This window comes from Pristis pectinata, chromosome 22, assembly GCF_009764475.1.
Source record: "Pristis pectinata isolate sPriPec2 chromosome 22, sPriPec2.1.pri, whole genome shotgun sequence".
Taxonomy (NCBI): Eukaryota; Metazoa; Chordata; class Chondrichthyes; order Rhinopristiformes; family Pristidae; genus Pristis; species Pristis pectinata.
Genome location: NC_067426.1, coordinates 10,002,832 through 10,147,010, shown reverse-complemented (window position 1 = coordinate 10,147,010; position 144,179 = coordinate 10,002,832). Strand labels below are relative to the sequence as shown.

The window sequence follows — 144,179 nt, the reverse complement described above, 5'->3', positions numbered from 1 at the left end:
CTTGTGAGACTGGTGTGACTTTCCTGCCAGATATCCACCAGATCACCCCTTGTGTATCCACCAGATCACCCCTTGTGTATCCACCAGATCATTCCCCGTGTATCCACCAATCCACCATATCATGCCATTCACAAAGCTGGGCTCCATTTGGAGTATTGTGGAGGGAATTAGATCATGCTCTCTTTGGAGGAATCTTCATGGTCTTGCATTAGACTGTGACCCCAATGAAGTTAAATCCATCACTAACCTCGTATCCTTTTACTTCCCAGCCCTACATGACATTAAGAACATCTCTCCCCATTCCCCATCACTTTTTGACCCACTCAAGAGGGCAAGGATCTCACTATCCCGTGAGCAGCATGGTGGCAGAGCTTGTAGAACCTCGCCCTCATAGCGCCAGAGACCTAGGTTCAATCCTGACCCAGAATGCTGTCTGTGTGGAGTTTGCATGTTCTCCCTGTGACTGCGTGGGTTTCCTCCGGGTGTTCTGGTTTCCTTCTACATCCCAAAGTTGTGCAGCTTGGTTGGTTAGTTGGTCATGGCGAATGCCCCCTAGTTTGTAGGTGAGTGGTAGAATCTGGGGGAGGAAGCTGAGGAGAATATGGGGAGAAAGATGGACGATCAATGGTCAGTTTGAATTAGATGGGCCAAAGGGCCTGATTCTGTGCTGTATCTCCCTATGACTTTATTGTCCATTCTGTTTTCTCTTCTGTAACCCTCCAGTCAGATCAGAGACCCTCAGATGTACCAGCCCCTTGTGTCCAACCAACCCAGTGACCCTCCAGTTTCCCCATCAACTTTACCATTTGTCCAGAAACCTTCCAAAGTCCTTCTGCCCAACCCTTTGGCCCTGGACTACATACCAGATCAGTGCCCTATTCCAGCCCTGATTGAGTCAAAACAAGCAGCCCTCTCTCATCCCCCAGGCTTTATCCCTGAAGATGTGCAATGCAGTTCAATAGCACCAAAAATGTTTGCAAACTACTGATCTTGGTCAGTTCTTCAATGCTGAGGGAGATTTACATCCAGAAATTGACAGGAAACCAACGAGAAGTCCTCCTGCTCTCCTCTGAACAGCAACAATGTAAGGATGATTGCATGCTGATCTCTGTTTCTGAGACTCTGTTTCATTGAAATTATTTCTATATCATGGGTTTACCAGATACCACAGGAGTCTATTTTCAATGCCTCACCCTCCCACACTGATTTGGAATGCTGCATGAAAGTATGAGGCCAGTCATGGTGCTCAAGTCTCTGGAGTGGGACTGAACCCACACACTTCTGATTCTGAGGCAAGAGTGCTTCCTCTGGAACCACTGCTGACACCCATAACACAGATTAGAATGGGCATCTTACTGATCGAATGCAGCGCATTGTCACAAAATAAACTTTTCACTGTATGAAATGCATGTGTACTTATTTGAACTTTTGTTTTCTCTTTTTTCATAAATTAATGTCTGTACACATGCACATACACAAAAGCTCATAAAGGTGATACAGGGTTTTGAGTAAATAAAGGGTAACTGTTTCCACTGCGTGACGGGAACTAATTCAATCCTCAGCTATATCATGATTAGAAATGAGGAACAAATGTTCAGTGCATTTTTAGTAGAATTTGATATGGAGATCTTTGAAACAAAATAAAGCAGCTGTTGCCTAATATCTCATAACTGTATTCACACAGAGTAAGATAACACTCCCAAAGTATCACCAGAGAATGATTTATTATTCACCTTTCCTAATCTTGTACCTGAGGTAGTCTTGGTATGTTAGTATTTGGAATATTTGAACCGATTCACTACAGCAGCAGTTTTATGCATCTCTTAATACCTGTAACACCCTACTCCTGCATTTTAGAACTACATTACCTACAGCTACAACACAAAGCCAATGTTATGAAGCCAGTGATAAACAAGAAGGCACCATGTTGAGTCCATTGCCCGAGTCCATTTTGTACCAAATTCACAGTTGCCAAGACTCCGTCACTTATTCGCCTCTAGCCACTTCAATCAAATTCTGACCAGTGAATATAGATTGAATTTTTACAATGATTAAGACTGCTTTCACATCAGAGTTGACAGAGTTATCTGTGATTCTAGTTTTTTTTCATTATTATCCATAGCCTGAGGACATCTTTGTAAAAAGGTTTTGACTGTCCAGAACCCATTCACAATGTGGGTTTTCCCAAACATTTATCTGGTGCTCAAGCTAAAGCCAAGATCTCAGGAAATGACAATGGTCATTGTGAGCATACAGTATCGACTTACATTCATATTAGTATCTTTCATGACCTCATGGCATTCCAGGGTACTTTAATGAATTGGTTTTGTAGTGGAATTGCTGTTGTAAAGTAGGAAACCTCGCAGGCAATCAGCAATAGTAAGTTTCTTCAGTGACTATCTGTCTCTTAATGATGTTGACTAAGAGATAAATATTGGCCAGCATACTTACAATAATTCAAAAGAACATCATGGGATAGAACATAGAACATAGTACAGAACAGGCCCTTCGGCCCACAATGTTATACCAACATAGCTATTCCCTCTTATCTACAGAATGCCCATATCCCTCTATTTTCCTCTCATTCATGTGTCCATCCAAGCCCCTCCTAAAAGCCCCCAATGAATTTGCCTCCACCACCCTATCAGGTAATGCATTCCAGGCATCCACCACCCTCTCGGTAAAAAACGTACCCCTCATGTCTGTTCTGAACCCCCCCTCATCTTAAACCTGTGATCCTTTACATCTTCCAGAGTGAGCAGTCAGGACTTTACTTAATGTCTCTACGCAAGGACAGTACCTCCACCAGTGCAGTGCTTGCTCAGTCCTGTAATGAAGCATCAACCGAGACAATTGCGCTAAGGTCACTGGAGCAGGATTTGGACGAACAGCCTGCTAACTCAAAAGCTGCCAACTGAGCCAAACCTGACTCGTGGGTACATTGGGTTATTATGTCAACTTTTAACAATTAACCTATACATACAATATCCATGATGAATAACACATGAGATGCCAGTGAGGTTATCCTGCCCTTTCACAGAGGTAGGGAATTGCCTATCAAGCTAATGCATTCATGCTAACCAACTTGCCGGGTTTATTAAGGGGCTAATATCACTTTCCTTGAAGCAGAATGTGATAGCTTATTCACCTTAGGGTAGACTATTAGACTTCCCAGATGTGATAATGTATTAGGAAAATGGAGAATACCCTTCACATATAAGGAGCAAGGCTAAAATATGCTGCTTTATAATTTATACCAATTTATACTCCAGGCATTTCACTGACATCAATAAACAAGTAGTTTAATAGAACTCATATGTGGTAGGGTATGGGGTTTATATCTGGATATTGACAAGTCTTTCAAATATTTCTTCTTACCTGTATTCAGACTGATTTGGAATGTTTATTCCATTGTCTTTCAATCTACAAATATCGATATTTCAAGTGGTTCAGCTCACCATTTGACCTAACTGTTTTTTGAAGAAAAGACTGCCACATAATGTCAATGAAAAAATAGCACCTTCAAATACAAATCTTCTCTTCCCGACAGCCTGAATTAATACTTTTATGACCCAGGGGATTTTTTTTTCTCTCTGCCAGGAAGAAATTCTGGTCCATGATCAAACCACCTTGAAGTCAAACATCCAGGACAGTAGCTGGTTAGAGCATTGTGAGGATTTTTTTCTCCCTGCTTAAAAATGTGCCCTTTATTTCAAAGGGTTCATATAAGAAGCCTCTCTTTGAAACTTGTAAGAAAGAACATAATGTAAGAGAACAAGGATTCTTGTCAGCAGGTTATAGAAAGCAGATTAGATGAGTTCAGAACTTTCAATCTCTTCTGGTATTATCCTCATCTTGTACTTGGTCTTGAAAGGATGGTCTTGTACCTGAAAGGATGGTCCGCTAAAGGTTAATGAATCAATCCCAAGACAGGGCGTCTTATATTTATATTGCTAGGAGAATAGCAACGATCACGTCATACTGGAATTGATGGGCTTTTAACATTTTCTGCCGACATTATCTTTTACTTAAACACGCACTCATGCAGAATGCCCATAATGAGCATTCAATTAGCGGGCTGCTCAGTGTAATACTTGAGTAACTGATTATTTCTGTTACTTACATTATTTCTGCACTCTCTGTTGTAATACAGCATTTATAATTCCAAGAGAGCAACAGACTAACAGAAAGTGTTTCCTCAGCTTTGTTTGGATGAATTAGTCCATGATGGAATGGTCTTTCTGTCCAGCGATTATTTGAACTCTTTCCTATCAGATGTGCCATTGGGCTAGTAATGTCAATCTGCCTGAGGCTGTCAACCTGTAGCAACAACCAAAGGAACTGCTGTAAAGCAGCAGAAAGAGATAGATGTGCTGCATAGTTTTTGCTCCGTCCAGCAAATAATCCCATTGTGCACCACTGAGGGAGTGCTGCACTGAAGAAATAGGAACAGGAGGAGCCCATATTGTCCCTTGAGCCTGCTCTACCCTTCATTACAATAAAAGCCAATCTGTCCTGGAGTCATCTCCATTTTCTGCTTGTTCCCTGTGACACTTGACACTTGGAGTCATAGAGTCATACAGCACAGAAACAGATCCTTCGGCCCAACTAGTCCACGCACACCAAGGTTCCCATCTAAACTCGTCCCATTTGGTCCATATTCCTCTAAATCTTCCCTATCCATGTACCTGACCAAATGTCTTTTAAATGTTGTTAATGTACCTGCCTCAACCACTTCCTCTTGCAACTTATTCCATATACACCCCACTCTCTGGGTGAAAAGGTTGCCCCTCAAGTGCTTACTAAATCTCTCCCCTCTCCCCTCTATGTCCTCTAGTTCTTGATTCCCCAACCCTGGGAAAGAGACTGTGTGCATTCACCCTATCTGTGCCCCTCATGATTACAGTGTATACACCTCTATAAGATCAAAGGGCTTCTATAAAATCTGCCTACCTTATCTTTGAATATATTCGATGACTCCTCCTCCATAGGTCTTCGGGGTAGAGAATTCCAAACATCCTCTGAGAGAAATTCCTCATCTCCGTCTTTAATGAGTGATCCCTTATGCTGGATTCAATCACGAGCAGAAGCTCCCTCAAAATCGTATACATTTCAAAAAGATCACATCTCAATTTCCCAGACTCCAGCGAGCTTAGGCCCAACCAGTTCAACCTTTAAGACAAACACTTCATCCCAGGAATCAACCCAGTGAACCTTCTCTGAACAGCCTCCAAAGTCAACACATTCCTCTGTAAATAAGGAGACCAAAACAGTGCATAATATTTCAGGTGTGCCCTCACCAGTGTCCTGTACAGCCATGGCAAGATTTCCCTACTTGTATATCCCATTGTCTTTTAATAGTGTTGGAGGTACCATCATTTGTAAGGGATTGCTGTACAATTTTTCTCGAACAGGTGGACATAAAAGTTACCTTGGCTCTGTTTCCCTGGTATTCTAAAATTTATCACTCAACAAACATCACTGAAGCAGATTGCCTGGCCATTGTGTCAACGAGAGACTTGCACAAGCTGACTGGAGAGATATTGGAATAGATGCTCCTCCATCATTCACGCATCAGTCTTGTCTCTTAAATATCTGCCCGTCAGCTAAGCTGACCACATAACTTACCCATTTTACAGCTTACTCAGACGTGTACAAGATGTATAGCATCAGATGTGAGTATAGGGTTGGTTTTATGATTTGTAATTGCAATCTGTGTGATAAGTAATGGATAAAGTTTCATTACAGGTCACAGAGGGCAAGGAATTATGGATCTTGTGAAATTGTTTTCTCCAGAACTCTTGTTTATTGCCAAAAATGAAACAAAATCCACCGAACATATTTTACGGCAGTCATACTCAGTTTATCAGAGCATCAGGTGTACATCAAATTCAGCTGTACAATCCTGTGACAGTAGAAGTGAAATGATCGAGATCTTCTGTGTTGCTGGGAAAGATGTGTCAATCATTTAATTATTGTATATTTTTTCCAAAGGAACAAGAGAACATTGCTATTCCATAAGAATTGAATGATTTATAGTCCAACAGTGATGAAGATCCTGGTGGAAGAAATAAAATTCATTAGTTACCTATCAGATTACCTCAGTGCTATCACATTGCTGTTGGTGGGAGCTTGCTGTGCCTAAATTGACTGTCAGATTTCCTTCCTACCTGTATTTCAAAAGGAAATCATTGCTGAAAAGAGCCTTTGGACATCCTGCGATCACGAAAGTGTTATGAACTGGATGATTTTCTTCTCATTCTGTATCCGGCTCCTGTCAGAACTTTGGAATGGGCCTACTTTGACTATCTAATGTGTTGGTTAAAAAGAAAATGCAGAAAATTCGATGATCCAGACCCCAAAAAGAAGAGCTTCCATATAATTTCCTCTTTGACCAACAAGAACATACAGTCCAAAATCAGGTCCTTCAATCCAACATTCCATTTTAGCTGCTCCTCATACCACCAGAACAGCCTCCAATTCCTTAAGACCAGAAGGTATAGGAGCAGAATTAGGCCATTCGACCAATCGAGTCTGCTCCGCCATTCAATCACGGCTGAATTTTTCTCAACCCCATTCTCCTGCCTTCTCCCCGTAACCCTTAACCCCTTTACTAATCAAGAACCTAGCAACCTCTGCCTTAAATACACCCAATGACTTGGCCTCCACAGCCCTCTACGGTAACAAATTCCACAGATTCACCCCCCTCTGGCTGAAGAAATTCCTCCTCACTTCAATTCTACAGGGACATCCCTTTATTCTGAGGCTGTGCCCTTGGATCCTGTGCATTTATCCAATTTCCAGTTAAATGCCATTCATCTAACCCACCCCTTGTTACAAATAGAAGTAGAAAGTTTTTAATTGGACTATTCCGGGTACTTTTGCTGGTCCATTAATTTTGACCTTCATCATCCTTTCCTATTGCATCCCTTAGTTGAGAAATCATAGAGAATGACCATGGGTGATAGGTTACAAAATAATGAAGGAGAAGATAGCAAAAGGTGAGAAGTACTTCAAGGAACACCAAATCAGGCTTCTAAAAGCTTCAAGTCTACTAGAAAAAGAATTCCACATCCAAATTATGCATTTAAGAAGCCAGAGGAAATAAATTCTTTAGCTGTTTTAGCAACACAAGTACACAGAAAATGATTGTTTATCTATACGAAGACCCTGCAATAAAATGTTTCTGTGATTTACTTTAGACTGACAGTATGCAACAATGGGAATGCTTACTCGAATTTGTAACCAGAGGCACTTCTGCACAAAGAGAGATTGTAGAACATCGAAGGATGCCTATATTGTAGAGGTAGCAATGTTCATCTCGTATTAGCTAGCTGTGTTCAGAATGAAGCATAAGAACTCAAATAATGGGCTGTGCCTGCAGAAGGAAACCTAACAATGTTTTCTGATTCAAAGAGCAATCATTGGGCACTAGTCCAATCAAGGGATATGCAGACCTAGTGGGAAAATGGATTTGAGGCACAGGATCAGCCACGATCAGCCATCTGTGTGATGGACCAGGACAGAGGGGTTGAATCCCTTCTGTTTCTGATGTTCTTATATTCATGAACAAGAAGGCACAGGGACCAAAATCGACATCAGGTTCTGCAGCTGAATTTGTAAGATGGGAATATTACCTACAAGGAAATGACTCTGGAAGACTGTGTTAAGAATTAAACCTGTGAAAGAGGAACCTTGCATTCAAAAACGGAAATGATGAAAGGTTTGGAATCTGCCATGACTTGATGGTGATAAAGTTTAGAACAAGGATCCATTCTCAAAATAAAATTGCAGAGTGCTTTTTAAACCACACCCAGTAAATGGAATGAATATGACAGAATTTGTCTAATCCCCAGAAAACACGGCTGAGCAAATCGATTAATCCTTTGCCTGAGATCTTTGCTCTCCTCCAATTCTGAACAAAAGAATTGCATTACATACAGCCTTTCAAGATCTTCCAAGGCACTTCACAGCCAATGAAGCACCTTTGGAAATATTGACACTCTGGTAATGTGGAAAACATGGATGCCAATTTGTACACAGCAAGCTCCCACAAACAGCAAGGTGAGAATAATAAAGTAACCTGAGTTTTGAAGTTGATCAGAGAGAATTCTGTTGCTCTTCTTCAAAATAGTTGCTTTGAATCTTTTACATCACTGTGCCTCAGTTTGAGAATTTTTTTTGAAAAATCTGACCTGTGGTAGTGCTGTATTGGAGTTTAAGTTTTGATATTTGTACTCAAATTTCTAGAGTAAGACCTAAACCTCCAATTTTCTAACTCAAAGGAAAATATGATATCAAGTGAATCATAACATAATGGTTTGCATGCATCCCCAGTTATAACCACTCTATCATTGGCATTGGGGCACCAGGTTCTGGAAATTCCTTCTTTAACCTCTCTGACTCCCTAAATGCTTTAAAGTTGTCTATTAAAACATACCTCTTCAATCACATCAATACTTCCTAATATCAGTTTGGATGAAAACTCATCAACTGTCTTAATAGTGTATTCCTTTCCACAGATGCTGCCCAATCTGCTGAGCACTTCCTGAATTTATTGTATTTTGTTCAGATTTCCAGCACCTACAGTATTTTGCTTCTGTGTTAACGTCAGCTAATATGGCTTCATGTCAAATTTTGTTTTGCAATTTACCTCAGCAAGTTTCACCAAGTCGCAATCGTTCAGATAGGTGCAAGCTATTGTTGAAGTGAAACAGGATAATGCTGCTAATGTAGCATTTGTCACCAGTGCTCTGAAGTCTTGCCATGTTTGTTGCTGGTTAAACCATTTTCACTCTGATTTGAAGAAGTTAATATAAAAAAGGAATTGCCTTCAGCAGAACTATTTCTTTGTGAGCAGAAATGTGAATTTTTAGATATCTTAGCTCTTTAGAAACCTACAAACAGTAGAGACCAGTGCACAAACTGACTCCTTTACTCATCTGTCTGAGAAAACAGAATGAAAGTTTATTCATTCAAGGGATGTGGGCTTCACAGGCTGAGCCAGCATTTAATTGCCTGTCCCTAGTTGCCCTTGAGAAGGTGGTAGTGAGCTGCCTTCTTGAATTGCTGCAGTCCTTGAGGTGTGGGTGTGCCCACAATGCTGATAGGGAGGGAGTTCCAGGATGGTGACCCAGTGACGGTGAAGGAACAGCGATACATTTCCAAGTCAGGATGATGTGTGGCTTGGAGGGCAACTTCCAGTTGGTGGTGTTCCCCATGCTTTTGCGGAAATAAAATCAGATAATCCTCAGCAGATCAGACAGCATCTGTGGGGACAGAAACAAAATCAATATTTCAAGTCATTAACTCTGGTTCCATCTCCAGAAGTGCTGAATATTTTAACCATTTTCTGCTTTTATTTCAGGTTTCCAGCATCTGCACCGTTTTGCTTTTGAAAGCACAGACGATGTTCCTCCTGCCAATTATCAGCTGCCCTGAGATATTGCATCTGAAATTATTTTCTCGCTCACCAAATCTCCATTATCAAAATCAAACTAAGTCTGGGAATTCCACAACAATTATGGAGGATTAAGACTGTTTCTCAGATGGGTATTAGAGGTTCCTTTGGCTGCTCGGCAAAAATACTGGCGATCCTCCTCCTCGAATGTAACTCATTCTAAAACACGTGAGAACATTTTGCAACCTCAAAACTAAGCACTGGTTTGATCATGTCTGGAGAATTCTTTGTAGTTCTGCACTACACACTTTGGAAAGGATACGTTGGACATGTAGGAGAGTGGGTCTGATGTACGAGAAAATATAGAGCATTGTGGTTAAGATAATATTGGTTGTGAACAATAATTGTTGATTCAAAGCTGTTAGAATCAGATTTATCATCACTGGCGTATGACATGAAATTTGTTGTTTTGTGGCAGCAATAGGTGCAAAGACATAAAATTCTATTATGTTACTTGTTTCAGGATTGAGTCAAGTGATGAACTCCTGTGTCGGCTGCAACCCTTATAGAAACTTCCACAGGTTGTGCCTTCGAGGAATTCTTGAACAAAGGTTTGGTAGGTTTATTAGGGAGAAGCAGTGTTCACTGGTGAGTCCTGATACAGGGTTTCAACCCAATACTTCGAGAATTCCTTTCCCTGATTGACCCACTGAGTTCCTTCAGCAGATTGCTGTTGCTCCAGATTCCAGCATCTGCACTCTCTTGTGTCTCCATTTCACTGGTGAGGGACTCTTAAGATATAATCCTGAAAATCAGGCTCAGGCTTATCAGGAGAAAATTCAGGAAACACATCTTAATATAAGCATTTGTCAAACTGAGGAACATGGAACAGGAGATGTTAGTTCAGTTTGAGATTGATAAGTTTGTTTTCTGTGAGGAGGGAACTAAAGCTGTTGGGAAGGACTAGACCTCAGTAAATGGCAGAACAGGCTCGAGAGGAAGAAGAACCTACTCCTGCTCTTCTTTTCCTGCTCTGATTGTCCTCCCACAGAGCAAGGAGGTCCTGTGACCTCCACTTGGTGCGACTTAGATCAGCAGTCAAGTAGAATGTGGATCAATGGAAGATTTGTTCCACTCCAAAGCGTCAGGGATTAGTCCTTTCGACACTGAGCTGTGCAGAGATTTTAAGCCGTGTATAGATTCTGCTGCGAGCAGTCTTTCTCATCCAGCAAAAAAAAGAAAGTGATTTTCAGCACTTACTGATTTACAGCTCAGAATTATAAAGTCCAAATGAGAGAAATACACAAAGCAATTGAGCTGTGCATCAATGATTCAGTATTATGGATGACATATTACAAGGCATTGTTGGAATTAAATGGTTCTGAAAGCTTTGTTGAGTGTGTGCATTTGCACCAAATACCCCTACGCTTGTACATTGTGATAACCTCAAAATAAGATTAAAAGTATTAATATTTATGCCAGCCCCCACAGACTGTAGTGTAAAACGTCATTCCTAAGCTTCCCAAGGAGGAGGAATCCTGTAGGACTCTCATTGTAGCTTGCTGTCCTAAAATTTGCTCCCTATTTTTTGTTATAGAACAGTATTATTCTAAAATTTACACTAATGATATTTGTATATTTTTAGATTTACAAATATTATTATTTATCTTAATTAATTTTCACGTTTTGGTTTGTGCAATCTACTCGTTGGTAAAGGCCACTTTGTATCGCTCAGTTTAGACGCCTTGAGGCAGTGACAGTTACTATGGTAACAATCAAATTCCTTTTCAGTTTGTCCTCCAGTCTTTAGTGTGTAGCATGGGGTTATTTGAGGATTTTACTAAGTCCTTTAATATGGAACAAAGATAACACGGTCGCTGGTGACACGAATAACAATGTCAAATCATCGAATTCACCTCTTGTTGCCACCGTCTCCAATTTCTTCCAGCTCTCTAAAAATTTGTCAGGAGCTGTCACTTGACTCCACTGACATTGCCCACCTTTTCACATTTGATTAGTAAATAATAGCACTAGTCAATTATTGTTTGATTACCATCACTGTCCTCCTACCCCTTAGCCATCCTGTGGCACCTTCCAATGCAGACGTAGGAAATACAACACTTGGACTTTTACCTCCTCTCTTCCCACCATTCCAAGTGAAGCTTGGATTTATTGTACTTCTTTCAATTTCATATTGGTATTAGGTTATTATTGTCACTTGTACCGAGGTACAGTGAAAAACTTGCCTTGCAAACCGATCGTACAGATTAATTCATTACACAGAGCATTGAGGATAAAAACAACAACAGAATACAGAATAAAATGTCACAGCTACAGGGAAGTGCATTACAGGCAGACAATAAGGTGCAAGGTCAAACGAGGTCAACTGTGAGGTCAAGAGTCCATCTCATTGCATAAGGGAACCGTTTAATAGTCTTATCACTGTGGGATAGAAGCTGTCCTTGAGTCTGGTGGTATGTGCCCTCAGGCTTCTGTATCTTCTGCCTGATGGGAGAGGAGAGGAGAGAGTGATCCGGGTGGGTGGGGTCTTTGATTATGCTGGCTGCTTCACCAAGACAGCGAGAGGTAAAGACAGATTCCAAGGAGGGGAGGCTGGTGTCTATGATTTGCTGGGCTGTGTCGACAACTCTCTGCATTTTCTTGTGGTCCTGGGCAGAGCAGTTGCTGTACCAAGCATAGATGCATCCAGATAGGATGCTTTCTATGGTGCATTGATAAAAGTTGGTGAGTGTCAAAGGGGACAAACCTAATTTCTTTAGCCTCCTGAGGAAGTAGAGGTGTTGGTGAGCTTTCTTAGCCATGGCATCTACATGATTTGACCAGGACAGGCTGTTGGTGATGTTCACTCCCAGGAACTTGAAGCTCTCAACCCTCTCGACCTCAGCACCATTGATGTAGACAGGTGCATGTACACCGCCCCCTTTCCTGAAGTCAATGACCAGCTCTTTTGTTGACATTGAGGGAAAGGTTGTTGTCATGACACCATTCCTCTAAGTTCTCTATCTCCTTCCTGTACTCCAACTCATCGCTGTCTGAGATACGGCCTACAATGGTGGTATCATCTGCAAACTTGTAGATGGAGTTAGAGCAGAATCTGGCCACACAGTCATGAGTGTATAGGGAGTAGAGTAGAGGGCTGAGGACGCAGCCTTGTGGGGCACCAGTGTTGAGAATAATCGTGCCGGAGGTATTGCTGCCTACCCTCACTGATTGCGGTCTGTTGGTTAGAAAGTCAAGGATCCAGTTACAGCGGGAAATGTTGAGTCCTAGGTCTCGGAGTTTGGTGATGAGTTTGCTTGGGATTATTGAATTGAAGGCAGAGCTGTAGTCAATAAACAATAGTCTAACGTAGATGTCTTTACTGTCCAGATGGTCCAGAGCTGAGTGTAGGGCCAGGGAGATGGCATCCGCTGTAGACCTGTTTCGGCGATAGGCGAATTGCAGTGGGTCGAGATTGTCTGGGAGGCTGGAGTTGATGTGTGCCATGACCAGCCTCTCAAAGCACTTCATGATGGTGGATGTCAGAGCCACTGGTCGGTAGTCATTGAGGCATGTTGCCTTGCTTTTCTTCGGTACTGGGATGATGGTGGTCTTCTTAAAACAGGTGGGAACCTGAGATTGAAGCAGGGAGAGGTTAAGTATGTCTGCAAATACTTCTGCCAGCTGATCAGCACAAGATCCGAGCATACAGCCAGGGACACCATCTGAGCCAGATGCTTTCCTCGTGTTCACTCTCCAGAAGATTGATCTTCCGTACTGAATGGTGACCATGGGTTCAGTTGCATTGAAGGCTGTCAGGGTGGGTGGTGATAATCCACTTCCCTTCTGTTCAAAATGTGCATAGAATGCGTTTTGAGTGGTATTGCCTCTTGGCATCCCTGATAACTTTCTGAAGGTCATATCTCAATTTCTTGTACAGATCAGGATCACCAGATTTGTGTTCAGCAGTCCTTGACTTCAGTAGGGAGTGGATCTCCCGGTTCATCCATGGTTTCCTGTTTGGGAACACCCGTATTGTCCTCTTTGGTACACAGTCCTCCACACACTTGCTGATAAAGTCTGTGGTGGTGGTGGCATACTCGTCTAGGCTGGCAGCTGTGTCTTTGAACATGGACCGGTCCACTGTCTCAAAGCAGTCACGTAGGAGCTCATCTGCTTCCTCAGACCAGCAGTGCACGACTCTCTGTACTGGATCCTCCCGTTTCAGTTTCTGTTTGTATGCGGGGAGAAGAAGCACAGCCTGGTGGTCTGATTTACCAAAGTGAGGACGAGGGGTGGCTCGGAAGGCATCTTTGATGGTTATATAACAGTGGCCAAGGGTGTTAGTGCCCCTGGTGGAGCAGGAGATTGCTGGTAGTATTTTGGTAACACACTCATGAGGTTGGCCTGATTGAAGTTACCTGCGATAATGAAGAGGGCCTCAGGGTATCCTGTCTCAAGGTTGTTGACCACAGAGTATAGCTCATTGAGTGCAGGCTTCATGTCCGTCTGTGGTGGGATGTAGACTGCCATCAGGATAGCTGAAGTGAACTCCCTTGGCAGATAGAATAGTCAACACTTCACTGTTAGATATTCCAGGTTGGGTGAGCAAGAGCTCACCAGGACCATCACGTCTGAGCACCACAAGTTATTGATTAAGAAGTGGACTCCTCCACCTTTAACTTTGCCTGAGGATGCTGTACGGTCCATTCGATGAATTGAGAAGCCCTCAGGTTGAATAGCAGAGTCAGGTGAGGCAGGTGTAAGCCATGTTTCAGTGAGACATAGCACACAACAGTCCCTCAGTTCTCTTTGGTAGGTCAGTCTTGCCCTTAGTTCATCAACTTTGTTCTCAATGGACTGGACGTTAGCTAGAGTATGCTGGGGAGGGGGGTCTTGTATCCACGTTGCTTCAGCCTCACCTGCAGCCCATGCCTCTTGCCACATTTCCGAGATACGTGGTGGCGACTCTTCAGTCCTGAAGTGGAGCCACCAGGTAAATGATTGTTTAAGGTCAGACCTGTAAGACCTGGAGTGGATTGCTTTGGACTGGATAGTAAGTAACTTCTCCTTACCAGACAATTTACAAATGCATTGAGAGATTCTGCCTCTGTTATCCTCTTAGTAGTGAGGTTCCAGATTGCCACCACCTCAGGCCCCTCTTCCCTAGTTATAGACATTTCTGCTTAAGGAAATAGGTAATTTCACTAGAACATCTCATTGACCTTAAATGTTATCTTTTTTTTAATGGACACGTGATGTGACTTACTTGAGTGTTTTCTATTTTCCAGCATCTGCCGTGTTTTGCTTTTGAAAGCAGAACCTTTCTCTTCATCTTATCTAGCCCCGCGTAATTGTATATGGGTTGATTAGGTATTTCCTGGTCTCCCTTGTTCCAAGAAACAACCCCAGTCACTTCTCCAACCTTCCTAACATCTTCTGTTCTCAATACCTTCAAACAGATGGCATGTTGATGAGCTGAGCAAGCAGAGAGAATAGCGAGAGGTCTTTGAAGGACTGCAGTTATTGGTGCAGTGGTAGGGGTAGATGCATTGTTGGAGATACCCAAGCTATGATCAAATGCAAACCAGTAAGAACAATGGCACTGAGCTGGACATGGAGACTGATGTGACTGACCCCAACACCGGCTGCAGAAAAGGTGCTGAGGAAAATGAAGGAATGATAGATGTTAGATTCCTTCAGAAGTCCTTTGTAATTTTGATTGTAGCAATGGAGGAAAGTTGATGAATTATAGAGAGTTGTGTGAAAGATAGACACTGAGGAATTAATCTTGAATCTACCATCCTGAAATAGGATTTCTGACACAAGAATGATCTAATAGAGGTGATTTGAAATTGAGCTGCTGTTCGGAGGAGAATGAAAGCTGTTGTTGCAATGGTTCACAAAGCCTTCCCTGCCTCTGTTATGAGACACCAATACTATTCACTTTAATTTTCATAATAATGACGCTTGAAAACCACTTTAAGAAATGCAATCTAAATCATCTTGGCACAAGAGCTTACCAAAGTGATTGCTTCAAAATTGCATCTTCAAAATCATCAATAAAAATTCCCATGATGGCAATCATTGCAGAACACACCATTCCCAAAATCAACTCAGCCTGACATCCGACAGCTTCTGTCTTTAATAGAAATTCCAAATAACTTTTTAAGTAGTCCACCAAATTGCTAAGAGATGTAAAAGTAAGATCTATCGAAAAGCAAGGATGGCTATTATAATATAAACTCAATGATAGCATTTTATTATATCTCACATATTGCTTTTGCTTTCTTAAAAATATACAGTGAATTGATGTGAAAATAAATCTATGTCAGGCTTGTCAGACTGTCCAAATGGCAAAAGGTGTCAGTTTCCAGAATACTTAAGAACCAGTGAAAAATTGAGTTGCAACCTTAACATAAGAATTGGGCAAGAGTTTTTTTTCCCCATTAATTTATGGGGCATTACAGTTGTTGAAAAGCCAGTGTTGATTGGTCATCTCCATTTGTCCTCAAGGAGTTAGTGTTGAGCCACATTTTCAAATGCACTTGGTACAAATAACTTGCTGGGCTATTTCAGAGAACAGTTAAGATCCAACCACACAACCCGAAGTCACATTTAGGACAGAGGATACAAGTCCTCTTCTATACCTCCTCCCTCACCACCATCCAGGGACCCAAAGAGCCCTTCAAGTTGAGGCAGACATTCACATGCACCTCCTCCAACCTCGTGCTCTTGATGTGGCCTCCTCTCCATCGGTGAGACCAAACGCAGACCGGTGGGGGGGAGGGGGGGGGTGCGCCCCTCTGCCCTTTATCTGCAATGACCATCTGGAGCTCCTGGTTGCCAGCCATTTCAACTCCCCTCCCCATTCCCACACCGACCTGCCTGTCCTCGGCCTCCTCCACTGCCAGGGTGAGACCAAATGCAGCCGAGAGGAACAGCACCTCATATCCCACCTGGGTAGTCTACAACCCAATAGCAAGAAGTTAGAATTCTCCAATTTCAGGTAACCTGCACCTCCCCCCCCCTTCCCTTTCTCTCTCCTTTCTTGCAACTCCCCACCCAGCCCTCTGTCACCCAGTTTCTTTCTCCTCCCCCACCTGCTTCCATCTGCCTATAACCCACACAATCAACCCACAACCCCTCCCCTCACTGTTCCCATCTGCCCAGCATCCCTGGTTTCACTCCTTCCCTATCAGCTTCCATAACCTGCAGCCCTTTGTTCCCTCCACTTATCACCTCCCAGCCTCTGTCGCTGCCTCTACCCTTTCTCTCTCCCTCCCTCGCCTGCCTGCATCTGCCCATCCATCCCTCCTCACCTGGATCCTAACATTTGCCAGCTCTGCCTCACTCCTCCACCTCACCACCACCCCCCCCCCCCCACCTATACTGGCTACCTCCCATTTACACTCTGAGTCCTGATACAGGGTCTCAACCTGAAACGTCAGCTATCCCTCTGTCTCCACAGATGCTGCCTGATCCACTGAGTTGCTCCAGCAGTTTGTTTTTTGCTCCAGATCCCAGGATCTGCAGTCTCTTGTGTCTCTGAGGACATAAGTATGATGGAATTTCTTCACAAAAAGACATTAGTGAACTAAATTGATTTCATGATCATCATTGGCAATACTGGCTTTTTAAGTTCTGATTTAATGAATTAAATCAGTTTAAATTCTGCGGTTGCTGTGTCAGAATTTTAACTTGTGTCACTGGAAAAGACTTCTCAATTACTAAATCAAAAACAAAATAGCACAGGCACTGAGAATCTGAAATAGAAACTGAAAATGCTGGGGTCAGGCAGCATCTGTTGGAAGAGAAATAAGAGTTAATGTTTCAGATTGATAAGCACTCAAATAGCGAAAACATCCAAGTTGGAACAGAACTGTTTAATGGTTTTGCTAGGGATTCAGGAGTTATGGAAAAATGTGAATTGTTCCAGGCATTAATTTAAATGAGAACCAGTCTTCAGTTCTTAATGTAAATTGCAAGCAGTAATCAGTTTTAAATTAAAAGGACAGCTTTGTAAACAAACAGTACCGTCTGCAGAGCACAGGCTACTGGGCTGGGTGCAGAAGAGATATTGTTGGCAAACTGACATGATCATGAAATGTTCTCGTATGCATCAGCCAAATGCAAGGCAATGGGGGGTATGTTAATTGGCCTCCATCAAACCAGGCACCACTGGCTACTTTGCACCATTGTAACTGAGATCAAGGAAGCTTCCAGACCAGACTGATATTGTCACTTAGCACATCAAACATGGGCATATATGCTGACTATCAATAAATGGAATATTTGTATACCCAGAGAGTCAGAACTCACAGCACTAATCTTGGATGTCCAGTTTCTCTGTCCTCGGAAGCTTTTAGATCATCCACATGAATTACTTTGTCCCAACATTCAGAGATGTCTTGTCAGTTATAGTGCGCTCACATTGTAAATATGTAATTCAACGGAACCATTTGTCAGACACAAAATATCGAAGTAAACAATGTCATTGTAGCTTTTGAAATTGTATTGAATCACCTGCTGTTACCTTTGATCTTAAATGTATAAAAATCTGATGTATTTTGAGGTTGGGAGACTCTACTGAGCGGGCCTCCAGGAGAATGCCTGCTCGCGGTGATGAATAAAGACCTTTTATATCACCAGTTTCAGCATCTCTGCGGGACTCTTCACAGTCACAACAGGTTTCAGATTTGATTCTGCTATTTCCAGTTCCCTCTCCTCCAGACATAATCATCTTAAGGTTTAAGCTTTATAACCCTGAAAAAGAAATGGATACATTTAAATTAATTCAATTTGATCTAAAATATGAGAAGTACCTTGTCTTTGCCATTCTCCCTCACAGCCATTCCTCTCCAGTCATATGAATGGACTCACTGTTCCTGCAAAGTGCTGGGAAACTGTGCAAGTTTTCTCTCTACATGCTGGACTCTGTGAACATTCTATTGTTGAAGCTCAGTGATCCTGTCAGCAGCGATTGGCTGTGAGAAAGTTTGCAACATTTGTGATCACGTGCATTGGTGTGGGATTCTCAAATCTATGCACAGTTACAAGGATAAGTGACGACAGATCTACTACTGGCCTTCTAGTAGAAGTTTCAGACCAATGTGAGGTTCAGCCACAGTTCTGTAACCCGAGCAAATGATAGGGGCTGACTTGGGGCTTGCCCCAAGAAAACATTACATGTTCCAAATATAAATATAAAAGGGAATTGTTGACAGAAGCTTGTGATACATTCTTGAGTGAGGACAATAAAATGAAACAATGCAGGGATTATAAACTCATTTTCCATAAACCTCTCACGATGTATCAGCAAATTTATCAGACACAAGCTGACCCTGAGCTAAAGGAACAGATATTAGAAAAGCTTGTCTAAAACCTCAGGCGAAGAGTTTTCTATGGGGGAGTGCAAGAAAATTTTGAGTATAGAATGGCAGAGAACTCCAAATTTCTTCTGATTTTTCTGGTCCTTCTTTCCTCAATCTTCTTGACTGAATAATGGGCTGATAAATGGAAAAGTTAAACTAAAAATAATTGTCAAAGATCAAAGAGAGAGGTTGAAATATGTATTTATTCACAGAGATAGTAATACTTGGAATGACTTGTCAAAAACAATGGGGAAAGAAGAATTTATGACAACTTTAAAAAGGAATGTAGCCACATATTTGAAATACAACCAGGGAATAGCTGAGAAATAGCATTAAGTGGTATTTTGCATTAGAAATATATTTCAGGTGCTGTTAGAGATTAAGATTGAGAAAATGTAAGAGGAGCTATTTAATACCAAAGCATCTTTATTTCTAGGTTCTATTTTATCTTCTGTAGTTAAGAATTAGAATTTAAGACTAAAGACATCAATTCAAAGGGAAGCTTTTACTTCATATTTCGATGGGATTTAGTGTTGCTGTTTTCACAGTTTTATCTCATTTAGAGAGAATGATTGAAATCACACAGCATGGAAGATAATTTGACCCATTTTGCCTGTGCCAGCTTTCAAAGATCCTTAACTTACTTTGCTTGAAATTAAACATTCTCGGTTTCTCTAGTCTTTTCATAGAGCTGGTCCCCTTCCCGGCCATTCTAGTAAATATTGTCTGTTCCTGCTCCAAAGCCTTGACTTCCTTCCTGAGAGTGGTGGTCCTAACTGGAAACACGGTCTGCCGGAGTTCTAACCAGTGATTATTTTTCTTCTCAGGTAGTCCTTTGGGATTGAGGATGACTTGCATAGTTGTTATCGTTGCTTTCCTTGCAAGTTCTGAGTTGGCTAATGAGACCAACGTAGGAGCAACAGACTCCTCCACAGGTGGGTGGGTAGTTTGCCTGTCAGGTGATGAGCTCCTTCTGGTACATGCAGGCTTCTGTGATGCTCCCAATGCATGGCTGAGGTTCCGTATACTATTGAATGTTCCTTCTCCACTTTGAGTGGTCAGGTGGGATGTTGCATGTCTTCAGAGAAACTTTGAACACTTCGTGGGATCTTTTTCTCCATCCACATGCTAATTCCACACACAACAGAGCTTGGAATAACGTGTTCTTCCAAAATGCTACACTCTACACGTCCCCACATTAAATTGTTAATTCACTTGTTGATCTCTATCCTTTGACCCCTCTGCTGCACTCCTCCTTACTTTTTGCTACATTTGCCAGGTTTTGGATCATCTGTTAATGCGGGAATTTTACCATTTCCACCTAATTCCAGGTTATTAATAAATGTCAAAAATTGCACGGCAGTGCTAATTTCACCTGCCACGTAGTCTGACAAACTTTTGTCTCTTAGATCATTTGTATCCATTCTGCCACTGATCCTTAAGTGCCTCAATTTTATTAAAAGAAAAAAATCCATTAGGTGGTACTTTATCAAGTGCCTGGAAATGTCTCTGCATCTCAGAAGCTGTGTTAATAGAAACGTAGAAATATAAGAAGGAGAAAGGCCATCAACCTTTCGAGCCTGCTCCACCATTCAACTCGATCATGGCTGATACTTTGCCTCAATACCATGCTCCCACTCTCTCTCTCTCTCTCTCTCTCGCTCTCGCTCGCGCTCGCGCTCTCGCTCTCTCGCTCTCTCTCTCGCTCTCTCTCTCTGCTCTGACAATGCACGAGTGGTCAGTGGTGGAGCTCCTTGCAACAATAAACTGTTGTGCACATGGCCAAGGAGTGTCAGGAGAAGCCTTGCATGGAAAAGCTGCATTAGGCCTTTCCTACGTAATGAAGGAACTCTTGTATGTCAGGGCTGATGGGCCATGGGTCACATGGTTGTGATATAGCTGGGAGAACCTTGGGGGAAGGTAAGGAAAATAGGAGCTTCAGTTGGGGATGGGGAAATAGCATGATATTAGTTGGATGGGGTATCTGGTGGTAGAGTGCAATTGGCTGGCAATCAGCTATAACTGTAATTGGCTGATGAGGGGGAATTGAAGGTCACAATCCAACAGGGGTCTCCAGCATGTTCACTGCTGTTAGTTTTAATTCCTAAATGCTCTCCATTTCTGCAATGATCCCAAAGTCTAGCCCTCCAACCCTCTGATACCTTTTAAGTCCTTTATTTCTGGTCTCTTAGAACCCCATGTGGGTTTTAACTACAACAGCGATTGCTGTGTCTTCAGCTGCCAGTACTCTTCATCTTGAATTCTGTTCCTAAACATGCCTTCCTGTTTACCTCTTTTTCTAATTTAAAATACAACTTGAAGCCCACCTCTTTAAATTTTTTTTTTGTCTTAACATTACCCCATGTGGCTTGGTATCAAATTTTGTTCTATGAGCCTCCTGTAAAATACCTTGGGATGCTTTGCTACATTGAAGCTGCTGTATTAGTAGAAGTAGTTGTTCTTGTGCAGTTTCCCTGTTGGTACAGGTTGTTAGAGATCAATTAAATTAAAATCACAGACAGCTGCACCATGCATCCTGTTTAAAGCTAGTTAATAACCAAGCTGATTGAGTCAGCAGGTTCCCTGTCTCTGAGCATGTGGTTGTTATGGTAATGCCTATTACTGAATGGCTAAGATGATTCTAGCAGTGTTCTGTCGGAAATGGGAGGATTATCTTGCAAAAGAAAATGCCTGTGCTGTTGAGATCAGAAAGGCATTCTGAAGATGAATGTTTCTTTACATAGATGTAAAGAGAATCTGCTACAACAGGAGTAGGGATGAATAGCACAGATATATTTAAAAGCCAGGTGGGTAAGTATGCAAGGGAGAGCAGAAGAATATACTCAGAGGGTGAGATGAAAAGGAGTGTGTGGAGCATAAACACAGCACTAACCTGCTGTACACAAAGGCCTTCTACTTTACTGTTTCTGAATAAAGACCGTGTGCTCTGTATTGAATGATGATAAGATTCTTTTGATGCCTATTCAGCTCATCCTAATTGATTTGTCTGTCTGGAATGATCCCAAAATTCCTCTAGCAGCTAATCTTTGCTGCCTTCACTTCACCTCAAACCTCTTCAACTGTTCTGCAAAGGATCATTTCCTGATCTTGTGCTTTCAGCCAGTGTCCTCTTGTTCTCCTTCCACAATTTCATTTAAAATAATGCTCTGGATCTATCCTTTTTATTCCATTACATTTCATGTCCCATGATATGGTCATTTCTCAAATGTCACTCTCCTAGAAATAATTTTGTGGCCAAACAACTTTGTGAGGCTGATCTAATCACTTGCCCATCAGCCCTGTCTCTTTCAACCAGACCACAAGCTGGTTTTGGACCAAGAACATCGGAATATCTGTTTCCCAATATCCATGTGTTAACTGCATTCCACGTTGTGATCTGGTACATTTAGAACCCTCTGTGCTTTCCTTTCTTATCTGCTTCAAATGATTTGCTGACAATTGTGTGAAAGTGAACCACATTATTTGAGATCTTGGAGTAATACTTGACCGTACGTTGAATCTCCAAAATCTAATCTGTGCTGCTTCACACACCACCTGGCTGGACCACTGTAGCTTTGGCAACTCTGGGCCTCGCTTTAGCTCATCAACTGGTGCCCTAGCTACCACCAGACTATTCCAATGCACTGCTTGCTGGCTACCCTTTATCTGCTTTCAGGAAACTTGAGCTCATCCAGAACTCTGCTACAGGGATCCAAACTTGCACCATGTCCAATTCACTGCTCCCACCCTGGGAACTTTCCACTGCCCCTGCCATAGGTACAATACCTGCCACTACACCACCTCCATCCAGGGACCCAAACAGTTCTTTCAGGTGAGATAGAGATTCACCTCCACCTCCCTTAATATCATCTACTGCATTTGGTGCTCCAAGTGTGGCCTCCTCTACATTGGCGAGACCAAACGCAGACTGGGTGACCGTTTCGCAGAAACCTACGTTCTGTCAGTAACCGTGATCTGCATCTCCCCATTGCCAATCACTTCAACTCCCCCTCCCACTCCATCACTGATATGTCAGTCCTCTGCCTCCTCCACTGCCAGGAGAATTCCAAGCGCAAACTGGAGGAACAGCACCTCATTTTCCGTCTTGGAAACTTGCAGCCTAACGGCATGAACATTGAATTCTCCCACTTGAAGTGATCCCCACACCCCTTTATCCCCCCCCAACCCTTTTCTACCCCCTTTTTTCTTTCTCTCCTTACATTTGACCCATCCCTGGTGGATCTGCTCTCCCCTCCGCCCCCGCACCTGCCTATCATTATCTCTTACCTGCATCTACCTATCACCATCTTGTGCCCACCCTGCCTTCCCTCTTTTTGTCCACCTATCACTGCTCTGATTTTCCCTCGTGTCTATTGGGCTTCCCCTTTTCCTACCTTCAGTCCTGAAGGGTCCTGACCCAAAATGTTGACCACTTGCTGAGTTCCTCCAGCATCATTGTGTTTTTCATTTAGATTTCAGCATCTGCAGTCCTTTGTTTTTCTCACTCTTACCCTTGTTGTCTGTGTTGGCTCCTACTGAGCAATGCCTCCTTTATAAGATTGGTATTTTATGATGTTGTCAATCCCTAACTCTGTAATCTCCTCCAGCCCGACAACCCACCAAGATGGCAGTACTTTGCCAAATCTGGCCTCTGAAGATAATTCATTTGCTCCATCCTAGGCAGCCATACCTCCAGCTATCGATGTCCCTATCTCTGGAATTGTCTCTCTGGCCTTCTCCTCCCTTGCAACCTTCCTTAAGATTTATCTCTTTGTCCAAACCTTTGGCCATCTCTTGTCATACCTGGCACAGCATCAGTTTTTTTTTGTTTGCACTTGAAACGTGTTTGCCACTTAAATATAGTATACAAATGGAAGTAGTTGTTGCTTCTACCTTCTATTGCAAGTCCAAGTGCCAAATGTTTAGTTTTGTGTAAATAGTACAGTAAAGGTAAATCTGTAACAACAACTTTTTTTTCATATTTTTAATGTTATCAAATGTCAAAAGCACATCACAGGTGTGTTATCAACTAGCATTTGACTCCGACTTGCAAGGTGAGATGTTAAGGCGGGTGACCGAAAGCTCTGTGGGTTTTAAGAAGCTGCTTAAAAGAGGAAAGAGAGTTAAAAGGCAGGGGTTGTAGGGAGAGGAATTTCCAGAGCTCAGGGCCTAAGCAGTTGTTGTTATGGCTCCCAGCATGTGATGATATGAAGTGTACCATCCAAGAGCTCTAAACTTAAGTCAAGACTTTAAGTTATATCTGGCATAAGTATCTACAAGTACCCTCATATAGGGAGATTATACTGTATCAACCTGCACTTCAAGGACTAGTTTACTTCACTACTTTAGTCTCTACAGAAAGGTCTAGCCATCAATAATCACTATTTTGAGCAGTGGGCCCCTCCTCCCAACCAAGGAGAAGATACTTCCAGCCAATGAAGCAGTTTAAACACAGTTTATTTCAAGTGAGACACATTTAATTCTATTAAGTAATTCTGAACACCAACTTGTAACTTACAAAGGATTTCCAAACACAAGTACAATTCTTACAAGCTAAAAAATCATACCAACAAGTTGCAGATGAACAAGTCATCCATCACAAAAACCAAGGGCTGAGAAATGAATTCTAGGTGATCTTTCTGTAACCTCTTCTCTCTGTCATTCCCCCACCCTGACTGCTTTCTAACATTTACACTTTTTTCACTGAGTTGACATCATTGGCACGAGATGTTTTCTCAACCACATTTTCAGACCAGGTGACTGGCGTGTTTAATTAAGTAGACGTGGATCCCGTTGTTCTCTTGTTTATGTTAAGAAGCTGAGCAGGGAACATTGGTTAGAAGTTTAACTTAGTAAACAACAAACATCTTGAGCCTTGGACAATTTCTGCTGTTTTTGCAAAAGGAATTTTAGCTTAATGAGCAACTACTTCTTGACCCTTGGACAGGTCACGCTGCTGCGCTAAAAAGCTGAGGTTAGCAATAAGCCTTTTTGGGGCCTGGAAAGGGAATATCCATCACAAGAGAAGAAGTCATTAAAATCCAGGTGCCGAAAACTGCTGAAACTGGCAATTGCCTCGGATGATTGGAGGTTATTTTCTTTAAAAAAAAATCTTCCAATGATTAAAGCAGTTACTATCACAATTTTTGGCAATTCTTCAACCTTGTCAAATGTTGTGAGCCCACCCAGGTGGATGTGAATGTGTAGAAACAATTCTTGTTCTCCTCAGTATTGTGTCCTTTTTACATTCCTTGTGCACACAAGCAGACTTCAGGGCTGTCAGCAGCAGGGAAATATTAGCCCTGAGATTTATGATTAGCAAAAGTGACACCAGATTGTGAGCCCATTCAAACATGTGGAGCTGTGTTTATTTTTCTGAATGTCATACATCAAAATGCCAAACCTTTTTAAAGAAAACTGGGTGGTTGTCATTCACAGTGAGAGTGGTTTGAGAGGTGTGTACTTACCCTTTTGAGAGACTGACAGGAAATCATTTTCATCTTGCATTGATCAACCAAATTCTCAAAGAGTGCAGATTCTGAAGATCTCTCCTATTAAGTCAAAGGCTAAATATTAGGGAGCCACATACCAGGCACCGTAGTGTAGCAGTTAGTGTAACGCTGTTGCAGCGCCAGTGACCAGTGTTCAATTCTGGCTGCTGTCTGTAAAGAGTTTGTACGTTCTCCCCGTGTCTGCGTGGGTTTCCTCTGGGTGCTCTGGTTTCTTCCCACGTTCCAAAGACGTACAGGTTAGGAAGTTGGCGCTGGAAGCGTGGCAACACTTGTGGGCTGTCCCCAGAACACTGTACGCAAAAGATGCATTTCACTGTCTGTTTTGATGTACATGTAACTAATAAAGATATCTTAAGCTGTACAGCACAGAAACAGGCCCTTTGGCCCACCTTGTCCTTGTTGACTGTGATGCCTATTACTCATCCCGTTTGCCTCCATTAAGCCCATATCCCTCTATGTCTTTCCTATCCATGGAATAAATTTTATTTCCTATCCATGGAATGCCTTTTAAACTCTGTAATTGTATCTGCCTCGACCACCTCCTCTAGCAGCTTGTTCTATGTAAATCACCACCCTCTGTGTGGAAAAACTTGCCCCTCAGATCTCCTTTAAACTTCTCTCCTCACCTTAAACTTCAGTTTTAGTCTCCCCTACCCTAGGAAAAAGACTCTGACTACCCACCCTATCTATGCCCCTCATAGTCTTCTAAACCCCTGTAAGGTCACCTCTTGGCCTCCTGCACTCCAGTGAGAACAAACCTAGCCTCTCCAGTCTCTCCTTGTAAATAAAGCCCTCCATTCCGGGCAACATCCTGGTTGAATCTCTTCTGTGCTCTCTCTGTTTCTACCACTTCCTTCCTGTAGTGTGGGGACCAGAACTATACACAACACTCTAAATGCTGCCTAACAATTGTACAGCCGCAATATGACATCAGCTCTAGTTGTCTATTGCCTTGGCCTATGAAGGCAAACATGCTAAATATCTTCAATATCCTATCCACCTTCGCCAGCATTTTAAGGAGCTATGAACTTGTACCTCAAGGTCTCTCCTTATATCAACATCCTGAGATCCCTCTATTGCCTGCTGGAATTTGACTTCCCAAAGTGCATTAGCTCACACTTATCTGGATTAAATTCCATCTACCGTGGATCATTTAATGTTCCCTAATCTCTAAACACAAGCAATAATCGAGTTTTAACATTATTTTGAATGGAATTGGAATTGGTTTATTGTTGTCACGTGTACCGAGGTACAGTGAAAAGCTCATCTTGTGTACTGTTCATACAGATCAACTCATTACACAGTGCATTGAGGTAGTACAAGGTAAAACAATAACAGAATGCAGAATAAAGTGTAGTCGCTACAGGGAAAGTGCAGTGCAGGCAGACAGTAAGGTGCAAGGTCATAACGAGGAAGAAGCAAATCTGACAACATGGATGGAAGGGCTTTCTGTTGAACTTTGCTTCCTAGACAGGATCATGGATGACTTGCTTCAACTCCTGTTTTGTGGGTCCTAAGCTGGCTAATGAGGCCACCATTGGAACCACAGACTCTTCCACACATGGGGCAGGAGGTGCATGGTAGGGTAGGTGGGGACTTTGTGAGATGGTACTCTCCTTCTGCTGCTTACGCAGGCCTTATCCTTGTTGATGGTCTCAAGGTTCTCAGTACCATCCCAAATGTTCCTTTAACACCTTGAGTGGTCATGGACTAGAAGATTTTGTGATTCAGCCTGTGATGCTGCTGCAAGTAAGTTTTTCATTGCACCTGTGCATACATATACTTGTGCATCTGACAATAAACTCGACTTTGACTTTGAACTCAGAAGTCAATGGGGACGTATGTTACATTTCTTCAAGAAGGCTTTAAGCACACCTTTGAATATTTTCCTCTACTTCATAAGTTCTCCCTGTAACATCGCTGGGAATAGATCCTTTGTTTTGTGAGTCTGGTGTTTGACATGCAACCGATGTGGCCTGCCCAGTGTAGCTGACAGAGTGCAACCAGGGCCTCAGTCTGGGGAGATTGGCCTGGGAGGGGACACTGATGTTAGTTCACCTATCCTTTCAGTGAACTTGGAGGATTTTGCAGGGATAGCATTGGAAGTATGTTTCCAGTACCTTGAGCTGCCTGCTGTAAAGGTCACAGCGAGACCTTGGGAAATGTACCCACTTGCTGTATATCAGGTGCCACTTCTCAACAAGCGCAGGCATCAATGAGAACTGGGCTTCAATGCACCAGCACTGCCTTTGGTCCATTAACAAAAAGGGTGTTTGAAATGAAGACCTCAAATGTGGCACAAAGTTCATGCTTTAGTGGGCAACAGTGATCCCTATCCTTCAATTTGCTTATCCCTACCCAAAATATTTGTCAATGCTCACTCATTTCAAGTGAAATTAACTTTTTCTGTTTTAAAAATCATTGATAATCTTGACATTTCTAAAGCTGAACAATGGCCCCAGTTTTCTATTCTTGCTCATAAATTGCACTCCTGATGTTTCCCCTTTGAAGGCTGCATCACCTCCAGTCATTGAGCCTTCTGTTATTGTAGAGGCTGTGGTTCTAGATAAGAGCACAGCCAATATATAGCACAGGGTCCTTTGAGTGCATTGTCCACGGAATCTATACTTTGGTGAGTGAGAGACTTTCGTGTGGTAAGGACAACAGTGCCAGCATGACATTAGTACTATAAATTAAATAAATATTCTAATACCGGCATGGCAGGGAAGGTGATGTATTGCAGCTGCAGTATGTGGGAGTTTGTGGAAGCCATTGGGATCCATGGTGATCACATCTGCAGTATGCGTCTGCGACTCAAGGAATTTTGGCTGAGTTGAGTTGGAGTCCAAGACACAGCATTGTGTCAGGAAGGGTGAAGGTTACCTTACGGTTCCAGGAGGCAGCCCCAAGTCTTTACTTAATCAGGAGAATTGGTCAGTCAAGAGGGAAAGCCATGACTGTGTGAGGCAGGTGTGGTGATCAAGAAAGTAGCACTGGAGGAGACTTAACTTTTGCATGTCTAATAGGTACAGCATTCATATAACCTGTGTAAATGAGAGCAGAAAGTGCAAGTGGACGAGCAAACTGACCACAGCAACATGGCACAGGGGGCCATTCAACACGGAGGAATGAAAGGAGTGCAGTGAGAATAGAGAACAGTATAGTTTGGGAGTAGATGAGTCTTGAGGGCTGTGTTGCCTGATGTTGGAGCTAAGGTCATCTCTCAGGATTAGAGAGGTATTTTGGAGAGGGTGGGGCAAGATCCAGATGTCACGATCTATCTGGGAACCAGTGACATAGTCAGGACAAAGAAGGAGATTCTGCTGAAGGAATATGAGCAGCTAGGGTCCGAAGTAAAACGCAGAACTGCCACAGTAATTCACCTCTAGATTACTACCTGGGCCATGTGCAAATTGGTACAGAGTCAATAAGATCAGAGAACTGAAGGAGAGGCTAAAAGATTGGTGTGGGAAAAATGAGCTTCAATTCATGGAACACTGACAACAATGCTGGGGAAAAAGGGAGCTGTTCCATGGGAGGGGTTTCATTGGGAATGGGCTTCCGTTTGGAAGGGATCAGTGAAGAGAATAACTAGAGCTAGAGAGAAGGTTTAAACTCAATAGTGGGGGATGGGTTGTGGTGACAGAGATTGAGAAAGCTAAAGAGAAAGGACAAAGGGATTGTGCAAGATAACGAAAAGGGTAATGATGGACCAGAATCTGTCCTGAAAGGACTGTGCATACAAACATAAGAGCATACTTCCAGTTAGAGTCAAAATAGAGAAAAATAGTATAAAGACAGAAGAGAAAGCATTGTACCTGAATTAAAATGACATTCATAACAAGATAGGTGAATTAGTGGCATAAATGATAATATTGTAGCAGCTAGCTACACACTACCAAATGAAGACACAGAATGGCTGGTTTTGAAATCGAAGGTCAAATGCCGACCGGGGCGCGGTGCGCCTTTAATAGCCAAGCAATTCCCGCGCTACAGTTCCTGCGCTGACGTCACGCGCATGTCACCTGACCTTCCCACGCGTGGGCTTTCCCAGCCCGACGCTGGGGAAGAAGGAGGGCCCCGCGCCATCTTGGATCGGGGCCTCCGACAACGTCGCGATGTCGGGAGCCGGTTCGATGCCGGTGCGGTGAGTCGCTACAATATTATCTAACAGCCGTTACGGAGATGTGGTTGCAAAGTGACCAGAGATAGGAGTTAAATATTCCAGGATACTGAACCATTAGTAAAGATGGGAAACATGGAGAAGGGAACTGGGTAGCACTGATATTGGAGAAGGTGATAAGGAGAGGAAGGATCTTAGCTCAGAAAATCAAGAAATCGGGTTCTTACTGCAGGGTTTAAGCCGAAATGTCGACAATTCCTTTTCCCCACAGATCTGCTCGGCCCGCTGAGTTCCTCCAGCAGATTGTTTGTTGCTGCAGATCCTAGCGTCTACAGTCCCTGAGGTCTCCAAGAAATAGAGTTGATTTGGTGGAGCTAAGAAACAGCAAGGGGCAGAGAATGTTGGTGGGCGTTGTCTATAGCCCTGTAATTAATAGTAATACAGAACGTGGTATAAATTGGAATATTATAATATTCATGGGGACTTCAATCTACATATCGTCTGAGTAAACCAAATTAGCAGCAATAATGTGGAGGATAAGTAAGAGTGTATAAGAAATAGTTTTCTTGATTAGTATGTTGAACCAACAGGTGAACAAGCTATTTTAAATCTATTGTTGTGTAATAAGAAGGGGTTAATAGATAACATAGTAGATGAGGAGGTGACAGGAAACAGTGATAGAATTTTATATAATGATAGAAATTGATTTAATTCAGTATCAAACCAGAGTCTTATGCCTTTGTAGATCGTTTTATTTCAGATTTGAGTTGTCTATGGTGGAATGGAAAACTGCATTAAGTAAGCAATGGATAACTTTTAATGGGATATATATTTGTTATGAATTATGTATTAATTCTTCAAGGGCAAAAAACAGAAGTAAAAGTGGACTACCTGTGGCTATGAGGGAGGTTAAAGATAGTATTAGATCAAAGATAAAGGCTTATAAAATAAGAAAATGCTGGAAATACTCAGTAGGTCAGGCAGCATCTGTGGAAAGAGAAATAGAGTTAATCTTCCAGATTAAATACTCTGTTTCACCTCCCAGAGATGCTGCTTGACCTGTTGAATGTTTCCAGCATTTCTTCAAATTTCTAGCATTAGTATGTTTTCTTGAGTTTCATAAAGACTCATCATATCGTCCAAAAAGCAGTAAGCCTGAAAATTAGAAAAAAAATTCAGAATTCAGCAGAAGAGGACCAAGACAATATTAAGGAAAGTGAAAGTTGAATGCAAGTGTATTTTGGAGACAAACATAAAACTTCAATAGATGTGTAAAAAGGAAAAAGTTGTTTAAAGTTACTGTGGATCCTTTACTGAGAAAGGGAAAACTATATTGTGGAATACCAAAATGGCAGAAAAACTAAACAATGTTTTTTTGTTTCTGCCTTCATGGAAGAAGACACAGAAACCATCCCACAGATAGTGGAGAACTGTAGGTCTCTTATAAAGGAGGAGTTCAAAGGAATTAGCATTTGTTAAAAATTTAGTATTGGAAAAATTAATGAGATTGAAAGACAATGAATCTCTGGGACTTGATGGCCTGTTTCCTAAGGTTTTGAAGGATGTGACTATGGAGATAATGGATACACTGGTTGAAATATCATAAAAAATTGTATAGGTTTTAAAATGATTCTCTAAAATTGGAAGGTAGCAAATGTAACTCTACTATTTAAGAGAGGGAGAGAGAAATCAGGGAGCTGTAGACAAGTTCACCTGATAAATAGCAGATAAAATTCTGCAATCTAATATTAAGGGAGTGGTACTGAGGCACTTAGGAGGTAGTAATAGGATTGGCACATGGATTTATGGAAAGGAAGATCGCATTTGACAAAACTGTTGGAATTTTTTGAGGTTGTAACTGATATGGGGGAACAAGTTGAGATGATGGATCAGGATTTTCAGAAGTCCTTCAATAAGGTGTGCACAAGAGATTATTGATATAAAGCAGTGTATTGTATTAGGAGTAATATATATTGGTGTGGATTGAGGTTTGGTTGAAGGACAAAAGAACAAGAAATAATAAATGAATCAATTTGAGTTGAGAAGATGTAACCATTGGAGTACTATAGGGGTCAGTGCTGGGCACTCAGATATTCCCAATCTATATCAGTGATGTGGAAAAGAGGATCATATGTAAATTGGTTTATTATTGTCACATGTACTGAGATACAGTGAAAAAAGTGTCTTGCATACTGTCCATACAGATCAATTCATTACAACATTACAACATTGAGGTAGTACAGGGTAGAAACAATAACAGAATGCAGAATAAAGTGTTACAATACAGAGAAAGTGCAGTGCAGGTAGACAATAAGGTGCAAGGTCACAATGAGGTAGATTATGAAGTCAGGAGTCCATCTTATCGTACCAGGGAACTGTTCAAAAGTCTTATAACAGCAGGATAGAAGCTGTCTTTAAGCCTGGTGGTAGGTGCTTTCAAGTTTTTGTGTCTCTTGCCCGATGGGATGGAGGAGAAGAGAGAATGTCCGGGGTGGGTGGGGTCTTTGATTATGCTGGCTGCTTTACCGAGGCAGCGAGAAGTGTAGACAGAGTTTGCACCCAACACCCAAGTTTGCAAATGATGCAAAGCCGAGAGGCAGTCTGGGCGACAAGTATGATGCAGAGAGACATTAGGGAGACACGCACGGGCTATGTGAATGGCCAAGGGCATGGCAGAGGAATTTAATGTGCAAAACTCTAAGATCATCTGTTTTGGTAGAAAAAGTAGACAGGCTTAGTATTTTTTTCCAATGGCGAGTGATGTAATGGTGTTGATCTTCAGAGGGATCTGGTTGTCCTTGTACACACATCAATGGAAGTTAACATGCATGTGCAGCAAGTAATTAGGAAGGCAAATTCAATTTCGATTTTTTTTGGGGTCAATTTTTGGTTCTCTATGAATTATTCATTTTTTCTGAAGGCACCTGAAAACAAGTGTATTCAAGACAAATATTGCTAGATCTTTAATTACAGAGGGAATCAAGGGATATGGGATTAGTGTAGTAAAATGCTTCTGAGATAAAATCAGAATCAGGTTTATTATCACCGTCTGATATGACATGAAATTTGTTGTTGTACAGCAGCAGTACAGTGCAAAGACATAAAATTACTGTAAATTACAAAATAAATAAACAGTACAAAAAAAGGAATAACGAGGTAGTGTTCATGGGTTCATGGAGCATTCAGAAATCTGATGGCGGAGGGGAAGAAGCTGTTCCTGAATCGTTAAGTTTGGGTCTTCAGACTCCTGCACCTCCTCCCTGATGGTAGTACCGAGAGGAGGGCATGTCCCGGATGGTGAGGGTCCTTCATGATGGATGCTGCTTTCTTGAGGCACCGCCTCTTGAAGATGTCCTCGATGGTGGGGAGAGTTGTGCCTCTGATGGAGCTGGCTGAGTCTACAACCCTCCGCAGCCTCTTGTGATCCTCTGTGTTGGCAGGCAGGGGAGTGTAGCGGTTAGCATAACACTTTACAGCACCAGCGACCTGGGTTCAATTCATGCTGCTGTCTGTAAGGAGTTTGTACGTTCTCCCCTTGACTGCGTGGGTTTCCTCTGAGTGCTCCGGTTTCCTCCCACATTCCAAAGACGTACATGTTAGGAAGTTGTGGGCATGCTATGTTAGCACCAGAAGAGTGGCGACACTTGCAGGCTGCCCCCAGAATGCTCTACGCAAAGGTGCATTTCACTGTGTGTTTCGATGTACATGTAACTAATAAAGATATCTTATAAAAGATCAATCATGATCTTTTTGAATAGCAAAGCAGGCATGAGGGGTCAAAAGGCATAGTCAGGCTTCTGTTTCTTATGTAGCCACAATGATTTATGTTGTGGTCAGGAGAGCTGATGTTGGTGAATTTGGGGCACTCCTGGTGGGCTATAGTCACGCAGGAATGGAGTGCTAGTGATTGTTTTAATTGTTGGCCTTCTAGTGAAAATTTCCAATGTGCCTAATGCCTTGGTGGAACTTCACAATTTTATAGCCAAAAATGTAACCTAGTCCTCCTTTCTCAAGGCAGTCTGTGCATTAGAATGAGCATATTAGCCCATCAGTGACAGGTGTGATGTGTTATGTCATATGATTAAAGATTCTGGTTTATGTTGAACTAGAGTTGGCAACCCTGAGCTGGACAAAGTGCCACCTCTTATGAATTAGGTTAAAACAGGAGTTTGGGTCCTTCTGTACTCTGCATTTAAGCATGTAACATGCAGGTCCCTAAAGTGAATTTCTTGGTACAGGAGACCTATGTATCCATATAATCACTTCCTTTCTTCATAGAAAAGCACCGACATACCAGTCTGTTCCTCCTTAATCCTTTTCCTCTCTGGAAACACATCTGATTCCATTATGAATCCAGTTAGGATCTCAATTCTTCATTCCTAGAAACATTCCCGAAGGCTGTTATCTTTTGAATGAAGACGGTTAACAGCTGACAAATGAAGTGGCTCTCTGATAATTCTCAGACAAGAACCTTGAACATGGTTGGTGCAGAGATCTGATAGTATCTGACATTACCAGTTGGGTTAATTTACCTGCTGAAAACTGAGCTTATTCAATGTTTCATTTCGTATTTTCATTTTGCTTTTGAGTTGGTGTTTAATTCACTGCCACTTCTCTTCCAAGAAGTCTCACCATGAAGAAGCTTTGCTTTTATCTTTTTTTAAATTTCTGTCTTTCTCTTTTAATTTGTTTACATTCATTGTTTTCCCTTTTTACCTTCCTGGTTGATTCCATCATCCCCTTTGCCCATGTAATTTTGTTTTCTCTGGCTCCCAAAGTATCACACACTTTCCCACTCCTTTGTTGTCTCTGTACCTGATTAAAACTGATTTCCTTATTGTTTACCAAATCTGAAAGGTGCAATGAGGGATCCATTTTCCCTCTCACCACACATGCTGCCTAACCTATTATTTCCTGCATATTTTGTTTTGATTTCTTTTTTTTTAATTTAGCTCTGCTCTTGAATTGTAACCATAGGAAAATCAACACCAACAAATTGTTTTTAAAATGGTTTGGATTTCTCTGTGGAATCATTAGAAGATAGAAGGCTTTGAAGTTCAGTGTGATCAAGCACAAACCTTACTTATATTTTTAATTAGACAGCAGCAGCATCTCTCTGCTGTAAATATTGGTACAATCTTGTGATAGTTAATTGGAAAAGTGGTGTATAGCTAAAGATCTCGTATTGAAACTGCAGTGTAAATGAGGGTTAATGTACCTTTGAGAAGATATGAGTGTACTGTGTGGTCTGACTTTTGATGCATTGTTGTACCAGCTACTGTAGTTGGAAGTTGACTGCCTTTCACAATCAATGTTCCATTTCTGTTATTTGCCTTGGTAAGTAGCAATATCAGAGAGCTCATAAACTGTTGATGCTGAGGGATGTGTTTTTCTTCTTATAAATTAAGTGGTGAACATTTACTTTCACACCATAAGTATGTAATAGATTTCTAAATGACCACTTATCCAAAGAAAGAGGGGTGCGTTCACTGCACTTAAATTGTGTCATGCATTCAGTTACACTTGTGGACATCAAAGGGAGGGGAGTATTTGGTGAAGCCTCATGATAAGGAAGCTGTAACTGAGCCCTTGACATTGAACAATTTGATTCAATTGACCCTGTTGTTTCCTTCCAGGCATTAGCCAAGATTCGTAAAATTACAAAATATTGAGATGTTAACAATTGTGGTTTGTGCAGAGCTGCAAAATAATTAAGGTACTGTGACAAGGTTATATAGTTTAGACAACAATGTAAATACTCGATACACCAGAGGTTTGCTTGATTGCTCACCGATACGTGACGTAGTTCTCTGGGGAAGATTCCACACAGTCCTCCATCTTAACCACCTTGGTTCTGTGCCATCAGCTGAGTCTTGTGAAACCAGCTCTCCAGTGTTCTCTCAGGATGCCATGGATTTTAAACAATGAGAATTCTGGCCATTTATTTGGCTGTGTTTTATGCAGCAAGCATAAAGGTTATTATCAAAGAATAACAAAGCTGAAATAAAAATAAAGAACATTGTGGATGTTAAAACCATCAGAAATTGGCAGGAAGACAAAGTAGAATGATCTGAATTTAATTATGATAAACAGTCTCCTGAAATGTTAATCTATATTTCTGTTTTCAAGCTTACTTATTTTACAATTTATAAAACTGACTCCTGTACCAAAGTCAAAGTTGAGTTTATTGTTATATAAACAAGTACATGTGTGCACAAATGCAATGAAAAGCCTACTTGCAGCAGCATCACAGGTACATAGTATTAGAGACACAATATTCACAAGAAAAGTATAAATGATAAATTATACAAAATTATGCAAGAAAGAACACAATTAGAACAAAAGGAAACAAGTCCCTTGCAGTGCAAAGTGTTCAAAGTGCCCAATCTCTGTGTGGGGAGGCACAGTGCCACAGTCAGTAGAGCCGCTGCCTCACAGCACCAGAGATCCTGACCTTGAGTCCTGTCCGTCTGCATTTGCACGTTCTCCCTGTGACCGCATAGGTTTCTCCGGGTGCTCCAGTTTCCTCCACGTCCCAAAGTTTCACAAATAGCAGGATCTGAAAATTGACTGAAAGATTTCCCATTGACTTTGACCCCCACCCTCCAACCTTCAGTATCACTCTGCCCAATCCTTTCCAAACTATCAGTGTTGGTTAACCAGGCCCCATTCCCACTCCTTTAAATATTAAGGTGCATAAATTAGGCTACGAGCAAGGCTCATAACAAGGTCTCAGCCTGATATCATCAACATTGTAACTTAAAATTGCTGGAAAGGGAGGAAGTTGTTCTGGTCTGTAGATTCCCGGCAGCCGAGGTAAGGTGGCAGTTGCTGGTTCTTCAAGGTAATTGGCTCATTTGGCACTCCTGGTCCAGGAACTATTTCCATACCCATCCCAACTTGGCCAGGCTGCTTGGGAAGCTTTTGATCTCCGCCAACTCTAACCTCCAGTTTTTCCCTCCCCACATCCTCCTGTCTGATGATCTTAGCTTTTTTGCAAACATGTTTCCAGCTAGCTTTCCCATTGTTAATTATTGTGGGTTCAATAATACTTGTTTCAATCATTGATAAATCCCAATTCATTTGGTAAATGCAGCTCCAGGGAATGATGGCTCATTTTAGCATATCCTTCTGTGCAGCTTAATCCTAAAGGACCATCTGTGAACTAATCCCAAATCACTTCAGTTTGTCTCTCCCTTTCCTGAGGTTAATCTAGAATCTGGCAATTGAGTAAAAAAAACAAAGAGAAGATATCTGCTCTATCTGCTGGAACTCACATTCCTTCTGGTCACTGAATGTGCTCTTTAAATGGAAACAAAAAAAGGCAAATCCTGGGGATGAGGGAAGATTTAGTCTGGTTACTACGAACGAGCAATATTACAAGTGCACTGGGAAGAATTGCTCTGATTGCTAAAACAAATTGCAGACTTAAAGTTCACAATGTCACCAACAGTTCCGACATTGCAGCAGAAATTGTTCTTCAAATTATAAACTTCATTGGCTGAAAGGTGTGATGAAGGCTGCTGGATTATTTTGTCTTTCTGTTTCACACCCGGTGACTCGAGATAAGCTTTCTTTGAGTCCTGAAGCAAATATTTGAATAACTACAATATTTAATTGGTGCATGCATAAATTTGTAGAAAACTATATACCAAATTCTAGAGAGGAGATTTTTGTGATAGTGATCTTTACATATGGGAGATAAAAAGCTGACATACCAATGTATTAATTAATGCATTTAAATTGAGGGGCACCTAATCAACATAGCAACCCAGTTATTATTTGGGCTAAAATGGAAAGTGATCGAAATAAAGTGAAATAATGCAAAGTAAGAACATAATGTCTTTCATGGTCCTGTGATGTCCCAAAGCACTAAAGCAATAAAGTATTTTTGAAATACTGTTGTGATACAGTGCAGGCCAGCCAGCAGCTGAGAAGAGAAAAGGCACATTACCATTTTGTCTCTATCCTACGTTCAAGACATTAACCTCCTCCTTTTGTCTTGTCACAGTTGCTGATGGGTCTGATGTGTGTTTTCACTATTTTCTGGTTCTTTTGCAGCTTCCCTGCAATTGCATTTCATTTTTTTAAGCTGTGCTCTGAAAGAGTATTCTAGCTGCCTGGGTGACCTAGACTCAATCCCTCCTGCATATTCTGAAGCATGATTATGATTCTGTGAAGGCATTACTACTTACCCTCCCCCACCATTATTTTCACAGTGTTCACAATCTTGTTTTTAATTGGATAAATGTTAATCCAATCATAATCAATGTTGCAATAAGGTAGGCTGTTGACATCAATATCAGGACCAGAAATCTTTTCATTTCAATCCCACTGGAACATCAACTTTTATTTTAAAAGCAACAGTTGTAAAGCGATTGCCATGGTGATTTGAGGGAAGAATTACAAACGATTGTTGTCAATTGAGAGAAAGGAGCAACTGTTCATGTGAAGTGAAGGCCCTGGTCAGAAAATCTATGCTGCACAGAACTTACTAAGCAAATGCAAAAATGAGTGATGAGAATCCATCTGAAATCGGAGCACTTAATGAGAATAGCTCAAACACAATCCCACTACAACCTAGAATTAAACAGGATGGCATTAACAACCCTGGAACATTTGACTCTGGACATTTGGGAAACAGGTAAATCTCCTTTTCTCCTTTTGTTATAATCTGGATGCACTGTCTGAGAGGACAGAGGAAGCAGGTATAGTGATAGTTTTCAAAAGGGAATTGGATATGTAAAAGGTAAAAAAAAGGGGGGCTCTGTTGGAATGGGATAACTTGAATAAATCTTTTTAAAGAAAGAGCACAGTCATAATGGGCTGAATAGTTTTCAAGTCAAGTCGGGTATATTGTCATGTGCACAAGGACGGTGAGGTACAGGTACAATGAAAAACTGGCTTGCAGCAGCATCACAGGCACGTAGGTACAGACACCAACACGGAGTGTAAACATACATAAATTATACCAGATAGTGAAGAAATAAAGACTGTGCTAAACAAGTCATCAGTGCAAAAAAAAGCCCACAATCAGAGACAAGTCCATGGTAGTGCAAGAGGTGGTCTGTAGCTATACCAGTCTATTCTGTGATTCTCTGCTATACCAAAGATGTTGATGAATGTTGGGGTTCTTATAGTTGTTTTACAGGGCATCTAAACACCGTGTGAAGCAAGGACATTAGTTCCCCATCTCTGATGATTTGAATTGGCAGAACTCAAAATATCCTAGCCTTGGGTTGCTAGTCCGTGCACTTACTCACCATCTGCCACTGGTAGATAATTAGTTTTCTTGTTTATGCCAATAGATTTTGTTTTGGGTTAATCTTTTAAAGAAAATGGGCGCTGGCCAGTTCTGGAGGGAAAACTCTTCTTCTCTTCGGGTAAATTGGCCCTGGATGGGTTCACAGTTGCTATGAAGTCCAGAACCAGGGACCCAGCAGGGAATTTAGATGACGGACTGTGTTTTTGTGGCATGGAAAAAGAAAGCTTGGATAAATTATTTTATTTCACCTAGGCTTTTCTAATTAGCAGGATTTCCACAAGTGTTGGTGATTTTTCAGGTTCAAGTGGTATTTAAGAGTTGTTCTAAATTACATTGTCACAGAACACACGAAACAGCACCAAACAGCCAGTTACTTATCCCATGGGTCGGGGTGAAGATTAGGAGTGATATGGCTTACTATGAACAAAAGGCAAGAGAGAATTGTGAGAAGTATCAGGTCAGATGTATGTGGGCAGTGTTGTGAACACTTAGGAAGCTGTTTGTTGAATAAGGTCTCACTGCAGCTGAACACATACAAAGTACAGCTTCTAAAATGGGACCTCTGTCCTAGAGATCGGGAAATGTTTCCTCTGGTCTGCAAAGTTGCCAGAACCTACCTATTTGTTGCCTGGCCTTTACACTGGGTTTTTAGTAACTGGCCCATTCTTAAAAGAAGTGAGGCAGAAAGATTAAAATTACAGACTCAGTAGGTAAAGGACACTCTTGAAAGTCTTCGGAGCCCTTTGTCGTAATCACATTGAGATGAAAAAGGTGGTTGAGAAGAACGCTAATTGTTTATCCAACCACTGGCAGATTATCAAACAACGCAGGGCTCCAGTTTGCTGACAGCTGTAAGTTGGGCTTTGATTTTGAAGACTTTGTATCTCAGCTGGGAGCAATTGGTTCTCCAAAGTGGAAGTGCTAACTGATACTGCACACTGTCCATAGCTTTGTTTTCCTCCTCCCCCCCCTAAACTACTGAAGATATTGGCTCGAGCAGGAAATGCCTTTACAGGCTGATATACAACCCTGCACATTGACTACCTACAAATCTAAATACTGACCAGTGAGAAGACTATTCAACCATAGATGGTACATGTACATTCTGCCCCAGGTCACTGGGTAGCAGTTCGGAGCAGAAACCCAATGTGATTCTTACCCTTCCAAGCTCAAAGTATTGAAGGCAGTTATAGTATCTCAGCCACTGGCAGAGGTGTGTGAAATTTGGCATTTTCTGGAGTTGTACAATTTAATGCCTTTGTGGATGATCTTATGCATTGAGAGCTTGTATCTGTGCCAAAGTACTTAAGACTATCTAAATCTGTCGAATCTGGGACTTCAGAAAGGCAACAAAGGCTGTTAAAGTGGTAAGGGGTGTTCAAAGGTGACAAGAGGCTTTAGAGATTTACTAGGGAGCTTCAAACGTAAAGTGTGAGAGGCTATTACAGAATTTCAATGAAGGTACAGTACAAAGGCAGGAAAAGGTTAGAGATGGATACATGCTGATTACCTGGAAACAGTGGCACTATTAAAAGAAGTCGAGGGAGATGATTTTTACATTGTTTACACATCCTGGGCCCCCGTCCCATTCTGACTGGTAATAAATGAGTGATCCACACTGCCAGTAAAAATGTCACTACCTTTTTTTCCAGTCTACTGATGTACCAAGATCACAATGTCTGTCATGATTGCACAAGTAAACGTTGCTAATCTCCTTGCTTAGGTAGGTGTCCAATGTTTGGGATTCATACGTAACAAATTTGTCAATTTGCTAAAACGATGATCATCAAAATATTCCCCTTTTTTGATTTAGAAGCCCTGATGCTCAAACATTCAGGTTGTTCATTTGACATTTCTCTTTCCACCAATTTAATCAGTAAAACAATAATATTCATTGGCAAAGTTGTATTTTACTTTACCCTTTATTCCAATTATTAATTTCCCTGGGAGCATCTCCTCTACAAATTTAGAAGGGCTTCGTTTAGACTACAACCACAAACATAAAAACATTTGCCAATGTAGCTTATTATTTGTTTGTCATCATCACAACAACTTGGTTTGATGGGTCTGAACATTATTCAAATTTATTCGAGGCTAATCCATGATACCTGAGTTCTTCTTCCAGAAAGAAGATGGGCTACATCACTGGGATCCTTCTGATTATCATTGTTGTTATTAGTGTTGGAGCAATTATGCATCTGGACTGGGGATGTAAGGCCTGTGAGTTTCATAAGGACACTGCTGTAGCATCTGATGCAGCACCTTGTTCTAAAATTGGCAGGTAAGCCACAATTTTATTTTATTGGAATATTGGAAAAATATCTATAATTTCTCAAAGTCCATGAGTTGCTAATGATGCCACACCCCAAGGTGCGTCACAGTAATCTCTTAATGCAATATGTAATGAGGTGCATACACTCCTATCTTACCTTGGTTAGTTGAAAACTCTTGGGAAGCGCTTGGTTGTGGCTGTGCTTAAGTTATCTTCAATTTCAGGGGAGTGGTCATGAGGTGTGAATTACTAGTGTGAAGTCCTAGATGTGGCTTCTGATTGAAGTTGGCATATCCATGCCCCAACAGCTTTTTTTATGCTGTGAGTCTCCCAGTGCTACATCCTGTCAGAGACACCTCCCCAGAACTGAGGAACAGAACTAAGCCATTTGTTTCACCATTCAGTGAAGTCATGGCCGATTTACAACTTAACCATCTTTGAAGCATATTAATTGATAAATTTAATTAACAAACACCTAGCAGTCTTAGATTTAAGATTAATCAACATTAACCACATTGGCAAAAGTGAGTTCAAGATGTCTTTTATCCATAAAGTAATGTTTCTGAACTTCCCTCCTAAGAGTCCTGGCTTGAGCTTCTATTTTATGTCCCCTGTTCACTGAACTCAATGTTTGAGTTACCTACCCTCAGGGTGACCTGGAACAAGACTCTCTAGGTTTCACTTTAGGTTCAACAAAAGTCCTAAAATCGGATTTAGGCTATATAAGATTAGGACTGTGAGCAAACCAAGGCTATTTTACATTAATACTCAATTTTAAATATAACTGAATCCTAATTAGAACGTAGATCCTAGTTCAGAGGGCATAAAAATCAATAAAATTGTAACCATATCTGTACCGTCAATGCAGTAATAACCATCTCCCATTTTTGCCCTAGGCCTATGATTTGCATAATTTAATGAGATTTAAGTGGGGGAGAAATGACAGCCATTGCAGGGAAAATGATGGCAGGCAGGATAAGTATAATAATCGCTATTCTGACATTAAGGCTGCTACTGTCCACGTTCCCTGCCAGTGGAGCAAGTTAAGACTGAGGAAAAGTATGTATATTTTGAAATCTGCCAGTTGTGTCAGAAGCAAATTGTATACATATATGGAAAGGAAAGGTTTATATGGCTTTGGAGAAAGAGCTGGAGAGTGGGATTAATTGGATAGTTCTTTCAAAATGACTAGTACGGCCATATTGAGCCAAATACCCCTTCCTGTGCTGTAAGATTGCTCTTCGACCTTTGCATTTGTGTTGTTCCAGAGACGTCCTGAAGTGGAACGGATCAGTGGTTGATGCAGCCATCGCAGCACTGCTCTGCATTGGACTGGTGAATGCCCACAGTATGGGCATCGGAGGAGGGCTGATCCTCACTGTGTACAATGCATCAACAGGTTCACTTCCTCATAATTGAATGTTTCCTTTTATTCTTTCATCCTGACTTATTAACTGAATTTGTTATATTTAAAAGGAATAAAATGAGAAATGGAGGAATATGTGAAATAAGACAGCTTTACTTGTAATTTTTTTTATCATACTTTTCTTGACTTTCATCCTTCTTTCTTTCTAACTCAGCAGATTTTGCCTCTGCTATTGTGTGTGCAATGAATCATACAGTTCATGTGGCCCAATTTATTGATGTGCATTTATGTACCATTTAGCTCTGGCTCAGATGACGGCTGTCCTGACTGGAGCCCATGGGACCTGTCTAGATCTGTTGGGTTTGGGTTAGGTATCGACTTGGCTTGGGTTCAGATCAGGTTCTGAGTTTATACCAAGGCAGATATCGAGTGTCTTACCTCTGAGTCAGAAGGTTGTGGATTCAAGCCCCGCTTCAGAGACTTTACCACAAAAATCAGGATGATGCTCCAATGCAAGACTGAATGAGTGCTGAGTTGTTGGAGGTGCCTTTTCTTGGATGAAATGTTAAATCAAACCCTGTCTTCTCTCTTGGGTGGACCTAAAAGATTCAATGGCACTCTTTTGAAGAAGAGTAATGGAATTATACCTGATGTCTGACCAATACTTGCCTCTCATTCAGTATTTACTAAAGCAAATCATATAAGCATTATCACATTATTGCTTGTGCAGAGATTGGTTGCTGTGTTTCTTGCAAAGTGACAGTACTTCAAACATTCTTTATTGTGTATAAAGTGGCTTGGAATGTCCTGAAAGCGTTGTGAAAACATGCTATAAATTCTAGTTTTTATTTTTATGAAATATAGCAGCTGTTACTGTGTAAGAAAGAATGATTCATCATGTAGGATCACAGAAAATTTATGACACTGTGTCCTTGTCAGTCAAAAAAAAAGCTGACCCAGTCTAATTCCACCTTCCAGCACCGAGCCCTTGGCCCTTTAGATCACAGCTCTTAGGATTTCAAATGTAATGAGGGTCTCTCTGTCTTTCAACCTTTCAGGCAGAGTTCCAGACATCAGCTGAAAAATGTTTTTGTTCTCTTCCTCTAATCCGTCCATCAATTACTTTAAATCTCTGTTGCCTGATTTTGTTTTTGACTCCTTTTGCTAAGAGAAAAAAGTCCCTTCACTCCTGGGCCGCTCTTGGTTACATTTGAAGTATAGTCACTTATAATGTGGGAATCGTTCATCGAAGTCTCCCCTCCATTGATGACACAATGTTCATTGGTGTTCTATAAATCAGACACATGCCAGTTTTATATGAAGTCCTTTAGCAGAGGTTGCCCATCATATGGGAGGCCAAAGCCCTTCCACAAAGATCTTGTACAAAGACTTTTCCTCTACAAGAAACTCACCAAGGAAGAGAGCAGGAGCAGAGGATCAGGGAGGCTTCGTGGAGAGAATCAGAGACCTGAGGACATCCACAGCGGGGTAGGAGATGGAAGGGGTGTTTGCTGGGACTGACTGCAATCACCAAGTTTGAAAACTTGAAGATCCTACCTGAAGGAAAATGAACGCGTGGAAGTGGTGCAGGTCAGGTTGGGACACTTTTTTAAGTAAAGCTGAAACAGTCCTCAACACTCCAATTAAAACTTGTTTCATTGTGTCAGATTTGAGACTTTCATGCACAGAGGTCTTGGAGAAAGAAATGGGCTGTTTGGATTTTTGATAATGTTCAATTGCACAGCAATTAATATAATTTCTGAAGAGTCAGGTGTTGAAAGGAATGAGCAGTTGGTAGGTTCTTGCTTGAGATAGTTCAGGGCGGCATGTTGGCATAAGCATAACTACCTGGTCATCTGACATGACTGACACCTCTGATGTTACAGAAGTCCCTCAGGGCTCCACTGCAATCAGCTTAATTTTAATACTCAGGTTCTGGAGAGGGGCATGAACAGAAAATGCACTGACATCAAGCTGACAATGCAATTTTTTGCAGAATTAGATTGAATTTCTTTTCTTCCTGACTGGGGAGATTGATGTCCAGTCAGGAAGAAAGGAAATTCAGTCTAATTCTGCATATTCCATGGTCTGCCCATCAACGATGAGACACTGCTGCAAGCAGCATTGTAAGTGACAACAACCTTCATTCTCTCTGCTGATGGAGGAAGCAAAGAGGAATGTAAATGTGAAAATATTATTGAAATGTGTAACAATGATAAAACTCACCTCGTGATTTAATTCAACTTTTGCTAATTTAATGTTTTTCTTCAGGAGTTGTTGAAGTTATCAATTCAAGAGAAGTGGCTCCAGAGCAAGAAATTCGCAGCAACCTGGACACAGGTAAACCATAGGATCCAAAACGAAGACACCGCTGAACTTTAATTGTTTTGATGATATGAAAAATGACCATGGATTGCAATAGAGTTTAATACCATTTTGAATAGTGATGTTAAAAATATGAGGAGTTGGCTTTTACTTCCATTGTTATGTAAAACATGAGGCAAAATATATCCATTAACCTTATTCATCTTGCATTTACCATTGTTCTTGCATTCCAAATGCTAACTGTTCTACAGTCCCGATGCAGGGTTTCGACCCAAAATGTCGACAATTCCCTTCCTCCCTCAGATCCTTCTCGACCCGCTGAGTTTTTCCAGCAGGTTATTTGCTGCTAACTGTTCTACAGGTTCCGTTCATGCTTGAATGTGATGAATGCAACAAGACCTCGTTCCTTCAGCTACTTGGGTGGTAGATCTTTAAACTAGAGATTGCTGTTACCAATGCGTCATACCGTTTTACGTATTTAATGGCATTTTCCCTGGTTTACAAACAAACAGTTGATGAAAGCTGTAGGTGCAATTTTGATTGAATGCCAGTTTATTTCTGGCAGCTTTGTCGGTTTGGTGTCTGAGCACCCTTGGCATCTTTTGTTCACTTCCAGCAAAGATAAATCATTGGAATGTATCATCATGGGCAGCTATTAGCCTCTCAAGCCTGTTCTGCCAGCCAGGTAGATCATGACTGAGGTACATTAATCTCATTTCTAACAACAATCTAGCAAACACATGAACAACTTTCCATATTTGTGATAAAGGTACGTTGGGATCAACCCTTGACCCTGTACTAGTGTGAAACACAGTGGTTTGATTTTGCTTTTGGAATTTCCCACAAGATACTTCCTTGGGTTAGGAGCCACTGATTGATCCTATATATCTGTGAAGTATATTGTGCTTTAACTGCCCAGTATTAAAAGAGGGCAACAGAAAGTGTGTTACATATCCCAGTTAGTCTAAATATGTGTCTCCTAAAACTGTGACCTCCCCACAATAGAGGATGGGGGCAGCAAGACCATGGGAATGGCATCACCTTGAACTTTCTTGCTAAGTTGCACACCATCCAAACTTGGAAATAAATTGCCATTCTTTCATTGTTGCTGGGTCTAAACTCTGTAATCCCACCCAAATACACTCTGGGAGTGCCGTCACAATACTGAATGCAGCAGTTGAATAAGATGGCACACCAGCACTTTGTTCAACAATGATTATGGATGGTCACTAAATATTAGTCTTAACAAAGATGCTCACATCTTGTAGATGAATTTAAAAGGTCACATGTAGCCACCTAACTTACTAGAGATCAGTAACTGAAAGAGTGTGGAATTCCTCAGATTGTGGATCAAGGTACCAAATATTAGTGGGAGTATTAAATGAACATTAAATAAGTAATTGGACTAAACAATATAAAAACAACTGTGTACCATTTTTCTCAAATAGAAAACAGGGATGCTTCATCTTCATTAACACTCAATATATTAAAGTGACACATGAAATCTGGTCACTTAATACTTCAGTGGCCATCATCCATCATTATGAGGTCTGACTGTTGTGGCCTCGGACTAACTTCTGTCTTTACGTAATACTGCTTAAACTCTGGTTCTAAGTTCCTTTGAAGCTATCTTGGAATTGTAGAAGAAAGCCAGACAGCCTCTCATTCCTGATTCAGCTGTTTGAAAGAATAATAATGGAAATCAAAATGCAATGGTGATTAAATGTTCATGATTCAAACAGACATTTATACATGGCTGCAGAACAACTGTGTTATAAAGAAAAATCTTCAGAAAGCCTTTCATTGATTAGAAAGGTTTCACTGATTGATCAGTTCCAAGCACTTTAAATGATCTGATTGATGGGTCTTTTTTCAAAAGACAATTAGAACATAGAAAAACTACAGCACAATTCAGGCCCTTCGGCCCACAAAGCTGTGCTGAACATGTCCCTACCCTAGAAATTACTAGGCTTACCCATAGCCCTCTATTTTACTCAGCTCCACGTACCTATCTAACAGTCTTTTGAAAGACCCTATCGTATCAGCCTCCACCACCGTTTCCGGCAGCCCATTCCATGCACTCACCACTCTCTGAGTAAAAAAAAACTTACCCCTGACATCTCTATATCTACTCCCCAGCAGCTTAAACCTATGTCCTCTTGTGGCCACCAATTCAGCCCTGGGGAAAAGCTTCTGACTATCTACCCTATCAATACCTCTCATCATCTTATACGCCTCTATCAGGTCCCCCCTCATCCTCTGTCTCTCCAAGGAGAAAAGCCGAGTTCCCTCAACCTGCTTTCATAAGGCATGCTCCGCATTCCAGGCAGCATCCTTGTAAATCTTCTCTGCACCCTCCCTATGGCTTCCACATATTTCCTGTAGTGAGGCGACCAGAACTGAGCACAATGCTCCAAGTGGGGTCTGACCAGGGACCTATATAGCTGCAACAATACCTCACGGCTCCTAAATTCAATTCCCCGATTGATGAAGGACAATACACCATATGCCTTCTTAACCACAGAGTCAACCTGCGCAGCCACTTTGAGCGTCCTGTGGACTCAGACCCCAAGATCCCTCTGATCCTCCACACTGCCAAGAGTCCTACCATTAATACTATATTCCACCAACATATTTGACCTACCAAAATGAACCACTTCACACTTATCTGGGTTGAACTACATCTGCCACTTCTCAGCCCAACTCTGCATCCTATCTACATCCCTCTGTAACCTCTGACAGCCCTCCAAACTATCCACAACACCCCCAACCTTCGTGTCATCCACAATTGACCCACGCATGTCAAGGCCTCCACAGAAAATCAAGTCTTCTTCATCCTGAAGTGTAAAACTCAGTTAGTCTGAGATTAATGTTTTCTGATTTTAAGTAAGTGTGTGCTGCAGCAAGCAAAAAGACCCGCATAAAAGAACCCATCCTGGAAAAAAAAAGCTTCATTTGCTGTCACGTTATTCCAAAGATTGGAGTGGTTAAGCTGGTCATTAAACCATAAGAAAAACATCTGCCATGAAACAGAAATTGCTGGTAATACTCATCAGGTCAGGTAGCATCTGTGGAGGGATAAACAGACTCAGTGTGTCAGGTTGATGCCCTTTCATCAAAACTGGGAAAAGTTAGATAGAAAACAACAAGTTCTGAGTTGCAGAGAAATGATGGGTGGGGGGTGGGGTGTTAGTGTTGTGGAGAAAACAAAAGAATGTCTGAGAATGACAGAAGCGGTGGTGGAGCCAGATGAGAGAGGGTTGTAAAGGTAAGTGAATAAAGAAGGGTATATCTGGTGGAGAGATAACTAGAAGGAAATGAATAATATCTGAAATTACTAGAAGAGGGAAAATATTATTGTGAATGCTTGAGAATATTTCCGTTGACACTCAGTCTCTTGTGCCTTCCACTCTTTGGCAGACTTCCCTTTTGTTCTTTCTCCCAATACCGCCTTTATCTGAAAGTTTGTTTTATCTCTCGCTTTTCCCAGCTCTAGGGAAAGATCATCAACCTGAAACATTGGCTGTGATTTATCTCTTCAGAAGCTGTCTGACCTGTTGAGTATTTCCAGCATTTTCTGTTATTTCAGATGCCCAGCATTTGTAATACCTTGCTAATGAAATGTTTGTGTGTGGATATACCCCATTTGAACCAGCATGCCTTGCATTTGGCAGAAACAAAAGCCTTTCTGCAGCCAACAAATGTGATTCAAAGCAGTTCATTCGCCATCCTTTGTCTTTGGTCAGCAGTTTGACTACAAGCACACAATGCCTGAGCAGCTCACTGCTGATGGCATTGGCAGTGCAGGTATCGTCCTGCCAATCAGGATCAAATCAAGACTGTTCAGAAAGCAGCAGGGATGGGGGTTGAGGCGAGAGTATGGGCGAGTATGTTTGAAGGCTCGCAGTCAGTGGGAATACTACTCTCAAAGAGAGCAGATACTGCTCACTTTGTGGAATTTGTTTTATTTTCTCACTGATCTGCAACATTTTTAACATCAAATATCATTATTGTATGGCCGATCCTGCAAAAGCCTGACAATGCTAATATTTCCAGTTGTATGGGGAGTTCAGAGCATGTTGATTTTTGCAGAAGTTGGGATTGCTGGAATATGACAGCATTTGCAGAGGATTCTGAAATTTCATTACTATTTGCACAGATGTTTGGGACTATGTCAATATTTGCAGGGAGTTTCAGGATTATGGCAATATTTGCAGGAGGGCGGTACTTGGCAAAATTTGGAAGGGACTTTAATGGATCAATATTTTTTTTTCAAGACCATTTTCTCCCCTCCACACACAGAAATTTTCACACCAGGGCATGATTGGCTTTGCTCCCAATACAATTACAGAAGAGGATAACTGGAAAGATTATGCCAGTTGATAGCCACTGATAGTCACTTGTGGGTCAATGCTATGCTTCATGCAGCTAGTCATTTCTGTCTTGCAGGCTTCCCTCGTGTGTAAAGTTTGAATGCTACAATCTTGACCTTAAACCAAGGCACTTCTTTAACTGTTCCCTCGTATTGCAGGAGGGCCGTCAATTGGAGTTCCAGGTGAAATCAGAGGATATGCCCTTGCACATCAACGACATGGCCGGTTACCATGGAAGCAATTGTTTGAGCCATCCATTACATTTGCAAGAAAAGGTTTTCCGGTGGGTAAGAGCCTTGCCGTCGCCCTAGAAGCAAATAAAGTGCAAATAGAAGAAAGTGCTTCGCTATGGTGAGAGCAAGTTCCTTTGTGGTTGCAAATAATTCCTTGCTGTAACCTAATATTTGGGCTGATGGAGAGCAGAAGCCAGGATGCGGCCTGATGTATTTCCTGATGCCTGTTTTGATATTCTCGTAATTCTTCACAAAAATTATATGGAATAAAAAAAATTGTTGCAAGTTTAGAGCCCAGAAGGAGTCTATTCTGCCCACCATAGTCAGCCTAATCTCAGATTGCAGCACTGGGTCTGAGCCCTGCAGGTTTACAGCTCTTCAAGTACCTTCCAAATGTGATGATGGCTTCTGCTTCTTCCTCCCTTTCACACAGTGACTTCCAGGCTCTGACCTGAAACAATTCTTAACCCCTTTAATTATTCTATCAATTAGATTAAATCTCCACTACTTAGTTTTTGACCACACTACTAAGAGATAACTGTGCCCAGATGTGAAAGAGTGATCGAACTTCGGCACAAACTATTTCCAAGTGTGGTAATTCTGACCCCATTTTTGGATCTTAATCTGACATATAAAAAGAGAAAATACTAGAAATACTTAGAAGGTCGGGGACAATTGTAAGAAAGGGGAACTTAATGCTTCAGGTCAACAATCTTTCATTAGAGTGTGAGACTTTGGTCATCAGTGGTGAATGACAGCACCTATTGCTGCCACTGTCATTGCCCACTAATCTGGTGTTCAGAAACGTCTTTTGCTTCAGAAACCTCAAGGCCTCACTAATTTTCCACATCAGAAATTTTTGTGGATGCACTGCTGTTGAGTACATTTGAAATGATGGACTTTTGGACACCAAGGGAATTAATGAACATGCTTTTTATGTTCAATCAAGGGATGTGGGCTTCATGTGCTGAGTTAGCATTTAATTTTCCATCCCTCGTTGCCCTTGAGAATGTGGTGGTGAGCTGCCTTCTTGAACCGCTGCAGTCCTTGAGGTGTGGGTATGCCTCAGGAATGGGTGGGAGTAAGATCAAGCATGATCTTATTTTTTAACAGAACAGATTTGCCATACTCTTACTTCTATTTTTCTTTAAGTCCTTCTGTTCTTATCATGGCAAGGTCTTTGTCCTATATTTCACAGTAGAAATGAGTTCTTAAACATTGATTATTCTGTATGCAAAGAACTGCCTGACATTAATTCCATAAGTTAATTTTGCTGATTTTTATCCTGAGGTGCTTTGGTTTAAAATCACATGATCCTGATTTAGCGTGTCTGAATATCAGATACTTTTCTCAAAGTCAAAGTTGAGTTATTGTTATATGGACACGTTTGTGTATGGACAAGTGCAATGAAAAACTTACTTGCAGCAGCATCACAGGCACGTAGCATCAGATAAGCAGCATTCACAATAAATTAAACTCAAATTATTATACACAATTTTTACAAGAAAGAGCACAATTAGAACCAAAAATATCCATTGTAGTGCAAAGTGGTCATAGTGTTGCTGTACTGAGGTAGTGATTAGGGTCATGCAGGTTGGTTCAAGAACCAAATGGTTGAAGGGAAATAGCCATTCTTGAACCTGGTGATGTGGGACTTAAGGCTTCTGTACCTCCTGCCTGATGGCGTCTGTGAATAGAGGCCCAGGTAGTGAAAATATTTGATGATGGATGTTGCCTTCTTGAGGCAATGCCTCTTGTAGATACTACCGATGGTGGGGAGGGATGTGCCCGTGATATATTGGGCTGAGTCCACTACTCTCTGTGGCTTCTTACGTTCCTGTGCATTCGAATTGCTGTACCAGACCATGATGCAACCAGTCAGGGTACTTTCAACCTGATATGCCATCTGAAGTCCCCTTGCAGTCATCCAAAGATACTCATGTTTTCTCGGTCCTCCTTCATCTCTCAATTCCCCATCACTGGATATCAGTCTTGTGACTTTTCTCTGAACTACTTTGAGGGATAGCATCTTGTCTCTCAGTGATCAAAACTTAGAAGGTGTAGTGTGACCAGAATATTGGAACAGAAATTTGATTCAGTCAATAGCCTCTATGCTTGTATTCCCCCGTTAATATTCCATTCCATTGAAGTTGTATTCAGCTAAAAATCAGGATTGGGGGTACATGTGTCAATCGGATTATAGACTTTGTTTTACAACTGAAGATGAACTTCTGCTATGTACTTTAGCACAGTGAGTCATCTGTGAGCTCCACTGCGACTTGTTAGGTTTAGCCATACGTTGCTTGGTTAAAGGAGCTCGCGGTTGAGGAAGTTAACCAAACCCCACAGTGAATAAATATAGGCATGAGAGTTTTAAAATTCATTGATGGAACTTAGGCACCTCATCCCTGATTGCAGAGTCAGCCATTGGTGGACCTGGGGTCACATGGAGTCCAGATTGGATAATGGTGGCAGATTTCTTTTCTTGAGGGAGAGAACCTGATGGGTTATTAAGACACTCTGGTAGCCTCTACTGCTGTTAATTCTTTGCGCCAGATTTATAAAATTACTTGTGACTGAGAGATTCAAACTTGCATGTCTGGATCAATAGTGCAGGCAGCTAAGTACTGGCCTAATACCTTAATCTTTCTATTACCATGTTCCTCTACAGCCTTGTAAGACCGAAAATATCATGAAAGGGACCCAAAGAGCCTGTATCCTGGTTTTGCAGGTCCTGGAGTATAATTTGCACCTGCTGCATTAATAGAAGCATGCTAAGGCGACTCAATTCGTAGGAATTAATATTTCAAAGTTTAGCTTCTGGAAGGTAGTGGGACATAAATCTCTAACAAAAGAAAGACAAGTACAGATAGTTATACTGCAGAAGGTTTGTCCAACTTCACATATTGTCATTTTTATAGAAAGTAGTAAACCCTGTATGCACAGGTAAAGAGGAACAAAATGCAAGCCATGAGAGATGAGAAAATTAATAGAAACTTTAGCTCCATTTCTGCTCTCTATGAATCCCAGTTCAACAGCCTGAACTCTGGATAGAGACGTGCAATTTATTTGGTGCCAGAGTGACTACCATCAAAGTTCTTCATTGTCAAGGCAATTTAATGCTATAGTAATGGTAATGAACTGGCATCAATGTTAACTCTACAATAAGCATAAAGTATGTCGAGAGCTTGTGCTAACACAAAATGTCAGATCTAGGCAGGGCCAGTGATGGCAAATATAAAAGATTACCCCTGCTTGCCCTCTTTCTTTGCCCATATTACTTTCTCCACCATCGAGGATGGTGTAATGTAATGAAATTGTAATATTGTGGGTTTAGAATTTAATTTTCATTTGTGATTGGATGGAGTACTGAGATGGTTTCAGCATGAGACGTTGGCCAGGAAGGGTGGAGGAGCTGGTGCCTAGAGAACAAGGTTGGAGGTGGGGAAGAAATCTGTTTTCATCAGTATTTAATTTGAGGCTGTTGTGATTGTTCTGCCAAGCAGTTTGACAATACACAGGTAGTGGAAAGGTCAGATGCTGGGCAGTATGACTGGGTGCCTGTAGCATAGATGTGAAGGCTGCTACAATCGGTGCACAAGTTCAGCAAGGGGTAGCAGCCTGATGAAAGATCAAGGACAGTTCCTTGGACTCTGGAACTGGTGGGGTGGGGTGGGGTTGGGAGGTAAGCTATTACATGCTTTAAAACTTATATGATTCAAACCAAAGTCCATTCCACTGAATCTAAGTTGCCAGCTTTTAACCTCTCAGTTGATTATTGCAAATTTACCTGATTACTGCAGTTCAGATTTTGCCTACTTATTTTGCTACGAAGGATCATCTCATAATCTAGTTTCCATAGGCCACAATTAGGAAAATAAAAGCAAATTACTTTGCAAACCAGTGGCAGTCAGCTGTTTGTTTACAACGTTAATGTCATACAGCAACACCTTTAGAAAAAAATCCAAAAATTACTTTTCTACAAAACAAGCTGCATTCATTGGGCTGCACTGACAGCTAGCCACCCATTCCATGGAAGTCCACCAACTAGCTGCAGCATGCATCCAATCTTCTATACCCGCACTGGAGGTCAGATGACTGCACCTCTAACTGCCTGTGTATTCCAATAGTAGTTCTATATTGACCTGAGCTGTGGAGCCAGATGCACTTCCTGTCTGACCCCTCAACTTCATGTCATACATCTGGATCATCTAGCATTGCCCCATTTATTTCAATGGGGCTGCTGGCCTTCAGTTAAAGGTAAGTGAAGTTAATGATTTGCTATATTTTAATTAATATTAACACTTCATTTTACCCATTTGAATGTGATTTTGCATTCTACTGCTGATAATTTTATATTAATGTTTTTAATCTTTTGAAATTTCGTAAGTACTTTTTTTTGTCTGAATATCACAAGGGACATTTGGAAATAGTGAAAAGCCCTTTGATAGTACTAGCTATCCAAAATTAATTGTCAGGTCTTAATTCTGTTACCTGTGGTGGAGTTGCCACTCAGAGTTCACTCTCCCCAGCAGAATGACTTTTGCAGCCAAGCCAACAGTGCCTTGGGAGCTGTGTGGCTGCAAAAGGCAAGTGCAAACCATGCATCCAGCGAGAACTGAATGCAAAATGTGGGCTAGCACCAATGTACTTTTTTAAGCAAATTTTATTATCCCAAGTTTGAAAGATGAATAGTAATGCTGAAACGAAACGGTCCATTCCTAGTCTGGATATCCGTAAAAGTTACATTTTTATGAACTTTACAGAGTGAATTAGGTGAGTCTAATCATTACAGCTGTTTTTTATGTTCAGCCTAATATTTGGTGTACTTCGAAAGGTTGAAGATATACTGTATATGGAAAACACAAACATTTTCGGATCACAAGGGTATATGATTGCTATGTCCAACTTCCATGCAGATTTAGGACAATGCAAGTAACTCCAATAAAACTAAGACATTTTGGTCAGTCATGGATTTATCTAACATCATTATACCCATATGACAGACCAGAACTGGGCAAGTTTAGCCTATTTTTGTCACTTGGAAAATGATGGGGTCAGACTTACTGCCAGGGGACTCGACTCTACACAGATGTTAAAATTGTATGGGGTATGAAATGGATGGCCAAGTCCAACGTATCTATTTCTTGCCTGATGGGATTAAGATTTGGGCCAATGTTTCTGAGTGATAACAAGCCATTTTTCACAAGATTTCATTACCCTTGTCAAAAGGCAACTTTCTGTTGCAGACTTGCATAGAACATAGTCGAGTCCATTTCAAACACAAATAAACTGCAGCTGATGTTAGATACATTCTACCATTCCATCTTCTAGCAGTCGGGATCTGAGTTACCACAATTGGGAGTTAAATCCAGTTTGTATTATAACTTTGCAGTCATGCTGTTACTTAAAGTACTTGATTAGAAAGTGTCAATTATTCATCATGTTATATGTGATGGTGAACACATGACTAAAGAAATTACTGGTGGTAGAGAACAGGGTATTGGTTCTGGAAATTGTTTTTTTATATTCTTTGTGTGATTTTATAATTTAGAAAATAAAATAAATTATCTGTGGAGATTTTGCTAGTGCTTTTGCTAATGTTGCATTTAACATTTAAAGTAAAATTGCTGAGAAATTCATCTCAGTTGGGAAGTCAATGGAATGAATTTCAGAGACAGAATACAATGTGCTGATGTGACAATACAACATGTTTAGTGTGACCAATCAGGGACAAATTTCCATGCAACCATGTTTTTATGAATGCTGCAAAATAGAAAACATGCAAGGATATATTCACCAATCCTATGCTCCCAGCATGGAGCCTCATTTAAATGGACATAAGGCCAGAGAATCTGTGCTACTGTGGAGTATTTTACTCATTCTTCTGTTCATGTATGGTTTCCCACTGAAAGAATAATGGAAAATGCTGGGAATTCTTCGTAAGTCAGGCAGCATCTGTGGAGAGAGAAATATCCTTTCCTCAGCTCATCCGCTGGGAGTGTGGAATTGTTGAATTTACCCTATTGCTAACCATGAGGGGGAAAATGATAATCATAAAAAATCTTTTATTTCCACAGTGATGTGTTCTGTAAGAAAAACAGCAACAGAATTTTGAATGAAAATGACCTAATATATTTTCCACAATTAGCGGACACACTACAAATGATAGCAGATGAAGGGCCAGACGCATTCTACGATGGACCTATTGCTGAGGACATTGTTCACTCTGTTAGCCAATCAGGTATCACTATCTGAATATAAACATGGCAATTCACTAAATGCAAATTCAGGACCTGTCTCCAGTGCTTTTTTAATTATGATTCGGTTTTAATTATATAGCAGTGAATACTTTCTGAATCTATTAATTAATAAGTCGTGGTGCTCTGTGCAAAATCTTCTAAGAAATATTTAGCAATGTTTTAGCAAGATGCACGATTTAGTCGCACATAACAGACTGATCAGGATGTTAATAGCCCATGAAGTTCAAGGGAAAATGGCAAGTGGGATTAAAAATTTAATTGGCATCAGCAAGCAAAGGGTAATTGTGGAGAGGAGTTTTAATGTCCAAATAGCTGTGAGTTTTTGTACGTGGAGAGGAAGGAGGGCGCTGCTACTACAACTGACTTGGCCCTAAAAGTAGGTGCCATTAGTAAGAAGTGTGCTGACAATACCAACACTGGGAGTGTGGAAACTAAACCAGAAATCCTCTGGGGGAGAGCTACACGATTGGAGCTTCCACCTTGCAGATAAGACGTTAAACTAAGATTCAATAAGTGCTCTCACTGTGATGCAACAGTTCCTTTGGGACTACTTTGAAGAAGAGCAGGTTGTTATTCACAGTGTCTTGGCCAATATGTTTCCCTCCTTAACATCACAAAATCAGATTACCATGGTGCTCTTTGAGGGAGATTAATGTGTCAAGATTAACTGTTGCATTTCCCACATTACAAGGGTTTATTTAATCACACTGAGAAGATGAGTAGAATGAGGAGTAGGCCATTCCACCCCTTTTACCCGATCTGTCATTCAATAAGGCTGTGGATGATTGTTTACCTCAGTGTCACTTCCCTGGACTAACCATATCCTTACTACTTAACTATCAATCGAATTTGGTTTTGAATATACTCAAAGACTGACCACATCCCCCTTGGGTAGAGAATTTCAAGGATTCTACTTGTGTTAAGCTAACTCATCTGTTTTCTCTTCGCCTTTCTTAAACTGCAGGGTTGCATTTGCTGCTTTCTGATCTGTGCGAAACATTCTAGAATATATAGAATTTTGGAAAATGACAGTCAGTGTACTTATTCTCTTCATAGACACTTCTATCAAAACGCTAGGAAGCAGGCCATCAACTCCTGGAGATTTATTGGCCTTCAGTCTCATTAATTTCTCCAAAATTAATTTTTTTTTACTGATGCAAATTCTTCTGAGTTCCTCATTTTCTCTAGTCCTGCAGATCTCCACTATTTTGAGGTTTATTGTATCTTTTTCTGTGCAAACATAATATATTTATTTAAATTCTGTCATTTCTTTATTCCCCAATATTGCTTCTATGACAAGATCACAAGACAAGGGAGCAGAAGTAGGCCATTCGGCCCATCGAATCTGCTCCAAAGAAAAGGGGGAGAAAAAAGGGGAAAAGAAAAAAGAAATGAGAAATGGGGGGGGGGGGGGGGGGGAGGGGAAGTCTGCTCCATGAGCAGAAAAAAAATTATTCTAACTCCAATTTCCGGCCTTATCCCCATATCCCTTGATAACTTGACTAATTAGCTATCTATCTATCTCCTCTTTAAACGCCCCCAATGATCTGGCCTCCACTGCTGTACGTGGCAAGGAATTCCATAAATTCACTACCCTCTGGCTAAAGAAATTTCTCCTCATCTCTGTTCTAAACCTGTACCCTCTAATTCTAAGATTGTGCCCTCTGGTCCTGGACTCACCCACCAAGGGAAACAGCTTGGCCACATCTACTCTGTCCAGTCCTTTCAACATTTTAAATGTTTCTATGAGGTCCCCTCTCATTCTTCTGTACTCCAGTGAGTATAGTCCAAGAGCCGACAAACGGTCATCATATGTAAGCCCTTTCATTCCGGGAATCATCCTCATAAATCTCTTCTGAGTCCTCTCCAACATCAGCACATCTTTCCTAAGATATGGGGCCCAAAACTGTACACAGTATTCCAAATGAGGCCTCACTAGTGCCCCGTAGAGCTTCATCAACACTTCCTTACTTTTATACACTATACCTCTCGAAATGAATGCCAACATAGCATTCGCTTTCCTTACCGCCGATCCGACCTGGTGGTTAACCTTTAGGGTATCCTGCACGAGTACCCCTAAGTCCCTTTGTACTTCTGTACTTTGAATTTTCTCCCCTTCTAGATAATAATCTGCCCGTTTATTTTTGGTTCCAAAGTGTACAACTGCACATTTCTCAACATTGAATCTTATCTGCCATTTCCTTGCCCATTCTCCTAAACTATCTAGGTCTCTCTGCAACCTTCCTGTCTCGTCAATACTCCCTACTCCTCCACCTATCTTGGTGTCATCTGCAAACTTAGCCACAAAACCGTTTACTCCATCATCCAAATCATTAATGTACAGAGTAAAAAGAAGCGGCCCCAACACCGACCCCTACGGAACACCACTAGTAACCAGTAGCCAACCAGAACAGGATCCTTTTATTCCCACCCTTTGCTTTCTGCCAACCAGCCAATGCTCCACCCATTCTGTTATCCTACCTGTAATTCCATGACCTCTCACCTTATTAATCAGCCTCTTGTGCGGCACCTTGTCAATGGCCTTTTGAAAGTCTAAATACACAACATCTACTGCCTCTCCCTTATCCACCATACCGGAGATTTCCTCAAACAACTCCAATAGGTTGGTCAGGCAGGATCTGCCCTTCACGAAACCATGCTGGCTTGGACCTATCTTGCCTTGCACCTCTAGGTATTCCATAACCTCATCCTTGAGAATTGATTCCAATAACTTTCCCAATAACTATGACAACCTGTTGGTTTTATAGTCATCAATAATGAGATTAACTTTTCTTGAAATTTAAATTCCAGTAACTTCACTTCAAACATAGTTCACAAGTTGTTAAGTAGCTTACGATGCCCTGAGCCCATGACAAGCACTTTGTAAATGTGAATCTATGTATCTTCCTTCACTCTCCATTATTCAAGATGGCGCAACAATTAGGAAGGTAGATGGTGCATTGGCCTTTTATTACAAAAATAATTGAAGAAAGACATCTTATTGCATTTATATAGGGTCTTGATGAAACTGTGCCTGCAATATTTTATACAGCTTTGTTCTCCTTACCCGAAAAAAGGATATACTTGCCACAGAGGGAGGGTGGTGAAGATTCACCAGACTGTTTCCTGGGCTGATGGTTCGCTGTATGATGAGAGAATGAGTGGGCTCAGCCAATAGGGAGGATGTTCCACCTGACTGAACAGTCTAGAACCAGGGATTCATCGTCTCAGAATAAGAGGTCGGAATTGTAGGATTGAACTGAGGTGTACTTTCTTTACTGAGATGGTGGTGAATCATTGGAATTCTCTATCCTCTAAGGTTGTGAAGGATTTGCAAACAGGATTAGCTCAGGAAGACACTTTGCTCAGCATGGACGAGTTGGGCTGAAGGACCTGTTTCTGTGCTTTGTAGCTCATGACTAGTCATTGATTGTGTTCAAAACGGAGATTAATTTCTAAATATTAAGGAAATCAAGGGAAATGGCGCTGAGGTAGAATGGCGATGAATGGTGGGGCAGTCTCGGAGAGTCTGATCCTAATTGTGTTGTTATATGATGTATGTTGAGAAAAATGGTGATAATGTTCTACCCAATATCACAGCAAATTCTACTGTCTTACTCGATCACTCTTCCCTACGGATGTAATGAATATCACCTTCTTAGTAGGTATCCATTCCATTCAAACACTAGCTATCAGCTCCAGATAGCAGTGCCAACTGCATTCCAGTCTTGCATATTCTCATCTGGTTAGGTAGGGATTGTGGAGAAGAAAAGTAGAGAAGGAACTCTTCCATCAGAATTGGAAAACATTAGAGATGGCACAGTAGTGCAGCGGTTAGCATAATGCTATTACTGCGCCAGCAATCAGGGTTCAATTCCTGCTGCTGTCTGTAAGCAGTTTGTACGTTCTCCCCATGACTGCGTGGGTTTCCTCTGGGTGCTCTGGTTTCCTCCCACATTCCAAAGATGTACGGGTTAGTAGGTTAACATGAGTGTAATTGGGCAGCGTGTGCTCGTTGAGCCGGAAGGGCCTGTTACCGTGCTGTATAAATAAGGTTTTTTTTAAAAAAGTGTTATGTAACAGGTTTTAAATAAGTGAAAAGACTGCAGGAGAGGAAAGAACAAAATTGAAGTGTGTATGATTCGAGAGACTAACAACAGTGGTGATTATGCAAGAAACAAGCAGAAGTAATGGGATAAATAAAGAAACCAAAATGGGTCTTAAGAAGGTACAAATGGAATAGAAGAATCATTATCAACAGCTGGAGCTGGAGCCACAGACCTTTGCTTGACACAAAAAGAGGCCTTTCAGCCCATTCAGTTTATGCCAGCTCTCAAAGCAGTACCATCAATGCCATCCCCCACTTATTTCTCTGTAACCTTTTTTCTCTTGCCTCCAACTTGATTGTCCTGCCACCAAATTGGTTGGGGGTAATTTTTCTTGGCAATCCAATCAACTTCCCAAACAGCACATCTTTTGGGATGTGGGAGGTAACCAGAGCAAAGGGAAAATGTGCAAACTCCACAGAGACACCATCGAAGGTGAGGGTCCAGCCTGGGTCTCTGGAGCTACAAGGGAGCAACACTACTTGCAGCACAACTGTGCAGCCACTTGCAACTCTGCAGGAGATCAGCAGGAAAATGTAGGTCACAGGAGACCATACCCACAAGAAATAGACATTGTCTCTCTTTTTTTAAAGAACAGCTGTAAGTAGTTAATCTGCTATTTCTGTTTACACATCTTCTGGACCTATGCTCTGTTCCTTTTTGTAAATGCACTATAAAATCTTACCAGAAAGTTTACCAGAAAGAGCAGGTTTAGCACTGTGTAGAACATAGAACACTACAGCACAGTACAGGCCCTTCGGCCCACAATGTTGTGCCGACATTTTATCCTGCTCTAAGGTCTATTTAACACTTCCCTCCCACATAGCCCCCTATCTCAGAGGTGGCACCTCTGATGTTGATGTGTTCCCTTTTCTGAAGGTGTCGTTCAATTAAGTTGCTTTTTTGGTAAAGAAACACTTTTTCCACTGTGAATGGATTGGTCAGTCATGCCCGTGTTTCTCTTCTCTCCAGGTGGTCTAATTTCCCGAAAGGACCTGAAGCAGTATAAGGCGAGAGAGGAGACAGCGATAAATGTGACTTTGGGTGACTACACATTGTACGTCCCTGGTGCTCCGTCAGGTGGACCGGTCCTTGCACTCATTCTGAAAATCCTCGAAGGTAATATTTAACCTCCAGATTATATACTGAATGTTGGTTCGTAGATCTTTGAAGGGCTTCCAGCCTTAACTGGAGGAAGTGGTCATTTGCAGCAAATGATCAGATTCAGTCAGCTCCACTGGTACACTCCCTGTGATCTTTGGCAACACAAGGCACTGTGTCCTGTATATGTAGGGATCTGTGACATGTCACTGAGAGGGTGCGTTTTAACCCTAAAGTTCACCTCTCCCAAACCTCATTACTGAAAATAGAATCAGGGATCCTGGCTCACCTAACTGGCCTAGAGGGTTTTAACCTGTATCAGTGAGAAGGGAAGAAGGACACACAGTTGTTTTTCTCATGTACCTTTTGTCTGAACACAAAATGCCAGTGGGACAGCCCAGTACTGGTTGCCAGAATTGAAAGCATCTTGCTTTGCACTGACTGAACACCCAGAATGAATAGACTGAGACTTGGCTGCATTTAAATGGGGCTCAGGAGTTAAAATAGGCCATGGAGCTTTCAGTGGAATATGTGAGTTTTGAATTGACTTCAAAATTCATTCTGGGTGAAATTGGAATCAAAGTCTTATGCTTCATTGACGCTGATAAGAGCAATTGTTCACTGTATTAATTGGAAATTATTATATCACAATCACATAAAAGGAATCTTGAAATGTTGGCAGAGAAAACTCACTGAAGCTTCAAATTAGCAAGAAAATCAATACAGAAACAGCACATAGAGTGTTTCTTTGTTCATATTGTGTGGTTTACATTTGAATCAGAGCTACTACCTTGGAGCATTAACTATTTGAATGAGTCTGGTTCAGATGCCCTTTGATAAGGCTACGATATTGTATTTGAAAGGAAGGCTCAGTTGGAAACATAATCATCAAATGGATGTTTTTGAATTATAATTTTGTTTTCAGAGCAAGAATAACCAAATTATGTGGAAGGGGTACTTGTTTTTCATAGTACACTATCAGCTCTTTTAAAGTGTCATGAAACATCATGTATTGATTTGAAGTTCTATGAATTTTAACAAACATGGCAGTCATTTTACACATAGCAAGATCTCATGGCTGGCAGATTCATCTATTTTTGTTTGATCAGAATACTGAGAGAATTAAACTTGCATTTTTTTCTATTGAATGACAGGTGGTTGAGAATTGTTACCCTGAGATTCTAACTTCTAACGATAGTTCTTTGTCCAATTTCATTGACTTGATTAATTTATTTATTTTTGACTTATTGTTGTCGTTGCTTTATATAGACTCTTTCTCAAACTTAAATTAGTCACAAGTAAAATATTTTAGTTGCCTACTCACAGATTTTCAGTGAATTCATGAGGAAAATGTCCACCATTTTCTGCAACTCTGGTACTTGGAAAATAAAGTTTTGTAGCGACTCACTGTTCGGTCAGGCGAGCCGGCTCGGCAGTCGGGTCGCGTGGCGTCGGAGCGACGAGGCCCAAGATGGCGGCGGGCCTCGTCTTTCCAGAGCGACGGGGAGAACCCGTGCGCGGGAAAGACTTGATGACGTAGTACTTACGTCATTGCCGGTTGCATTGGGCGGGAACAGTCTCCCTTAAAAGGCCCGCGCAAGGCGGGAAGATAAACCAGTTCTTGTTTGACAATCCTTCGACTAGCTTCTTGTTTTATTTCGCGGTAGCAACCGCTACAGTTTGGATGTTTACATAATATTGTACACTGAAACAATAAGTGAACAATAAATGGGGAAAAAATCAGAAGGACAGGATCAATCTACACGTAGAAAGGCAAGGATTGTTCGGGGATAGTCAGCATGGCTTTTTTAGTGGGAGATCCTGTCTGACTAATTTGATTCAGTTTTTCAAGGATGTACAGTAACTAGGTATATTTGAAGCTTTATAAAACGTTGGTGAGGCCTCATTTGGAATATTGTAATCAGTTTTGGCTGTCACAGTATAGAAACGATGTGATTGCACTGGAGTGGGTGCAGAGGAGATTCACCAGGATGTTGCCTGGGATGGAGAGACTCAGTTATAAGGTGAGACTGGATAAGCTGGGCTTGTTTTCGTTGCAGTGGAGAAAGCCAAAGGGAGACCTGAAGGAGGTCTACAAAATAATAAGGGCCATAGATAGGGTAGATAACAGTAAACTTTTACCCATAGCAGAACTATCTATAACCAGAGGACAAAGGTATAACATCAGAAGTTGAGAGGGAATATAAAGAACATTTTTTTCACGCAGAGGGTGTTTGGAATTTGGAATGCACTGCCTGAGAGGATGTGGAGGCAGACACTCAATATTACATTAAAAAATACCTAGACAAGCACTTGAATTGTCAAGGTTTAGAAGGCCACGGTGCTGGTAAATGGGATTAGTATAGATGGGACTTGATGGGCAGGGACAGGGTGGGCCGAAGAGCCTGTTTCTGTGCCCGGTGACTTAATGACTCCAAGTAACATACAAAAAGATTAAAATGAAATGAGGAACAATTATGAGATCCTTCTCCTGTATTTGAATCTGACCAAAACTTGGGATGCATGATTGATAGGTTTGCATTTATTGCCTTTTAACTACTGCCCCTGCAGAAGGTGGTGATAGTTACCATGTTGCATGACTACTCCATGGGTGGTGAAGGCACTTCCTCAGTGCTGTCATGTTGTGAGTTCATGAGTTTGACTTCATAGCTTATAATCAATAAATGTCTCAGAGAGGACGGTGTGTGGGTGGGGTTGGAAATCGGATGCAAGAGTGTTCCTTTGCACGTACAGTTCTTGTTCTTCAAGGTGAAGGAGGTCACAGGTTTGGGAGATGCATTCAGAATCAACCTGGTGGGACAGTTTCTTGCTTTGATTAGTGCAAAGATCCTCTAAAGTTTGTTTGCATAGGTTCATCTCCTACTTTGTGAGGCTCTGATATGGCATTTGTTGGCCGAGCTTTCCATCCAATTCTTTCTTTTCTAATCTATTTTTTAGGATATAAGTTTTCCAGAGAGAGTATATCCACTCAAGAAAAGAAAGTCTTAACGTACCATAGAATTATCGAAGCCTTCAAATTTGCATTTGCAGAGAGAAGCAAGTTGAAATATCCAACTTCTGGTGACCATAGGGAGGTAAGAAACATTCACCTGTATGCATTTGCTGTTCACAATTTCAGTGTTTTCCATTTATAAATTCCTATGCCATTGTTTATAATGGAAACCAAATGTGGAAACAAGTCATGTTGCAATTGAACTCCTCCTTCGTCTTCTTAGCCAGTCCCTCAGGATCAGGACTCACTTCCACTCTGCTATTGAGATCACTGATACAACCAATGGGTCATGAAAACTCTAGACTAGATGGGGCGGGAGGTGCCTGATGGGATGGATGAGTGGGTAGTGTGTGTGAGATGGTGTGATCCTTCTGCCATTTACATTTGGGCTTCTGTGTGCTGCCTGTGTGTGGACAAGATTCTCATTGCCATCCTGAATGCTTTTTCTTCATTTTGAGTGGTCGTCAGCCAGGGATTCACTACTAATGCTGCCACCTCTTCAGTTTTACGTGTCCTAGTTTCTTATTCTTTGCTGAAGAGGATCTCTTATGCTTTGACCAACTTTTATTTCTAAACCTTACAAGTTTCCATAAGTTTTGCTTTTTGAATATAATTAAACTCAATATGAATGATGGGATTTCATTGCTTGTGTGTGTAACAGCTTCACAGTGGCTGCAAGCTGTCATTCAAAGATTGGTACTAGATTGAAGTTCTGGTCATTTTCCAACCTTATTTTTATATGCTTGTAAAGGATATGTCAAATTCTTGTTACGATGCAGATATGCATATTGAAATCCATCTTCCATTCTGTTGTAGATATAAATAGTCATTGTATTTAATAATTTCAACAGATTAAATATTGTGCATCACAGATCATTCACTGAGTAATTGCCTTATTCCTTATAAAAAGTGAAAACAGAGACTGCTGGAAACGTTTTGCAGACATATTTCATGTCTGAGGTCAATGAACTTTCACCAGAACATCTATCTGTGGTACATTTCATGTTGACGACCTTTCATCGGAACGGATACATGTCAGAAATCAAACCTTGCTTTAAATTGCTGAGGAGGGGGAGGATTGGAGAGATCAGAAGGAATATCTGTGGTAGGGTGGAGGCCAAATGAACAAGAGGTGGTACAGCAGAGAGGAGGAGGTAAAGATTTGTTAATTGCAGCTGATCTGTGCGATGGGGATGTAATTAGGAGATAAAAGTAAATGGGAGAGAGGAAGAAAAGGATAAAACGTTATAATGCTGGGATGGTGAGATCAAAAACACAGGAGTAGCAAAATACTGCAGATGCTGGAAATCTGAAACAAAATAGAGAAATTGGAAACAAGCAGCATCTGTGAAGAGAGTGAACAAAGTTAATATGAATGTTCATTAGAACTGGTCAGCTCTGACACAAACTGGTGTCTGGTTATTTGAAGATGTGATTTCAATATTAAGCTTGGAGTGTGTAATGTGCCAAGTCAGAAGGTAAGGTGCTGTTTCTTGGAAGACTCAAGTACAGAGAATTAAATTGATGGGCAACAGGGAGCTCAGGATTGCCTTTCTACTTTGATGGAATGCTTTGAAAAATGGTTATCTAATCTGCATTGGTTTTTCCAATGTAGATATCACATTATTGTATCATTCTGTCTCTCTTGATTTCAAAGACAATTGCTTTTGTTCTCTGTAGCCCTCCCTCTTTTCTGCAATTAGACATACCTGATTTTAACTTGTCTAAGTTCTGATGAAAGGCCATCAACATTAAAAATTAACTTTCTTTCTGCACATATGTTGCTTAACCTGCTGAATATTTCTCTCATTTTGCTTTTTCATTATTCTTTATGTCACTTGTTCTTTTACCGGTCACCTTAAATCTGTATTCTCTGGTTCACCGCTCCCTGCTCTTATATTTGGTGGTCCTTTCATTCTGGCCTAGTCCACATTCTCAGTTTTCTTTGCTCACTATTGGCTGCCATACCTTCAGCTGACTAAGCTTTGGAAATCCATCTGTAAATCTAGCTGCTGCTTTACCTGTTTTTCCTTCTTTAGGATGCTCTTGAAAACTGATATTTTTAACCATGCTATTACATGTACTACGACCTGTTTTTACTAACACTGTTGCAACGACATCCTAGGCATTTTGTTACGCTAAAGGTGCTATATAGAACAAATTGTTCCTGTTTCACTACAGTAGTAGGCAAGTTACCCTATGTAGTGTAATATAGGAATCTGTGAGCAAGGTTGATCTGATTTAAAGGTGACCATTTAAGGCTAATGTCCATGTTCTGTAAGTAAACCCTTATTTCACTGGAAGTTCAATTGGTATCAAGTGAGCAAACCTTGCAGCTTGTAAAGTACCAGGCAAGAAAAAATCAGCGTGAAATGAAATGTACTTTTTAAAATGTACTTTGGACACTTTGACTGGTCACATTGGAAATATGATGCATGTTCCAAATTAAGTTTTGTTAGATCTGGAGATGATGTTGTCCAGAAGGTTCTTCAGAAGTCAAGAATAAGATGAAAATATAACGGTTAGAGTTGTTTATTAGATATTCATCATACTACAGGTCAGACAGGGCCACCCTGTACCAGACAGCAATGTAACATAACGAGAAGTGGACTGTAACAAAGGGACTTGAGAACATGTTTCCCTTTTATACCGCAAACTGGTCTGAACCGGTTTTGGTAAAACCTATTCAGCAGGTACTGACTGAATCACACTTCAGCTTTGCAGACAAAGAAACTACTTAAGTATAGAACCAAATGTACTACAAGTTACTAATGGCTTACAGACAAACAGGTGATTATACAAACATATAAGAGCGTAAAGAAAACTAAAATTACAAGGAAAAACACAGTAAAAACAACAATCTGGACCCTAATCCAGCAGTTTATAAGGATATTAATGTAATAATGTTTACCACGAGCAGGCGGTATTCCACATTATTCCTTGTTTAAACTAATTTTTGTCAATAAAACACAGGTCATTGAGATGATCTCAAAAGCAAATGAAATTCGAGAAAGGATCAATGACAGTAACACCAGTGAAGGAATTGATGATTATGGGATAAAGTGCCTTTTACCTGGGCAGAGTGGAACATCCCATCTCTCTGTGGTAGCAGAAGATGGTAATGCAGTGTCGGTTACCAGCACCATCAATGGCCGGTAAGTGTTGTCCATTTTTATTGAATAGTGTTGTAGCTGCACTGGAATAGGTTGGTTGAGGATATGACTAGTGCTAAAAAAAAACAGAAATTCTGTCACTTGGCCTAATATTTTTAAGTGCTGCATGATAAAATTTTGCATGAAAATTGATTGCTAACTGTGATTGGCACCTACTATGTGTGCTTTGAATGCTTTGGGAAATTACATCACGGTCTCCATATGCATGACACAGAAGCTACTGAAAAACATGACCAGTGTCAGTTTAAGACACTATAGTGGGAATTTGTGAATGGTGTGGCTTAATTGCAGGAATAGCCCTTCCCTGTATAATGAGTACCTGCTCTATTGTTACTTAAAGGATCCCGCCCAACATGGACACAGTTGAGAATTCCAGTTGGTGCTGAGGTCATCCTTCTGTTTGTTTTCCCCAGCCATCACTGCTGTGATCCCCTAGCCATTTGCTATCGGACATGTGTGGTCCGCGACCACAACACTCGCCAAACGGGAATTGCTGCATAAATTCGTGCCACGGCAGACATCATGCAGCAAAGATCCCACTTCTCAACCTCCAAACCCATCTGGAGTGGTGTCAAAAAAAGCTTTTGATCACCAATCCAAGAGGTTTAGTGATGCAGGAAGTACAAGGGAAAGGTTTGTATTGTGAACATTAAGATTACTCAACTATCTAAATGGTTAAAGTCAGTGGGAAGATTGTTGTATTTGTTATATCATTTCTTTTGGCAATTGTTATTAACTATTTTCATTACATAATGTCCATGTAAGGAAAATAGAGAAAATTGTTAACACTAGGTCATTGGTGAGCTAAACATTTAGTCTTTGTGTTCCAAACTTTAAAAAAGTGATTTGAGAAATGAGATTACTGTTTGTGTTCTCAGTGCCCATTTCCCTCTCACTCTGGTTTTGTACTTGCAGTTTTGGATCGTTTGTCCGTTCTAATGTGACTGGCATAATATTCAACAATCAGATGGCAGACTTCTCCTCCTCACAGATTGAAGATGAGAACAGTCTACCACCATGTTCTCAGAACTATGTTCAACCCGGTACAATTCATTTTCAATATTTTAAAATCTGTACATTTTTGAGGTACGGAGCATGGAATAGGTTACTTGGCTAAATAGATATCCAATTTTATTCTGAGATCATTTAAAACCAATTGCAGCCCCTCATTCTGATTATGTAATTACATGCAGATGTGGTGGAATTTAAGTTCCTTCTTGCTAATGAAATAACACATTGAATGGGAACTTTTAAATATCTGTGGTTCTGGAACACGCTGAACTGTCTGGTGCTGTGGAATCTGTTCCATTTGTGCCATGGGGTAAATTTCACAGATTCATACACAAAACCAAATTTACAGTGTGCATGCCTATCCACATTGATCTATCTGGATTTTTAGAAATAAAAGTATTTTGATTGATTGTTCTTTCCAATGAGGGATAAGAATTCCGTCAGCGCACCAACTGTTTCACCTACCAGCCTGCATCCCACCCCTCTACATACTGCTATATACTGGCAATCTTTCCTGTCATCTCAGTCCTGATGCAGATTCTCGACCTGAAACATCGACTTGAACCTTTTGCCTCCATAGATGCTGCTTGACCTGCTGAGTTCTTCCAGCATTCTGTTTTTGGTCTAGATTCCGGCATCCACAGTTCCTTTTGCATTCACTGGAGGCACAAGAGACTGCAGATGCTGGAATATGGAGCAACACGCAAAGTGTTGGAGGAACTCCACAGGTCAGGCAGCATCTATGGAGGGAAATGGACAGTTGACGATTTGGGTTGAGACCCTTCATCGGGACTGGTATTGTCCAGATGAAGGCTTTGGACCTGAAATGTCGACTGTTCATTTCCCTCTGTAGCTGCTGCCCTACCTGCTGAGCTCCTCCAGCATTTTATGTTGTGTTTCTTATACATTCATTGTTTCAATGGCCTGCATGGGTAGGCTGAGCACAATTTGATTGCTCAGTAACTTGGTTTTGCAGGAACATTTATGTGGTTACACTGAGGATTGTGGGATACCTAATGGTTTGGACAATGTGGCCATGGTGCTTGAGGTTAGAATAGGTCAAATGGTGCTGAAATCAGGGATTCATGGGGCTGAATCACTTGATATGCATGGTTAGTAGGAGGGTCAACTTTGTGCAGTTGTTTCCCATTTTATATATTTCCCTTCCTAGAATGATCTGTCTGTGCTTTGGATTAAGTTGGCCTTCAGGGACTGGTGCAAAATATTTTAGTGCCCAATGTCTAGAGGTGAAAGGGTAGCAAATATCCCTGATGGAGATGCAGTCCCCTAACAATAATTATCAGTTCAATTTTGTTACATTTTATCCAGTAATTATTTATAACCCTGAGCAATGAGAATAGAATAAATTAGCAATTAATTAGCAACTGATGTAACTGTATTGATATCTCCAACTTTCCATTAGGCAGAAGACCCTTCTCTGCTATGTCTCCTGCAATTATCCTCGACAAAGATAAAAATGTGAAAATGGTGGTTGGAGCTTCGGGCAGCTCGAGGATCATCACAGCAACTGCTCTGGTATGTGATGAGGTAATGGGCGGTGAATAACCATAGGTAAAACGTTAGAGTTTAGTACAAATTCCACCTCACCTCCAGCGTTTCCTTTGCTTCTTATTTTTATTCACAACATAGTGTCCACTGTCTCTGATCCCAGTGCTTATCTTGCCCTCACTCATCAAAGTGAAGTCTTCAACACCAACCTGTTCATTAATTGACTAAACATGCTGAAGAACTATATTTTCTTATGACATGGGAGGTCATTTCGGCCCATTAAGTCCATATCTGTTCATAAAGTAATCCCACTTCTTACACCATCCTCCCCCCACTAACGAAACCCATGTGATCACAGAAGTACGTGCCAGCTCCACACAGACAATACTTAAGGTGAGGAATGAAGGCAGCTTGCTGGAGTTCTACTAGCTGTGCCACTGTGATATCCAGGAAGAAATGATGAGTTGCAGTAAATTAAGCACATGCTTATATTTTGTAAAGAGAATGGATGTCCTGGTTTCCACAGAAAGGCAATAAGCCATTATCTCTTTTGCATGGCCCTTTGCTCCCACAACAGAGTGTCCACTACCTCTCTGGATCCCACTGCTTGTGTTGCCCTGACTCATCACCCATCCGCCATCACCAGTCACTTACCTGTCATTGGTTGTGCCAGCCTTTCAATGGGCTACTGGTGCTTTTGTCCTCCACCACAAGGCTGTAATAGTGCAGCTAATTTAAAGTGAGCAGGCAATCCTGGTAATAGGACCAAAGAGAATCACACACACTGGAGGGAGGCAGGGAGGGCTGTTTATAGCTCTGCTCCTCACAAGTGTATTTGCTGCCTCTATTCAGTACTTTATCTTACCTAATGATGGCTTTCTATTAAATGATTGAGAGTCATGCTGAAAGAGTTCTTCCACTCCCATTTTGTTTTGACGAAGGGATGGATTCTGGGTGACATCTGTCTTAACTGGATCACCTGAATACATAAGAACATAATTATATTAGAGATTCTCCCCCATTTACTTAGACTATTATGAAAGCAGTGGCTCCCAAACTAGTTTATCTCTATTCCAGATTATATCTTCATAATCTTTAACACATTAGCCTTATTTTTGAATTTTCAAGACTTTTGATAAGAGTGTAAAGCAAAGCAATCTTCTAGTAAAATGGAACACCATTTTATTCTTCTGATTCTTGCTGTGATATCTGCATATATTTTGTAGCTCTCACTCTCCAGGGTGCCTTTGGTTCTCTTTTATATTGTTCTCTATTTAGATTATCAGCTTCAGCTTCAGCTTCAATCTTGTGTAATAGTAGCATTGCAAAGTCAATGATAATCTTGCTTGCAAAATAATGATTAATTTTTAAATTTATATGCCAGATCTGACAGAAGGTAATTGAATTAGTTGTGTGGTGTTTTAAAATTCCTATTCAGAATTACTCATTATTTAAGGCAACTAAAATATTTCTCTTTGAGATGAAACAGTAGTCTGTCATCCATTGAGAGTGAAAGGTCGGAGTTGCATGCTTTTGAAGTAATGGGGTGAATCCTGCTATGGTTGATGCTGTTGAAGAGAACTGTTGGAGTTCAGTCATTTACACTGAAGTAGATCCTGAATCTGTGTGGGCGTGTGGTGAGTCCAGAGTTTGCAGACAGATTTGGAGGTTGAATGTGTCACCATGGGTATCAATTAAGGTGACTGCAAAAGGTGTTATCTTAATATACAATTAATCAAACTTCAATTGTGCACAGCTAGCATCTTTTTTTTACAAAGAAACCCTGTCAATCCATTTTATCCAAGAAAGAGCTTGCAAAAGAATAAAGGGAAGATAAGGATTTTTCCTGAAATACAAGGAGACATCATGACCTAGAATGCACTATGTGAAAAGGTGGAGGAAGCAAATTCAGTTGGAACTATTGAAAATGAATTTGTGGATGTTTGAAAAGGAAAGGGATTGCAAGATAATGGAATAAATGGTTTCGTGGCTAAGTTTGCAGATGACACCAAGATAGGGGGAGGAGTAGGGAGTATTGAAGAGATAGGAAGGTTGCAGAGGGACCTAGACAGTTTAGGAGAATGGGCAAGGAAATGGCAGATGAGATTCAATGTTGAGAAATGTGCAGTTGTACACTTTGGAAGCAGAAATAAGCGGGCAGATTATTATCTAGAAGGAGAGAAAATTCAAAGCACGGAAGTACAAAGGGACTTGGGGGTACTCGTGCAGGATACCTTAAAGGTTAACCACCAGGTCAACCACCAGGTCGGATCGGTGGTAAAGAAAGCGAATGCTATGTTGGCATTCATTTCGAGAGGTATAGTGTATAAAAGTAAGGAAGTGTTGATGAGGCTCTACGGGGCACTAGTGAGGCCTCATTTGGAATATTGTGCGTGGTTTTGGGCCCCACATCTTTGGAAGGATGTGCTGACGTTGGAGAGGGTTCAGAGGAGATTTACGAGGATGATTCCAGGAATGAAAGGTCTTACGTATGAGGAGCGTTTGTCGGCTCTTGGACTGTACTCACTGGAGTACAGAAGAATGAGAGGGGACCTCATAGCGACATTTAAAATATTGATAGGAAAGGACAGAGTAGATGTGGCTAGGCTGTTTCCCTTGGTGGGTGAGTCCAGGACCAGAGGGCACAATCTTAGAATTAGAGGGTACAGTTTCAAAACAGAGGTGAGGAAAAATTTCTTTAGCCAGAGGGTGGTGAATTTGTGGAACTCCTTGCCACGTACAGCAGTGGAGGCCAGATCAGTGGGGGTGTTCAAGGAGGAGATAGATAGATATCTAAATAGTCAGGATATCAAGGGATATGGGGATAAGGCCGGAAATTGGGATTAGAATAGGTTTTTTTTCTCCCCATTCCCCATTTCTCATTTCTATTTTCCCTTTCCTTGGAGCAGACTCAATGGGCCGAATGGCCTGCTTCTGCTCCCTTGTCTTGTGATCTTGTGAGTAGAGAATAGGGATGTGGGAGTAATGAGCACTTTCACAGAGGTTGCAGAAGTACAATGGACTGCTCCTATGCTGTGAAATTATGTGATCTGATGCTAACCTACTGGACAGATTCAGCTAGGAAGATTTAATGTGTTAATGGAAATTGGAAGAATTGCTATTGCTTTTATATATGGAGGACTTGCACGTTTAATGGGTAAGATTTTGAAATGGGCAATTGCTGAGCGTGTGGTTTTGTAACTGCTTATTTGTTTTTTGGGGTGGGGGTGGGGTGGTGTAAGCAGTTGTGTTTTTCATTAAAAGCAGAATTTTTATCCAACTGTGACCAACTGGGAAAATCAGAATAAGATTTATTATCACTGGCTTGCATGTCGTGAAATGTGTTGTTGTGTGCAGCAGTACAGTGCAAAGACTTAAAATTACTAAACATTACAAAATAAAATAAATAATGCAAGAAATGGAATAATGAAGTAATGGTTCATGGACCATTCAGAAATCTGATGGTGGAGGGGAAGAAGCTGTTCCTAAATTGTTGAGTGTGGGTCTTCAGGCTCCTGTACCTCCTCCCCGATGGTAGTAATGAGAAGAGGGCATGTCCCAGGTGGTGAGGGTCCTTAGTGATGAATGCTAGTGGGGAGGGTTGTGCCCGTGATGGAGCTAGCTGAGTCAATGACCCTCTGCAGCCTCTTGCGATCCTGTGCACTGGAGCCTCTATACCAGGCGGTGATGCTCCGTACCTGTCAGAATGCTCTCCACCTGGTATCTATAGAAATTTGCAAGAGTCTTTGGTGACATTTCAAATCTCCTCAAACTCCTAACAAAGTAGAGCCACTGGCGTGCCTTCGTCATGATTGCATCAATGTGTTGGGCCCAGGATAGATCCTCCGAGATGTTGACACCCAGGAACTTGAAGCTGCTCACCCTTTCCACTGCTGACTCCTCAGTGAGGACCGGTGTGTGTTCTCCCAACTTCCCCTTCCTGAAGTCCACAATCAATTCCTTGGTTTTGCTGACACTGAATGCGAGGTTGTTGTTGCGACACCACTCAACCAGCCGACATATCTCACTCCCGTACGCCTCCTCATCGCCATCTGCCACATACAGGCCAAACGCAGTAAAAATGGTAGTTTGTCTCTGTTGAGGGACATTAGTGAACCAGATAATTTTGTTATTACTAATTTGGCTGCACTGCCCCCAGTGATGGCATGCTTTATTGTCGGAGATGAGGAAACTGTGGCTATAACTATCGGGGCAGTAGGTCATCAAAGACGTTAAGAGAAAATAGAAGGATTGGTATTCTGGAATAAGGAGACATTGGAGTCATGAAACTTTACAGAAGGTGGCCATTTGGGCCATCTTATCTATATTAGCCTTCAAAAGAGGTAATTTTAATAGAAGTGGCAAATAATGAAGCAGGGCTCATTCTCAACAACTGAACAGCTTTTATTTTCTTTTTTCATTAGGTTATAATCAATGCACTTTGGTTTGGTGATGATGCTTGTGAGGCAGTGAACAAGCCAAGAATCCATCACCAACTACTGCCAAACTTTGTTCAATTTGAGTCTGAGGAACAGGAACAAAATGCAGAAGAGGTTGGTAAAGCTACTTAAAATAAAACATTTTGAGCAATTAATCTGCACCAGACATTCACCATAAGTGATTGTACTTTTGCTTCAAATGTTTTATATCTAAATAAAATAATTCTTGATAGTCACATGGCAGTGTAGGAATGTAGTTGGGTCATCCCCATTACCGACAACTAAATGTGCCATCCCTATGGAGGGCGATTCATCCAAATGTACATTCTACTGTCTTATTGGCCCATATACTTTGATTTCTGAAAGTCACAGATGTTTTATATGTTATAGATGTTTTTGTACAGAATACAAATGATCTATTACCATGGTTATTCTGAATTGGATTCTAAATTATGTGCAATTTCCTACTTTGTCCTAAATGGTGAAACTGCTTAGTTCATCTAGCCTTAGTTTTAGCCATTTTCCTGCTTTAAATTTTCCTTGCTTATTTATCCCTTCTATTTTATTGAGTGCACAAGGTTTCTTAAGTGAGTCCCTAGTTTCTCAGAGTATTGAAAAATATTCCTGGTTCTGATAAGTTCGTGGTCAGGTTAATCATTTGTACATTCTAGTTGTAAGTCACTTTTCACTTTCTGCTTTTGACTCCCCCAGCTCCGCCAGTTTCGCAGGGAAATGGAGAATGACCTAAAGAAGAAGATGCACATCACTGGTTTTGCCGATATGCCTTCAGTAGTGCAGGCTATTGTAAAAGAAGGGCATGTTTGGCATGCTGTTTCAGATACCACGCGTAAAGGTGGTTGTCCTGCAGGATACTGAAATGCTCCGAGGCCTTTTCAACTTCTGCATATCATTGCATGAATTATTGTAGAATATTTTGGCCGATTATGAGTAGGAGTTTTATCTGTGAATTGCCACCACTATGTGGCTCGCTGAAGACCTTAACATTGTGAAACAAACTGAACCAAACCATTTGTTGAAAGCTGGAAAGTCTCGTGCTGTGATGCATCCAGAGGGTTATAAATCACAGGACTGTAAAGATGGCGAGCAATTAATCTCAACAAAGGTTCTCAACTATCATGAGTAAATTGAAGGTTTTAGTGTGCACTGTTCAAGCTTTTCCAAACAATCATTTACAATGATGCTATCAAATGTTCATATATGCTCCTTGAACCAATGGGAGCAATAAGTTGGAAAATGTACCCATAATATACCTTTAACAAAGACTATGCTAACCACAATACATTGCTGACTTCTGAACATGTGACCATATCTATTGAGATGAGGAAAATTAAGGCTCAGGTTAAAGCTTATCAGGAAATGATATGGGAATTAAATTAAATATAGATATTAATGAGTGAGCTGAATTCACTGAATATTTCACCTTGAATTCTATGACTACTTGTGTGGCTTTGATGAGGATTCCATTGGTGTCCCATCAGAGTTAGCGAAAGTAACCAGTAGAAACCTCAAAGAATTTCAAGACCTTTGACTTTTGGATCCATTTCTTCACTAGAGGACAAAAGTAACGAAAGAGTGAACAGTTGTGAATGTCATCGGCCTTTAAGTGACCGGGGCATTTCATTGCTTCAGTTCCCTGAATTACTTAATTGACCACTCATAATTGCAATTAATAAGATTAATGAAGCTGCTATTTTTGATTCCAAAGGCACAATTTTGTGATAAATATCTGATTACAAAAATAATAATGGCCAATTAAGATCAGCTGCCTTCATGAATAAGCATTATATAAGACATGTAATGCAGCAAAGTTTACCAAGACTTTTCTAAGATTGCACATAATTTATTCTTATCTCTGCTAACCTTAAGTTGAAGCAGAGAACGGTAAAAAATGGCAGAATACAATGCCAGTTAAATAATATTGTAGACAGAAATTTCAGATCCAATTGTATTCTTTCTGTCCAGCGGAAACTAATTCAGTAGGAATCTCAAAGAATTTCAGAAGCTTTGACTTTCAGGTCCATTTCAATCCCAGGATGAAGAACTGAAACACCAAACAGTTATGATAGAGTTAATATTAGCCCTTTCAACTTAGCTGTTCTCACTGTGTACCTATGGGTATAGATCTCAATATTTTTCTTTTGAGAAGGTGAGAGAGGATCAGCTCTCAGAAGGCAGCAGTGTCCTTTCTTATATGTGCAAATTAGTCTCCAATGACATCATTGGGACTGATTGCAATTTCAGCTGAAGCAGAAAGGCAGTAGGTAACTTGGTTTATTATTGTCACATGTACTGAGGTACAATGAAGAACTTTGTTTTGCATGCCCTGCATACAGATCATTTCATCACATCAGTGCATTGAGGTAGTACAAGGGAAAACAATACAAGAAGTGCCTGAACTAGAAGGTCCAATACAATAAATGGATTTTAGTTTTATTATATGACAAGCAGAGCTAGAGAAGAAAACCTTGAGCCTTCCCAACTTGTTCCTCAGATCCTCCTTAATAGCTTCTTGCCTCCCAATATCTTACTCTCACTTCATTTAGGAGGTGGATAAGACAGATGAAATGCAGAAGTTAGCCTCCTGGCGTTTAAATATGGAGATATGATATTTGCTGAGCGCTCCTCACTTGCACTCTGTTCCACCCCCCTTTTAAAATTATTCCCTTGGCTCCATAATAATTCTTTGCTCAACAGACAAATGTTTGCCAAATACATGACAGAATAACAAAGACCACATTAAAAATCCGTTGGCATATTATTTCTCTGCCACTAAACAACAAATGTGCTTTTCCATCAACACTGTGCATGCTAAGATTTGATTGAATCAAATGTTCTGTTATTCTATTCTCAAATTTCTGCATGACTGCAGTAGGTGTTGTCTAATTGCAAAAGACATAATTAAAATACACAGATTGCTATGTGTTGTAATTGTGGCACACTGTAGTTTAGGAAGGTAGACAGTGTCTCATTACCTACACTAATTCAGGTGTACTCAGCTAACTGTATATTTAATCAATTTAGAATGAATATTTTTACTTATTCTTAATCTAGCGTTATGGTTTTGTGAAAAAGCAAAGTTTCTAACATAGTAGAAACTAAAGATATTTATAATTTCAAGATATTCAAATAAAAAATCAAAATGTTAGAAATGCACAGCAAGTTGTTCAAATTAATAATTTGTGACCTTACAACAAAATCAAATTTTGATATCTTTCTCATTGATTTAAATTTTTTTCAATTAATTTAGATTTTAATTTTTATTTTTTTCAAGATATTTCTTCCTTGGACAAATATTTCTAACTTGTCAGGCGAAATGAATTTCAGTGCAACAGCTGGTATGTACAAATAGGACCTTTGTCATGGGCCGCTGCCTTTGCAGAAATAATGGTGGCAAAATTACTGACATTTGACATCATCACTCTTTGTGTTATAGCAGTTCAAGTAACAGCAGTTCACCCTTACTGAGTTCACAAATCACTCCCAAAAAATTTGAGATGTGGAATAAAAATTTGTTCTTATTAAATTTGTATGGAAAAAGAATAAACACACAATGCATAAAGAACACTGAACTAGTTTACCAAGCACAAGGAACACAGGCTGCTGATTCACAGCAGGAGGCCACTTAATAGATTTGCTTTGAAAAGGCAATCTCTTCTATTAATATATGTACAATGATGCTTTACATTGTTTGATAATTTAAACAACAATCTTTTCTGCCTACAATACAATCAAAATTCTCTAGCCTATAGATTGTGCATCCACAGAGGCATTATGTTTGAGAGAAAATGTTCCTGTGGGAATGTACCTCCACTTAACAGATTCGGGCCATGGAAAACTGCGATATATATTGTTTTCTAGGAACACAAATCCTCCGTAACATGGGGGTACACTATACTGAGAAATTACTGTCACGATTCAATGCAATCAAGGGAGTAGGAGCTTGGGCTAATTGCCTTCTACTTAGGGAAAGAATGCATACAAGTATTCTGTGCCAGGTCTGAGGAGACATTGACTTCCCATTGATTTCAGTGTAAGAGAACAGATGTGAGTATTCCAATTAGCTGCTTGTTAATCTAAAGTTACATTCTCATGGCTTATTATTTCAAAAAGACATTTTACGTTCTTTCCAAGATTCTTGTTTAAATCTTTATAGTGGTTTGTTAATGAACCAATGTTTGAAGTAACTTATAGGGATTCGATTTTGTCTTTTTAAGTTTTCAAAGCTTTTGAAAGTTCATAAACATTTCAGAAAGATTTTGAAAAATCAAATTGTTGTTCAAAGATTCTTGCTGAATCTGGGGGGAATGAATTAGTCTGCTATCAGACTTTCTTTTCTCTGATTTTATGAATGGTTAGTCTCGATTATTGTATGTGATATCACCTTTAAGTCTGCAGGAAAGAACAAAATGCAATAACTCTATCTACTGTCTGCTGAGCACTAAATCTGAGCCAAGAAATATCCTAATATTCCACCCAGTCTAATCAAAGGAAAATAGAAACAAAAACATATAGCTCCTTTCAAGACCTCAGGGTAGTTCAAAGCGATTGTGAAGTGTAGTCACAGTTGAAATGTGAGAATTGCAACAGAGAATTTGCACACAGAAAAGTATTAAGAGAATTGGCCAATTGATTATTTGTACATCTTTATGAAAGTGGCCAGAAAGGTAGCAATGCAGATGGAATGTTCAATATAGTCTAAGTCAGGCACAGCCTATATAGCACATTGATCCCAGGGTTGAACCCATGTTTCAGATTATTATAGGGAACAAGCTGTTGGATAGAAATTGAAAAGGCAGTTGAAACCATATGATTCTAGAAGTGGTCTTTTAAGAATTTGTAAATTAAATAGGGCTACAATTATACGAGATAACTAACTTCGGATTCTATTATACAATTAAAATATATAATTGCAGAGTACTGCACCTTTGTCATGGATACACAACTAATTACATGGAATTAGCTGAAAGCAAAGTAGTAAAGTGGCAGTATTTTTGATATTCCACCTTTTTAATTGGTGCGCTAATGACAAAAGAAGATATTGATTGTGAAATGTTAGGTCATTTGCTTTTTTTTGATTGCTTTGTTGGAATAAAATAGATGGCAGTAAAGTGTCCATATTTTCATATAGGAACCTTGACTCTTTGAATAAGAATGTCAAGTTGCACTTTCAGACCTCTACCACTGTTCCATTTGTAAAGTTGCTAGGGGGTTCGAGAAACTACCCAGATCATATTTCTGTTCAGCCCTTCCTTTTACCCAGCCTTGGACAAGCAAAACAGAACTCAGTGAAGCAAAGACTTGAAGCCACAGCTATTTAGGAACCAAAATAGGCCCAATGAGCATGCATCACCTGCTAATGGTCTTCTTCAGATCAATTCAGATGACACCACTGTTCTTGGTAAAATCACAGGTGGCAATGAGGAGGCATACAGAAGTGAAATAGATCAGCTGCTTGAGTGCTGTTGCAACAACATCCTTGCACTCAACATCAGCAAGACCAAGGAATTGATTGTAGACTTAAGGAAGGGGAAGTTGGGAGCACACACACCAGTCCTCATTGAGAGGTCAGCGGTGGAAAGGGTGAGTAGTTTTAAGTTCCTTGGTGTCAACATCTCGGAGGATCTGTCAAAGAAGGCATGCCAGTGGCTCTACTTTGTTAGGAGTTTGAGGAGATTTGGAATGTCACCAAAGACTCTTGCAAGTTTCTATAGATATACAGTGGAGAGCATTCTGACAGATTGCATCCCTGTCTGGTACGGATTCTCCATTGTGCAGGATTGCAAGAGGCTGCAGAGGGTTATAGACTCAGCCAGCTCCATCATGGGCAGAACCCTCCCCACCATCGAGGACATCTTCAAGAGGCGGTGCATCAAGAAGGTGGCATCCATCACTAAGGTCCCTCACCATCCAGGACATGCCCTCTTCTCATTACTACCATCGGGGAGGAGGTACAGGAGCCTGAAGACCCACACTCAACAATTCAGAAACAGCTTCTTCCCCTCTGTCATCAGATTTCTGAATGGTCCATGAACCCATAAATACTACCTCATTATTCCTTTTTTGCACTATTTACTTATTTTTTAATTTATAGTAATTTTATGTCTTTGCACTGTACTGCTACTGCAAGATGACAAATTTCACATCATAAGACAATGATAATAAACCTGATTCTGATCATTTTTCATCCCAATTTTCAAGTACCTTTCTTGTGAGTGACAGTGTTTGAGACTTGGTCCTAACAATTATGCCAGGACTGAACTTACTGGTCAACTTTCACCCTCTTAGTGATGGGAGATTAACTCAACTTGGTTGACCTACAGTATTGATTGAGCATTTTCTTCCCAAATAGATGGTGAGCGAGAGCAAGCATTGAGGAGGTCAGGGAATGGGGTGAGAAGAAGGCCAGAGGCCGGTGTCTGGAATCTGAGGAGAGAGCAGAACGCTGGAGCGCAGGCAGGAGGTTTTACAACATTGGAGGCCAGAGGAGGGACTGACCAGAGGCTGGGGTTAGGTAAAATTGGAGAATTGAGCATGGCAGGATGGAGTAGGAGGTGGAAATCAAAAATGTTGGTTAAAGAGGGAGCTGAAGTTCAGAAGCCTTGCAGAAGAGATTGGGAGTATATCAGAATATTCATAACTCAAGTTACTGCTGTATTTATTCTACAGTTATATCTCCTATACACTTTGAGTGTTCAATAATCTCTCCTGCACCCCACCCCCCACCGTATCACAGGCCTTCCCTTTTGTTCTCTCCTTCTCTCCTCACTTTCTCTTCACACAGATGCGGCCTGACCTGTTGAGAATTTCCAGCACTTTCTGTTTTTAGTTTTAAATTTCCAGCATCTATGTTTTGTTTTATTTTCACTTGCACTTTGGCCTTCATTGCAAAAAGATCTGAGTGCAGGAGTAGAGACATTTAGTTCCAACTGGTGAGACTGCATCTGGAATATTGTTACAGATCTGGACTCCCTACTTATGCAAGGATATATTTCCAACAGAGGATGTGCAATAAATGTTCACCAGATTGATTCCTGAGCTGGTGGATTTGTCATAAGAAAGATTAAGCAGACTGGGTCTATAATCTCCAACATTTAGAAGAATGAAAAGTGATCTCATTGAAACATACACAATTCTTACAGAAGTACTGTGGAGAAGCGGAGGCTGAGGGGAGACCTGATAGAAATTTATAAAATTATGAGAAGGCATAGATAGACCAGACAGCTGATATCTTTTTCCCAGGGTCGAAATGTCTAATACTAGTGGGCATGCATTTAAGGTGAGAGGTTGAAAGTTCAAAGGAGATGTGCAGGTCATTTTTTTTAACAGAAAGGGTGGCGGGTGCCTGGAATGTGCTGCCAGGGGTGGTGGTGGAGGCAAATACAACAGAGGTGTTTAAGAGGCTCTTAGATTTGCAGAGAATGGACAGATATGGACCATGTGCATGCAGAAGGGATTAGTGTAAATAGGCATCATTAACTTAATTAGTTCCACACAACATAGTGGGCCAAATGGCCTGTTCCCGTAGTTCGAGGTTCTAAATTGATAGGATAGATGCAGTTGATGTTTCACTTTCCAGCATCTGCAGTCTTGTGTCTCCATTTTGATGATTCACCTGACTGGGTTGTCTAGAACCAAGGTTACTGTCTCATAATATAGTGATCTGGGACAGAGATAAGAAGAAATTTCTTCCCCCAGAGCATAGCATCTTTCAAATTCTCTACCAAAGAAATCTGTGGAAGTTCAGTTATTGAGTATATGCAGGACAAGAGGTTGATATATTTTTAATTATGAAGAAAATTGAGGGATGCGGAGTTCATGAAAGAGAGTGTCACTGAGATAAGAGGTCAACTATGATCTCACTGAATGGCCGAGGAGGCATGAGGGTTGAATGGCCTACTCCTCCTTCTATTTCTTATGTTCTTAACATTAACAGGCCTTCCCTGAAAATGCAGTAAGAACCTTTCCGTTCAGAAGAATTAGCATGCAGTGGTACTGTTTTAAAATTTCATATAAATCCAGTACCTGTGGCAACTCTGTTTTGCACTGGTGTCATCTAGATAAAACCAATGGCTGGAAATGTTTTCTTTCACTGTCTGGTGCAGCCCACAAGCAACCTCAGACAACTGAGCGAGATTCTGTTGTCTTCTCACACTGAAGGGAAGGCCTCAATTCCTCATTATTCATCTTTATAGTCTGCAGTCTTGTGGAAACAGTTTGATTGCAGTTAAAATCCTGGGAGGATTTTTGAATAACCATGAACGAAGATTGATGGAGGTATCTCCGCAAGTGCTTACTTCAGAAACAAAAGTGGTTTTGTGGCCCTCAGTTATACGAATGGCATTACAATGAGAACATTATCATTCAGACTGCATAGCCGGAAAAACACTGAGAAAACATTTCTATTTAAATCATTGATGTCTGCACATTTCCAAGCATATTTTCCTAACAAACAAAGATGACATCTAATTTCTGATAGTCAATATTATAAATTGAAGATAGATAAAATGCAGTTGTTTCCAAGACCAGTGCTTTGCTGTTTAAAGAAATATAATGTTTTACAACCTAAGGATATCCCAAACCTCTTTATAGTCAATGAAGTATATTTGGGATACAGTTATTGCCATAATGTTGTACAATTTACACACAGAAAGCACCCATAGCCAGTGATGTGACAATAACAAATTAAACATGTCTTTAAAAATAACATTCATGTTGTGAATAACTTACTACTCCACTTCTCACACTGTTTGTGCTATGGTGTTGTTTACTTAGGAGAGTCAAGGCCTTGGTTTAACATCACCTCCAAAAGACAGCACCCCCATCATTGCAGCACTCCCACAGTACTGGTGCTGGCAGTGTCAGTCTAGCTTGCAGGGTCAACTCTTTAGAGTGGGGCTTGAACCTACAAGCTACCTGGCTCAGAACCAAGTCTGTTACCAAGCAAGCCAAGTCTGGAAAGTCAATTAAATTTGATCAACTTTCTCTCTTCTGAAATCATTTGAAAAGAAATACGCAAGTTGTCAACCTTAATTCGTATATTGGATTCAGGGCTAAATCTGTTAAGCAAAAGGCAGTTTCCAATTGCTATGCAACTCCCTTTGCACTGATATTTTAATTTATAACACTCTGGGAATAAACAAAGGAATTTTGCTATGCTTTCTATCTTACTGCAAATTGCTTTGGGGGTCAGTCAACATATTGTTACAGAAACTGTTTAAAGCTTCATTATAAATTACAGTGAAGTGATTGTCCAGCTGAACTACTCAGTTTGATTGCGAAGCCTGCTATAATTCTGCATGGAGTACAACAGACTATGTTAATGTGAAACACCAGCTATAGTTTGTATGATTGCTTAGAATTGGTGAATTCCAGTTTGAGGCACCCTTGGGGTGATGCACCCTCTTGTGGTCAAACTCTCAGAAGATCAAATTAATCAACATTTTACAATTTTTGTGACAAATTGATGGAATAAATCCTATAGGCAGTAGAATTTATATCAATACTGAGTTTTGATAACAGTACCCCTATAAATGATAAGCTGCTTCTTATTAAAACTGTTTTAATATATTCGGCAGTGGCACTTCATCAGGGAAGCTATTAGAAGTATAAGAAATGTAAACATTGTAGACAGACTTACCAAACCTCAAAAGAAAATGAGGGAATTCACTTCGTAGAAATTAGCTTCCAAAAAGGCAACTTTGTTATCTATAAATTGGGTTGTCCTGGGGATGAACATGTCCGTCTTGGAGAGTGAAAGGTCTTCATTTTTTTGGGCAGTAACTGAAGAAAGAAAGAGACTGTGAAGTTACTAGAGTTGTAGAACTCAGGAGAAAAGGAACTAATGAAGCAATGGGAAAGACTTTTGGCTCTGACTTACTGACAAAAGGTCAACATATTCCAAGAGCTGACATCGTTTTAATGCAAAGAAGGTTTAATTTCTCCCACCTCCCTGAGATCAGTCACAATTTAAAATATTCAATCCTGTATTGTAATGCATATCCAAACTGCTCCTAGTGGAAAGTATTTTTGCAATAACTGCAATAAGACAATGCATTATTAATGAAGGTGGGCATAGATTAATTCCCTGTTTTGAGAGATGGTGTAGGGGTATTCTATTTGTTGCAGGCAACAGCTATGCTTTCAAGAAACAAATTGGACAACTTATTTGCTTGGTCATTTGTCTTAAAGTACAGTAGAGTATATTACATTACCCTGTCTCTGTAATACCACCACTTCTCTACAGTGACCAAAAGTACTTATTGAAATATTATTATTGATCTTCTATGTTCCAATTGAAGTTATATTTCCATTAGCTTCTTTAGTAAAATGAGTTATGTAAATAATTAGGCCCACGAGGAACTGAATATCACATTGGGTTAGACACTGACCTTTTGCATTTTACCCATTTTAGGACTCGTTTCAGGTCTACATTGATAAGCTGTCATCCAGCTGAAAGGGTTGAAAGTGAAATAAGCTTGGACACTCTCAGTCCTGTTCCTATTGGGCTTAGTCTCACTTAGATTCCCCTAACTCTATGCTCATAAATATGAGGTAACTGTAAAAGAAAGACTGGGGTCAATTTTAACTTAACCTGCTGGGCAAAGGACCACAGAATCAAGGGGTTTACCATTTTTACAATCCGTCCAATATTTCTCTACTGATTTTAATGGATTGCAAACTTGGATGAGATGTAAAACTAGATCACATGCAATTCCATTAGTTTCCAGGAAGGGTAAAATTATCCCTTTTACCTATGCTGCTTCTGGTGGCTTGCTATGCACAAGTTTGCTGCTGTGGTTCCTGCATTTCAAAAGTGCTTTATAAGTATCTCTTTGGTTTGTGTGTTTTAAGATGTTCTGAGATCACAAAAGAAGCTATCTAAATGCAAATTCTTTCTTCTGCCTTACATGTACTAGATATTCAAATCCAATCATAGTATGCTTAGTGCAATCAAACTGGCAGCAATTCTATATCAAACAGAATGGTTGTGGACTAGTTTGGAAATAGCCTTAAGATGTCTTCAAAGAAGAGCCATGGTTTGATAATCAGAGAAGAAGTGTCGATCAAGCACACAAATCCAAGGACTCTGAAGCAACACAGAGTGGCTTCATTGGTGAACTTTGTGAGGAGCATGAAATGCAAACTGAAATATCAAATGAAGAACATATTTTGAAGTGATTGGCAAGTGAATGAAATGATAAAACTTCAAGGAGAACAAATGCTTGAAGCATGAGCATATGAAGACAGATTTTTTAATATCATTGAGGGAAATCAAGAGCCTGTAGCGGCCCATACTCACGGGACTCGAACCGCCATTGGCGGCCGCGGGTGGACGAGCGGGAGCGCGTCGTAGACTAACCGCGGGGCGGGACTTCCGGCAGGAATCTTATGTCACATCCGCCGGTTTGGCATGGTTTGAGCAAGCAGGTCGGACACTGGGCCAGGACCTGCGTACACTGCCAGACTGCCAAAGTCCAGCGGCATGTGAAGGCCCCCCTCCAGCAGTTCCAGCCGATGCTCAGGAGGTTTCAGCACATCCACGTGGATATCGTCGGCCCCCTGCCTGTCTCCCAGGGCGCCAGGTATATCTTTACCATGGTCAACAGGTTCACCAGATGGCCAGAGGCCGTGCCGCTAGCAGACACGTCCACCGAATCCTGTGCCAGGACGCTCAACACAAACTGGATCGCCAGGTTCGGACTCCCAGCGGACATCACCTCCGACAGAGGGGCACAGTTCATGTCAGGTTTGTGGACAGCACTGGCGCAGCTCCTGGGCACCCAGTTACATCACACCACGGCGTACCACCCACAGTCCAACAGCTTGGTCGAGCGGTTCCACAGGCACCTCAAGTCAGCCCTGATGGCGCGCCTCAGAGGGCCCAACTGGACAGATGATCTCCCCTGGGTTTTACTGGGCATCTGCACGGCCCCCAAGGAGGACCTGGGCACCTCCTCGGCGGAGTTGGTCTAAGGCACTCCCCTGACAGTCCCAGGCGAGATCGTGCCAGAGGCCTAAGGTTCAGCAGGGATGCCGGCAGAAGTGCTGATGAGGCTGCGGGACAAGGTAGGGACCCTGGCACCGGTTCCGACCTCCAGACATGGCACTACACCATCCTTTATCCCTAAGGACCTCCGAGACTGTGAGTACATTTTCATTCACAGGGGCATGCACAAGTCACCTCTACAGAGGTCATACGAAGGACCCTTCAAGGTGATCCGGCACAACAGGTCTACGTGTGTCATGGAGGTGGGTGGCCGTGAGGAGACTTTCACAGTGGACCGCCTCAAACTGGCGCACTTGGACATTGAGCAGCCAGTGAAGGTACCCTCACCGCACCGGCGGGGTAAGCCACCCAAGAGGGACACACAGACTGGGGGTCCCATGCCCCTGATGGACGTTTCTGGGGGGGTGGTGTAGCGGCCCGTACTCACGGGACCTGAACAGCCATCGGCGGCCACGGGCAGACGTGCAGGAGTGCGTCATAGACTAACCACGGGGCGGGCCTTCCAGCAGGAATCTTACATCATGTCCGCCGGAGAGGTTCTCGGGTACTTCTGCGCACGCGTGCATTTTGCTTGTTACAGTAAAGTGTGCTCTGGTTCAGCCTCCACGTCTCTGAGTTTTCCTTACAGCAACGCATCGCGTTCGGCTACAAGTCTGTGCTCTTACTGTCACTGTTTAAATTAAAAAGGATGTGATGATTTGGGATTTAAGGACCTTGGGTACTCATGAACCAGGAACTGCCATGACAATGGGCAGAAGGGAGGATATGAGAAAGAGTTAACTCACCTGTCATGGCTATAATAAGCACATTTTCCAATTAAAGCCACAGTAATGCACACAACCCATGTGCAGAGCTAGAAGAAATCCAAAGCCTGAACTTTAGGTCACTGTACACCAGCAGAGCCAACAGCTCTTGACTGAAGTCAACTGTTGCAGAGCAGGAGAGGCCAGGATGTTCTCTCCAAAGGAGTTTGATCTTTTACATTAAAGACATTCAATCTGACAGGAAACTCAGAATGACAACTGATATTTTTCACACTGAGACTCGCCGCAAGAAATAAAGATTGTTTCTGATCATTGGCACTGCAGCAATCAGCCAGAATAAAGCCATTTATGTGCATATGGCTGAGCTTATTGTCAGCCGCTCCCACATCTAAATGTGTCAGGCTGGAAGTTCCTGCCAGTGGTGTGCCACCCACACTCACTGCTGGTCTACAATAAAGGCTTTTGTGAATTCTTCTTTGTTAGCTAGCTGGTAAGTACTGGAGTGATTCTAAATGGTGCCATTACACAGTGGCGGGGCTTGCCATCATGTAGTCATTGGGATTGTGGGGGAAGGGCAGCGTTCCAGGGAGAACAAGCACTGGCCTTGAAACAACTGGCAAAAAACATTTGATAGTCCATTTAGCATTTTACAAAAGGTCCCCTGTGCCTCTGGATGAACAGAATTCACACTGCGATTCGGGGAGCAGCTCAATGGTCACTGAGAGGAAATGGTTGAAGAGGACCCTGATGATGACTTTCCCTGTGGTGGACAGCAGGAGGGTCTCTCTGTTGTTATCACAGTTGTCTTTGTGTCCTTTCTTGAAAATGGTCATGATTACAGCATCTGAGGTACTCTGCAACATATCTACCCTTCTCTTCCCAGATGTGGGTGATGAGGTTGTGCATTTGTCACTCAAGCTCATCACTGCTGAGCTTTAGGATTTCAGTGGAGATCCTGTCTGCACAAAGGGTATGATCTTCACTGCACAACAGCTCAAGAACAATATGGTGGGCAGCCCCAGTACTGTACATGGTCTTTCTTGGCATCACCAAAGCCTTTGACTCCATCAATCAGGAGAGAATGTGGAACACCCTCCTCAAATTCAGCTGTCTACAGAAATTCGACTCCATCTTATGCTTGCTCCACGATGATCTACAACACTGCCAATCTCAGTGATGAACAGTGTCAAACAAGGTTGTATCATTGCCCCAACACTTTCCTCCACTTCTCTTGCCACAATGTTGCATCTGACTTCCAACAAACTTCCTGCAGGATTGAAACAAATCGTCAGAGCCAATCTTCAACCTACAGTGATGACAGTCCAGAACGCAGGTCATCTGAACTTCAGTAGTTGAGCTACAGTGCTTGTGTTTGCACTCTCTCAGAGAGTGAGCTCTAAGCCACCCTGACACATCCTTTCATTGACACATATGAGAGGATGGGCCTTGTACGCAACATTCACAAAGCAAAGTGGAGGCACAAGAGACTGCAGATGCTGGAATCTGAGCAAAAACAAACTGCTGAAGGAACTCAGCAGGTCAGGCAGCATCTGTAGAGGGAAAGGGACACCGGATGGCATGAATACTGAAATCTACAATTGCAGGTAAACTACTCCCCATCAGTCCCTTTCTCTCTCCTCCTGATCTACCCAGGTCCTCCTACACCCATGCAACCACACTGCCCCACAGCTTCCTATCACCCACTTTCTTTCCCCTCCTCCACCCACTCCATCTGCCCATCACCTATACACTCCTCCCACTAGGTGCCTTCCCCCACTGTTCCCATCTGCCCACCCCACCGCCCTAACTTGGTTCCATGCTCCGCCTTCCTTTCCTATCAGATTGCATCATCTGCAGCCCTTCATCACCTCCACCTATCACACCCAGCCTCTGGTGCTGTTTCACCTTTCCTTCCTCCATCTGCCTATCACCCCTCCTCACCTGGATCCACCCCTCGCTTGCCAGCTCTTGCCCCGTCCCTTCCACTCAACCCTTTATACTGGCTGTCTCCTCTCTAACTTTCAGTCCAGATGAACAGTCTTGACCTGAAATGTCGACTGTCCATTTGCCTCCATAGATGCTGCCTGACCCGATGAGTTCCTCCAGCAGTTTGTTTTTTGGTTCACCAAGCAAAGGTCCCCTTCCAACCCTGTCCCTGCCTCACCACACTGCCCTCCAACAATAAATGGTCACAGTGCAACCCAGGAAAACATAAACCACTTCTCATATCTCAGGAGTCGTTTCTTAGTGAAGTCCGACATTGATGATAAAATTCAAGATTGCTTTCGATGCAGCAGCATAGCCTTCAATAGACTGAGGAAAAGAGTATTTTAAAAGCCTCAGGCCTGGCACAAAACTCACGGCATACAAGATAGCAGTTATCCCTGCCCTTCTATATGCTTCTGAGACCCGAACAACTTCTAGCAGGCATCACAGGGCACTGGAAAAATACTGCCAATTTTGCCTTTGCAATATCTTCCAAATTCACAGGAAGGACAAATGAATCAATGTCAGTGTCCTCTGCTAGTCCAACATCTCCAGTATCGAGGCCTCAGTTACACTCAGTAAGCTATGTTGGACAGGCCACATTGCTCACAAGACCCACACCAGACTTCTCAAACAGACACTCTATTTCAAGCTCTGTCACAGGAAGAGAGCATCAGGTGGACATAGGAAAAGATTCAAGGGTGTGCTCAAAGCCTCCTTGAATAAATACAAGCAAACTGCTCCAGGTGAGGAGGGGTGATAGGCAGTTGGAGGAAGGAAAGATGAAACAGTGAGAGAGGCTGAGAGGTGATAAGTGGAGGCAACGAGGGGCTACAGATGATGGAATCAGATAGGAAAGGAACGTGGAGCATGGAACTGAATAAGGGAGGTGGGGAGGGCAGAAGGGAACAGTAGGGGGAGGGGACCCAGTGGGAGGAGTGTGTGGGTGATGTGCAGATGGAGTGGGTGGAAGAGGGGAAAGAAGGGGAAAGAAACAGGGTGAAAGGGTGCTGGGGATCTCTATGACTACAATTTGGAGAACCATCATTCATAATAGTATTGAGAATGTTTACAAGAAGCCCTGTAAACGTGATGGAAGGAGTGGACTATCTCACAAACCAACCACCTGTCCGGTCAGCCACCTCTAGTTCAATCTGTGGAAGAGTCTGCTGTTCCCATATTGGCTTCATCAGTCCCTGCAGAACACACAAAACCAGAGTAGAAGTAAGTCAACCTTGATCCTGAGGCAATGCCTAAGAAGAAAAATACTAGCAGATCATTTTTCCTTCTATTAAACTTGGTTTGGATTGATTTCTTGAACTGTAGAGTTAAAGGATGCAATCAAACTACTATTAAACATAGAGTGTGAGATTTGTCACTGATCTCAAGCCATTACTTAAGGTTTATCTAGCTCTTAAAGCAAAGAACTCAAAGATAAAGGGAACTGGGGCTCTACAGTGAGTATGATCTAAAACAGCATGAGATTTTCTGACATTCATAAAAATTCAATAACATTCAAAAACTGTTAAAAGTCAATCACAATATTAAAACATTTTTAAAATGATTAAAAATTTTTAAAAAGCAAGATGGAAGCACTTAACAACAATTAGAACTACTTAACTAAATTCAATTGATTTAAAAAATTGTCCTAATATTTGCTCCCTATCCAATGTTCCTATAATTGGTATTGGTTTATTATTGTCACTTGTACCAAGGCACAGTGAAAAGCTTGTCTTACAAACCGATCGTACAGGTCAATTCATGACACAGTGCAGTTACATTGAGTTAGTACAGAGTGCATTGATGTAGAACAATTATAGTAAAGGTAATGAGTAGATCTGTAGAGAGCAGCTTGCAACGTGTCGCCATGCTCCAGCACCATCTTGCCCATTATCGGGCCAAACCAGTCACAGGTTCAGTGAAAAGATTCCCTAATCCCCTCTGTAGTCCAAGAAGTGTTCAGTGTTGGAATACAGTCAGGAAGGTGCAGGTGTAGAACTCCTAGTACAGGAACCCCTATATTGGCAGCACATAATTGGGGGCAACCAGCATTTCTCTGCAACATCTTCAAGTCAAGAATTTGGCATCAAAAAATCACATCTTCACTGTTAATTGATAGACAGATTCAATGAAACCAAGGCTATGAAATGATATGACTGCTTTTGGTACACTGTTTACCAGAAGCTTTAAAAAGAAAGTAGGAGGAGTAATAGACAAAATAATTTTTAGTGCACACTTGCCTTTCTGGATCTTTGCTGCCTTGAATACTCAGGATGATTTCAACATGTCATTTGGATCAGTTTCACTGGCCAATCCCAATTCCATTTGCTTTTGAGAGTGTTTATCATTGCAATGAGATCAAACTAAGTCTTCACTGACAGGGTCATAATTAGTGAACAAATCCAACATGCTATGTTTGGAAATAGCTTGGTTGCTTCTCTTTAGCCTAGACTTAAAATATCAATCCAAACCAAGCTCAAAAAAGATCTTAAATTCATATCTTAATCACACATTAATTCTCAATCCCACTCCCATTCCAATCTGTCTGTCTGCAGCTTCCTCCGCTGCCATAGTTAAGCCCAACGTAAACCAGAGGAACAACACCTTATCTTTCATATGAACACTTTGCAATCTCTGTAATGATCATTGAATTATACAACTTCAGGCATACAACTTCACTTTGTTTCCCATTATCATGCTTAGTCCCTCACTCATTTTGTCTCCATAAAATGCCTCCCTAATGGTCAGTATTCATGTTCTTTATCACCTGATCTGTCTGAATCAATCTCCATGTAGTCTTCTGTCTTACACCTCACTCATGCCCCAGCTCTGCTTTGAAAACTGTAAACCTTCCACTCGTCCCTCAGTTCTGAGGAAGGGTTCCTGACCCACAATGCTAACTGGTTTCTCTTTCCACAGATGCTGCTTGACTGGCTGAGCTGTCCCAGCATTTTCTGTTTTTGTTTCAGATTCCAGCAGCTCCAGTTTTATTTGTTTTCCATTTCATTTACATAGCGATTTTTAATAACTCCAGAGTTGCAGGTGTTGGATTAGATTGATTGTTGTCACATGCGCCTGGGTGCAATGAAATTCCTTGTTCACATGACGCTCACAAAGTAAACAGTATACATGGTAATAATAAATACAACAATAAATAGAATGACGAATGCAAAACAGCAGAATGGTGCAAAGATTGTAGTGCAAGTTGAAGTAGCACAAGAAAATACTGAAATGACAGTAGCAGAATAACTGAGAGAGGTAGAGCTAAGAGTACGAGAACATGACAGCACCACTGGGAAGGGGATGTGAAAGAGGGATAGGTTCAGGAATCTGATAGCAGAGGGGAAGAAGCCATTCTTAAGTCTGGACATTCAGGCTTTCAAGCTCCTGTGACATCTTCCAGAAGGTAGAAGAGAGAAAAGGGAATGGCCAGGGTGGCAGGTATCCTTGATGAAGCTACTAGCTTTCTTGAAGTAACTATGAAGATAGTCTGGAGGGAAAGAAGTGATGAGCCTGTGATGGACTGGGCTGTGTTTACCACTCTCTGCAGGTACAGTCAGTCAAAAGCAGAGCAGTACTCTGAGATGCAACTTGTTAGAATACTTTCTATTGTGCATCTGTAGACATTCAAGAGAATCCTTAGTTTACTGCTAATAAAGAACTATTTTTTGAACTGTTGTATTATTGGAAATGTAGCAGCAGAATTGCAGAGAAGAAATTCCCTCAAACGGTAATGTGATAGTGCCCAGATAATCTTGTCTTTTTTAATGATGTTGAGGGAGAAACCTTGAGCAGCACACAGTGGATTACTCTCATGGTTTTCTTCAGAGTGTTGCCATTGAATCCTGAATATTCACACAAGGGAGCTGATGGGATCTTGGTTTAGAGATTCATCCAAAAGACAGGAGTGAACTTGCCTTTGGATGTGATATTCCGCAAAAAAAAGCAATCAAAATCAATTTGTAGTGTCAAATAGTCAATACTCTGCATGGAGAATAGCTCTTAGTGATTAAGGTAGTTGAATATGGCACAAGACAAAAATACAATGAACTGGAGAGACAATAAAAATCAGATACCACCTCCTCTGAGACAGTAGCATTGAGGCTACTGGGGAACTTGAAACTGATAAAAATGTTCATGCCAAAATGTAGATTTAAAGCATTTCCATCCTCTCCCAAGAGGGGACCAAATGTAGCATATCTAAGTTTGCTGATGACACTAAATTGAGTGGAAAAGCAAATTATGCAGAGGATGGGAGAGTCTGCAGAGACATATGGATAGGTTAAGTGAGTGGGCAAGGGTCTGGCAGATGGAGTACAATGTTGGTAAATACGAGGTAATCCATTTTGGAAGGAAAAAATAGATCAGATTATTATGTAAATGGTGAAAGATTGCAGCATGCTGTTGTGCAGACACTTGGGAGTGCTTGTGCATGAATCACAGAAGGTTGGTTTGCAGGTGCAACAGGTTATCAAGAAGGCAAATGGAATGCTGGCCTTCATTGCTACAGGGATTGAATTTAAGAGCAGGGAGGTTATGCTGCAACTGTACAGGGTACTGGTGAGGCCGCACCTGGAGTACAGCGTGCAGTTCTGGTCTCCTTACTTGAGAAAAGATATACTGGCTTTGGAGGCAGTGCAGAGGAGGTTCACAGGTTGAGTCCAGAGATAAGGGGGTTAGCCTATGAGGAGAGAATGAGTCATCTGGGACTATACTCACTGGAATTAGGAATGAAAGGGAATCTTATAGAAACATATAAAATTATGAAAGGGATAGATAAGGGAGAGGCAGGAAGGTTGTTTCCACTGATAAGATCTTTATTAGTCACATGTACATCGAAACACACAATGAAATGCATCTTTGTGCAGAATGTTCTGGGGGCAGCCCGCAAGTGTCGCCACGCTTCCAGCGCCAGTAGGTAAGACTAGAACTAGGGGACATAGCCTCAAGATTTGGGGGAGTAGATTTAGGACAGAGATGAGGAGAAACTGTTCTTCCCAGAGAGCAGTGAATCTGTAGAATTCTCTGCCCAGGGAAGCAGTAGAGCCTACCTCATCAAATATATTTAAGAGACAGTTAGACAGATTTTTGCATAGCAGGGGAATTAAGGGTTATGGGGAAAAGGCAGGTAGGTGGATCTGAGCCCACAGCCAGATCAGCCATATCTTATTGAATGACGGAGCAGGCTCAACAGGCCAGATAGCCTACTCCTGCTCCTATTTCTTATGTTCTTATGTTCAGCCCCATAGATGAAATATCAGCATGCTAATACTGCAGATGAGAACTTAATCTGCCCTCATGGCAATATGTGTTATGACTTCTTACTGTTATCTGTATTAAATGAATCTGTCACTTGTTTATGCCACTATTAAATTTGTAGAGACCCTTTTGAGTGCTAAGATTATCCACAACACAAAAGGTACGTGGCTTTCTTAAAACGTTAATATTTTACATGTCTACTGGCTGCAACATTGGTTTATGATCAAGATATCAGGCAGCAGCAGGAAAGTAACTACAGAGCTTAGAGAGCAGATAATAGTTTAGAAAATAATGAGTAACTATCTTCTTTCTTAGTAGGTCCTATTTTAGGTAGACTTCTGAGTGAAAACCATATTTAAAAATGTTTAATTCTAACAATTCCTTGGATACATTGATAAATTTATAAAGTGATTTACAGAAGTTATTCTTAGAGTGAAGTAATCTTTACTGCATGAGAATTCTTTCTTGCATTTAAGAAAATCAGTTTAATATTTTACGGATCAATATGGATGAACAGATAAATAAAAAATCTTGCAATTCTATCACTTTTGTGTTAATGTTTGGGACAGTTATGAGAAGTCTTTATAAATCTTAAAATAGCAGGTCACAGTAAAGGTAAGTACAAATCTGGAAAAAATGCAGGGTATTGGGATCAAAGAAAGATAATAAGCTACCATTGTTGATGGAACAGTGGAGCAGTTGAAGTGAGCTAAATAACCTTTTCTGTTTCTTTATTCCTGTATTAAACTAACTGCCCTATCAGATGATATCAAACACAGGTAGACAGGGTGGGGAAGAAGGCTTATGCATACTGTACTTGCCTTCATTGGCCGAGGCACTGAATACAAGAGTTGGGACGTCATGTTATATTTGTACAAATCGTTGGTTAGGCTGCATTTGTTGGGTGCAGTTCTGGTAGACAGGTGCAGAAATGATTCACAAGGATGTTGCCTGGATTGGAGGGCTTGAGTTATAAAGAGAGATCGGATAGGCTGGATCCATTTTCCCTGGAGTAAAGGAGGCTGAAAGGTGACATGATAGAGGTATATAAATTTATGACAGACTATGTCCCTATGACTCTCTAAAAAATTTCATGGCCATGTTTTAAAGAGGAACAGAGTTATAGTTTAGGCTAAAATACACCAATATTAGAGCAAGGAGATTTTAGCAATGGAAGTAGAAGGGGGACAAAAGAGAGTCAAAGATGGTCAAGTAAAGAGCCCTTTAGTCAAGGAGCCACCTTGACAGTTCTGCAGTATCCTTAGCCATCATCAGCCATGGGTTTATCCTATTAAACTATTATTCTCTATTAAACATTAATCCCTGTGAAATGATTTCTCAGGTCATTATTTCACTTCTGCTTGTGCTAGTTTACTGTGTACAGTTTTACTTTTCCATTTTCTACATTACTACAGTGGTTAACACTGCAAAAATACTTAACTGGTTCTGAAATGTTTTGGGATGTTTTGAGTTCTCCATAAAAATCCTAGTTTAAGTTTCTATATTCTCTGATCTATTGGAAGTTTTTGAGAAAATAAATAAGTTGGTTGACATTGAATATAAATGACATAGATTTTCAGGGCAAAGGACAATTGGCTTGATTTTAAGAAAACATTTAAGGCTTAAATTGTAGATTGAAGGTAATCAGATTAATAACAAATTAGTGAACTGGATGAAAATGGCATTGGTGATAAATGGGAGGAAGTTCTGTGATGGAATATAAGCTAGCAGATTCCAGAGGCGTAGCTTACTCCTAATTGATATGGAAGTATTTTTACACACGTAATATTTCTATTTTAGTTTAATTTGTTCATGGGATATGTACATCACAGGCATCCCTGATAGTTCTCTGAACTTGCTAGGCCAGTTGTGGCAGAGGTCAACTGCTTTGGTTGGTCTGGAGTCATATATAGGTCAAATGAGCAAGGAAATTAGTGAACCAACAATATGTAGTTTCACTGTCATGGTTACCTCTAGATTTCCAGATTCATTTAATAAACTGGATTTAAAGACCCCAGCTGCCATGTTGGGATTAAAATGGATGCCACTGGATCAATTGTGCAGGCCTTTGGACACTAGACCAATACTTTAACCACATTATGCTATCATGTTTCTAAAGAGATGGATGTTATAGCTCTACTTGCTGCCTCAGTGAATGAGTAGTACCACCTTTGACTTAGATTATCAAGGGTCTGTTCTGATTCAGTGAGCTTACCCAATAATAAGGTTTATCAAATTCTATCGGGTGGCCAGTTCTTGCAACAATCAAACTTGACTCAGTGGTGGCACTTTTGTCATATGAGTCAGAGGTTTGTGGATTCAGGCACCATTCCAAGACTTAACCACATAATCTAGGCTGCCGTTCAACAGAAAGCTGCATCACCAGACATATCACCTTTCAAAAACAATTCCCTAATGCCTCTTCAAATGATTGTAAAAGATCCCCTGGCACCATTCAAAGAACAGCAAGTTGCCTTGGCTCTGAACAACACCATTAATATACTATTAATCAATCATTGACCTCTTATGCTATTGATGTTTTTTTCTACATTCATGTTGCCTGCACCATTTGCAAAATACCAATGAGTTACTTGTGAAGGGGACATTGAAATGTTCCAAAAGGATGTATTGCAAAGTTTTTATTTGTGCTATATGATTGTATCACAAAATACAATTAGGTTCTTTATATGCACAGAGTGCACTTCCATAAATTTGATCTGGGTCCTTTCAGCCTACATCATGCTGAAACACAGAGGCCATCCGCCATGTGCAGTGACATGCATCAGATTAGTTAGTTTAGTTTATGTTCATATACACCAGGGTGCAATGAAATTCCTCACTCACATGAAGTGCACAAAGTAAACACTATACATGGTAATAATAAATATGACACAATGATATAAATACAATGATAAGTGCAACAGCAGCAGAATGCTGCAATGATTGTAGTACAAACTGAATAGCGCAAAAAGAAATGCTAAAGTGACAATAATGGAGTAAGGCAAGAGAGGTATAATTAGGAGTACAAGAGTGTGGCAGCACAACCAGGAAGGGGATATGAAAGAGGTGATTGGTTCAGAAGTCTGATAGCAGTGAGGTAATATTGGCTCCAACTCCAGAATCAATCATAGCAAGAGTGAGGCCACGTTCTCTGACAACTGCCCCAATTGATCCACTGTTCCCTTCACGGTCAGGTCCAACAGCCAGAAGGTGCTTGGAACCTGGTTTGGAGGAGCCAGAGCATGTGGCAAGAACTGGCTGGAGCGGATAGCCAAGGTGAAACAGAAATTGGGAATGTGGGAGCAGCGGTCCCTCTTGATTGTGGGCAAGACAATGGTCATCAGGTGTGAGATGCTCTCAGTGCTACTCTACGTGGTACACATGTGGCCCTTTCCCTGCTCCTGTGCCATGGCAGTCACCTGAGCCATCTTCTGTTTCATCTGGAGATCCAAAATGGGTTGTGCCCATTGGGTCATGACCAACAAATTTCCAGAGAAATGAAGCAAAAATGTACCTATCATAAGCCTCATCCTGATGGCCACCTTTGTGTGTGGCTGCATCAAGCTGTGCCTAGAGCCCTGGATATGCAATTATCAAGTTGCACTCTGTGCTGAGGTTCTCCCTGTCCCCAGTGTTGCAAAGGACGGGCCTGGCCTTCTTGCTGTGCAGTGTTCCATTCAGTTAGACCTTGCTGCACTACCTGTCCTTTGTGCTAAAGCTTCTGCAGAAAAGCACATTTGACCACAAGTCAATTGGGAAATGGTCAGCACTAAATGTCCTGAAAGCCCTGTCGGAGAAGAATATGGTAGATCCTGTGGGATAGTTTCTCAAATAGTCATAGTCATTTGGCAGAACGCCTCATAACCAGAACTCACAAACAAGCACCAAGACCTCGCCTAGCTGGCATTCAGTGGACTCTCTCTGTCAGATCATTCCTACACAGTCAGAGTCACTCTCAATGCATTCAGTCATCAAGAGGCTGCAGCACAGATGAATTAATCATCTACCTTCTTGTGGACTGTAAAGAAGGTCTGGAAAAGGATGCAATGGTCCTGGTCAAGTAGTTGTGTAACATGGGATTCTGAGATCTATGGACTGTTCCCAGGCAAGTATACTGAGACAAGTATCAACTGCTGCTGGAAGATCATCAACTTGGTGAAAGACGCACTTTGATCTGCCCAAATCTTGATGACCTTCCAGTGAAAGGAGATGTCTGCAAGCAAATGCTGCCAACTGGCACCTTCCAGGCTGCAGGAGTACTTGCTGAGGGATGCACTGAGGCTCGGTGCAGCCACTACAAAGGCCATGTGGGGAAGGACCATAGTCTAGGATCCTGCCATCACCAGACACTGAGGGACTGGGCCCTGTCTAACAGCCTCTCAAGCACTTCATGGGGGCATTGTTTAAGATGAAAAGATGAGCGGTGTTGATACACGTATTTAATGTAGAAAATGGATGTAGAAAAAGACATGTACTGATGGTATTTGTGAACAAAATATATTATGAATAAAGCATATTTTCAAAATTAAAATGAATTGGCTGTAGCTTCGCTCTCACTGATATCCCCTAGTCACATGTCACAAACCCCACAACCAGATGCCAGGGCATTTGCCATCCATCCAGTCCTCCGACTTGCCACCAAACTACCAATCATGCATCCAAATTCACCCCCACCTATTTGCTAATGCTCCCTTCCCCCAGTGCACTCTTCCTTGCAATAGTCTTTTCCCATTTTGCTCTCTCCCATTACGTTTAATGTTACATTCTTCCATAATTATCTGTGCTATTTAGAGTTGTTTCAACGATTACCACTCTAACCCACAAATCAGGAATATTTGGCACTAGTTTTAACATCTAATAATAAATATGTGATTCTGTTCAGGAAAAGTGAACCTGATGATAAAACCTCTATCTATTTTTTTACCTCATTGCCTTACCGGTGGTTGTGGGGGGAAAGGGGAGATTCTTCTCACCAGCTATAACATCAGTGGAATGGGCATAGAAACCTAGGAAAGCTGGGGCTAAACTAAATTCTCATCACCCACTTCAAGTTGGGACGGAAGGAATTTAGGAGTAAATTTGTTGCTCCACAACTTGTTTTCAGGAAAGTGTGACTTAATATTGAGCCTTCAGGCCATAGTTATGACAATCTCAACTTTCTAAGCCTCTGGCTTATCTATGGTTCAGTTCTGGGAAGCATGTTAGGAGCTGTGTTCATAACAACCATAGCATACCATGTTAAACAGCTTTTCAATTGGTCCCAGCCTCTCTTTCCCCACAATCTTGCAAACTTTTCTTTGCCACAGATTTATCAAATTCCTTTGAGAAAGTTACTATTAAATCTGCTTCTGCCACCAATACAGGCAAAGGAATCCAGATCATAATTATTCACTGCATAAAAATATTTCATTGACCTCTCTTTTTAACCAATTATCACGTATCTTTGTCCTCCATTAACCAACCATCCTCCCTCCAGAAGCTCCTTAATAATTAAGAATGCTACTGAATCAGCCTTTTCCAGAATCAGAATCAGGTTTATCATCACCGACATTTCTCTATTTAGAAAAACTCTGGCTTCACATTCTCTCCAAGTAGCTGAAGACCCTCAACTGTAGTACTATGTAATCTACTCTTTTTAAACCTGATACAGGGAGGAGTCTTGGGGCAGGAGAGTGAAAAATGTTAAAAAAATTTATATCTCCTTAACAATTGCACCAGGAATATTTTTCACCATTGTAGATAAATATTAAAAAAACATATAACAAATGAGTTAATGGAGGATACATCCAGAAGCAAATATGGGCTGCAAATTTGTGAAATAATTTACTTGATATAATTATGCATTGGAGATGACAGTATGTCAGGTTGGACCAGTGCAGTTACTGGTAAGAAGTGGCCAAGACAATCAGCATAAATGGGTTAAGTCAAGATTGTTTGTGATACAACCAAGTAAGAAATTTAATTTCATCCCCGTTATGAATGTAAACTACTTAAGGAAAAGATTAAGGAATATGCTGGGATTAATATATTTTGATATTGATCATTCTTTTTTTATCTTTTTTGATATTGATAATTTTTTGAATAATGTTAATTGAGCTTATTGAGCTAAAATATAATTTTTTAATATCAATACAATAACTTATCAATTTGGGCAGTTCAATTAGCAGGTTTATTCGAATAAATATATTTTTCAGTTGCCATTCCAAATGAAAATATAAATTCTTACACATTTATGGACATGTTGGTTATGTTGGGATTTATGTTGGATGTTGCTTTTGGTTATTTGTGTAAAAAATGTAAGCCAGCATGGGGTATTTTTTCAATGCATCACTATACTCTGATGAGAACAGCGGATGACATGCATCAGCTATACAATTAGCCACTGAGGATTTGATGAATATTGAAATAATGGGATTAAATATCTGAGAAAATACTGATGTGTGATCGATCCCTGATGTAGTGAACTTGTAAATCATTCAGCAACATTATGAGGAAGAAATAGCCACAAGCTGTAAATTGTCATGTAGCTGGTCAATCTGCTTCACTTTGATGTTAGCTTAGTGAAAATAAAATCTCAAGCCAAAATAGAATACTGCAGATGCTGGAAATCTGAAATAAGGTCAGAGAATACTCAAAATGTATGGCAATTGTGGAGAGAGAAACAGAGTTACCTTTTCTGATTTGAATGTTATCTCTGTTTCTTTCTCTAGTGATGGTACTTGGTCTTCTGAGCATTTGGAGTGTTCTTCATTCTTTTTCCACACCAAACCTTGCAGAGAGCTTCAAGAATTTAACAAACTAATAAGTTAATTCCCACTAACATATACAAAGTGTGTTAATGAACAAGTACAACAAAAACTAGGAAGTTCATCGGCTTGAAAAATTAACTCTACGTCTCTTCCCATAGATGCTGCCTGGCCTGCAGAGTATTTCCAGTATTTTCTATTTTTATTTCAAGTTTCCAATATCTGCAGTATTTTATTTTTGCATTAATTAACAAACCTTTCTTTAACATGATAATTGTGAATGACTGCCAAACAACACCTCCTCGCCTGAAAATAAAGAATAATAGCTGTGCAATCTCTTTCTTTCATGTTAAACATAGAACATAGAACAGTATAGCACAGGAACAGCCCCTTCGGCCCACCATGTCTGTACCGACCTTGATGCCAATTTAAACTGCACATGTGCCTGCACATGGTCTATATCCCTCCATCCCCTGCTTGGTCATTTGTCTGTCTAAATGCTTCTTAAATGTTGTTCCACCACTTGTCCTGGCAGCATGTTCCAGGCACCTACCTCTCTCTGTGTAAAAAACTTGCCTCATAAATCTCCTTTAAATCTTCCCCCTCTCAACTTAAAGCTATGTCCTCTGGTATTTGACATTTCTACCCTCGGAAAAAGACTCTATCTACCCTATCTATTCCTCAGATAATTTTATATACTGACAGGTCACCCCTCAGCCTCCGATACTCCAGAGAAAACAATCCAAGTTTGTCCAACTTCTCCTTATAGATAAAACTTTCTAATGCAGGCAATGTCCTGGTGAACCTCTTCTGAATGCTCTCCAAAGCCTCCTCATTCTTCTGATAATGTGGTGACCAGAACTGCACACAGTACTCCAAGTGTGGCCAAACCAAAGTTTTATACAGCTGCAACATGACTTCCCGACTTTTATATCAATACTCCGACCAATGAAGGCAAGTATGCCATCTACCTTCTTCACCACCATATCTACTTGTGTTGCCGCTTTCAGAGAGCTATGGACTTGCACCTCAAGATTGCTCTTTACATCAACGTTCCTAAGGGTCCTGCCATTTACTGTGTACTTTCCTCTTGCATTTGACCTCTCAAAGCGCAACACCTCACGCTTTTCCAGACAAAACTCCATTTACCATTTCCCTGTCCATATTTCCAACTGGTTTATATCCTTCTGAATCCTTTGACAACCTTCCTCACTATCCATAACTCTTCCAATTTTTATGTTATCTGCAAACTTTCTGATCATTTCTTTCAAATCATTTACATATATAACAAACAACAGAGGTCCCAGCACTGATCCCTGCGGAACACCACTGGTCACAGACCTCCAGTCAAAATAACAAACCTCCACCACTACCCTTTGTCTTCTATGGCCAAGCCAATTTTGAAACCAATCTACCAAGTCTCCATGGATCCCCTCTGGATCAGCCCACCAGCCTTACTAAAGTTCCTGTATACAACACCAACTGCCCGACCCTCATCAATTGTCCTCATCATCTCCTCAAAAAACTAAATCAAGTTTGTAAGACATGACCTCCCCCACACAAAGTCGTTTTGACGATCCCTAAGAAGTCTGTTCTTTTCCATATGCGAGTAGATCCTGTCCCTAAAAATCTTTTCCAATAATTTCCCTCAGCGGCCTATAATTTCCCGGTTTGTCCCTATTGTCCTTCTTAAACAGAGGAAAACATCAGCTATTCTGGGACCATGCCTGTGGCTAAAGAGGGAACAAAGATCTCTCACAAGGACCAAGCAATCTCCTCTCTTGCCTCTCTCAATAACTTGGGATAGATCCCATTAGGCTCTGAGGACTTATCCACCTTAATGTTCTTCAAGAGACCCAACACCTCCTCCTTCTTGATGGCAACATGCCCGAGAATATCAGCATACCCCTTCTTGATCTCACTATCCTCCACAACCTTCTCCTTGGTGAATATCCATTTAATACCTCACCCACTTCCTCTAGCTCATTTGTCCAGGAGTGGTCGTACCCTCTCCCTAGTTACTCTCTTGTTTTTTGTCTAACGTGCCTTGGGATTCTCTTTAATCTTACTCGCCAAGGACATTTCATGGCCCCTATTAGCTCTCCTGATTCCCTGTTTAAGTTCTTTCCTGTTTCCTTTATACTTATGCTGTAAATTATTATTGGAGATTTTAATGTCAATTCTTTAATTTATTACCTTATTTTTTAATTAATTTACATCAAATCTCACTTTCACTGTCTTTGTCAACCTGAATAGACTGGTTTTGTCTTATTTAATTTACCCCTCTTCTCAATCCTATAATCTTATCGATGAAGCAGAATTAAAATAGAAAAAGATTAAAAATTTGTAACATACTTAAGACATTCTAAATAATATCATGGTAAGAAACTAAATTTTGTTGGAGAATCTTTCTAGTATTTTTGTATCCTGAAGTGCATAATTATGCTGCTGATATCTGATTAAGGAGTCATCTTGTAATCCTTCACATAGAGTCACCAGGATTATGAATTGCATTACTGAATATTGAGCTTTTTTAGCTTTTTCTTTGTGAGGAGACTTTTATTTTGCATTGAGACACTGATCCCAAACTATGTGGGTTCTTTGCTGTTTTCTACAATTGATGGATAGTGCTGCCTTACAGTTTGAGTGTTATTACACCACGGACCCAGAAGGAGCTAGAAAATCAGATAAAGGCAAAATGTAATCCCCAATCTGAAATGAAACAAACATCAGGAACCACCATCTGTTACCAGAATACACTAAACCCTCAGGTGAACCAAGAGTCTTAGATTATCATGGGAATTAATCAAACCAAGAACTCAGTGTAACTCAAAAACATGACTAGTTTGTAAAGCCCAGGATTCCAAGCAAGTCTGAGGTTGCTTTCAGGAAACTGGCTCATGATACACAATAGTTCTAGAGGATGCTGCTAGATCTTTAAAAAAAACTAAAATCTTATGGAAATTCAAGTTTTTTCTTGAGGAGCAAAACCTGGGTGGTAGTCACAGCTGAGTAAGGCAGCAGTCTTCATTCTGAGTCAGCGTGAATCTAGGCTGACTACTCCAGTGGGTTACACAGCCAGGGGTGCTGCTTTTGGATAAGGTATTAAGTCAAATTTCTCTGCTCTCTTAAGTAGATATAAAGGATACTGAGATACCAAGCGAGATTAGGGTAGTTGCTCAAATTTCTAGCCAGAATTTCATTATCAATTTTTCTATTCCTCTTCCATTTTAATCAGCAGTCTGTTTTAAAGTGCCTGCATTGTGTCTTAGTGTCCAGAAATCTTCAGGGGACAGCGGGCACCAGCTGATGCATGTTCTGCATAGCCTAAGTGTGGGAATATGTACCTATCCACATCAGGAAACAGCAACTCAGCCAGGATGAGAAGCAGAAAGTGGAGAAGGTGTCAAACAGAACAAGCAGCTGAAGGCTTGTATTCGACCAGGTAGTAAGTCTGTATAGCATTAAAAATCTGCTGCCACGCACTCTGCTTGCACCTTATTCAAACTCTATTTTTAAATGATATGAGATGCTAAACATTCCATCTAAAAACTGGTATCTGTACCATCCTTTTATTATTAACATTACTCCCAAATTTAGAACAAACACAATGCTCTGCTTGGTTTTCCCAGTTATGCAAAAACAATTAAATAAACTACAGGAGGCTTGACAAAATGGCAAGGGCATTTATCTGCACACCCTGCTTGTCTCCACACAGGGAAGGTGGCCTCTCTCAACCACTTCCTGATTCACAACTCTCCCACTGCTGACTGTCTTAATGGCACAGTGCTCCCCAGGCTTGAACATATGGTTAGTTGTCTCAGGAGATCATTGGGATATTTCTTAGATTAGGGTCGTCCATCTTCCGGAGTTGTCTAGGAGCCTGCAGAATTAAGAATGGTACTGCATACCAGTCCTATAGAAAAATCACTGAGGCATTGAGAAATAAAAACAAAATGCCGGAACTACTCAGCAGGTCAGGCAGTATGTGTGGAGAGAAAAAATGGTCTGTATTTCACAGTCCCACCATTGCTTTTTTTCCTCCCGTCTGTGCTATTCATCTCCAATTTGTACATCCCTAGAAGATTTTGGAAATTAACAAACCTTCTCCACCTTCTCTCAGCTGGCAGCACCATTCACATCACAGTTCATCATGGTCTCTACATTTTTATAAACATTCCCCTTATCTTTTCCACCTCCTCCTTCTCTGCCTCTTTAAATGGTCCCTAAATTTGGAGACACAAGATATTGGAGATGCTGGAATCTGGAGCTAAAAATAAATTGCTGGACCCTGATACAGGGTCTCAACCCAAAACACCAACCATTTCTTTGCCTCCACAGATGCTGCTTGACCTGCTGAGTTCTTCCAGCAGTTCATTTTTTGCTTGTCCCCTAAATTTGCCTAACTTTGATGAAAGGTCATCAATGTGAAATATCATCAACTCTATTCCTTTCTCCAGAGGTACTGCTATGTATTTCTGGCATTTTCTGTATTTATTTCATATTCTCAACATCTGCAGTTGCATGGTTTTTGAGGCATTAAAAATTGTTTTTATGTTTTCCTGGAATTTGTTACAATAAGATTAGAAATTGGGGTAAATTATATGATCAACGGAAAATTACCCGACAAAATATCAGGCTTTTCAATTTCAAACTGGCAGTGCTAAACAGTGCAATACAAAGGTGGATGAATTCAGTATTGAATGCCAGAACTCCAGGGTAGGGGCTATGGGAAATGGTAGATCTTGTGATGCAACCTCCTGGAATATCTGCAATGATAGTGGCAATCCCCGCTGCAGTGGAGTGCAGAATGGTAGACACAAGAATCTGTAGATGCTGCAGAACGGTAGAATTTGAATACAGATTAGAGTAAAAATATCAATAGTGGAGGTTGGGGGAAGGGTTATCGGATGGCAAGTGAAACAATTCCACATCCACCTGGCAGTAGTAACCACTAATCTCATTTTCTGCAAAGATTCTTTATTAAAAGAAATAACTGGAAAAGTCTTTCCTGTTGTTTACCCTCAGGAAATCCTCATTTAAATATTCTCTCATCTGCAACATATCTAACTGTGATGCATGTCAGAAATTGATATCTGTCAGAGATTTTTGAACAGAGTATTAGCATGGGAGGGCACTAATTTCTGGGTGCACAGGATAGAAACTGATCTCTCTCAGGTGCAGGTCAACTTTTAAATGAGTGCCTGTCAGAGACAAGAGTTTGATTTTTCCGAACATGCAGTCACAGGATGTGGTATTGCTGGCCAATCCAGCATTAGTCATCTACTCTTAACTGTCCTTGATAAGCTGCTGGTGAATCACCTTGTTCAGCTGTTGCTGTCTTTCTGGTGAAAGAGCTCCCACTGTAATAGGTATGGATTTACAGGCTGCAATAACAAAAGAACAAGTTAAATTGATGCATGACTTGGAGGGGAACTTGTTGCTAGTGGTGGTTTCCCCTGCACTTGTTACCTCTATCTGACTTGGTGATAGTATTCATGGCTTAGAAGCCATTGTTGAAGTAGCTTTGGCAAGTAACTTCAATGCCTTGTGCCAATGGTACACACTACAGCCACAATGTGTTGATGGTGGAGTGATTGATTGTAATATAACAGTGGATGATTGTATTAGATTGTGTTGAACTTCTTGGAAATTACAGAAAGGTTACAGCACAGTCTATTGGGGCCATCGTCTGTGCTGACTTGATGCAAGAACAATACAGCTAATCCTAGTTTATTCTCCCCATGTTGCCATCAACTCTTCCATCTCCCCCATTAAGATTCTAACACTCATTTACACACTGGGAGCAAATTACAGTGACCAATTAACCCAAAACCTACGTGTCTTTAGGATATGGGAGGAAACTGGAGTATTCACACAAAACCCAAGTCATCATGGGGAGAATATGCATCCACTTTGCCACCCAAATGGCAGTATCTTCCAGAAAAGCAGTATTCCTTTAATACAGCATTTTTTTTTAGCCTAGATTTTTTGAGCAAGGACAGTACCCATAACCTCGGACTCAGAGCAAGTATGTTATCCACTGAGCCTCAACCTTGTTTGCTTGACTTAAACATCAGTGCAGGTAAAAAGTGTAGTCAGCTGTCTCTTTCAATATCACTGAGGGGTTACAAGGGTGACTTGCAATCCACAAGGACAAAACTTTTCACCTTTTCTTTGACTCTCACTGCAACTATAATCATATAACTACAGTTCATCTGTATATTTCAACCTTACACATAGCTGTCTTTCTCAAAAAAAACAGCAAGCAACCCATGAACACTAAATGAGGTAAAAAGGTATGCCACGATACCAAAGGCTGAGGTCTGAAGTCTGGATAAGGAACAAAATTTCCCCTCTTAAAACATTCATAACTGTAAGATTAAAATTCCACATGATAGTCAGAGTATGCTTGTCTGAAGTTTAAATTAATAATGAATGCTGTTAATGCTTGAGCCCTAGGTGACATAAGGTACCTCATTACTTTGAACAACCTATTGTCTGTTTGCAAGGAGGTGGATGGAACCAGACTGCACTGTACACTGCAATATTAATGAGCCATCAAGAAACTGGAGCCATTGTTATTTGTTGAATGACTGTTTAAACTTAGGCACGTTGCAGATTTTCCTTCACTGGAAGACAGAACATCTGCTTATTGGCAGTCTCTCCTGAGCTGGTGATGGCAGATGTGCATGTCTGGGTCAAACATATTATTGTAATGTACATTTCTCTGACTTGAGATGAGATACATTACAGTAAATATTCTTGAGACTGCACAGAGACAGCAGTATTCGGTTTGTGAAAAATATTCCTCAAGCAGTCTGAGTTTCAAATTTAGAACATAGAATATAGAAGAGCACAGCACAGGAACAGGCCCTGCAGCCCACAATGTTGTGCTAAACCAATTACATTAGCAATAAAATGCCCAACTAAACTAAACCCTTCTGCCTACACAGTGTCCATATCCTACCATTTCCCTCACATTCATGTGCCTATCTAAGAGCTTCTTGAACGCCCCTATTGTATTTGCCTCCACCAATACCCCAGGCTGCGTATTCCAGGCACCCACCACTCTCTGTGTGAAAAACTTGCCCCACACATCTCTTTGAACTTACCCCCATCACCTTAAAAGCATGCCCTCTGGTATTAGACATCTCCACCCCGGGGAAAAGATACTGGCTGTCTACTCTATCTATGCGTCTCATAATTTTATAAACCTCTATCAGATCTCCCCTCAGCCTCCACCGCTCCAGAGAGAACAAATACTCAGGAGGTCAGGCTGCATCTGTGGGAAGAGAAACAGAGTTTAGGGGACATAATTTTAAGGTGATTGAGGGAAGGTATAAGGGGGATGTGAGGGGTAAGTTTTTTTTTTACACAGAGAGTGGTGGGTGCGTGGAATTCACTGGCAGCAGAGGTTGTGGGGCAGAGGTTGTGGGACATTACGGAAATTTAAGAGACTCTTAGAGAGACACATGAATGATAGAAAAATAGGGGGCTATGTGGGAGGGAAGGGTTAGATAGATCTTAGAGCAGGATAAAATGTCGGCACAACATTGTGCGCCAAAGGGCCTGTACTATGCTGTAGTGCTCTATGTTCTTTGTTTCAGTTCTGACGTTTTCAGTTCTTCAACCTAAAATGCAAACTCTCTTCCTCTTCCCATGGATGCAGCCTGACCCACTGAGTATGTCCACCATTTTCTGTTTTTGTTTTAAATTTTCAGCATCTGCAGGTTTTTTTTTTTGATTTCCAGTCAGTTTCCTGATAGGCAGGTTAAGGTAACAGTCAAACTTTCAGGTCTGAGACTCTGCGTCAGAATTCGAAAAGACAAGCAAGTTAGTTCTCATACTGAAAACTAACTTACATCTCTCTCTTTGCCAGTTCTGACAAGGGTTGCAGACCTGAAACATTGAGTGATTCTCTTTCCACAGATGCTGCCTAACTGCTGAGTTTTTCCAGCATTCTCTGTATTTCAGTTTTATGATAGTCCAGTAGTTTCATTCTAATAATAGTTTTTTATGTAAGACTATTTAAATAGCTGAATTTAAATCATACAGCTGCTGTGGTGGGATTTGAACTTGTGTCTTTGGATATTAAGATCCTTGATCAATAGTTTAATTAAGGTGTTGTCAAAATCTACATTGCTTCATAAACAAGGTTGATTCCACAATGTCACCAGGTATTGCAACCATCTGGCTCTGTTACTTGGCTTTCTCTATGTTGGAACAAAAGCTGGGTAACAGTAAAAACAATAAATACATTAGAATAAAAAGATCTGAAAAAGGTTTGCAAACTCCATCATTCAACTGGAAGCCATACAGAATGAATTAGATTCAAAAATATAGAACAAGATATAATTTCAACCAATGAGAAGACATGGAAGATGAAGACATCCTCATGGGCCCCTTGAACCTCAAGATGAGATGCTTGAAAGACTGGCATCATATTTACTTCAAAGACTTCAGCCAGACTACATGCTATTTACTCAATGGGTGATAGATGGGGAAGCATCTATCACCCAGATGGCATTAGTGTACAGAGAGGGCATCAATATTTTTTGTTAGTTAGAAATATATTTTAGAACCAGTTTTATCATAATCCAGAAGCACTATAACAGAGGTAAATTTTATTATCTTTGCCCCTCCACACTTTCTCTGCAACTTAAAACTTGTTTCTAACCTTTCCAAATTTGATGAAAGGTCACCAACTCTTAATTCTGTTTCTTTGTCCCAAAGTGCTCCCTGAACATTTCCAGGAATTTATGCTGTTACAATGATCTATTCTGTGGAACAGGCCAGGATCAGGTCCCATGCTGTATCCAAGGCTCTTGGGGAAGGCTGATCCTCTCTGTAATATGAAACCTGATCTGGGTTAAGGGTCTTTATAAAGTGGTAATAGGGCCCTATTGGTGGCAATCTGCTGTTGGGGTTGAATAATGGAATTCCTATGATGATACAGGAATTTCTTTGGCATGCTTGGCATAAAAGCTCCTCAGATAGTTTGCCCTGGGCAGGTTAGGAAAATAAAACACAGCTGATTCCAGTGGGCCTGGGATCTTTTCCAACCAGGGCTGGAGGCAGACAACACACCTCCTATTCATCCTGGCTTCTGGTGGGAATTTCCAGGTTTTAGTGTTTCTCCACAGGGAGAGAGCTAAGATTTCAGTAGGTGGAAGATGGAGAAATGGTTTCTAGAATGGGACCAAGATGAATGACTTCACTTCTGTAATAAGAGGGGTGAAGCTGGAATGAATCTACACAGAGCAGAGAAAGTTATGGGAAGATTTAATGGAGGTATTCAAAATTACAAGAGGTATGTAGGAAAACATGTTTCAAATGGTGAGAGGGACAGTAGCCAGAGGATGCAAATTTAACATAATTGGCAGATTCAATGGGCTGATTGGTCTCTTATGCCAAAATATGGAAAAAAACTGGGGCAGGTGAGTTTTCTTAATCTATGCAGCACATTGTTGTGATCTGGGATGCACAGTTTGAAAGGCTGCCAGAGTCACACTCAATGGTTACTTTCAATAAATATTTGATAACAGGTATCAGGACTGTATCATTTTTTCAGAAGCAACACAGATATAATGGGCCAAATGGCCTCTGCTTATCTGTGATCCTAAATGCCACAATCGCCTGACAAAGGTGCTGTTATCTCAGTTCTGATATTTTACAGTAATAAGAGCAATATTACAAGGCAAACCTACAATTAAGACCCACCTCTGCATTTTGAGATGGAGCTTCAATGAAATGAACTAAGACATACACTGCACTGCTCTCCTCCTGGAGCAAGCACCCAGGATCTTTCCAGCAATGAGGTGTCATATCCTTCAAAAAAGGTTTAGCAATATACAAAGGTAGATTAACACAGGATGGAGAGATAAAGAAAAGGATAGAGGTTGTTAGAACAGTGTTGTAGTATACAGGTGTGAGATTACTATTAAGAACAGAGTGCACCTACGTAGCATGACTTTTAACACATTGTTGTACCAGCCACTGCTGTTAGACTGCCTTCAGTAAAGGATGTTTTAATTTTAGTTTTACTTCTGTTATTTGTCTGAGAAATCAGGGATGCTGAAGAGAGCTAACAAACACAGCAAGAGGCTTGAATGAAGCGTTAACAGCAGCAGAGGTCGGTTGCACTCAATGACCTGTTTCTGTGTTGAATTTCTTTATGATTCTATGTAATCTACCCAATTTCTATTGTAAGCTACAAAAAAGTTGACAAATACTAATGTGCCTAATTAGCAAGCCTACAACAGCAATTTATTATAGTCAAAGCCCTTAGACCAAAACACTTGACGAGGTGAGCATTTATATTGTACTGACTGTATATTCAAATCCCAGAATTAAATCACCATAATTAAACTACTTCCATAAATATTCACATTAAGAAAAGTTTTTAATCTGAATTGATCCTTAAGATGAAAAGGAATGTCTTGGGAATTAGGTTTTTGTTGTCCCTATTTATCAGTGATGGAATACTTTATGCCTTTTAAGTTGAATTGTACATGACAGTCACAATATACAGCCTCTATCCTTCAAACTTGCTGTAAATTTTAATTTCTCTGGTCTTAGTAGTCAATTGAATTGGATCCCACTCAATGCCAAACTGAGGCCTGTTTTATGTACTCACGTTCCTGGGAAATGATTATAGCTTTTGAAAGTTTACACTAAAAGTAGTTACATTTCAGGTTAAGGAGCACAACTTAAGTGCAGTCTCCAAAGTAATAAATCACACTGTCTGACCTGATCGACTGAAAATTTTACTTCTGAAAATAAGAAGAGTTATCACTTTCAGATGAGTGAATCCCTACTCAACACAGCAACACACAAATATCTTTCATCTCCTCGCATGGTATGAGCTGCAGATCATTATAAAACAGTTGTAGCAAGCCACATCAGCATTTGGATCAGGATTTTCTTTATTTAAGTCCTATAATCCATACAGGTAGACATATGAGGGATTATTATGCATCATCTGGCCTCTCCCTTCCCCCTTCCCAGTCCCCCATTATTAGTGTACCACACTGGTGGTAATCATCAGAGTGTACCGAGGGTCTCTTGTTTTATTTGAGGACTATGATTTTGTCGGCTTCGTTTGAGAAGTGTCTATCAGGGAGTCCCATATGTCCTATGCAGACAATGCCTGCCTTGTCTGCTCAGCTGTGAGATGACTGCAGGCCCTGATAGTCTTTTGCCTCCTTCTCGCCTTGTTCCTGCTGTTCTTTAAGCCCTGCCTCGTTGACTTCAGGCTCTGGTCTCCCTGCCCCTCTTCCTCCAGTATTGGTTGCTGTCTCCAATGTGCAAGATCATGCAGTACGCAATGTACAATGATGCTGATGCCACATCAGCTTGCCTTGTACTGCAAGGCACCCCTGGACTGATGCAACCAACTGACTCCCACTTTCAGTAGACCTATTAAGTTTTTCACTACCTGCCTCTCATTGTTACTGCAGTCAGCAAGTATAGTTGGAAAACGCACTTGTGTGACCAGCCATGGTGTAGGTTGTGACCCCAGGATCCACCCCTCCAGCAAGATGGTCACTGCACTCACCATCAGGAAATTCTTCTGGTGATCTACAATGATCTTTCCTGTTGATGCAAAATTCTGGGTTATGAAGGAGAGCCATATGATTGATGACTGCCTGCAATCCTGGGAAGTCAACAAAGCTGCCAAATCCCAGCGATCAAAATTCCTCTTCCTCCTCATTCACATCAAAGTAGACAAAGTAATTAAGCCATTCATTCACCAGTTCAGGGTCTCAGTGACTTCCCAGCATCTGCAGTGATCAGCAAACTGGGAGACATGCCTGAAATCTGTTGAAGCCACTTGGAATAATCTGTGGCGAGGAAGTTCAGAGTCAACCTGACCTCAACCTCCATGAAGAAAACAGTCTAGGCAAGAGTGGAATATTATATAGCCAAGTTATGATAGATTTGGAAAATCTGACTCACAATATATCTTATGGTAGGATGTGTTTGCTCTGAAGTCTCTCTCGGAGTAGGCTATTTATTGAGGGGTCATGTATAACCTCCTGCCTAAAGTTCACACTGTGATCAGACATTGCCATAATAATACCTCCATTAATGAACTGCTGCCATTAGTATCCTTCTTTCCTTCACCCACTGCTTCACTCATCACATTTCCAATACTGCTCTGATCTCACACCCACCAGTATTGTACCCATTTTATAGTGGCTGACCAGTACAGGATACATAGGTTTACACCTTCATATGGACACATATTCTTACTTGGGCTCAGAATATTGGATTGGACTCCACAGGATTCCTAGATCTCCGGTCCCAGACATCCCATCTCTAGGTCCAGGTCCCACATCCATTTGGATCTCTTATCCACGATGGGGCCCAGAGCCAGCAATATGAGAAGCCAGAGCATGCATCAGGCGGCTTCCAAGGCTGGGCATCGAGAGAGCCCCAAGATCAAGGATCAGAAGAGACCAGGGGCCTATGAGAGAGTGATTACAGGCCAGATAGATCCACCCTACAGGCTGGATGTGTTCTGTGTGCTGTGCTCTGAATCATGGTCTTAGCTGTCCTGAGACTGTTGTACATTTGGGCTCCAATTTATGTCAGAAAGGGTGGAAATCAGCATTACATGGTAACATGTGTCAGAGCCTGCAGTAGGAAAAGGTCGGCCAGGCTAACGTGAATCATGCCCAGAAGTTACAAATTCAGTTTCAACTTGAAATAATTGCTGGTGCATGATTCCATTATTTACGTATAAGAAAGGATGCTGCTTGATCTGGTTTCTATGCTCGTATGCCCATGCTGTGCAAAAGTGGAGGCACATGTGTAACTTATAATGATAAGTTTTTCCCTTTGGGCATCTAAATTCCTCTACCCATCTCACCCTGATGGGGCATTCTGTGGCCTTGCTGTGCCTCAAGTGGCTTGCCATCTGATTTCTCATCTTGGGCTGGAACATATCTGGAACGCAGAACAGTACAGAAGAGGAACAGGCCATTCAGCCCACAATGTCTGTACCGAACATGATGCCAAGATTAACTATATCTCTTCTGCCTGCACATATCCCTCCATTCCCAGCATAATCGTGTGTCTATCTAAAAGCCTCTTAAACACCACTATCGTATCTGCTTCCATCACTACCCCGGCAACTCATTGCAGGCACCTATCACTCTGTGTAAAAAACTTGCCCCACACATCTCCTTTAAACTTAAACCTTCCCCCCTCACCTTAAATGCATGTCCTCTAGTATTTGACACTTCTACCCTGGGAAAAAGATTCTGACTGTCTACCCTATGCCTCTCATAATTTTATAAACTTCAGTGAGGTCTCCCATCAGCCTCTAACACTCCAGAGAAAACAACCCAAGTTTATCCAACCTCTCCTTGTAGCTCATACCCTCTAATCCAAGCAGCATCCTGGTAAACCTCTTCTGTACCCTTTCCAAAGCCTTCACATCCTTCCTATAACGGGGCAACCAAAATCACACACAGAAGTTTAATCTTCGAATGTGGGAAAATTTCTTTTGCTTTACTTTGCACTACTGCTTTTGTTAAAACAGTGGAGTTCTGGCTTCTGCCAGTAGAGGTACAACAAACTCATAAGCAAATTTAAGCCTATATTGTTTAGTTTGACTCCACCCATGTTGAATTCACATGAATTAGACTTGTGGAGAATTCTACAAGCAATGAGCTGAATTTTGCAGAACCAGATGTGAATGTGGAATAAGAACAAAAATTCATTTAGGTCTAAAATTCATAAAGAGCAAGTTGATGAGGTAAAGATTTGACAAATTCAATTAACAGTTGTCTCAGTTAAACATTCAATGCAAATACTGTGAGTCAATCAGGCACTGCTATACTGAGTATTCAGTAAATCCTGATGCAAAACAAAAACAAATTTTGCATGCATCAAGGAAACTCAATGGATGATGCTGGTTTTGCCTGAGGTTACTACAACTGTTTCAAACCAAAGATAAAAATCCTTCATTTTTGTTGCAGCGTACAGATGACTTTATTTTATTTTGGAGTGATATCCTAGTCAATGTACAATACATCACAATCACTTTCCTTACAGCTGTACCCAGAGCTAAAAATTCAACCTCCTGGAGGCATCCATTCCTATTCAGCATGGACATTTTCCCTCAATCACTGTGTTCAGTGTCTGATAGTTCAGTTTGCACTATGTACTAATGTACATTTTAATGCTTGAATTGCGGTGTCCTGTCATTATTAGCCTTGCTGAGACCTGAGCTTTAAATAATGGCAGGGGTTTTGTGGTAGTAATGATAGCAAAATGACCAGCAGTTTTCATTATTACTTGTGAAACTGATCCCAACTTGTTTCTGCACATGTGCATTTTAGTTTGGAATTTTCAAAGTTACACTCAGTGAGTTTGTGTACTTCTGAAGGCTGTTTTGAGCTTTCACCACAATCAATGGAAATCTGTTGAACGGAAGTGAATTTCAGGTACCTACAAACATTGCGTTTTAAAATCTTTCATTTTCATATATCATGTTTAAGTGAGTCATGGAGAAATACAGCATGGAAATAGGTCCTTCGGCTCAATAAATCGGCATTGACCATCAAGTACCCATTTTTACACTTATCCTACCTTAACCTGTTTTATTCTCCTCCTACCTTCTACCACTCATCTACACACTAGAGATAATTTACAGTGGCCAATTAACCTACCAGCAAACACATATTTGGGATATGGGAGGAAACTGGAGCACCCAAAGGAAACCCATGTGGTCACAGCGAAAACATGCAGACTCCACGCAGACAGCACCAGAGGTCAGGATTGAACCCAGATTGCTAGGACTATGTGATACTGGTTCTACGGGCTGTGGCACTGCACTACTCACATTTATGTTCCATTGGCCTTTAATGTTTAATGCCTAAACTAATGTTACAGATGTGTATTTTAATTTCCTCATATAATTATCTTAAAATATAAGGGATTTAAAAATACTTGATAGAAAAGTTTATTATTTGGTTTCTATCATGATCACTTATGTGCATTCTAATCTTTATTGAGTTCTCTATATAATGTTATATGCTGTAATATAATATACAATATATATGTTGCTTCCTGGTATGTTTGAGGGAATTCTTTAAAGTGCTTGGCAATTCAGCCAGTTTGAGGTACTCATGGGTACATGGGATTCTGTTGAACTAATGCTCAAGATTGCCACATCTCTGCAAGGAGCTTTCTTTGAAGTCAAGCTTTGCTTCGCCACTGACCACAAATTCTAAACCAATGTGTTATTAAAACTCTATTGGTGTTTAATGGTAGCATAAAATGGATGACAGGAAATATATAGCCCATTTTACACCTTGTCTGGGGTTTTATTTCATTAAAGGCAGGATATAAAACCAGCTATGTGGTTTGGAAATTATTTTTGCAGAATTTTTTCTCTGATTGACCTGAATTTTTAACCTGATTATTCTTTACCTTTCTTGGCTTTTCATGTTATTTGGAAAATGGAAATCAGCTATGTTGAAATAAATAACGCAGTGGACTCAAGTGGCTGAAGAACCTACCCTTCTTTGTATTACTATTTAAATTTATAGAATTAGGTCATAATTTAGAAGGTGGCTTACCACCACTTTCTCAAGACAAGTACAATAATTGGTGTACTTGCCCATGATGGTCACATCCCACGAAAGATTAAATAACATCAAAACCTATTCTTCTGTCTGGTTACTTGCTGCAAAATTAAGGAGCTTAACTGCTTATCTTTAACCTTTATTTATTTGAGTCTGGTTTCAAACCTCTAAAGGAGCACATCCAGTTCGGATCACAAAGGGACTCTTTTTAAAAGTTATTTTCAGGATTGACAAGTCTAGCAGTTATTGACCTTGAGAAGTTAACAGTGATCTGCATCTTGAACCACTGATGTCCTTTTGGTAAAGGTACTCCCTCAGTGCTGTTGAGGAGGGAGTTCCAGGGTTTAGACCTGACAGTGGCAGAGAAGGATATGGTCCTAATGCATGCAAATAGGATTAGTTTAGATGGACAAAAGATTGGCATGGACATGTTTGGCTGAAGGGCCCATTTCTTTGCTGTATGATTCTATGACAGTAATGAAGAACCAGTGATATATTTCCAAGTCAGAATGTTGTGCAACTTGAGGAGTAACTTGTGTGAGGTGGTGTTCCCATGTGTGGCGGTTAGCGTAATGCTATTACAGTGCCAGCAACCCAGGTTCAATTCCAGTCGCTGTCTGTAAGGAGTTTGTACATTCTCCCTGTGTCTGTGTGGGTTTCCTCTGAGTGCTCCGGTTTCCTCCCACATTCCAAAGATGTATGAGTTAGGAAGTTGTGGGCATGCTATGTTGGCATCGGAAGCATGGAAACACTTGCAGGCTGCCCCCAGAACACTCCACGCAAAAGATGCATTTCACTGTGTGTTTCGATGTACATATGACTAGTAAAGATATCTTATCTTATCTTAAACATGACGCTCTTTTTAAGAGGTTTGGAGGTGCTGTCTGAGTAGCCTGAGCAAGTAACCGCAGTGCATTTTGTAAAAGGTGGAGGCAATGATTATTTAGAGTGGCTGATAGGGTGCCAATTAAGCAGGATGCTTTGAACTTTGTTGAGCTTCTTGAGGGATGTTGGCACTGCAGTCATCCAGGCAATGTATGAAAGTAGCCCATCACGCTCTTAACTTGTGTCTTGTAGATGGTGAAAAACCCTTGATGTGTCAGGAGGTGAGTCACTTGTCACAGGACACCAAACCTTTGACCTGCTCTTGGTCAGTCCAACTGAGTTTCTGGTCAATGGTGATTTTCAGAATATTGTTGGTGAGGGACACGATGATGGTTGTCAAGGATAGGTGATTACAGTCACATGAAGATAATCATTGCCTGGCACTTTTATAGTGTGAATATTACTTGCCACTTATCAGCCCATGCCTGAATGTTCTATGAGCCTTGCTGCAAGCAGATATAGACTGCTTAATTTGCTGAGGAATAGCAAATGGAATTGAACATTGCACAATCATCATTGAACATCTCTATTTCCAACCATACGATGGAAGCAAGGTCATTGATGAAGCAGCTGAAGATGTCTGGGCCTAGGGTGCTACCCTGAGGAACTCCTTCAGTGATGTTCGAAGACTGAGCTAATTGGTCTCCAACAACTATAACCATCTTGCTTTGTGTGAATTATGACACCAAACATTGGAGTGTTTTCCACTTTGATATCCATTGATGTCAATATCAGCAGGGGTCCTTGGTGTCACACTTGGTCAAATGATGCCTTGATGTTAAGGGCAGTCACTATCACCTCATATCTGGAGTTCATTTCTGCGGTCCATGTTTGCAGCAAGGCTTCAATAAGGTCTGGAGCTGAGTAGTCTGAGGGAAACCCAAACTGGGCATCGGTGAGTAGGTTGTTGAAGAGTATGTGCCATTTGATAGTGTTTTCCAATGACTGCTTCCAGCATTTTGCTAGTGATTGACAGTAACCTCATTTGGTGGTAATTAGCCCAAATAGACTTGCTAATTTTTTTGAAGATATATCTGGGCAATTTTCCACATTACTGGGTACATGCTAGTGTTGTAACTATACTGGGATAGAGGTGTCCTAACTGTACTGCTTAGAGGTGTAGTTAGTTCTGGAGGACATGTGTTCAGTACTACAGCTGGAATTCTTTTCTGTTCCACAGTCTTTAACTGTATCCACTGCTCTCAGCCATTTTTTGAAATCACATGGAATGAATTGAATTAAAATCAGAAAATGCTGGAAACACTCTAAGTCAGGCTGCATTTGGAAAAGAGAGATAGAATTAACATTTTGGGTCTGTTTCTCAGTCAGAACTGAGAAAGTGAGAGAAAAGTTAGGTTTAAGTTGCAGAGAAGGCAGAAGAGGGATAGATAGGACAAAAGGAATATGAATCAATCAAACTGACTGGACACTAACGCCTATGACGGTGGGAATCTCAGGAGGAAATCAAGATGAATCATCTATTTAGTACTTCAGGCTGAACATAGAATGCTTCAGTCTTTTCTTTAGCAGTTACATGCTGCACTCCACCAACATTGGTTACACTCATTGAGCTAAATAACTGAATGCAGCAGGACACAGAGCTGTATGGACCCATACCTAAACTAAAATATTTATGGCAGTAACTAGTACAGTTGCATTCAAAAGAATATCTGAGGTAAAATCCTAAATTTGCAATAGCTCCCAACAGAATCAAACAACCTATGGGTAAATTTAAAATATATTAAGAGCAGCTTAATTTTCTTTATAGCTGGATGAAATGCAACTTCAATGAACCATAGCAAATTCATTTCAAACAGAATATTTAGTGATAGCGTTTATATGAAGAACTCCTTTCTCTATTTTAATTTATAATTTAGATAAAGTTTTTGCTAATCAAGATTAAGTTTTGTCAGTGCTGACAAACTGAATCTTAATTGCCTTTACCTTTCCTTTAGCTGCTTTAATATCACGGGAGCTAAAGCAGGAATACTTCATAAACATTAAAACAGCAAACGCTGGAAACACTCAGTGGGTCAAGCAGCATCCATAAAAAAATGAAACAGAGTTAATGTTTCAGCTCAAAGCTTTTGAACTGAAACATTAACTATTTCTTTTCCACAGATATTGGCTGACATAGAACATTACAGCACAGTACAGGCCCTTCGGCCCATGATGTTGTGCCGACCTTTTAACCTACTCTAGGATCAATCTAAGCATTCACTCCCACATACCCCTCCATTTTTCTGTCATCCATGTGCCTATCTATGAGTCTCTTAAATGTCCCTAATGTATCTGCTTCTACCAGCACCCCTGGCAGCGCATTCCACACCCACCACTCTCTTTGTAAAAAATTTACCTCTGATATTCCCCCAGTACTTTCCTCCAATCACCTTAAAATTATGCCCACTCGTGTTAGCCATTTCCGCCCTGGGAAAAATTCCCTGGCTGTCCACTCAATTTATGCCTCTAATCATCTTGTACACCTCTATCAAATCACATCTCATCCTCCTTTGTTCCAAAGAGACAGGCCCTAGCTCACTCAACCTATCCTCATAAGACATGCTCTTCAATCCAGGTATTATTCTGGTAAATCTCCTCTGTACCCTTTCTAAAGCTTCCACATCCTTCCTATAGTGACGGGACCAGAAATGAACACAATATTCTAAGTGTGGTCTAACCAGGGCTTTATAGAGCTGCCAAGTGTTTCCAGAATTTCCTGCTTTTATTTCAGATTTCCAGCCTCTGCATTTTTTTAGCTTTAATACCTGATGTTTTCATAGGTTTTTATGAATTCCAGAACCCACACTTCTAGAAACAGCATCAGCACTAAAGATCTTGCTTCACACATCATGGGGATCAAGCATTCCCACTCAATCTCAAATAAACCAATCAGAAAAGGAGTGATTTGATCTCCATAAGTAATCTTAAAAATTATCTGGTCATTATTAAAATGTTGTCTTTGGAAACTTGCTCTGTACAAGTTGGCTGCTGTGTTTCCTACATGGCAACAGTGGATTACTGACTACACTTCAAGTGCACTTCATTTGTGGAAATGAGTTTTAGGCATCCCATATAACGGCACCAAATAAATGCAAGTATTTCTTTTACCAGGGCAATTCTCTTATAAGTTTTCCTTAACTATCATTATCAGAATAAGCACTCTCTATCACATGAGCTTGGTAATTCTGTTTTGCATATCAACAGTGACAACAACAACTACTCTAATTCATAAAGGACCTTTAGCATCCTAAAACTCTCTGTGTGAGCTTGCCATTTATGCTTAGCTTAGTGTGATGGAATTGTATCCACTAGGAATTGAGGTGATAGAGATCCCTTTCGCTCAGTATTAATGCAAGGTGAATATAAATCTGGTCCCCAAAGCAAAAGAACTTTGGATAACTGCCTTCTTTCTTCAACAGTATTTCTCTGTGCCAGTGGCTGTCAAGTATCTGCCAAGTAATTTGCTGATAGAAATTTAGGGGAATTCTTTCTTAAATTGCCTACCTTACAATTGTGACTCTTCCAGAAATAAAGGTACTCTACTACCTATAAAGTGCTTTGGTACAACTTATGGTCATGGAAGATGCTACTTTAATGAATGTCATTCTTCTTTAGATCTAGTCCAAAGAAGTAGAATTGAGAAGTAATAAAAAGGGGATATTAATGACTTTCCTTTCCATGCCCTTGATATGCCTTTAAATTTTGAATAATTTTAGTTCAAATATGATGCTTCAAACATCTCTGATGGAATCTCATTTAGCTCATGACAAGAATAAACATGCATGATCTTCCATAGCTACAATGGGCAAACAGGACTAGCTTAGGCAGACATCTTGGTCGGCATGGACTAGTTGGGCCAGAAGGCCTGTTTCCATGCTGTATGACTCCATGACAGATACTTTGGGAGAACAGCAGTCAATCATTGCTTCACACTGTAGCCTTAGATTATAGGATTGATCATATGCAAAGATTTTATTTCCTATGGAAATAAAGTATTTGTCTCATTAAAGTTAAGAACTGTGAATTCTGAAATCCTTTATTTGAATTGTTTATCTTTAACATATGAATAAATATCCTAATGTCCATTCAGCATTTCCCCGTGAACATTCCCAGTATCAAGGCCGCAGGAGTAGATTAGTCTCTTCTGCATCTTTCTCTCAACCTTTTCAGAATCCTCTCAGGACTGCTGAGCTGAAGTGTAAAGAACAGCTGGTGCCCCAGCTCTGATCTCAGTGCCACCACACTGGTCACAACCTCCCATTTATTTCTACTCTGTTTTCTGTCCATTAACCAATCATCAATCTATCTGAGTATATTATCCCTATTATGATGCACTCTAATTTTCTTCAATGATCCCTTGTGTGGTACTTTATTGAAGACCTTCTGTCAGTCATATTACACCAGTCTTCTTCCATGGTGGCAGGCTCAAAATATTGTTTAATTGACCTGCCATTTCCTTAGCCCTCTATATTATTTCCTTATTCCTCTATATCATTTCCACAATCCTCTATATATTTTCCTTATTCCCTATATCATATCCTTAACTGTTTATATCATATCCTCTTTCTGCTATCATTTCTTTATTTCTCTATCTCGTTTCCTTAATATCATTTCCTTAATCCTCTGTATAATTTAAATATTTACTATACTTCCTGTTAATCTACTCTCTGATGCTACTTTCCCTTTCCTCAGCAATGTCTTTGTCTTCCTCTGTTGAATTCTTAAAATTTTCCCAGTCCTCAGCCTTTACTACTTTTCTTGGCAGTATTATAGACCTGTTCCTTTGGTCTAATGTTATCTTCAACTTTGCTTATTAGCAAAGACAAACTTTTTTTTGCTTTGATTACATGTAAACTATGTTTTTATTCCTTAAAAGCTAGCCGTTGGTTGTTTACATTCATACTTTTAATGTAGCTTCCCAGCCTACCATGTCTAAATGCTTCATGCTTTTGTAGTTTGCTTTATTCAGATTTAAGAACATGGTCTCAGATTCAACTAAATTGCTTTCAATCTTTATACAAAATTCTATTATATTATGAACATTGTTCTCTAAAGTGCCCTTATCAAGTAGATCATCAATTAACCTTTTTTTCATTACACAATACTAGATCTAGTATAGCCTGTCCCCTCTTTGGTTCCTCAGCATGCTGATCCAAACAAAAATCTCTTATATACTTTACGAATTTATTGTGCACATTATTACTGTTAATTTAGTTTCCCCAGTCTATATATAGATTAAAGTTTCCCTTGATTATTGAATTACCCTGTATGTCTAATTTTCTAATTTTTACTATTACTGACATCCCATTACTGTTTGGGAGCAATATATACAATTCCTTCCAGTGTTTTTTGCCCTTTGCTGTGTCTTAGCTCCACCCAGCTGATTTTACCTTGATTTTCTGAGCTAAGATGCTTACCCCTCTACTGCCTTTATCCCACTCCTTAATATCAGGGCTACACTGCCTCTTTTTCTATTTTGCTTATCTCCTCCAAAAGTTCAGTATCCTGAAATATGTAACTCCCAATCTTAGTCTCAATTCCAATCAGAGGTAGTGTGAAGAAGGAAGCGACAATGGTTTGAGCACATCAGAGAAGGCCAGACATTTTTGCCAACACCATGCTGCAGGGCAGGATCAAGGGCCATAAGTATCTCGGATTGAATAGGGATTTTAACTGACAAAATGCACAAAGTTAGCAAAGCATAGGGCAGAATGAGAAGGGTTGTTACAGGTGCATTAATGGAAGCAACAGCTTCAGGACTAACCTAACTTGTTGCAATTCATCCTCATGCCATACACATTTCTGCAGTCATAGTTTGCTCTGGAAGTGGTAATAGTGACTGGGAATAAAATCTTGACTGATTTGAACCCTTCCATGCAGATTGAAAGTGAGAGCAATGATGGCTAATTCAGCAAAGGCTGGATGTCTGACCTGGCACAGCTGGCCAATGATGCTATTGTCACACTTCATATTATTTTCACAGTGCTAACATGACTAGAAAGCAGACAAATTATCTGGCAGGTGAAATCGATCCTGCTTGTTGCCAGGCACCAATGGCAGAGTAGCAAACTGCCTGAGCCCCAGTGATGGGCAGAGAGAAAACATCAGCAGAAGTCCTCTTGTTGCACCACCAAAATAAAAGCTACAACATTGGAAAATAAATGTTAGAAGCTTTTTCACATTTGAATACATACTTTGTTAGCTAGAACTGTGATTGTTTCCACAAGGCCATACTTTAGCATTGTAAATATAGCAGCATTAACCAGCACAGTAGCTATACATTTCCTGATGGCTAATACTTAACTCTCAGACAGGATCAAAATAAATGATCTGGTTATCAACTCATTGCTGTTTTGGGGGTGTTGCTGTGACCATCTAAGCTGCTGCATTCTGTACATTGTATTTGTGACTACATTTCAAATATACTTCATTCTCTTTGGGATATTCTGAGGTGGCTTTACTTGTAGATCCAAGTTTTTTTTAAGTAAAAGAAATGTATAAAGCCACCGTTGAAAGACACAAACAGATAATGAAGTGAAATGTGATCAACATACTTTAAGTGATATAGATTGGAGAATAGCATTTGCATTCGATGTGTTCCTCTTCTAATCTCCCATACCTGCTATTTATTATTAAAACAACAATGGTACTGGACAGCACCAAGATTGAATAGTGAGAAATAAAATACATGCTGGTTAAAATGTGACAAACCATCCAACCATGACCCACAAAAATGATATTGAACCAAACTATCACCGGATCAAGTACCTCGGGTCATTAGAGTGAAATGTGGGGCTGTCCTCTGCAATCCTCAATTACAATCAGGTCTTTGTGATGCATGGAAAAGCTTAGATCCAAGTAAGGAGAGCAGTGCCCAGTCTCTTGGTGCAGGGTTTTGATTCCCAACATCGACAATTCCTTTCCCCCCCACAGATGCTGTTTTACCCACTGAGTTTTGTTTGTTGCTCCACCCATCAAATTGTTTGTTGCTCCACTCTTCTTAAGATTGACCAAAATACTGTCAATGTAAAAGTTTATATGAAGCAGATAAGGTGAATCAGGATGCAATGATGATGTGTGCCAAAATTTCAAACCTTAAATGTAGCCACCTATCAACTTCATTCTAGGACAGAGCAAATTCATTTCTTTTTAATCCGACGTCTAAGTGATCTAAACAAAATCCAAGCCTGAGATAAAATAGTAGAAATAGAGTTGTTAGAACTGGATATTTTATTTACATCAGAGGAGACGACATAAAACAGATTTCTGCAAGTTGCTTCCAATTTGCTGGTGGCATCATGCTGTCACTATCAGCATGGTTACTAAATCAGTGCTCTAAACAGCACAGTAGCCCTATTATGATTGCTAATGAATAACCTTTCATTCTACGTGCTTGTCATTTTTAAGGATTAAAGTAGGATACACCATTTAAAAGGACAAGTTTCCATGAAAAAAAAGTTTGATTTCCTAATCACCAGACATAGTTGCTCTCTGGCCAATCAATCATCACTAATATATTGCAAGCTTAGATTAACTCATTCCCTAATATTCTACGTGCCAGAGAATGTATCCCTAGTTTATATAGTCCCACCATCTGGAAGAATGTATTGCAATTTAAGCTGTACTGCAGTCACTTTCATCTCTCTAAGCCCAGGAGAAGCCCCAGAATTTAATTGGTAACCTTTGGTTCTGCACAGCTCAGACCAAAACTGATGACATGGTATTAATAAATAGCACTGAACAATAATGGCCTATGTGTTCTCTCTCTCTCTCTCAAACTCATTTGTCTCTGGAATAATCGATATTGCAGCAATTTCAGTTCGAGAGTTTTGGCCGTAAAATTATATCATAAAGTAAAATCATGATAAAATGCATTGATTCACTGTTTTTACTGTTTGGTTTAAAAGATGATTTAAACTATCTTTGCTTAATTTTGATTGTGTATAATGAGCGCTTAATGACACTTGAACAAACCTAATGATGTGTTTATTTTTAATGTACATATATTAATGTGAAATTGTGGATAATCTTCCTATCAGTAATCCAACAGTCTTACCTTGTTTTTATTTAGTATCCCAAGGTATCAGTTTATAGTAATCCTACATGTATTATTGATGTGCTTTCCTTATTTTTGAACTAAATTATTAGACTAATTCCACAATTAACTCTGTTAATTTTTATCCACTGTATCCTGTTCTACAAATAAATTAATTGGCACTTGTACAATAGTTATCTGAGTCTTTAGGAAGCCTCAAAAGACATTTTGAATTCCCTTCAAACAATAGTATTTCTATAGGAAACTGTCAATAACTCTCAGAGTGTCACCTCATAACTCAAAACCTAAGGCTTACTCCTTTATTGAGTAAGAACCCAAAGTTGGATTAGAAGCTTTAAAAACCTGAGCCTATTTTAAGATTCTATAAACTATTCATTGTGTGGATGGTTGTATTCCATCTTGCTTGCGGTTTTAATGCTGTTGAATCTGTAAGTGTTACTTAAAGTTCAAAGGTCATCATTGGCACAATTGAGAGGCAGATCAACATTGTAGCGAAATGGTTCACTGGAACAAAAAGACAAATCACCATCAAAGAGAAAGAAACAAAAAGAGCGACGTTGCCAAGTCAGAGACCCAGATTACCATTACAGAGAGATGGAGCACAGGACAGAGGCACATGCTGTCTTTACAGAGAAATGGAGCATAGGGCAGAGACACAGAGCTACTACAAAGAGATGAGGATGTAAAAGGAAAAAAAAGGCAAAGTGGTTAATGGAGGTGCAGATGTAGTGAGCTAAGAGGCCTGTCTTGGTGCCGTATGACTCAAATTGATTTGAATTATGTAATTTTACAGCTCAAAAAGACACCATTTGGTCTAATGAACAATGCTATTGCTCTCAAGTTCAAGCCAATTGGCTAAATTTCCCAACAATGTTTTAAGTTTTTTGGAGGAATATAATATTTGTATTGGAATATTATTCTCATTGCGTCTGTGAAAAGGCTATGCATAATTTAAGTGACTTGATCTGTAAGGTTTATCAAACAGTTCATGCATAAATACAATTTACATGAAAATACAAGAAACATCTTTTTATGACTGCTGCATGCTAAAAACACATTTTCAAAATTGTATTCCACCAATTATCCTCTAGGTTTTAAACATTTGCAAAATCAATTCTGTTTTTAATAAAAATAATTTCTGCAAATTCCATGAGCCCTGCAGCCCAACTGATTTGATCTTTTCACAAAATGATCACAAATTATAAAATGCCTGGCAAATCCTTAAATACTTACTTCATTCAAAATAATGCCTTAAATTATTCATTATGGAAATCTAGTCATTCTTTATACCATTGATCTTCAGAATAACTTATAGGTTGTAATGATTGAACGTATGTAGGTAAACACAATAAAAACACAAAAACAGTGTTGGAAGTTCTCAGTATCTGTGGAGACAGAAATGGAGTTAATGTTTCACATTGATGATGATCTTTCAACTGAACTCCAAATGGCTGTTCAGGTCCACATAATATAGATGTAATGATACTATTATCATTCCATATAGATCAAGGAGTTGCTCAACTGCCTGACCAATGCTCTCTAGTCAACTGGCATCACCAAATGAGGAGATTTTTATTTGGTGGGACCTCATTGTGAATATATTAGCTGTTTTATTTTCAGGTTAATGGCTTTTCATCAGAATGTCTGCAGGTGCTCTGAATTCTGGCTCTCATATGACTTGTTTTAAGCAACATTTACATTCTGACTAGCAGACCTGTGTAATTTCACATGAGTAGAGCTCCGATTTCCCTAGTCAGTGTACAGCAATGCAGAGCAAAGCATCAGGCCCCAATGGTGTACCTGGCAGGGTCCTGAAAATCTGTGCCAACCAACTGGCTGGAGTGTTCAAGTACATCTTCAACCTCTCGCTGCTGCAGTCGGAGGTTCCCACCTGCTTCAAAAGGGCATCAATCATACCAGTGCCCAAGAAGAGCAAGGCGAGCTGCCTCAATGACCTGGCAGCACTCGCATCCACTGTGATGATGTGCTTTGAGAGCTTGGTCATGGCTAGAATTAACTCCTGCCTGAGCAAGGGCCTGGACCCACTGCAATTTGTTGGATACATTTAAAAACTCTGATCCATGTTTTCAAATCCTTCCCTGGCTTGATTCCTTTCCACCTCCCTGATCTCATCCAGCTCTTTATCCTTCTGTGATCTCTGCACTCCTCCATTTCTACCTTCCTGCGCATCCCTATTTTCATCATCTGACTATTGGTAGCTGTTTTCAGCTGTCTCAATTCTAAGCTCTAGCATTCCTTCCTCAAACCTCTCAGCTTGACTCTCCTCAAAACTTACGTCTTTCTCCAAGCTTTTAGTCTCCTGTCCCCTTTTGTATTGTCAAGCCCAATTTTGTTTTGCTCAATACCTCTAAAGGATCTTGGGGCATTTTAGGACATGTAAATATAAGTTTTTGGCATATCTGATGAAAAACTTGAACATACGAGCCAGAGAATTCTAGAAGGTTTTCTTCTTGGTGACTAAATATTCTTCAGATAATGTTATTTCACTCACAAATATATCCATTCTAGCCAGTGTCTTAAGTGAATATTTTCCTGTTCATTCCCATTGACCACACCAGATAGACCTTTTAGCATTTTCTTCACATTGTTTCACTTTTCTGTTTGACCACTTTCACACCCAAGACATTGTTTTCCTCCATGTAATCTCTTTTACTCAGGAGGAACAGGATGATCCAGACCATGAATATCTCTATCAGCTGCTTTTAATTGCTTTTTTGTCAACTTGTCAATAGCAGGTGTGGCATAGACAGAAACTGTCTCCTTAGAGATTTTGTTCAAAGTACCCTGCAATGTTTCTGTAGTGAATATATAAATACCAATCTAGCTTTTTAAGTTTTAGATTTAAATGCCATCACATACAGTAGAACCTTCACTATCCATGCTTCAGTCATTAATCATTTTCATTATTTACTGGTAACATCTTGGGACAAAACCTTGCATGTCTGTCTGCAATTACTAACCTCTTCCTCTCACTGATAAATCCACCTCACAGCCCAAGTAATATTAGATGCAGTTTACTCTTTGTGTTGCACTCATCTACGTTCCACTGCCTAGGATTTTGTTGCCATAATTGCGCACCATATATCCTTGTCCACCTAGTCCATGCACTATGGTGGATCTCATCTGCTCTGAGGCATTGTTGTTTTACAGCTCTTAGAAGACCTCATTCCCCTCCCTAGGTCACAATAGGGTTCTGTTCCTGAGAACTGTTCATAACCCGAATAGTTCACAGGTGGAAATTCATAAAAACACAGGCCAACCAAGAGCAATGTGTAGTTAAACCAGAGCATTTAACTCAACCATTCAGATTTCTGTGCAAGATTTAATGATATTGCCACAAACTGAGCTCCTGCCCAGCAGAAGATCTCTGCAGCCCTGCAGCAGGTGGCAAATCCATCCCATTGGTCTGCCAAACACCCGTTTGTATGTACAGGCTGTACATAAGTCGGGAGTTTGTAACCTGGGAAGGACCTGTACTTGGGAAGAAGAGAGAATGTCTGAGATGTCATAATCATGATGACATTCAAGAAAGGAGACATCAAATTGCAATAATTGCAGACAAAGCTCCCTGGTACCTCCCACAGAGAAAGTCGTCACAAGGCAAAGTCATCACTGCTTTTAAGTGGCTCTAGAGCTCTTCCCCAGAGTGGCAGTGCACATTCCATCTATCAAAGCACAGTGGATGTGATCAACACCATGTAACAAATTCAAGGAAAATGCAGAGCAGCACCAACCAAAGTACAGGGCCTTTCTCAATCTCAACCAAGAGGAACTACGAAGAATTCATGATCTTTCTACATCCACTTCACGATGACATGCAAGCCATGACCTTCATTAATGAGTCCACCATAGATGGAATCCCTGGGTCAAGCAAAGATGTGTCATTGCTGCAAACCCCTTCTCAATCGTCTTCATTGTAATATTGCCTTTCACCTCCAACATGTTTCCAGGTGGAATTGAGTCAGTCCACAAGATGAATGAAAAGCTTTTCAAACTTTTCCATATCTATGCCAGAATCATGATCAACGCAACTTTATCTGAATTATAGTCAGATGATATTTGCATTTCTGCATATTTGGAGACCAACTTCTAAATCATCCCTGACTTCTTCCACTGAAAGCTATGCAAATATGGGCATTACACGAAGCAATCTCTACAAATCTTCCTCTGCCACGCCTCAACAATCAAGATCCATGGCAAAACATGAATCACTCTTCACATCTTGGGAGCCACTTCTCCGTGAAGTCAGACGTAGTGTAAAAATTCACGACTGCCTCCTGTGCACCAGCATTAACTTCAACCAATATAGGAAGAGGGTGTTTGAAGGCCCAAACCTGAATCATGGCACCAAATCTATAACCTACCAAGCAGGTGATATCTCTATGCCCCTAAAAGCTTCAGGGTCATGGATAACTTACTGGTGACACATTATCATCAATTTAACCTGGCACAGAAGGAGGCAATTTGGCCCATTGGGTCTATGCTAGCTTCCAGGGAGCAATCCCATTAATACCATTCCCCTTCTCCTTATTTTGCCATATCCCTACAACTTAGTCTTTGTCACACGCCCTTTGATTCTTTTTGCCATTAACCTACATTCAGTGGTAACTTACAGTAGTCAATTAGCTTACCAGCATGTCTTCGGGATGTGAAAGGACTGGAGAACCTGGACCCACACAGTCGTGGAACGCATATACAAACTCCTCACAGATGACACCCAAGGACAGGATTGAATCTGGGACCTTGGAGCCGTGAGGCAACAGCAGTAACTACTGTGCCATTAGAGAAGAAAAGGATTGCAGATGCTAAATTCTAGATGAAAGACACTATCATGCTGGAGGAACTTAGCAGGCCAGGCAGCATCTGTGGAGAAAAGCAGGCAGTCAACATTTTGGGTCAGGACCCTTCTTCAGGACTGAAGATAGGTAAAGGGGAAGCCCAATATATAGGAGGGAAAAGCAGAGCAGTGATAGGTGGACAAAAGAGGGGGGTCGGGGTGGGCATAAGGTGGTGATAGGTAGATGCAGGTAAGAGATAGTGATAGGCAGGTGCAGGGGAGGAGGGGAGAGCAGATCCACCAGGGGATGGGTCAAAGGTAAGGAGGAAAAAGTGTGGGGGGGGGTAGAAAAAAAGAGAGATGGGCTGGGAAAGGGAAGAAGAGGCATGGAATAGCATAGAAATCTTCAGCCACTTCAGAACTGGAAGCAAATTCTCCTTGAACTTGACGGACTGGCTAAGAAGAATAGGCTATTTTAGTGTAGGTGTATCTTATAAAAATTGGTTATTCAATTATCTGATAATTTTGTTGGGAGGACCCTTCCAAGTCGCCAAGTCTTGGAAATTGTAAAATGAATGAAAGCAGAAACCATGATACACAAATTCTCTGAAATCCACATGGCCAGAATTTGTAGGCCTCAGAGGCTCCAGTTTGACATCTTGAGATAGGATGTGATCTGGGCAATCACAAAGGAGGGGACTTAGTAGAAAGACCTCCTCCTAACTCCACAGGAAGGAGTTTCCTTAATGTCAGAAATTTATCTGCCCTCTCATGAGATGACCAATTACCACATGCAATTTTCAACAGGAATTAGGCCAATTAAAATGTTTGAGGGGTCTGTTCAAGGTGATTGGGTGCCACATATTGGGCAGTGAAATCAATGCCTATCAACAGGGTCAAAGTTGAAAATTGTTATTTTTATTTAACATTTACTATTATGGGTTAAACTCCCAGATATTAGCTTGGAAATTCAATTGTCTCTTGCTTTAAAATGTTTGAAGAAGACATGAATGTAAAAAAGTTGAAGTATACTAATTTGAATTCTAAAATGACCATTGATTGTTAAAAAATTGAGGAATCTTCAATTACTTTAGCAAAAGTAGTTGCTATGGGAAAAGTTTGCAGTAACACAACTCTACAGGGATATAGTGTAAAACAGACAATTTAAAGTGATTGAAAGTGTTTTAAGAAAACATGCTTACTTTGCTGCATAACCAGCAACTCATCATGCAATATATGTTCAAAGTCTTTGTTGTCAATTATTGTCTTCTAGTTCAAATTAGGAAAGTCCCTTGGGAGCATCTGAGTAAATATTTTGCAGTTTTGGTTATCTACCTAAAATAGATCTAACTCAAAATCTACAGCCCATTGCCAAACTCAAGCTTCTTTCCTCCACTCCATTCTCTCCATGTCTGCTTAACTTGCATTTTAAACTATATTGTGCATCACAAAAGGCAAAGTTATTTGCATATGTACATCAAAAGAGATTGTGGTTTATTTGCAAGGCAGATCGCTTAACCTACATACATCTTTAGACTTCAAGCTCCTGTTGCGAAGAGAGTGTACAAGTCAGCATCATTGTAATAAACCAGTGCAACGCATGTCTACACACGATGGCCACATGTATTCATACATAGTACTCTGATAAAGGTTCATTGGCCTGAAACACTAACTTTGTGTTTCTCTCCACAGATGCTGCCCGATCTGCTGATTATTTCTAGCATTTTCTTTTCTTATTAACACAGAGAACAGTACGTCCATGAATACCGTATATAGATACATGTAACCACTCTTCTTTAACAACAACAAAGTAAAGCATTTTGTTAATACACCTTTTACACTTTCAACAGTGAAGTACAAGTAACTTACCAATATATACAGTTCACATAATTCTACCTGACTTTCTCTTTTAAATGAACAATTATAAATCTAGTCAAGTAGCTGTTTTTTGTAGTCTTCTGATTCCTTTACAGATTGCAGGAAGTTAACTCCCTCTAACTGTCCTCATTAACCTATCAATCTGACAACTTCATCAGCAGCTTTTCACCACAATCTCCCCCTATCAAAGATATTCACTTTGTCCAATTTCTACCCCACCATCCTCTCTGTAACCTAAAACTAATTTGTTCTGCCTTTTTCCCAGTTGTGAAGAATAGCCTTTGACCTGAAACATAAACTCAGCTTCTCTTTCCATACACACTGCCTGGCCTGCTGAGTGTTTCCAGCATGTTCTGTGTCAAACAATTATCTTTTGGTTCTGCAAACCTCTAATGAATCCTACCTCTGATTTGTGCAAGCTTGACTTTCTAGGATATGAATGTGCTTGTTTTGCATGAAGCCACATTCCTTCTGCTTAGGGCCACGATGATGTCTTTGACTCAACTGCTTCCATTCAACTCGAGAAGCCAAGTTTGACTGAACATGTTCCCCTTATCAGGAGTTCTGCACTTGTAAACCCAGTGGTATTGTGTGGAATTGGTCTCTACCTCAGCAAAAAATCAGCCAAGTGACGTTTCATGTTGAGTTTTCAATATCTGCTTCTGAAGAGCTTCTTTAACGATTCTGACTCACCTCTTGACTGCTTCATTTGAAGCTGGATGATATGAAGAAATGAGAATATGTTTGATAACATTCTGTCTCATAAAGTCTGTGAATAGAATAGATTGAAACCGGTGGCACTTGTCAGAAATGATCTCTTCAGGGAAAACATGGCATGCATAAACAGATCTCAATTTATTATATCATATATTCGAAGGTAGTACAGAAACCCTCGTACTTCACTACAATCCACTTTGAATGACTATCAATCAGTAACAGGAAACTGTCATTGTCTTTTTTGCAAAGTCTACTTGTACTGGCTGAAAAGATCTGGTAGGTCTTGACCTTGACTACAGAGAAGGTTTTGGTGGTTTGTTCTTTCAACTTTGGCAAAACTAGATTTACTTTCTAATGATTTGAGGTTTTTGTCCAAATGGGACCAGTAAACAAAACTGCCTGCAATTGCTTTTATACCAACTATTCCTGCGTATTCAGTGTGAAGTTCAACTAAAATCTTTTCTCCCAAACAAGTAGGTATTACATGTTCATGACTCCACTAAGGCAGCCCACTTGTGATAACTCACGATGCACAGTTCCTTGATTGTCCGTTGATCAAATTCTGTCCATCTTTTCAATGTTTGTCCAAGACCCTTCTCAATGTTGAGCCCTTCCAGATCCTGTCTGCAACCTCAGACACCATTACTAGACGGCCTTTATCTACCATTTATTGTGTAGGTCCCATTTTCACTTTCAACATCAGAATTCTCATGTGGTTGCTACCACAGAGCACCTACTATGGCATTCTGTTTGGAACTCCTGTATGTGATTATACAATTGTACTGCAATTGAAAGATTGCCTATTGTTGCATCCAAGACGGTGCCATTGTAGATATCATGGATCTGGGCCCCAATGTCACTTGTAGTGACTAATATCTGCTATGGGGTAAAGGATCTACCTAGTAAGAATGATGGACTTTGTTGATTCCAAATATTATTCCAAGTGCTTCCTCTTTTGAGTTGTATATAATTACACTTACTCCCTGTGTGAGTGCAAGGAGCAATAGCAATGGGGTTCCTTGCCTATCACATGACTTACTGCACCAACAGCGCAACTTGAAGCATAACATTTCACTTTGAACTTGTGTGTGGTACTGTAATGAACAAGGGGTACTTTACTTATCAAACTTTTCTTTCATCCATATATTTTATTGTTTCGTGGCCTTGATCCACAAAAAATTTCCTTTTTCCACATATGATGCAATAATGTGAGCCCCTTCAGGAGATCTGGAATGAAAAGCATGTAACGTTGCACTATTCCTAAGATGAACCGAGCTTTGCTACCTCTATCAGCCCTTGGCACATTGGTAATAGTCTCTGAAACTTTACTTCACCAGTTGTAGGCCATTAGCTCTAATTTTTAAACCAACAAGGTGTACTTGTTTTGTGCTGCAATAGTTTGTGCTGCTGCCTCATACCTCCAAGGACTTGGGTTTGATCTTAACTGCTGACTGTATGGAATTTGCGCATTCTCCCTGTGATCACATAGGTTTCCACCAAGTGATTTGTTTTCCTCCCACATCCCACATTACTGTAAATTATCCCTCAGTACAGATTATAGCAATACCTGCAGGAAGAGTGGCTGACGTTGCCAAAAATAAGACGGTTGGATGGCTGTACAGTAAGAGTGGGTTTGTGCGCACAATCTAGAAATTGACCAAAAATTTCCACCTATCACTTACCAGCCTCTGTCTCTACCCTCCCCCTCTCCTCCCCCACCTGGTTCCATCTGCCTCTTATTTTTTTTCCTTATCTGTTTCCACCTATCACCTATCAGCCTCTGTCTCAACACTCCTTCCTTCCTTACCCCACCTGACTCCATCTGTCCATCATCCTCTCTTCCTGCCCCCACCACCACCCCCGCCAATCCGGTTCCACCTATCACCTACCAGCCTGTATCTCATCCCTCCCTCTCACTTCTATATTCCTTCTTCCCTCTAGACGTTCAGTCCTGATGCAGAGTCTCGACCCAAAATGTCAACTTTCCCTCAGCAAGATGTCCATAAGGACATCCAACTGGCACCCTCCAGGCTGCAGAAATACATGCTGAGGGAGGCACTGAAGCTTGGTGCGGCCAACGCTAAGGCTCTGTGGGGAAGGACCTTCCGCTACCGGACATGAAGGGGCTGAGCTGGGTGGGGAAGCCCCTTAAACAATCAAAGTGTGTATCACTCCAGGGGGCCACATGAGTGGCAGTGGTGCTATGGTTTAAAAAGTGTTAACACTACTGAATGCATTGCCCAAATGACACTAAGAAAGTAAAAAGTTTTGCACTGTATTTTTCTTTTTGTGTGTATATTTTGTTATGAATAAGGTTAATTTTTGAAATAAAGAACAATCCCTCTGCCTCCACAGATGCTGCTTGACCCACTGAGGTTTTCACTCTAGATTCCAGCATCTGCAGTTTTTTGCATCCCCAAGCAAAGTACAAGGGTCAATTAAATTGGAAATAATGCTAATTGCATAGATTGTGCTGAATTGTGTTTAAAGCTTGCAGGATATGAAAACCAGAGCACTAATTTAGACCACGGAGCTGTTTTGTGTTTAAAGCAGACAGTCTGGGATGGAGCAATATCATATTTAGCAGGAACATGATAACAATCATGCTACTTGAAATACACAAGGCCAGAACATTGATTGAGACAAAGAAAGAACAAGGGAGAAGTTAACACATTCAAAAGACCATGTTGCTGAATTTGTCACAGAATTCAAGACAATGACATAAAGAAAACATCCAATGAGTAGCTCAGTGTTTGTTAAGAAATTGCAGAAGTGGTGCAAGCAATAAATGGAACTGTAAGTGTGTTTTTGAAGGAAGGGTAAGAGAGCTCTGGGAATATGTAGAGAGATCAAAGAGAAGTATATAAAGCATGGAGTTAAGGAAAGGGAGAACAGATAAGATCTTTATTAGTCACATGTACATTGAAACACACAGTGAAATACATCTTTTGCGTAGAGTGCTCTGCGGGCAGCCCGCAAGTGTCGCCACGCTTCCGGCGCCAACATAGCATGCCCACAACTTCCTAACCCGTATGTCTTTGGAATGTGGGAGGAAACCAGAGCACCTGGAGGAAACCCACGCCGACACAGGGAGAACGTACAAACTCCTTACAGACAGCGGCCGGAATTGAACTCGGGTCCCTGGCGCTGTAAAGCATTACGCTAACCGCTACGCTACCATGCCTGCAATGATATGCAACTAGAAGTAAGGAATCTACAGTCAACAAGACATAGGAGGAAAAGAGACTTGCACCACAGTTTCTCAGAGGGCAAGACTCCATGGTTTTGATGAAAAGACAGTGACTATCATCTTTGTTAAGTATTACTTTTTTGTACTGAATTATGACCAGTATACCGATAGCCATATATACTGACCAGCTTGCCTCTCCACTCTCAGTCCTGATGCAGGGTTTCAACCCGAAATGTTGACAGTTCCTTTCCTTCCACAGATGCTACTTGACCTGCTGAATTCTTCCAAAAGATTGTTTGTGCTATCTATAGCCATAGTGGTTTGTTGTAGTCATGAACAAGTCTTTTGAGTTGAATTAGGTATAAATTTCAAATCTTACAGGTGACCCTAGTGCCAGCTGTTATATTAGGATTGTTATGATCTCCAACCCTCACCCTTCACTACAGAATAAAGAATTCTGGTTTGTTAGCATTTACAAAAAATCTCTAGTCGGGGCCTGGCTGGCAGCAATCATATCATTAACCTGTTGTAAACATAGAGGGCAGAGTTGGTCTCTAGTCCTACAGGGAAATGGCAAATGAATTAAAGGCAAGTTGATGGGCATGTGAGAGAGAGAATAAACTGTGGACCTACAGGGAAATTAAAAGTGGGAGTGAAGCTGATGGGATTGCTCTGCTGGGAGCTGGCAAGGATTCAAGGGGCCAAATGACCTCCTTCCATGTTTTAATAAGTAAGTTTCAAGTTGTATTAGTTCATTTAAACTCCCAAATGTTTCCTCCAAAATCAGATTTTTTTCCGTTTTGTGCTCATGTCAATCAATAGATAATTTTGGTTACACAATCAATAATGCACGCCTGGTGAGACTTTATCCACTATAGCCTGGACATTCTTGGGTGAACACTTGAACCCATAGGGTAACTTCATATATAATAAAGCTATTTTTGTATCACAATGGCCAGATATTGCTGACTATCTTTGACAACATTCAACTTTGCACAGACATGGAAGGTGTCCAATTTTGTGACTATCTTTGACTATGATACTCCGTGTACAAGTATTGTGAAATGAGTAGCTGATATTGTTCATCACTTGCACCCTGATTTAGTTTAACCTTGCAGTCTCAATACAGACACACTCATTGTCTGTTTCAGACAAGCCTACTCATGCTGGCCAGTTTCCACAAGCACAACACTTTATTATAGCTTCTTCAGTTACTTCTCAGATTTATTGGTATTGGTATTGTCACTTGTACCAAGGTACAGTGAAAAACTTATCTTGCATACTGTTTGTACAGATCAATTCATTACACAGTGCATTGAGGTATTACAGGGTAAAAACAATAACAGAATACAGAGTAAAGTGTCACAGCTAAAGGGAAGTGTATTGCAGGTAGACAATAAGGTTCAAGGTCATAATAAGGTAGATTGTGAGGTAAAGAGTCCATCTCATTGTATAAGGGAACCGTTCAATAGTCTTATCACCGTGGGATAGAAGCTGTCATTGAGCCTGGTGGTATGTGCCCTCAGGCTCCTGTATCTTCTGCCTGATGGGAGAGGGGAGAAGAGAGAATAACCCAGGTGGGTGGGGTCTTTGATTATGCTGGCTGCTTCACCAAGGCAGCGAGAGGTATAGACGGAGTCCATGGAGGGGAGGCTGGTTTCCGTGATGTGCTGGGCTGTGTTCACAACTCTCTGTAGTTCCTTACGGTCCCGGGCAGAGCAGTTGCCATACCAAGCCACGATACATCCAGGTCGGATGCTTTCTATGGTGCATCGATAAAAGTTGGTGAGTGTCAAAGGGGACAGTCCAAATTTCTTTAACCTCCTGAGGAAGTAGAGGCATTGGTGAGCTTTCTTGGCCATGGCATCTACATGGTTGGACCAGGACAGACTATTGGTGATGTTCACTCCAAGGAACTTGAAGCTCTCAACCCTCTGGACCTCAGCTCCATTGATGTAGACAGGTGCATGTACACGGTCCCCTTTGAAACATAGAAACATAGAAAAACTACAGCACAATTCAGGCCCTTCAGCCCACAAAGCTGTGCCGAACATGTCCCTACCCTAGAAATTACTAGGCTTACCCATAGCCCTCTATTTTTCTCAGAAAAGTATTTATTTCATAGCCCTCTATTTTTCTCTGAAGTCAATGACCAGCTCATGTGTTATGCTGACATTGAGGGAAGGTTGTTGTCATGACACCATGTCACTAAGCTCTATCTCTTTCCTGTACTCTGACTGGTTGCTATTTGAGATACGGCCTACTACGGAGGTATCATCTGCAAACTAGTAGATGGAGTTAGAGCAGAGTCTGGCCACACATTCATGAGTATATAGGGAGTAGAGTAGAGGGCTGAGGACGCAGCCTTGTGGGGCACCAGTGCTGAGGATAATCATGCTGGAGGTGTTGCTGCCTATCCTCTCTGATTGCAGTCTGTTGATCAGAAAGTCAAGGTTCCAGTTGCAGAGGGAAGTGTTGAGTCCTAGGTCTCGGAGTTTGGTGATGAGTTTGCTTGGAATTATAGTACTGAAGGCAGAGCTATAGTTATTAAACAATAGTCTAATGTAGGTGTCTTTACTGTCCAGATGGTCCAGAGATGAATGTAGGGCCAGGGAGATGGTATCCACTGTAGACCTGTTTCAGTGGTAGGCGAATTGCAGTGGGTTGAGGTTGTCTGGGAGGCTGGAGTTGATGCGTGCCATGACCAACCTCTTAAAGCACTTCATGATGGTGGATGTCAGAGCCACTGGTCAGTAGTCATTAAGGCACGTTACCTTGTTTTTCTTCGGTACCGGGACGATAGTAGTCTTCTTAAAGCAGGTGGGAAGCTCAGATTGAAGCAGGGAGAGGTTAAATATATCTGAAAATACCCCCGCCAGCTGATCAGCACAATATCTGAGCACACAACCAGGGACACCAACCAGACCCGATGCTTTCCTCGGGTTCACTCTCCGGAAGGCTGGTCTTACATCCTCGACGGTAACCACGGGTTCAGTTGTATTGGAGGCGGACAGGGTGGGTGGTGACAAACCACTCTCCTTCTGTTCAAAACTTGCATAGAATGCGTTAAGCTCATCAGGAAGGGATGCGCTGTTGTTGACGATGCTGCCCAACTTAGCTTTGTAGCCCATTATAGCATGTAAGCCCTGCCACAACTGACGACTGGTCTGGGACTCTATTTTGAACCAGTATTGTCTCTTGGCATTCCTGATAGCTTTATGGAGGTCGTATCTCGATTTCTTGTAAAGGTCAGGGTCACCTAATTGGAATGCAGCAGTCTTCGACTTCAGTAAGGAGTAGATCTCCCGGTTCATCCATGGTTTTCAGTTTGGGAACACCTATATTGTCCTCTTTGGTACACAGTGCTCAACACACTTGCTGATAAAGTCCATGATGGTGGTGACATACTCATCAAGGCTGGCAGCTGAGTCTTTGAACATGGACCAGTCCACTGACTCAAAGCAGTTGCGTAGAAGCTCATCTGTTTCCTCAGACCAGCACTGCACAACTCTCTGTACTGGATCCTCCTGTTTCAGTTTCTGTTTGTGTGCAGGGAGAAGCAGCACAGCCTGGTGGTCTGATTTCCCAAAGTGAGGACGAGGGGTGGCTCGGAAGGCTTCTTTGATGGTTATATAGCAATGGTCAAGGGTGTTAGCGCCCCTGGTGGGACAGGAGATGTGCTGGTAGTACTTTGGTAACACACTCTTGAGGTTGGTCTGGTTGAAGTCACCTGCAATAGTAAAGAGGGCCTCAGGGTATCCTGTCTCAAGATTTACACCTTAGAGCACGATGGACTGGCCTGGGATTGGAACAGAGCAGCTTTGCATTTGGTTTTATGTGATTGTGCACATAGTACCCTGTTATACCAGTGTAGCTGCCTTCAAACATATCATAATGGATGTATCCCATCACCCTAATGTCTGTGAAGCCAAGCTAGAGTAGGTTTTCAAGGGTAAGCGAGTGGTAGAATCTGAGGGGAGTCAGGATAATAAAATGGGATTAGTGTCGGATTAGTGTGAAATGGGTGCTTGATGCTTGGCAGGACTCAGTGGGCTGAAGGGCCTGTATGAGTTTCCAAGACAACAGTTCCCACTAATGGATCTGAATGAACTTGCTACAATAAGCATCTTGACTTATTATTGAACAATCTAGCAGAATCAATTTGCATGTCAATGCACCGGTTGTTAATCAATATCTTTACTTAAAAATCCTTCTATTTGTTGTTGTTATTACTTATAGCATGGATATTGTCAACGTCAGTTCCTTATTGTCTGAATGAGCTTCTACCCGAGGAAGTCTTTTTTCTTGTCATTTAATTGCCACTAAAATTGCTTTTGTCTCTCCAGAGACTTCAGATTTAGTTTTGTATCTTTGGACTTTGTTGTGACTCTCTGACTTTACTATAACAGTTGCCGGTAGAAGACAAAATTCTCCAAATTCTTTGATACCATTTCCACCAACACATCAATTTTACAAGCCAGTTCAAATGATACGTTGTTTGCTTAGCAAACTTAATTGAATTTGTTGACCTACCAGTTCATCCACAAACCTATCGGATAAGACACAATCTAAAAAGGCATCAAAATTACAAACTTCTTTAATGAAGCAATGTCCTTGTTTATTCTTTCAACCTGCTTTTGGTTTCTTGTCCCAAACTTGCAGTTTTCAGTTATTTCTAACATCTTCCGATTAATCTTCCAGTTCCTGAACAATATTTTTAAAACTTACTTCTTGCACGTCCTGAGAAGAATTATGAGTGTGCTGTATCTGACACAAGATCCATCAGGGGTATTACACTTTACACTCACAAATCACATCATTTTGGGTTCTCATAGTATATCTTTCCCTTCAATATCCAGAATATTGTTCTCTTTAAAGAGCATATCCATTTATTCAATATACAAGTTGAGTGATTCTTGAACTCTCTTAAACATGCCAGGCTCCTAACACAACTAATCAGGAAACCTGCATGTTCCATTTTTATTCAACAACAATACAGCTAAACCTAGTGCGTATGAAACCACGTTTGCTGTGCTATGTACTTTCATTGGTCCACACTAAGGCCTTAGACAAGCAAGATTCCATGGAAGTGATCGTGTTTGGTGCTATAAACTCACCTCAAGCTTGCCAATGTCCTTAAACAATTATAAAGAAACAGCCCTTGTGATCCCATGCTCACCACCAATTTGTAAAGTCTTCACAAATGAAGTTATTTGTAAGACAAGAAATTAACCTAAATACAGATCTTCAAGCTTATTCTACAGACTGAGTGTACCAGCAAGTGTTATTGTTAGAAAGTAGGCCCAGCACATGACTCCTGTCCAACAAGATAGCTATACATATAACATGTGTGTGATATGTGTAGACAAGTACAGAATGTACGTGTATATAGAAACTCCATCATATTTCAATTCCTCTTACATGTTTCCTTATTCCTTTGTCCCATTTGCTTTGAAGGCACCTTCTGTGATTATTGTCCTGCTCCTCCGTGATTTGTCTCCACACCAAAAGTCACCTCTGTGAAATAGCAAAATTCTGATAGGCTCAGTGCCACTTTCATTGATGCAGAGGATACTAAGGTAACCTTGGTGTCCAGAAGCATCAAAGGGGCTCAGACTGATATGAGCTGCTGTGATGAGAGATAAAAATACAGGACCAGAAAGGAAGGAATGAAGGGGTTTCAAGTGCCTTTAGTTCAGGAGGATATTCAGACATTTTATGGAAGGAAAGGTCAGAGAACTAGAAGAGAAGGAACAATTGAAGGGTATAGCTGAGGCAAGGGATTTCCGAATATTGAAGCCCCTGTAGGTCAACAAAACGGGAACACTGAGGTACAGGGAGGCAAAGTACAGCAGTAGTTAAAATGTTCAGAGAGAAATGATGAAGGATTATCAATAGTGCTTCAGGCTCACTGAAGCTGGTTGTTTTCTTTAGTTCTGCAGAGCTAAGTTTGCCCCTACAGGCAGATTTTACTCTGGAGGTCTGTGAACACCCTTTCATGGTGTAGAGGAAACTCTGCAGTCAGAAAGGTAAAGTGGGGATAAGTAGAGGCCATTGCATCAGTGTAAGCAGCACCAGGCTGGCCTCTGCCTTGCAATGCTACAGACCACTTAACACAAAAGAACCTCTTTAACTTTAATATAAAGGAGACTTAATCAGGTTTTTTGGGTGCAAATGAAATGACTTAAAATACATTGAATGGATGTGGACTTCACAACAGCCTAACAAGGATTCTTGAGAATGCCTGGTGCTCTCACTGAATACAAAATAGGAAATGATTTTGTTCTCCCTATGAATTTATGACCTTTCAGAACAATGACAGACTATCACTCACACTTTAGTATTTCTGAAGTATTTCAGAAGCAGTTAAACAAAGGGCCACCAGTCCTTATTTTACAGAATGTTATAAGAAGAACATCTGGCAATAGTCCAACAGTCACAGAAGACAATGGAAAATAAATGATTTTTTCTGCCTTATCCATTATTGGACCAAAATGCTCTTTTTTCACATTTTCAGCTTACCTGACCACATAACCTGATTTAAAATGTTACTGTTCACTGTTAGGCTGAAGAAGAATGACAGTTATTGCTCTAAATCTTCAGAATAGTCCATTATACATACATCAGTATTGACAATTTCACAGGCATACACTCCTACAGAAAATATGTGTTTTCTTTTGTTAAAACTGTCAGCCCCAGTTCATGTATAGCTGACGTTCATATCCATGCCTTGCTTACCTGATCTATAACGGCTCCAAGATACTGGTTAAGCAAAACTTCAGTTTAATATAATTCATTCTTGTTTTCAAATCCCTCCACAGCTTTGGTTCTCCCTTTCAAGATATCTGTGCTCCTCCAATACTGACCTCATCCTCAATGTTAATTTCTCCATCACTGGAGACAGTGCCTTCAGTTGCCTGGGACCTAAGCTTGGAATCTCCCTCCTTAAACCTCTATACCTTTCTACTTCTCATTTCCTTTAAACTTACCTCTAACCAAGGTTTTGGTTACCTTCTCTAATGTCTTCCTATGTTATCTCTTATCAAGTTTTGTTTGTTAATACTCCTATTCCTAATACTCTTGGGCATTCTGCTATGTTAAAAATGAAATAACAGTGCTAATTATTGTATAGTGAGCTCCTGTTCACTTTGTGATTGCAGACTGAACTAGAACGGCAGTGTTGACAAATGCCACATTCAGTGTTGGAACCAGTGATCCCATCTATTCATAAAACCATAACTGAGAATAGAGACTGTCTGCATATCACAATTACAAGGGTGGCCTCAGCATCCTCTTAGTAAATGTGCCCTTTGTGACACTATGGCCTGCATATAGCTTGAAGGAAGTTACGCACTCAGGGTGTGGATGAATTTTCAGAGGGGAAACACAGAGTTCTGAGTTCCCCAGCATATTGATAAGCTTTAACTCCACAGTGTGCACTTCGTGGTTTCAGCTAGTTTCCTGCCTGGATATGACCCTGTTTGACAAATTTGGTTCCACTTGGACAGGGCAGGTGCTTTGGAGAACTGGCCACAGGACCAAATTGGTCCAATTTCTATCTCCAGCAAGGTGGGATGGGGGTTTGGCACCAGTGGATGAACTACCAATTACTGATCCTGCAGCAGGATCAGTGCTCCAAGAGGGTCCGATGATAGTGCTCCCCACCCCCACACCACCTCTGCTGGCATACAAGAATGGCAATGAAGGCATAGCTTCTCCTCAGAGGTATCCTAGTTTTGATGCTGATGGTAGACTCCTGAGGCATTGAAAAACCCATAAGGTGGAGCACAATAAGAGTTACAATTTGGGTTAAATCAGAGACATCCAGTCATATTAACATATTCAAAGTAAAACAGTCCTGGGAGCAAGCAGGCTGCCTGCCTTTTCCCCTACATGAAGTATCTGAATTAGTGGATTGGAGCTAGCTTCCTCAGCTCCCCAGATTTAACCCTTGAGCACAAACCTATGCAAACAGTTATACCATATCTATATCAATCTACTTTTGTTCATCTTCAATGGTTACAAAGCAACCACTTCCATAAGATCTAAAGCTGTTGCTCATGGTATTAATGAGAATGGAACTTCGATCTTATGAAACAAATTCAAATCCCACTGCGATAGTTGGGAAATTTAAATTCAAGTAATTAAATAACCTGAAATAAAAAGCTGGTATCACTAATAACCTTGAAACTACCGGATCATTGGAAAAAGCGATCTGATTTAAACAATGCCCTCAGGGAAGGAAATCTGCCATCTCTAACCAGTCTGGACTAATTGTAATTCCAGGCCCACCAGTGTGGTTGACTCTTAACTGCCTCCTGAATTCAAAAGCAATCTGAGGTGGACAATAAATGCCAGCAAATGAATAAATTAAAATACATTGTATTTTGTTGTAAAGGCATCTGATAGTGT

General features: G+C 40.8%; 1 protein-coding gene and 1 long non-coding RNA gene across 5 annotated transcripts; one reads left to right on the top strand and one right to left on the bottom strand.

Annotated features, from left to right (window-relative positions):
• The first annotated feature begins 37,698 nt into the window (after positions 1 to 37,698).
• LOC127581669 (glutathione hydrolase 1 proenzyme-like) lies at positions 37,699 to 77,032 on the top strand. Of its 2 annotated transcripts, none has more exons than XM_052036267.1 (13): positions 37,699 to 38,053; positions 40,854 to 40,955; positions 42,215 to 42,345; positions 44,584 to 44,652; positions 49,169 to 49,361; positions 55,324 to 55,487; positions 60,585 to 60,731; positions 63,672 to 63,808; positions 66,700 to 66,881; positions 67,815 to 67,942; positions 69,334 to 69,446; positions 73,844 to 73,972; positions 74,570 to 77,032. In XM_052036267.1, the coding sequence occupies exons 1-13, from the start codon at positions 37,920 to 37,922 to the stop codon at positions 74,732 to 74,734; spliced, it is 1,794 nt and encodes a 597-aa protein (XP_051892227.1). In that variant the 5' UTR covers positions 37,699 to 37,919; the 3' UTR covers positions 74,735 to 77,032. The 2 variants fall into 2 exon arrangements, with proteins under 2 accessions (XP_051892227.1, XP_051892226.1); XM_052036266.1 differs by having other exon boundaries at positions 37,764 to 38,053; positions 40,800 to 40,955.
• LOC127581670 (uncharacterized) lies at positions 66,810 to 83,650 on the bottom strand. Of its 3 annotated transcripts, none has more exons than XR_007957983.1 (5): positions 83,517 to 83,650; positions 75,300 to 75,427; positions 73,302 to 73,514; positions 70,285 to 70,398; positions 66,810 to 66,954 (listed from the first exon to the last, which is right to left on the bottom strand). It is a non-coding gene; the product is annotated as an uncharacterized LOC127581670 (long non-coding RNA). The 3 variants fall into 3 exon arrangements; XR_007957985.1 differs by having other exon boundaries at positions 73,302 to 73,471; XR_007957984.1 differs by lacking the exon at positions 83,517 to 83,650 and adding an exon at positions 81,902 to 82,191.
• Between the last annotated feature and the right edge of the window lie 60,529 nt (positions 83,651 to 144,179).

Bases quoted from the DNA above. Each gene is read 5' to 3' on its own strand.
- LOC127581669 (XM_052036266.1), top strand. From the start codon at position 37,920: ATGAGTGATGAGAATCCATCTGAAATCGGAGCACTTAATGAGAATAGC. The intron at 42,346-44,583 runs GTTCACTTCCTC...GTTTTTCTTCAG, and splicing joins TGTGTACAATGCATCAACAG to GAGTTGTTGAAGTTATCAAT. The intron at 55,488-60,584 runs GTATCACTATCT...TCTTCTCTCCAG, and splicing joins TCACTCTGTTAGCCAATCAG to GTGGTCTAATTTCCCGAAAG.